The sequence below is a fragment of the Mus musculus genome, chromosome 5 (assembly GCF_000001635.26).
Source record: "Mus musculus strain C57BL/6J chromosome 5, GRCm38.p6 C57BL/6J".
Lineage (NCBI taxonomy): Eukaryota > Metazoa > Chordata > Mammalia > Rodentia > Muridae > Mus > Mus musculus.
In genome coordinates this window covers 52,362,488-52,506,666 of record NC_000071.6, presented here as the reverse complement: position 1 = coordinate 52,506,666, position 144,179 = coordinate 52,362,488, and the positions used below count along the sequence as shown (strand labels likewise).

The 144,179-nt window shown below is 46.2% G+C and overlaps 2 protein-coding genes and 1 long non-coding RNA gene across 4 annotated transcripts; 1 reads left to right on the top strand and 2 right to left on the bottom strand.

Annotated features, from left to right (window-relative positions):
- Positions 1-35,088: 35,088 nt before the first annotated feature.
- Positions 35,089-132,016, top strand: Ccdc149 (coiled-coil domain containing 149). 2 transcript variants are annotated; one of them, NM_001379231.1, is made up of 13 exons: positions 35,089-35,316; positions 67,447-67,608; positions 70,931-70,969; positions 85,828-85,935; positions 100,575-100,691; positions 101,459-101,631; positions 102,478-102,550; positions 103,876-103,960; positions 106,438-106,582; positions 113,920-113,996; positions 115,546-115,578; positions 121,446-121,562; positions 129,989-132,016. In NM_001379231.1, the coding sequence occupies exons 1-13, from the start codon at positions 35,269-35,271 to the stop codon at positions 130,417-130,419; spliced, it is 1,608 nt and encodes a 535-aa protein (NP_001366160.1). In that variant the 5' UTR covers positions 35,089-35,268; the 3' UTR covers positions 130,420-132,016. The 2 variants fall into 2 exon arrangements, with proteins under 2 accessions (NP_001366160.1, NP_001242988.1); NM_001256059.1 differs by lacking the exon at positions 115,546-115,578 and having other exon boundaries at positions 35,124-35,316.
- On the bottom strand, positions 63,415-65,508 carry Gm3519 (predicted gene 3519). The gene is made up of 2 exons (NR_152197.1): positions 65,004-65,508; positions 63,415-64,585 (listed from the first exon to the last, which is right to left on the bottom strand). It is a non-coding gene; the product is annotated as a predicted gene 3519 (long non-coding RNA).
- Positions 132,017-136,928: 4,912 nt separating the features above from the next.
- On the bottom strand, positions 136,929-142,863 carry Sod3 (superoxide dismutase 3, extracellular). The gene is made up of 2 exons (NM_011435.3): positions 142,615-142,863; positions 136,929-138,724 (listed from the first exon to the last, which is right to left on the bottom strand). The coding sequence occupies exon 2, from the start codon at positions 138,704-138,706 to the stop codon at positions 137,951-137,953; it is 756 nt and encodes a 251-aa protein (NP_035565.1). The 5' UTR covers positions 138,707-138,724; positions 142,615-142,863; the 3' UTR covers positions 136,929-137,950.
- Positions 142,864-144,179: the final 1,316 nt, after the last annotated feature.

Here is a 144,179-nt window from a genome sequence, read left to right as displayed (position 1 = left end):
AGACTCTGACATGTGCAGTTCAGGTTCCTGCCATCCCTTTGGGTGAATATAAAAGCAAAGAGTACCTGAGCCATTTTTGAGGGTACAACTCAAAATGGTGGATGGCTCTCACTCCATTCGTCTCAAGAAACTGTCATCCTGAAACTCTGAAACTCTCTACCTGTTAGGAGAAATTCTCTGCATCCCTCCTGCCCCAGCCTCTGGTGACCACTATTCTCTTCTCATCTCTGTCATTTTGAGGTCTCCAGGTTTTCCTATAAGTGGAATCATATAGTATTTGTTTTTGAGACAGAGTTTTAGGTATCCCGGGCTGGCCTTGAACTCATAAATAGCAAAGGATGACCTAAAATTTCTGATCCTAACGCCTCTATCTCCCAAGTGCTAGGATAACAGGTGTGGACCACTCAGCTCAGCATGGTATTTGTCTCTCTGTGAATGGCCTGTGTCACTTGACCTAATTAATGTCTTCAAGGTCCATCCATGTTACACATCGCATATGTAGAGCTGACTAGAGTTCTATAGTGTGTATAGTCTACGCTTACCTTAGCCACTCATCTCTTGGGTTATCTATGTGGCTATGGTGTGAACACTCTCCTCTATGATGCAGATGTTGCCAGTGTACTAGTGTTAAGAGGTGGAGCTATGAGCAGTGGTTAGACTGTAAGGGTCTGCCTTTGTGAAAGAGATACTCTTCATACCATTGAATTTCACAGTTAAACTAGTTAAGGTGTTATATTCCATAATACATGCATCTCTCACCATAAAAAGTCTTCTTCCTTCCTTCCTTCCTTCCTTCCTCCTTTCTTTCTTTCTTCCCATTTAAACTTCCAAATCAAATTGATGCCATGTTTCAGATTATAAGCAGATCTTCCTGAGTTCAAAGCTACATAGGGAACTCCAGGCTAGCCAGGCCTATACAGTGAGGCCCTGTCTTACAAACAAACAAACAAACACAAAAATCAACAACAAACACAAACCCAAATTGAGAAGACTTCCTCCAGACCTAGGACACCAGTGCGTTTGCATCCAGGCCAGGGTTAGCTTATTAGTGGGGGAGGGAGCAAGGCATGACCCTCTCAGACCATCTTGTCCCCTGACACCTGAGGTCAGGGCTATTGTGCCAGTCACCTGGGGTCTCCTAGAGAGCCTTTCCACTGGCAGCTTTGTGGGGATTTGAATTATTAAGATGTAAGTTAATAGGCACAATCCCTGGCCCTTAAGTTGAACCTTTTCCTGAAAGGCTTCCAAGTGCTCCTCTGTTTACTGCTCCCCAAGGACACTGCAAGGTGCCAATGGACACGGAAAAGGCCTGAAAAGAAAACACTTTAAATACAGCCTGGATAGCAGGTGTGCCGTGGATGGGAAATGTATTTGGTTGGATGAATTATGATCAGCGACATTCCCCCTTTCCCTCCTCTTCTTATAAAGCCACCATAAAAACCCAGAGTAAGTTACCATGAAAAGCTATAATCATGCTAATTTTGTTCCCATTTCTTGGCTTTTTCCACTAGACTCGAGGCTCTTTAATATAACTTAAAAAATTTTTTTTCCCCATTAATAATGCCCTTTCTTTTGGACCCTGCACTTTTGAAGTCGTATTATTATGTCCCTCCGTGACTGACGGCAGCATATTTGGTGTTTAAAATCAACTGCTAATGTGTGACAGCGCATTCCCAAGGGCCATGCTGTCCACCCCCCGACCCCACCCCCACACCCCCGCCCAAGTTTAAAAGCTTCCAAAACTGAGTGAGGATGAATCACGCCGAATGGAAGCATCCGGGGCAGCTTGCCCTGGAAACTCTTGGCAACGAGCAGATCTGGAAGATAGGAGCGCATTAAATGGGGAGGCACACATGTGATCTGTCACTTGCTGCTTGCGGTCTGGGGACCAGCTAGATATCAGCGGTACCCACAAGTGTGCTAAAAAAACACCACAGGGACCAATGCCCTCCACATCTTCCCAGGCCCTGGCTCCGGCTTCTTTGTCTTAAACATAGGCCCTGGTGACATTTTTGGGGAAAGGCCTTACTATTGTGTCTAAAGTCATGTATTAGAACTGTAATTCCTTGATGATGTGGTACTGGGTGATATCAGATGGTGTCTGATTGCAGTAGGCGGCGGTCCCTACAAAACCACATCATGTGACAGATCTCACGTGGGACACAGAGGCCTCCGAGAGAGAGGAAAGAGTGGAGGAAGGGGGAACGTGACTTTTATTGGGGCCCTCGCACATGTGCAAGGAGGTGCAAGGAGAGACCGGACAGGGACGACAAAGTGCCGCCTCTTGGGCAGCTAGTGATGATGCGTCTCGTCATGAGGTCCTTCAAAAGCTGGCTGTAAAGATGCCTGATTGTCGCCAAGTCACTTTCAGCTGTCCGTGAATGTGCCTGATTGCCAACAGTGCCTGATGCCAGTGTAGACTGTAACAGTCACTATGGAAACCAGTGTGGGGGTTCCTCAAAAAGCAAAAGTTAGAAATACCAGGTGATCCAGCTCTACCACTCTTGGGAATCTATGCAAAGGGCTCTGTGCCCCAACCTAGAGATACCTACTCAGACCTACACATTGCTGCTTTATTCACGATGTTAGGGACTGAAGTCAGCATAGATGTCCATCAGTTGTGAAACAGACAAGGAAAATGTGGAACATGTGCACAATGGCATTCTGTTTGTAACTAAAGGAAAGTGGGATTTTGAAATTTTGCAGGAAGCTGAATGGGATCTGCAAATATAATACCGGGTGAGGTAACTTAGGCCCGAAAGGACAAATGTCTCGTGTTCTCTCTTATACGTAGATCTCAGATTTACTTTTTGGTATCTGTATTTAAGTTGGAGTAAGTCAAGGCCTGGTGGCAAGAAAGGAGGCATGAGAGAGAGGTATGTGGGGTGGGAGAAATTTAAAGGCAGAGGGGAAGACAGTGTTTAGTTGGCTATCTGTTGCTCTGATAAAACACCATGACCAAAAGCAACCTGGAGAAAAAAAAGGATTTATTTGATCTTACAGCTCATAGTTCATCATTCAGGGAAATCAGCAGGAACTCAAGACAGGAACTGATGGGAGGCCATGACAGACCATGGGAGAGTGCTGCTTCTTGAGTTGTTCCCCCAATGGGTTGCTCAGCTTGCTTTCTATACACCCAAGGAATGCCTGCCCAGTGATGGTACCATGCAAAATGGGTGGGGAGGGTCCAGGGTGGGGTGGAGGTGGGGATGGGGGTGAGCCCTCCCATGTCAATCGCTACAGACTTGCCTACAGGTAAATCTTATAGTCATTTTTTTCAATTGAGAGTCCCTCTTCCCAAATGATGTTAGCTTGTGTCAAGTTGACACAAAACCAACTGGGACAGATAGTAAACCACGTGCAATATGAATGTAGAAGAGGAGACTAAGGTAGATGTCTTAGTTAGGGTTTCCATTGCTGTGAAGAGACACCATAACCTAGGGGACTCTGATAGAGGAAAACATTTAGTTGGGGCTGGCTTACAGCTTCAGAGGTTCAGTCCACTATGGCAGCATCCAGGAAGACATAGCCCTGGAGGAACCAAGAGTTCTATGTCTTGATCCAAAGGCAGCCAGGAGGAGCTTGTCCTCTGTGGTCAGCCAGGAGGAGGGTCTGGCCACACTTGAACAGATATGAGGCCTTGAAGCCCCACCTCCACAGTGACACACTTCCTCTAACAAGGCCATACTTCCTAATAGTGCCACTTTCCATGGGCCAAGCATATACAAACCACCACAGGAGGGATTGCTTAAGGGAGAACAGAGGTGAGGTTAAAGAAAGGTGAAGGTGCGGGGGAAGGGGTGTCAACCAAAACTAAGAATGCATGAAAAAACTATACAGAAACTTACTACTTTATAACCTAACTAAAACTGTTCTCTCTCTCTCTCTCTCTCTCTCTCTCTCTCTCTCTCTCTCTCTCTCTCTCTCTCTCTCTCTCTCTCCCATCCTTTCCTTCCTTTCTAAAGATTGAATAGAAGTACTCTGCATAGGTAGTTAACATTGTTCCCAGAGAGTCATAAGTTTTCAAACCCATATCATGATGCCAGGAGTGTGGTATTTCCCTATGAGTTGTTGGCCAGAGAGTCTCAGAGGCTGCCCCAAATAATACAGGTTACTACCATTGCTCTTGGAGGCCTACCAGAATCAAACAGCAAGACCCTGGATACAAGACAGCGCTGTAACTGAGCTGGAAGCTTCTGCCATGATAACTGGCTTTCATAGCGGCAGAAGATGTTGTACCTAAGCTTTTGGGTGGGGGGAAAGGTCATCAATGAGCACACCGAGCTACACCTTCTATGTTCTACAACTTTTAACTGCCTTAGCATGGTTTGCCCATGGATACAATACTGGCTCAAACGTTCTGGGATTAACCAACCACTATCTGATTGGATTTGAGGCTAATTCCATGGTAGGAAATACATACATGGCACTATAGAACTGCTCAAAAGTCTATGGCTAAGGCAAATCACAGGTGTTATGGGGGAAATTGCCTACTGATACTCTGCCAAATGGGCACATAGTTAGAATTCCTTCTAAATATTTCTGTTTATACCCATGGACTAGGGTGGCTCCCAGCCTTGGTCAGAGAAGCCTTTTCAGAAGCCAATGATGGTCAAAGTACTGAGTGTGACTGATGAGGGCTTGGACCCAAAAGGAACTTCACTCTGAAATCCAGGGAACATCGTAGAAGAGAGGAGGGGAGAATGGTGGAAGCTAAAAGAAGAGCAAAGTCAGGAGAGGAAGGCTGGGGAGAGGGCTCAATGGATGAAATGCTTATCTCTAAAGCATGGCGCCTGAACCTGGATTCCTAACACCCATGTAACAAGCCAGGCATGGTGGCACATACCTGCAGTCCCAGAGCTGGAAAGTGGGGGCACGAGGATGAGCCTAGCTCATCAGTGAGCTTTAGCTTCAGTGTGTGACCCTATTTCAAGATATAAGGTGGAGAATGGGGGCAGGAAGATGAGCACCCACCTGTCTCTTCTACATGCATGCACAACCCCCTTTCCCAGTACATCCTTTGAGCTTTTCAACTCTTCTTGAGGACACTCCCCAGAGTCACATGCTCGAAGTGCCCCGGTGCTTGCCACCACTTGCTGAGTTTTCATGGTAGGTCTCTTAAATCACCTGCTGTAACCGACCGCCTGCCACTCCTCTGCCTCGGAATTTACAGTCTAGTTAAAGTCACATCCATGAAAGGGGAGGGGACGAAGGCTCTCTCTCTCCCTTCAAGCCCCCAAATTGATTTGGCACTGGAAGCCACTGTTATATTTTATACCGAGTCTTCTGAATCAGTTCATTGAATTTTAGCTGTAGCTATATAAAATCCTCTCCAGTGAAGTTATTTGGCCATATTGCGGATGGCTCTGCCGTGATCCGTCAATGCCACTAACTATCAGCAATAAAGAAAAATTCTTTTTCTCTTCTCAGTGTAATGAATTTTCTAAACTCAGACTGAACTTTGGAAGGCACTTTGCTGTTCCTTTAATTTTAAAACAGGGGCATTTTGAGACGCACTGTGGAACCTTTAGGAGGGTGGCAGCAAAACTTGCTTGTTTCCTATGTTGGAGGAAGATCCAGGCAACTGCAGTTTGGAGTTCATAGCAGGGGAGGTGGGGTTTGGAGAAGGAGCTCACGGGAATCCATTCAACAGGTCTGACTATATGTGAGCAGGTTTAGGAGGGAGGAGTTTGGCAAAGAAGGAGCAGGTACGAGTTGGAATCATTTCGATTTATTACACCAGCAAAGGGGGAAAGTTAGCCTAATTTACCCAATGCTTATAACACATAGTTGTAATGCCCTGCATGGGAAACTGACCAGGGCAGTGAGGAAGCTGTTAATATCAACCATTGAAATCTCCGAAGAGTGGCTCAGGTGGGGAAGGCAGATGACATCAGCAAGAGGGGGTAGTTCAGCTCGGACAGAAAACATGGAGCTACACTCTAATACCCAGAGGCTTCTCTTTCAGAGCTGCATCTGGAGTTCATACAAACACAAATTTGAGGCAAACCTTTAGGCTAATCACAAAGCTTGCACTAATATCACCTTACCCAACAAACTGATGGCTGTGAAACTCTTGCCCAGTGCTGAGATAAAGAGTAATAGTTTCACCAGTTCTGTGGTCTCCTTAGATGTCATTAGGATAAACACCCTTCCTGGAGCATCACCCTTTAGGGAACCAATCTGTTCCTTCTTGCAGTTGGGCAGTGGCATTTAACCAAACAAAAGTTAAACAAATAACTGTATTGGAAAAAGATTTGTGTGTGTGTGTGTGTGTGTGTGTGTGTGTGTGTGAGCCTCTTGATGAGAGTTCTGCCTCAACTTGGGACCTCTGGAAGAGCAGCAAGCACTCTAAACTGCAAGCCACCTCTTCAGCCCTAAAGGACTCTCTTTACAAATAAATATTTAGCGGGCACCCTCTCTTTGTCACAATAGTCTCATGGCATTTATAACCAGGAAAAGCCCCCAGATGCTTGTGTTAGCATTCCATCAGTATGACAACCGCTGATGCCCCAGAGAAATCAGATTCGTGGAGGAAACGCTGATTTGAGGCTCATAGTTCCAGCCATTGCTTTGTGCTTGTGCTGAGGAGCATAGCTGTGGGTGTATACCCACGATGGAGCAAAGCTGCTCTCTTCTTGGTGGCTGGGAAGCAGAAGGAAAGGGCTCACGCTTATGACAAAGTTTCTCCTTTAAGATCTAGTACAGATCCATAAATGGATGAACCTATTTATGAAGGCAGAGCCCTCAATCTAATCAATGTCCCAAATATCCCCCCCCTCAAACACTGCTGCACTGCATGGGGCATGGGGTACATAACATAAGCTTGTGGGGAAGTGGGGCAGATTTTAAAGCCAAAGCACAACAACAAAAACTCAGCTTAACTACATCTAGACCGCATCAGGGACATGTGAAGACGAGAGATAATCTATGTTCGATTATTTATAGCAAGCATAGCAAGCAACAAAAGCAGGCTGTAATGTCACAAAAAGATCCACTGGAAGGATTTTTTCGAGACTTGCAGAATCTTCAGGAGGCTGGAGAACTGACCTGAAGATGGACGATTAAGGCAGGGCACCCCAACCTTAACACCCATATCATCATAGTGTCTGGGCAAAGCAGTGGGAATAGCAAATGCCAGATGTGTGCATTGGCGTGGCTTTGAATCCCAAGTTCCAGAACAGAGAGTATAGTGTGGCCAAGGTTGGGTCATGTGCCTGCTGCTGATCGTATCAGACCACAGAAAGAAAGATACAACTTTACAGCAGTGTAGAGAATAATCATCTTCATGACCATTTCTTAGGAAAAAAAAAATCCAGGATGCTTTGTGGCCATCCCCAAACAACATATGTCCATCACGGATCTCATATAAAAGAGAATGACATCCGTGTTGGAACGCCCCTTTTCACACAGTCATCATCTGAATTCTTCAAGCTTTCTTTCCTATAGAAAGGCCCCGAAACAATGGTTCTCAAGTTATGGTTCCCATGCCAACAGTATCAGCACTGCACGATGCATCTGCTTCCTAGAGTTGCTGAACACATTACCAGAGTGCTTACCACATTGGAAATCTTTCTCTCACAGCGCCAGAGACCAGAAGGCTATAATGGAGTTGTCAGCGGGGCCACACACACTTGGAGGTCTGAGGAAGAATTTTTTCTTGCCTCTCCTTCATTTCTGGTGTTCCTAACAATGTTTGGTGTCTCCTGGTCTGCAGGCTCATCACTCTGGACTTTGCCTGGGTCATCACATCTATTTCTACTATGTCTCTCTCTGGATCTGTGATCTGCATTTATTTTTCTTATAAAGACTCCAGTCATATTGAATTTAGACCCCAACCTAAGTCAGCAAATCCCATCTTCACTGAATAATCTGCAAAGTTGTTACTTCCAGTCAGGCCACGTTCTGCTAACAGCCATCCCACACTGAATATGCTCTATCTTATCTGAATTCAGAAGCTAGTAAGACTACATTCTGAGGGTTGTGATGGGTATGGATTTGGCAGGGGTTGGGGGCTATTTACCCAGCAAGTACAAATTCTCAGGGTTTGCCCTGGCCCTATGGCGTCACGGTCTAAGAGAGTCTCCCAGCAAGCACCTGCATGGGAGCTCATGCTGAGATGTGAGAAATGGGTCCCAGCAGATGCTCATGTTTGGCTCCCAACTAAGCATCTAGTTCTCACTGTAATTGTCTGGAACACTACCTCTTGAAGGACAAAGGAAATTTGATGGGAGAGGAAAGATGGCAGCAGGGGCAGGACCCAAGACCAATAATGGACCTGCCCTTGAGCTCTGATGACGCCGCAAGCGTTCCTTGCCTGAAATAGCCATTATCACGAGCATCATTATCATCATCTGATCCAGTCATTTAGAGCATCAACGGAAGGCGTCACACAGGAGCTCTCAGAATTTGCTTGTACTAAAGGACATACTTCTACCTTGGCAACAGATTTATCATCTTTAAAGCCCCCACCCCACCCCCATCCAGCACTTAACGCCATTTCCTTCACAGAAGTTGCAGCTTATTTTAGTGGCAAAAGGAAAAAGAATATGCTCCTTTTTATTTTCCCTCATAGAATTTCCAAACTCATATTCCTCCTGATTGGCAGATCACTTCGCTCTAACACCAGTGACTGATATATGGTATAAGTGCATTCTTAGGGCCTGGGTGAACTGAATAGATGCTACTTGGAGATTGTGGCTCAGGTGAACGACACTATTTCACTATGACTGAACTCCATGCTATGTATCAATCAATCAATCCATCAGCCATGAAGAGGTTTCAAGCATGTCCACCATTTCATGGTAAGTATTTTTGTAGAAGAATAGGAAGGCACATACAAAAATACTAAATACTAACAGTGATGGCTAACATTGATTATCAGTTTGACTGGACTGAAAATGTCTAAAAGGATAGCAAAGCCCAGCACTAGCTGTACCTGAGGTCATTTACAGAAGCAGTGGGCATGTGGAGATCACACTGAATGCAGACGTCGCAGTCTGCTAGGATGGAAGCTGAATGGGAAACACAGAGGAAGTCTGCCAGGCAGGCACGCTTTCTCTTGCACCTTCTACTTCCTGGCCACTATGAAAGAACAACTTAACACCAGGGTGTTCTTCTGCCACCCTTGGTCCAAAAACATAGAGGCCATAGACCATAACATCTGAAACCGGGAGCCAAAATACATCCTTCCTCTCTCAAATTGTTTCTCTAGGATAATTTGTTACAACAGCAAAAAAAGGTTAAAACTCCTCCCACCAGTCAAACATCCTTAAAGAGGCAACTCGGTATTTAAGGAAGAGTATGAATTTGGTGCCTGAAAACCTCACAGAGATGACAGTCTTCATCTTCTTCCTCCAGAATGGCCTGTGCCTGAAGATACTGACTCCTCACCAAATCCCATGTTCTCTCCCATATGTGTCTGCTCACTTACAGTTAGGGAGAGTCCTGTGACTAATTCTGACCAATGGTTGTGAGCAGAATCATGAAAACTAGTGTAGTTGTTTAACGTCACTCAACTTGGGGAGAGTTTGTTACATGACAAGAGATCGGTAAAATACCCTTGGATTCTTCACCGCATTTGCTTTCCATTATAGTTCCTCTCTCAACAAGAAATTGAATCATCACTGGTTTGTCAACGGCATATCATCACTTAAGTCTCTCTTCTCCATATAAACTCTATGGGGAAAGAGATTTTGATTTCCTCACTATACTAATCTCAATAGTTTAGGATAATACTCAGTCTACTTTAGAACTTAATACATACTTGTTGAATAAGTTAATATAGCAGGAATGCTAAATGATGCATGAAGCTTACGTGGCCACAGCAAAACAAAACAGAAACATCATATTCATGTGTTCTCTTTGGGGTTGGAGTGATGGCTCAGCAGCTAACACTTGTTGTTTTTGCAGAAGATTCAGGTTCAATTCCAGCACTGACATGGTGTCTCAGTCATGAGTAACTCTAGCTCCAGGGGGTCTGATGCTTTCTTCTGATCTCTGTGGGCACCAGGCGTGCACATGGTGCATATACAGATATGTAGACAAAACACACACACACACACACACACCCTTAAAATGCAAAATACTGTCCTTTAAGTCCCAAGATCCAGTTGTATTTGCCTTTTATTCTTTAAAAAAGACTTTGTATTTTTGTCAGTGCTAGGAATTGAGCCTAGAGCCTGACTTACAAACACACATGCTACCACTGAGCTATTCCCCCGGCCCAACATTTCCCTTTTAAAATAGAGATCTGTTTTGGGTTGTTAAGAAAACAGGCAAAAAAAAAAAATACTTTGGTTGAAGGTCTGCAGCACATTTTTAAATGACATGGGCATTATTCCCATTCGCTGGGTAGCACAGAGCTATCCTGTGGGTAGGTTAATGACAAAGTACCACTTAGTCCCGTCTCTCCCCAGGATAGATTTCCAGTGCCACGCAGCCCCTCCCCTTTAAGTACATACAAGTCCATACATCTAGGATAGCACATCCAAGCTGGGATTGCTAGTTCCTTATTAATTCCTGAGATCCCAACAATTTTTCCATCAGGACAAATTCAAGAACGGCCCCCTCCTTGTTAGTCATCAAAGAAGACCGTTTTCAGGGAGTTTCGCCCCTGACTCACTGGCCCCGGCTGCCCCTCCCCCCCCCCCCCCCCACCCCGGATGCGGCACACTGCAGTCACCTTTCTCAGTCACAGGTTGACTGTGATTTCTTTCATGCCTGGTTGGAACGCAGAGGCATAATTAGACGGGGGCTCCTCTCCCCGATCATTGCTCTGATGGTTCCAAATTGGCTGGCGCGGTTCCATTTTCTCTCTAAACGATCAGGACCTCTGCCTCTCTGTGTAGACGTGTGAGATTGATCACCAGGCCCCGACTCTTCTGTCTGAGCAACATTCTCTCTGGTGTTTTCAGGTATTCTGTCCTATACATTTCATTTCGGGAGCCACAGTGCCGGGTTGTAATTTAATTTTTCTAAATTTAGTCTGTAGAAGGCTCACTGCCAGGGGAAGGGGATTATAGCTTACCAGGAGCCCACACTTTAGCAAAGGAAAGTCCTCTGGGAGACCTAGATTTATTTACAGAGTTTAGGGACTCAAAAGAAGGCCAAATAGACTTAGCAGGCACACTTTCCTGCTTCAATTTAACAGTCTCTTAAGCACAAAATCAAACACAATACAAACAAAGCGGCTCCGGTCTTTCCTGAGTGTCTTACCTTTACTTTTGCTTCTGCCTGCCTGCCCCCAGTGCCCCCAAAGACCCCGTTATATCTTCTGTGATGACCTGTAGCTTTTTAAGGGGACAAAAATAACAACAAATTCTGGGGCTGCAGGAGCAGTCTGGCAATTCTGGAAGGGAAACTAACACAAGATCAACCCCGTTGAAGATCTTCCTTGGAAAAGGTTCCAGTTGTGTGAAAAAGCATTTCAGAAAACCAGCAGAATGTCTAGAACTGCACTTGACTCCGAGAGAAATGAAGCACTGAGCCAATTTTGTATTTTGCTCTTTGCTGATGAGGCCGTTCAAATGGGGAGCCAGGTCTAGTTTGTGCAGGGGAACTAAACTGCCAATCCTAGGCCCCTCTTAGAATTCTCACCTTTCTGTGTCTGTGGTTTCCTGTCTGTGAATTGGACATGTGGCTCCTTCCAGGGGTTCTTATGAGCATTGAAATGTGTTACTAGATGCAGATGGAAGTGTGGCATATGGAGAGTGACTTCTGTCTTATATGGATAGCAATTACGGGTGTACATGTTCCTATAGCTTCCATGTGAGACTGAAATGTTTATTACAAAGGATGCCATATAAAATGTCTTCAGAATTCAGACAGGAGACATTGATGGAAGGATTCTGGAAGGCGTGGAAGCTTTTTTTTTTTAAATATGTGAAAGCTGCCTTGGTTGTACATAGCTATAAGAGCCGAAGTCTACCTGGGCAAGAGAATGAGATCAAGGCTAGCCTCATGGACAATTTGAGTCTCACCAAATAGTTTTCAAAAGATTCATGAGTGGAAAAGTTGATAATGGTCACAAGTATTATATTTTCTTCACCTATTTTCTAAATGCTTCGAAAATAGATGGAGTCATGTGACTCATTCTGGCTAATGCAGTGTGTGTGTGTGTGTGTGTGTGTGTGTGTGTGTGTGTAAGAACTCACTGTACTTGATGGTCTCCCCTCTCCTGCTGCAGTGATCTCCTGTCTCAGATGCTGTGGCTATTGGGGGACAGGTGGGGAAGGCTATGAGAGTGAGTACCCCATTGTGAGTGTGGATCAGAGACACCTCCTACTGAAAATGCATACAGACAACCACACAATAAGTGAGTACATTGTGTGAGCAAAATACAAACCCAATACTTGCTAAATCCCTGGGAGTCTATCCTTAGTTTCTCACTGGTGTATTTCTTTGCCTGTCCAGTCTGACATTATATATAACACACTTCACGCTATATACAGATACCACCCATGTGTATGTGTAAGACAGTGAAAGTAAAACAACCCTGAAGAACAAGGCAGGACAAACACGGAACGAATGCTAGCTTGACTAGAGAGACGAGTGTCCGTCAGCTATGAAAGCACCTATGGACGTCAGTGAGACAATCTAATTTTATGAAATGTGGCACTATAGAAAACAATGTGTTTCTGTTCCCTGGAATAACTACACAGAGAATCGAGTAGAGTCGGTCCTGAGCAAGGTGCTCCCTGGCGTTGAGTGGCGTCTACTTGGTCCAGTGGCTCTGTGTTAGTTACTTTTCTATTGCTGTAAGAAAATACAATGACCAAAGGCAACTCCAGAAAAAGAGAGTTTTCTTTGGCTTGTGGTTCCTCTACCATGGCGTGGCAAGGAGAGCAGGAAGGTGTTCAGTCACAGTCTTCATCCACACATAGGAAACAGGAAGAGGGTGGAGGCTACAAACATGAAAGCCCCCGCCCAGTGATGCGCTTCTCTGTAGCAAGGCTACGCCTTCCTCCAGGTCTCATAACCTTCCTAAAGAGTGTCACCAAAGAGGACCAAGTATGCAAATATAGAAGCCTATGAGGGACCTTTCTTCATCCAACTCACAACAGGCTCCCTTCCTTTCCCAAAACACATCAGAACACAAGACATTTGTCTTGTAAGACAATCCCAGAAAGCCATTTTTCTTTTTAAATCTCAAGACAGAGATGGACTATCATGGTTTCCAACCTGTCTCCTCAGACCCTCTTTGACCAGAGTGGCAGGAACACTGAATTTCCTGTTGAAAACAGAATCCTGACTTAGACAACAGATCTTAGAAAGAGTGACCCATATCTTTCATGCATTCTGTCATTGAGAAGGAAATGTGTTTCTGGCAAGGAAATCTCACCCCTCCATAAGCAAGAAGAAAACTCCAAAGTGCCCCACAGTGGAAAAAGACTTAGGTGTCTAAGGAATAATATGTGTGTGTGTGTGTGTGTGTGCATGCGCGTGTGTGCATGTATATATGTGTGCATGTATATGTATTGTGTTGTGTGTGCACGTGTGTGTGAAAACTATGTATGTATATATGTATGTATCTATATGTGTGTGTGTATTTTTCTTGCATATTAAAATCCATTTTAGGGGCTGGAGATATGTCAGCAGTTAAAACATTTATTGCTCTTGCAAGAAGAACCCAAGTTCTCTTGACAGCATCAACTGTAGCTCCAGGTCCACAGCACACAACATCCTCTTTTGGCCTCCTGGAACACAGACCCCCCTCCCCACACCCCATGTCTGTACATACAGAGACACATACACGCAAATAAAAACAAAATAAATATTTAAAAAAGAATTCAATGGATACTTGTTAGAAGAACAGGAAGCCAGAGCTTAGCACCAGCTTTTCAGTAGTGATTTGTTGAGAAGAAAGGTACTAGTCGAACAATGCTAGGTGGGGGAAGGGAGGGGGTGCCGCTGTTACTCCAAACACCTTGCATCTCCTTCCCAGGAACAAATTTCACCTACAACATTCAGCTACAAGGGACACTAATCAATCACTTTTTCTTGGCCGGTACCCAGTTATATCTAACTTTCCATTTTCTTTCCTCTGCAGCATCCTTGATGTGGGCAGTATGGCGACCTTGGAAACTGAATGGAAGTTCACAAATCCCTAAGGCAGAAAGGGCCTGGCCCCTCAGATCATCACAGGGAAAGATGGCTCTGGGAGAGCATTACAAGCTCCTAACTGCGGAGCCCCCTTCCCAGCTCCTGAGGTCTTATTCTGTCAAAAGCGTGTTTTTCAGTATCTAGAGTTGGAGATACGGAGAAGACTGTGATAAAGTCTGAAGCTTATAACCTAGCAAGAGAACACACACACACACATATGCATATGTATGTATGTGTACATATATATATATATATATATATATATATACACATATATATATGTGTGTGTGTGTGTGTGTATGTGTTTGTGTTGTATGTGCATGCGTGTATATGCATGCGTGTATATGAAAACTATGTATGTATATATGCATTTCTTGTGTATTAAATGTGGACAAAAAGACAGTAGTGCATTGTCCAAGGATAAGCATTGTTCTAAGAAATGTATTGTCCTACTATTTTGTCAGTGTGAGACCAACACGGAACGTGCTTACACAAATCTGGGTGGTATAGCCTTCTGCATGCCTAGTGATAGTGTATGGATGAATAGCCTGTTGCTCTTACGGTTGTGATGAACGAACAGTTCATGATTAAATCAAAAGTGAGAGAAAATGATGCAGCCAAGAGATGCCATAAACATGAAACATGTTGAGACGGGTGCCAACAAAGTAATACAGCATACTGTTTTACAGAGCACTGTTTTAAATAAGGAAGCTGTGCACTCTGAAATAGTGATAAAGAGTGCAGTGGGGTAAACACATAAACTGGTAACACAAGTGTTTATTACCGAGTATTCCCTACTCTCTGTAATTGTATTGCTGTGTCTTTATACAAGTGGCAGAGCTGTCGGTTTGTTATACACACGTCTTCACAACTGCTGTGATGTTACTATGACTACAGCATCACTGAGTGATATGTATTTTTCAAGTCCATTATCATCTTAGGGAACCAGCAGCGCGTATGTGGTAGATGTGGTCTATCATGGACCATGTGATTATGCAGCACATAGATAGTAGTGAGGAGATGGTATGGAGGGGATTCCATGATGGTGTGGTGTTCTGCGTGACCTTTGAACGGCTCCACTACAAGGGAACACCAAGAAATTCTTATGGCAGAAAGTCAGAAAGCTGCCTTGATGTAGAGAAACCGACAAGGGTTGGAGAGAGGAGTCTGAGCTGGAAAGGTGTGTCAGGTCCAGTCTCTCAAACTCCCTAATCACACACTGTTTGCACTTCTCTGAGAGGCTATTCAATCATCTATCAACCGTTTCTATTTTTTCCCCCACCTCCTCTTCATTAGGTAGGAACATTGCTCCTTTCCCACTTGAAATAATTATAAAGAGGATTATGGAAATGATGGTGTTGGTGGGCTAATGAAGTGAAGGGAGAAGAGGGTTTGTAACACTTCCTAATCTCTCAGAACTCCATCTCGCTCGGGAAAGAATTGTTGGCTCTCACCCATTAGCCTCTGTGGACTGATGTTTGCTGAATAAAAAGTGCTACAGATCACGAGCTGTCTTGGGAATTAGTAGATCAGGAACCCTGGAAGTCACTGTAGAGAACACAGCGGTCCTAAAACACCACATTTAGGTCTGGATAGGACTGAAAGTCTTTACCAGACTTTTGCTAGCATTGAGACTGAAGTTGCTTGTGGGTCAGTGATGGAGTGTTATTACAATACAGGTACCAATTCCTTGCTTAAATGAGGCAGACTGGCCTCCCAAGCATGCAATACTTCAGCAAGCTGGCAGGTGGAGTTGGTAATCCTACAAGATCATTCTGTTCACCGTAAATGCCACCTCAGTGTGGCGTGTGTGGGGCCAGCCCCATTCTCTGGTTTTTGTTTCTCATTCCTGGACACACTGAAGAGAGGCAGGAAGAGGCCACTGTCCTATGAAGATCAGGGCAACATCTGAATCCATTTCCCTGGGTCACCACCACAAGTCAACAACACAATTGGTAGCTGAAAACAACTGGAATCTCTTCTCTCGAGATTGGAATTGTTTCAGGCATTCTGAATGCAGGCATCCTGCGTCAGGCAGGATGTGATGAGAAAGGAGACACAAACAGCTTGTGGGAGAAAATACTAATTTTGTCTCATGATTCCAGGGATTTCAGTCCATGGTAGACTAGTCCCAATGCTTTTAGAATTGTGCTGTGACAGAAACACCATGGCAGAAAGGCATGGCGAAGGAAAGCTACTCAATTCATGGTCGCCAGGAAATAGGAAGAAAATAACAATTAGTCATATCATCATCAGGGACCTGCTTCCTCCAGCTGGACCGACCTGCTGGTAGCTCGTTTAGTGTCAACCCTCTAGTGAATTAACTCATAGGTGGCGTTAGTATTCCTGTGAGCCAATCACCTCTTAGTCGCACTACCACCTGGGTACCAAGTTTTCAACACATGAGTCTTTTGGGGAGGGTAGACACTTCATCTCTAACTCACAGTGGGCCCTGAGGTGGGCGAAGACTAGGACCTGGCTGGTGTGGCTGGAAGAGAGAAAGCAAGAATATTGAAGGAGCTGAGGTGAAGGGTTTTGATCACCCAGTTCTGGTCAAGTGACCCTAAAGACAGTGATAGAGTCAGTACATTTATGAGGAAACTAGAAATATAAACGATGGCTGTCACGCACTCTTCCTTTACACATACTATCCACTGTGCTGGGTTCCCAAGGGATGCTGTAAAACTGACCTACAAGTTCCCTGGGTCTGCCCTCCTGGAGTTTTCTCTCTGTTACCTCCTCCTCTCTGACTACCCACCCCAGCTGCATCTGAGCAAGCCTTCCCTCTTTTTGTATGTCTCTAGAGAAGCAGTAGGGATAGTGTTTGCACACAAGAAGCCCTATGTGGTGTTTCCCTTCTTTATGCCTTAAAAATCTAACAACTAGAAAATTTCACTGAAAATCCGATCTGAACTGAGTTTTTCAGAGAAGGCCCAGTTTATGTGCAAGGACATAAAGAGGTAATAGAATCCCTTCAAAGCATTCTCTTGTTAATGCTAAATCTTAGGGAGGAATGCATTATCTGGCACTTTCGGATTCCCAGCTCAGAGCTAGAATGTGATGGGTTGGGGATTCGTGAGTGGTTTTATAAAGGTTCTCCAGTCTCATCCTCCTTCTAGACTATATCTTTATTTGTGGGGACAGGGGAAGAACTCACACATGAAATCACATAGGAAGGGCAGATTTCATGATGCAAATAGTTTATCAGGGTCCTGAGGGTTTGTTTAGTTTTGTTGTTTGTTTGTTTGTTTGTTTTTCAGGCTAAATCAAGTGAAAGTGTATGTGTGTGTGTGTGTGTGTCACACACACACACACACACACACACACACACACAGAGAGAGAGAGAGAGAGAGAGAGAGAGAGAGAGAGAGAGAGAGAGAGAGAATCAGGTGTCTTAGGGTTTCTATTGCTACAACAGAATACCATGATCAAAAAGCAAGCTGGGGAGGAAAGGATTTATTTAGCGTACACTTCCACATTTGCTGTTCATCACCAAAGGAAGTCAAGACAGGAACTCAAGCACGGCTGGAACCTGGAGGCAGGAGCTGATACAGAGACCAGAAGAATGTTGCTTCTTATGGTTTATTCAGCTTGCTTTTTTATAGAACCCAGGACTACCAGCCCAGGTACAGCACCAGTCATAATGGGCCCTCCCTTCCCCGTTGATCACTGATCGAGAAAATGCCTTACGGCGGGATCTCATGGGGGTATTTTCTTGATGGAGGCTTCTTCCTCTCTGATGACCCTAACTTGTGTCAAGTCGACACATAAAACCAGCCAGTACATTTGGTAAGGACTCTAAAGGGCAGTACCAGAGACTGTCTCTCTTTTTCAGTGAGAGACAGAGATAGGGATAGTGATAGGAGGAGGGGGAGGGAGCAGGGGAGAGAGGGAGGGAGGGAAGGAGGGAGGGAGGGAGGGAAGGAAGGAGGGAGGGGGAGAGAGAGAATATATATATATATATATATATACATATATATATATATGTGTGTGTGTTGGAGATGAGAGAGAGGATTGGTGGTTCAAGTTCTCATGAAGAAGCTTAATAGGTATGTGACTGTTGAGTTGAATGTACAAGTATTTCCCTGAGAGCGACACCATTATGTCGTAAGGGGTTATCTATAAGTGGTACACTTCAGGCTAGAAGGTTTCCACACCTGCTTCCATCAAACTTCCGAGCATCTTTATGAAGATTCACACTTACGGAAGCGGGAGGCGCTTTCTTGAGTTCCTTCCTTTTTGCTTATAGTTTGGAACTTTTCCATGGTTTTGGACGCAAATAAATGCAGCTGTTTGCTCTGCAAGAGCTATGGAAAACATATATTTATGCTGTATCTGTAATACAGAGAATGCTCAATTGGGGCTGAATTTGGCTTCTTGCCTTATGTTTCAACTTTCCTTTTTAATAACATGAGGTCCTTCATTCATGCAAACGATTCTGCTGACTCATCAGTGCCGCAGCAGGCGAGGACAGGGGTCTGTTTCCTCAGTAACGGCCTTCCAGGATGTGGCTCATTCTGTTTTCCAAAGATGGTTTCAAAACTCTTAACGCCCACAGATTCCTCTACAATGTCACTTAACACTCTAGCAAGGGGAGTATTCTTTGTCCCTTCCTCTAGAGTCCAAATGGCTTAGGGCTTCTTGTAACCGAGCAATCTTTGCATAAGAGACCATGCAGGATTTCCAAGTCTAACTGAGTCTTAGGGGCCATGCTTTTTCTGTCTGCCCACTAGAATATTCACACTGGAGCCATGCTGTTGTGTAAGAAGCTTGGCTGGCTGGAGGCAGGCATGCTGTTAGGAGCTGGGTGGCTGGAGTGACCCCCACATTGCAACTCTAGTTCTAGTTTTTGAGTTCTCCCTTCTTAAGTGCCCAACATTTGATTGAAGAGGTCTCGCAATGACCCAAGCTCCCAGTCTGAAGTCACTTCAAACCTTTGAGTGTTTCCAGCTAAGACCCAGGACGGAGACCAGCTTGACCCACATAATCTATGCATATTGTACAATTGTTACTTTGTGCCAATGTTAGAAATAATGCGAATAGATTGAGTAGCCACAGAAACTGAATATGGAACAGAAATTCAGAATCTGGAAGTAAGAGAGGATTATAAATGAAATAGGAAGCACTGGGCTCGGCTCCACACGGCAGACATGCTCTGCAAGACCAGAGCGAGGGCAGGAAAGGTGAGGTGTGCATGCCTCAAGAAGATTGTTGAAAGTTTAGTGGAAACAGGGCCAGAAACTGATGGAAGGGGCATCGTTCTTACACAGAGGGAGGAAGCTCAGCAAAACTGCTTCTGTGAGAATGCATAAGAGAGAATGTGTCCACAAATCTGACATCGAGGCAGAGGGTTGAGGGTACTGCCCACCTTGCCTGAAACAGTGCTAGAGGAGGTGGGTAAAGCATTGCTTCTTGGGTTTCCAGGTGGCATTGGAGGCTAGAGCAAGACTCCACCACAGTGTACCAAGCAAGGCAGAAAGGCTCCAAAGCTTAGAAATGGGCTTTGGATAATACTCAGGAAAATCCGTAAGATCCCATGTTAGGTTCTCAGCAAGATCCAGGGCTCTACCCTCTATCTTCCAGGACAATCTTTATCTTCAATCTGCCCATCTGTAGTGTGTCTTATTGATTTTCTTCATTATGGAATAACTCTTCCGAGAGTCTTGTGGGCCTTGTCCCTCAGTGATCCATGACAGAGGTGGGGGCTCTCCTAAAATGATGGGCAGATGTGGTTGGAAGAGCTGACTCTATACTGATACATAGTTAAAACAACAGCAACAGCAAGCAATAATATCTTTATAAGGAATATGTCAATGTTGACTTAGAGGGAAAAAGTGGGCCGAGCTGTAGTGGCACACGCCTTTAATCCTAGCACTTGGGAGGCAGAGGCAGAGGCAGAGGCAGAGGCAGAGGCAGAGGCAGAGGCAGAGGCAGAGGCAGAGGCAGAGGCAGAGGCAGAGGCAGAGGCAGAGGCAGAGGCAGAGGCAGAGGCAGAGGCAGAGGCAGAGGCAGAGGCAGAGGCAGAGGCAGAGGCAGAGGCAGAGGCAGAGGCAGAGGCAGGTGGATTTCTGAGTTCGAGGCCAGCCTGGTCTACAGAGTGAGTTCCAGGACAGCCAGGGCTACACAGAGAAACCCTGTCTCAAAATCAATCAATCAATCAATCAATCAATCAATAAGTAAGTAAATAATAAAAATAAAAAAGGAAATATTCAAAGAAGCCGTTTGAACCACCCCTACACTTGGAAGGCTGATTGGAAAGTCTAGTCCAATGTAATATTGGACTGTATTTATGGAAAAAAGAATGATAGCTCGAAGGGCAGGGCCAAGAGCTGCAAAGAAGATGCTCAGAGGACCAGGGACAAATGATGTATCTCTCCCAGCTTCCAACATAAAGAGCAAGAAGAGCAAGTTAAGGATGTTAACTTAAAAAAAAAAAACAAAAAACAAAAAAACAAAACCTTAAGGAGCCTAATCTACACTTGGACAAGATCTAAAGAATGGGGGTTTGGACTAGTGCCTGGTACAGTTGTAGGATGAGATGTGTGTCTTTGGAGCGAAGGGGGGATATGTGATGGGTATTGTGGCCAGTGTGTGTGGCTCTTGGGCAGAATGTGCTTTGCTAAGATGGCCGCAGTAACTCTCCCAGGCCCAAGCTCCACCAAGACACATCCTTACCACTCTTTCCTCCAAAAGCTAGAGCCGAGAGACATTTTTGATTTACATGCAATTCCCCAATGTGGTAGAAACTACTCCATGATTTCCAGGGACAGAGCCATCACATGAGGTAATATAGTTTCTACAGTTTTTACTAGTATTGTTGTTCTTGAGCCTTCATGGCACTTTGTGGACTCTGCCACATGGATTTAAGCCACCACAAAGGGGCATGGGTAATGTGGTCTCCAGGAGGACCCTGTGCTGATCCAAAGGGTTTTGAGCCCCATGGTGATGAGATCAGATTTCCAAGACTTTATAGTTATGAAGACTCTTGGAAGTCTGTTAGACCAAACACTCATTCTGACTAAATATTAAGTCAAAACCAGATGCAGGGTTCCAGTTTCTGTTGCTGTGCAAGTCATCTCAGACCCCATGGTGTGGGAGCACCTCATTGTAGTCATAGAGTCTATAATCAAGAATCTGCCAAGAGCCCAGTAGACTGGGCATGCTTGTCTCCAGAATCCTTGGGGACACAGGTGGGGAGATTTGGTGACTGGGGCTGGAATTATTGGAAGGCTCTTTCTTTCCCATGGTCTGCAAGCACACAAAGCCTAAATCTGTTGAGCTGAGCTCCACCTATTCACATGGCTCTCTTTATACCCAGAAAGCAACCTTGCATACAAATCAAATTTTCTTGGTCGAGCCACTGTATATTTGAGTCTCTGTAGTAGAGTCTGGTTTCAATTCCAATCCACTGTTCAGAAACTCCAGGGGCTTGTGTGGTAGATTCCAATGTCCTTATCCTGGCTCAGGCTCGGGATCCCCTGTCATCTGGTCTGTTGCTGTGTCCTTCCTTATTCTGTTCTCAGGTCACACGCGTTTTCACCCAGTCATTCTATTCCCCCACTCTCTCCCTCATCCTGACAGAGCCTCTTTCAGCCCAGCCTCTTGCTAGCTAACTTTTATATATCCTCAGGTCTTACTTACAATGACTTATCTTTCTTTATATTATACACTGTCATAACAACCCTAAATGATTTGTAAAATTTAAACTTCCTTGGAAGCTTAAACAATTGTTTGCACAGTTGTTTGACATGTACTTCCCTACTGTCCTGTAGCCATCACCCAGACACACTCTGGATCTTTGGGCTCTGCCCTATCCCCAGTACCCAAACAATGCCCTATCTCATAAAAGATGCTTACAATGTGTTTGTTGAAGGCCATCGCATGACCTTCTAAGATAGCTGACCAAGGCTTGTCAGTTTCATGATGACATCCATTGAATTAAGCTATGTGTTACCAGTCCGTATGCATCCCTGGTTCCTTGACTTGCCATGCACACAAGTCAACTGGTCTCTCCCCGACCTGGCTGTGTCCCTCCTGGGTCTGTTCCCAAGAGACCCGGGTGTCACCAGAGATGCTTCTGATAATAGAAGCTCTCTTTAAAAAATTGGTTTATGGACGAAAAAGTTCCAAGTATGTAGGATGCTGAGTTTAGCAGAATCTGTATGTAAATTGGTATTTTGCTGGTGATCAATCTTGTGCTAAAAATGGAAAATCAATACAAAAAGAAAATCTAAGGGGAAAAAAAATAAGTTGTAGACATTTTTGGTCCAATGAGTTTCCAAGTCTAAGGACGCTGCATCTGAGACCAAGGTGACTGTATTTCAAAGGTGTGAGGGGAAGCCAGACAGTCATCTCGCAGTCACAGAATGGCGCCCTAGTGAGAGACAAGCTCTGCAGGTAGAGCCTTTCCACAGCACTCTGCAGAGAGAGCCTTTGAAGTAGCTCCTTGGTGCGAGGAAGGGACTCATCAGATGTGAGTGGCAACTCAGAGTCTTGCAAGCTGCAGTTCAGTGAATTGCTATAGGAACAGAGGCCAACTCACCGGCCACTTGCTGACTGTAGGACCAGCAGCAAGCTTGAGGATATCAAAGAAACATAGGAAAAAAAATTTAAAAATGAGTCAAAAATGCCCATTTCACAGCCTTCAACCAGACATCAGAGTGGGTTGCATGGCATGAAGGCAGATAAATACTGTGCAGTTACCCACTGGGACTTCTGGATGAGGCCAGGGGGAGCCCTGGGAATCATGAAGCATTCATTAGGACCCAGTGGATATGTTATATAGAGAGGCAGGGAGGCATCACATTGAAGATGCAGTAAGCATGATGAGTAAGGTTGTGTCACCCTTTCCAATTCATATGTTGAATCGTCCTGACCCTTAGTACTCCAGATGTGACCTTCTTTGGCAATAAGGTCATTGCTGATGTCATTAGCTAAAATGAGGTCACACTAGAGTAGGGTGGGTGCCAACACAATGTGGCTGGGGTCTCTACTAAAAGGGGAAATGTAGACACAAGATGATGTGAAGGGACCAAGAGTAGAGCTGGACAAGCCAGGAAAAGAGATCTCTGAGTGAAATGACCCTGCCAATTATTTTGAACTTCGAAATCCATGCATCTAGAATTGTAGGACAACCAAATTGTCTGTTAAAACTACCCAGCTTAGGGTCACACCATCTTTAGCAAATCAACACAATTGCCTAACGCAATGGCGAGGTGCATAGATCCTCTTCTCAATAGTCAGGTAGTGTTGGTGCAGTCACTTAAAACTCTTTAGGATCTTTACTTTCCTCTTCTGAATGCAAGCAGGACACCAGATTTTCAATAGCCCACAGGTGCTTGCTCTTCCCATAGGGCCACAGGCCACAGGCCAGGTAGGCATAATTGCTGCTAAGGACCAGCACCTGTCCTGGATGGTGAGACTGCATCAAGCATTGACTTGCTGAGGTTATAACACCAATTGAACCGGGGCCTTTCTCCTTCTTCAGGGCTTTGGTAACTTGGGCTATGGAGACCATGGGAAGAGAAGAACTGAGGAGCAACCATAGAGATCTCTTAGGAAAGGAGGCCCTGGGGAGTGTCCACCTGGGCTTTCCTGGGCTAGGTGCTCATTGGAGACAGGAGTGAGAGGAACGGCTTCCTGAAGGATAGTGGACCAGCTGTTATTTACTAATATCGAGGGAAGTGCTTTGATATTTCTCAGCCAACAGAGCCTTCCTGGCTTTAATCTACTGTCTTACATGAGATTACTATTGCTGTGATAAAACACCACAAAACATTTTGGAGGGATCAAGAGGTGGGGTGGAGGAAACAAGGGTCTATTTGGCTTATGCTTCCATATCACCGTTCATTATTGAAATAAGTCAGGGCAGGAACTCAAACAAGGCATGAACCTGGAGGTAGAGTTGATGAAGAGGCCATGAAGGGGGTGCTGCTTACTGGCTTGCTCCCCCTGTCTTGCTTAACCTGCCCTTTTATAGAACTTAGGACCACCTGTCCAAGGGTGGCTCCATCCACAATGAGTTGAGCCTATCCACATCAATAATTAATTTAAAAAATGCCCTACAGGCTTGACTATAGCTTGGTCTTATGGAAACATTTTCTCAATAGAGGTTCTTTCCTCTCTGATGACTCTAGCTCATGTCAAGTTGACATAGACCAGGAGACCTACTTTTATAATTTGGATAGGAAGTGTCTGTCATGCATAGGTCATATCAGGAAGGCTTAGGTCCCAGCTGGTGGTTCCAATCATTAACAGGTAACTGGATGATGTCTACATCCTCATCAATGGATTTATCCATGGGTAGATTATAACTTGATTATGTTTTTAGGAAGTGGTAGAAACATCTAGAGGTGGGACCTAGTTGGAGGTAGTAGGCCTTTTGGGAGCAATTGTTTTTGTGACCTAAATTTCATTCCTATTTCCTCCCTCGGACTCTCTTTGCTTCCTGACCCAGATGAGAAAGCAGCTTTGCAGTAGAGAATCTTACCCTTCTGCCAGGATGTTCTGCCTCGCCACAGTCTAGAAACAGTGGAGCCAGCTGAACATGGATTGAAAACTCTCAAACTCTGAGACAAAGTAGGTCTTTATTCCTTTGACATGAGCCGGGAGCTTTATCTATTGATATTGACACGGTTGATGAAGTTTCAATGAGGTGACACCTGTAGAGTATTTGTAAAAGTTCATGGGGATAGATTTTGAGGTTTCAAGGCCATGTTCCATCCCAGTTCAGTCTCTCTACTTCATGTTATGGTTTCCTATGTGAACTCTCAGCTCCTGATCCATCTGCCATGCCTGCAGGCTTCTACACTGCTTCTCCACCATGGTGGTGATGGTAGCCTCTTCTTTCTGGAACCATAAGGTCAAATAAGCTCTTCCTTCTATTAATTGCTACGGTAGTTTGAAGGGGAATGCCACCCCACTCCCTTCCACAAGGTCATAGTTTTAAATGCTTGATCCCCAGTTAGTGGAGCTGTTTGGGAAGGATTAAGAGGTGTGGCCTTGTTGGAGGAGGTGTGTCATTGGAGTTTTGAGGTTTCAGCAGCCCACACTAGACCTGGTCTCATTTCCTTGGTCTGATGCCTGTAAATTAGGATGTAAAGCTCTCAGTTACTGCTTCAGCGCCATGGCTGTCTGCTTCCCGCAATTAAGATACTAAATTAACCCTGTGCAGTTGTAAGCAAGCTTCCCCAATTAAATGCATTCCTTTGTAAGAGTCTCAGTGGTCATGTTGTCTCTTCACAGCAATAGAAGAGTGACCAAGACACTTCAGTCATCTTTTTACCACAGTAATAGAAAAGTAACGAAGACAGTGGATGTTGGAGGAGTTATGGCACCATCCTAAGCTTTACTCAGAGATCTGCTCCCTCCATAACAGATGTTCCAGGATTTGCTGAAAAGTGTCTCCTCAGCCATGTTTGCTGTGTCTTCAGGCTTCCATCTTACCTTCCTTTTAATATTAAATGGACCTGGTTTTTCATTTGTAAACATTTTTTTCCTCCAAAGAGTGTTAAAAGTATGTACATACAACAAGCATAAAATTTACCCACTTACAAATGTGTGTGTGCAAATGCAGGAGTGTGCCCACATACACAGAGGCCAGAAGATGGATGCTTCAGCTGTTGTTCCTCAGGTGCCACCCACTTAGTTTTTCTAAGACAGAGTTTCCCACTGGTTTGATGTTTGTCAAGAAGACTAGGCTGCCTTCTTGACCAGCCCCAGGTATCCTATCCTTAGTACTGGGATTACACGTCTACACCAGCATACAGGCTGTGTTTTATTTGTTTTTAAGATCTCCTCTCTCTGTCTCTGTCTGTCCATGTCTCTCTGTCTCTGTCTCTGTGTGTGTGTGTGTGTGGGGGGGGGTACACACAGAGTCCAGAAGATGGAGTTGGATCTATTGGACCTGGAGACACAAATAGTTTTAAGTTATCTGATGGGAGTGCTGAGAACTGAACTCAGGTCCTTTGGAAGAAAGGGGAGTGCTCTTAACTGCTGACCCATCTGTTTAGGCCCCCGGAATTTGAAGATTATATATTTAAAAACATTAAAAAAAAACCCAACAACACAGGCTCTGGTGATCCAACTCATGACCTTGTGCTCACAGGACAAGCACCTTATTTGCAGAGACATCTCCCTATGTCCCTTTCACTTTTACATATATCAAATCCGTTGCTGAACAGGCAGATTGTATGTCACATGGTAGCTGTAGCATCCACTCCTCAGGTGCTCCCAGTTCCCCAGCGTTGCTCAGGATCTGCCTGCTAAGCTCCAAGAGGTTTGAGGTTGCAGCCCTGGTTCTAGCTTGCAGCCTAGCTCACCACCTAAGTCGTGCTCAAGAAACCCTAGCTGAATGAATTAAGTGCTCTGTTTGTGAGAGGAGAAACCACTAAGGCTCTTATTCACATGTCTTTGTTAGGTTTTCTTTCTTTCTTCCTTTCCTTCTTTCATGTCTCTCTCTCTCTTTTTTTTAAGATTTACTTATTTTTTAATGTTTATGAGTACACTTTAACTGACTTCAGACACATCAGAAGAGGGCATCAGATCCCATTACAGATGGTTGCGAGCCACCATGTAGTTGCTGGGAATTGAACTCAGGACCTCTAGAAGAGCTGTCAGTGCTCTTAAACACTGAGCCATCTCTCCAGCCTCTCTGTTAGGATTCTGTTTCTGTGAGAAATACCATGACCAAAAAATAGCTTGGGGAGGTGTAGGGATAATCTCTTGTGCAATGTGTAAAAGCATCACCTGTTAATAAAGAGCTGAATGGTAAGAGAATGGCTGGGACATCTGGCAGAGAGAGGGGGACTCTGGGAAGGAGTCAGGTGTAGGAGATTTGCCACCAAGATATGAAGAAAGTTGGATGTATGAAAATGAGGAGAGGTAACCAGCCACTTGAAGGACATAGAATAGTATAAATGCGTGAGTTGCCAGCTAGGTGGGAAACAAGCATAGATTAGGGCCAAGGTGTGAATTCATAAATAACTATGCCTCTGTGTCGTTATTTGAGAACTGGGATGGACATAGAAAAGAAAGGTAATAGGGAGGAAAGGGTTCATTTCATCTTAGAGATTGCTCTATTGTTCAGGGAAGTCAGGGCAGGAAGTCAAGGCAGGAACTGATGCAGAGGCCTCGGAGGAGTGTACTTTACTGATTTGTTTGCTTAGCCTTCTTTCTTATAGCATCCAGGACCAACCGTCTAGATGCTGCACTGTCATCTGTGCAATGGGCCCACCCTCTTCAATCACTAATCAAGAAAACGATCCACAGGGCAATCTGCAGAGGGAGTTTTTTTCAACTGAGGTTCCCCTTTCCCAAATGACTGTAGCCTGTGTCAGGTTGACATAAACAGTAGGCAGCATATCATCTTAACGGAGCTTTTTCTATCTCATGGAAAGAGAGGAGCTTAATAAGTGGCAACTGCTGTGCTCTGTGAAAATACAGATAGTTAATACGTGTGCTTTCTCCCTCAAAAATAAGACATTTTGGTCTTAGTTTTACTAAGAAATTGACAATTAAATTTCTTATTAAAATTAAAAATTAAAATTTAATTAATTAGATGAAAAACAAATTTAATAAGGAAATTACAAGCTGGCAGTCATCCTTGCTGGCATGTTCCATGTAGAAGTCATGCTTGCAATCTTTTTGTTCTGTTGGAGAACAAAAAGAGATTTGACTCAATGAGCTTGAAGCACTGAACGAAATGTCACCAAGGACTGACAGTTTTTGCCTCACACAAGTTCTAAAAATGATGAGATCTTACCCAGCCTCACCATCCCTACAAGCCATGACCTTGGGTTTCAGACGCCCCCCTCCCCCCCTTGTCTTAGTTAGAGTTTCATTGCTGTGAAGAGACACCATGACCAAGGCAACTCTTACAAAGGAAAACATTTAGTTAGGACTGGCTTGCAGTGAGACTTATTAGTCCATTATGGCAGCAAGCATGGCAGTGTGCAGGCAGACATGGGGCTGGAAGAGCTGAGAGTTTTATATCTTGATCCATTGATCTTCTAACGGCAGCGGGGGTGGGGGGGGGTCCTCTTCTGTACTGGATAGAACTTGAGTATAGGAGATCTCAAAGCCCACCCCAACAGTGACACACTTCCTTAAACAAGGCCATACCTCCTAAAAGTGCCACTTCTCATGGGTCAAGCGTTTTCAAACCACCACATTCCTCTTTGTCCACATTCACACCAAAGCACCCCTGGGAGCTCGAAGGAGGCCTTTCTTGTGCATTCAGAACATGAATGTAGCTTTGGCAAAAGGCAGGGTCAGTGCTGGGAATATTTCACTCCAATAATAATAAAGGGGGCTGGAGGAACAGCTTAGAGCAGTGGTTCTCAACCTTCCTAATGCTGCTGCCCTTTAACACAGTTCATGTTATGGTGACCCCCTCCCCCCCAAGCATAAAACTACTTAGTTGCTACTTCTCATTTTGCTAATGAGCCATGTTGGTATCTCAGTTCCTAAGACCATAGGAAATGCATGGTTTCTGATGGTTGTGACCCATAGGTTGAGAACCACTTACTTAGAGGTTAGGCATACAAGACCAGGGCTCCCAGAACCCACATCCTGGCTTACAGACTCCAGTTCCAGGGGATTCCACATCTTCTCTGGCCTCCCCTGGCACAAGGCACCACATAATGCACTTAAATACATGCAGGCAAACATTCAGGCATACAGAATAAAAAATAAATATATATTTTAAACAACAGGGATGAAGGGGAAGTGATACCCTTTGGCCTGGGGCTGCATTGGTGACATTTTTATTTTCAGCAGTGCTGGGGATGACACCGAAGGTTCATATATGCTGGGTGAGCATTCTGTCACTGAGATATTCTCCTGCCCTTGGCGTGTTGACTCTCCTATTTCAATTCAATTGCAAACTGCAAAGCAAGGTCTGGCCCAGAGAAGCAATTCCTAGACTTTGAAAGCTTCCCTGTGCTGTCTGGCCACAACCAGGCCAGAGAAACTGCTATTGACTTGGGAGAGCCACATTAATAGACAAATGTCATGACCTGGTATGAAGGGGGTGGGGGGACAGAAATCTCCCATCTGCAGCTCTGAAGGACAGCCTAATGGGCAGTAAACCTTTTACCAGCTCGGGACAATTCTATGGAATACCACCTTTCACCTTCTCTGTCAAAAGATTCTCCCACAGTGCAGAAGGGGGGGGGGGGGGCTGTCACTTTTTTAGCTAAGTCTCTGCACACAGTAGGTTCTAGAGAACAATCCCTCCCCACCACTGCACCCCCTTCCTATTCATAAAAGTCTGACCATAACCATTGGGTAAAAATCACTCCCCGATCCTCAGACAAGAGTGAGACAGGAGGCCAATGGAGGTGATCTTATTTTGGACAGTCATCAGCTTTTAAACTTTTTTTTCCCCCTAAGTTTTCCAGAGCGACAGGGTCAGTCTGTTCCTGGCCTGCAGGAAAGGCCAGTGGCCCCCAAGTCAGACGTTTCTATTTTCAGCTCCCCTAGTACAGAGAGCAGTCACCTCCCCTCGCTGAGGGCCATACAGCCAACCCTCCAGCAGCTTGGAGCTCGCAGCCTCTCTGCATTTCCATTTCCATAAATTTACATCAATTTTGTGCTGAATCATAGCCCCCAACCCCCGCAGAAGAGATGAAACACATTATCAATAAGTACAACAAATTTGAGTGATCTGAGCGTCGACTGACTTTATCTGACTTTTCCATTTAACTCTTTCTGTGGCCAGGACTCCATTTCCTACAGAGGTTGGGGTTAGATTTCCCAGGCGCCTGGTGTTTTCAGGTCTCCTCCTGAGGTTCCTTACTTTCTGGCTTCTTCATCAGGCGCGCAGGCCCAGTCTCTTCCTGGGTCCCTCGCCCCCTCCAGCTCATTTCCCTGCTTTTCCTTTTCCTCCTGGCATCTCAGCCCCCTTCGTTCAACCTCCGTCTTCCGCCTCCGCCTCTCTCCGCTACAGCCTCCTGCAACGCCCAAGCCAATCACGCCCAGACGTGCTCTCGCTCAGGGTGACAATTGCGTCCCGGAGCCTGCCAGGCGGTCATCAGCCCCACTCAGTGGCTCCAAGCACCTCTGCGCGGTTCAGCGGGAAGTGGAACTTCCTTCCACCCCCTGTTGCCCGGCTGATTGGCAGCCAGCCGAGCTAGAGGCGGATCGTGAGCGTGCATGATTGCTGCTGGACAGGGAGGGCTTAGTGGCAATGGCAGGGAGGCCCCAGGAACTCCGGCGGCTAACACACACAGCGTGCTAAGAATGAGGAAGCAGCCTGAATCCCTTATCTAACCCTCTGCTGCCTGGCCCTCTGCAGGGAAATGATGAATGAGGTCCCTCACAGAGTGTCCCTCAGCAGTGGAAGCGATGGACCCTTGTTTTTCCAAAGAATTGAGGTCCATGGTCCAGGAGACCTCAGGTTACAAGGCTGTTGAGGAAACTCTTGCAAGGACCTTAAGATATCTAGTTCTCTGTCTTCAGCTAAAATCCGGAGCAGCCAGCCCGTGAAGGCTTCTCGTAAGGCAGGTCAGATTGAGCCTTTCTTTAGGAAAAAGAGCTATTCACAATCTTTAAATTTGGTAACGCCAACGAAACACAAGTGTGCGCACCCCACCCTCAGCAAACCACAACCATTAAGAGTCATTATCTTTCTAAGTTGGGTTTCTTAATTCAGGCAGGAGAAAGGCAGTGATTAGGGAAAGAACTAGCCGGGACTATTGCCTCAACAGCTCAGAAGGGGAGGGCCCGCGAATCTCTTCAGGAAAACTACCTCCTTTGATTTAATGAGAACTCTGACATTTTTTTCTTTCTCTTCTCTTCTCTTCTCTTCTCTTCTCTTCTCTTCTCTTCTCTTCTCTTCTCTTCTCTTCTCTTCTCTTCTCTTCTCTTCTTTCTTTTTTCTTTTTTTGCATGGGCGACCAAAATCCAAACAGACAATATTGTGGAAGTATCAAAAGCTCTGCTTGTCGGAAGCTCTCGGGACGGGGCTAGATGATCTTGTGCAGCAGAGAACTCTTCTTTCTTCTTCTTCTTCTTCTTCTTCTTCTTCTTCTTCTTCTTCTTCTTCTTCTTCTTCTTCTTCTTCTTCTTCTTCTTCTTCTTCTTCTTCTTTTTTTTCCTCCCCAATCTCACAGAAACTTTTTTGGTTTAGTTTTATTTTCGTTAGTATGTATTGGTTTAATTTCTTAGGTTGAACTACTCTGGAGTTTCCTATCTAAAGCCCTCTTAGACTTTGAAAAGTGAGAAGCGTCACTCAAAGGCATCCAGGTAATCCAGTCACTTCAGGTGTGGAGAAATAAAACAGTTAAATTGGTTTTGGGACTATGAGTACATATGAAGAGACTGGGTCACCAGAGATGATTTTTTTTTTTTTAAAAAGAAAGCAAAGGGGAACCGGGCGTGGTGGCGCATGCCTTTAATCCTAACACTCAGGAGGCAGAGGCAGGAGAATTTCTGAGTTCGAGGCTAGCCTGGTCTACAAAGTGAGTTCCAGGACAGCCAGAGCTATACAGAGAAACCCTGTCTCGAAAAAAAAAAAAAAAAAAAAAAAAAAAAAAGCAAAAGGGATATAAAAACAGAAGCTAAAGCAGGCTTTTCTGTATTTTGTGCCAGGATGGCAAGTTGAACAGAAAGAGGGTCACTGTCCTTAAACTGGCCGTGTGTACATGGGCACCGGGTAGGACATTTAATAGATTGCTTTTGTCTGAGGTGAAGGCAGTTGGTAAGCAGTTTTATTTTATTTTATTTTTCTTTGAAAATGGTTAACCACAATATAATTAGCTTTGTTTACACCAGCCAGGGCTGCCGTTGATGAGGTGTCTAGAGGCCTTCTGGTATAGGTGCCTAAAAGCTTAAACTGGATCTAATTATTATTATTACTCAATGTCAGGCTACATAAATGGAAAGAGATAAAAAAGAATGGCTTGCAGCTCCACTGACTTGCTCCGTGATTCTATCACATCTTCCCGGCAGAGCCGGCACATGAAATCTCCAGTAAACCCCAGCAGCTCAGGATGCTGTGTCAACTTCCCTGGAAGGTCCCTCAGCCTGCTGGGGAGCGGGTAGGGTAGAGGCCTGATGCACTTGGATTCCCTGCACATTTTATTTTTATTTTTTCCCCTTTGAACTACTTTGATCGTTGTCTGTTATTTTCTGGGAAAAGAAAGCAAATCACAGAGAGTTGTCTTAAAGGTCCACGGCTTCCAAATGAAGCCTCCTCCACTCTTAGCACTTCATTGATTTCCCCAGCTTGCTGCCTAAAATATCAGCGATGGCTTCATGCATGCAGCAACGGCGGCAGCTGAGCTTAAAGAGTCAGCTAACCCAGGTCTCCAGAAGAGGCTTTCCCACCTGAAGGCCAGCAGAGAGCAAGGCAGATGGCCCAGATCTGCCCACTCTCCCTACCGTCTATTTCATCGACAGGTCAGAATGGAAGCAGATGGTTTGCCAGAGGGCAGTATATGGGCAGACAGTACCTTGCTTTTTAGGTAAGAGACAGGCTGTTAGGAGTAAACGCTTGGCATTGAGTTAATTAACCCTAGAGGTTCTATTGCAGGATGACCTCTTTCCAGCTTCTTGGATTGCAAAGACAATGACCTCGGTGGACTTGAATGGCAAGAAGGCCAGAAGATTTAGTAGCTTACTAGTTTGTCCTTCCAGCCCCTCCCCCAATTCTTTAGGGCATTAGTTTGAACATCAGCAGGACTGGGATTGTGGGCTGCAGTGTTCGTCCCCTTTTCTAGGATGAGTTCAGGAGGCACAAAGCCCCCTCCCAAACCCCACAGGTAGGCTGGCTTCTTCTCCATAGTCCGTTCCCAGTCAGTCAGTCTATTCTAGAAGCTTTTGTGGATGAGGTCTGTCTTAGTTAGGGTTTCCATTGCTGTGAAGAGACACTACGGCCACGGCAATGCTTGTAAAAACATTCGATTGGGGCTGGCTTACAGCTCAGAGGTTTAGTTCAGTTCCATTATGGCGGTGAATCATGGCGGTGTGCAGGCAGACTGTGGTGCAGGAGAAGGAGCTGCGACACACCCCCTCCAACAAGGCCACACCCCCTAATATTGTCATTCCTTGGTGACTAAGCATTCAAACCAATGAGTCTGTGGGGAGCATTCCTATTCAAACCACCATAAGAAGCCACCAGGCTATGGTGTCAGGCCTGGATGCTCCTTTAAGGGCAGAGAAGAGAGTTCTTTATCAACAGTGTTACTACCGTGGATACCAGTTACTGCCGGAATACAGCAAACTAGCCCCAAACACAGAGCCTCAGCCACTGCTTATTTATTGGCTGAGTCTGTGGGGCATCAAATTGGGTAGTGATAGCTGGCAGCTGGACTTACTCGTGCACCATGTCAGATGGGACCTCACACATGTGGTGCGTGGTTGGTGTCCGTCTGTCTAGGGAGTCCAGTGACATCCATTAAGCCATTCCGGGACTGCTTTCATGGAGGTGCTCACAGGTCCCCATGAGTACTATGCAAAATTAAGCCCTGCCCCCAAAGACGCTTAATGACTTGATTATTATAATACATTTGTAAACGTTGCTTGGGCAAAGCAGATCAAATGATGAAGAGCCCAGGATGAGAGATAATGGAAAGATTTTGGAAACACAGAAGAGAAGGGAAGAACAGAGCTCGGCCTTTCCCATTCTCATCATGTAGCATGCTGGGGCCAAGGCCGCTTCTCCACTTTTCAGCACCCAGCTTCCATGTCACAGAACTGACCCGCTCTCAGCAGGAACTGACAATGTAAATCCATGGTGGCCGTGAGGTTTCTACAGCTGCCAAATGGACTTACCAACTTCTCAGGCCACCTACTCCTTTATACAAGCTGAGTTTCCCCAAGTATGGAAAGCTTTCTGTTGGCAACTATGTGGGGGCGGGGATCACATAGCATTCATCTGAGGTTCCCTCTGGAGGTCTCTAGTCTTCCTTTCCCATGAAAGTTTCATGGAATTATCTTTAGAAAGTTTTTTTTTTTGAAAATTTTATACAATATATTTTAAATATTCTTATATTCTTTCCTCTTCTTCAAGACCTCCTAGGCCCCTTCTCTTCACCCCCAACTTCTTATTTTTTCTCTCTCATAAAAACCAAAACAAACAAAAGCATTTAAAAAAATCCGTGACGTTCTATTGTGTTGGCTGACTAGGACTGAACACGGGGCCTGCCTTGCCGTGTGTTTGAAATATCACTCTGTTAAGAAAACGGATTTTCCCTCTCCCAGAAGCTATCAGTTGCAAGTCGCTTCTTGGTTAGGGGTGAGACTTTGCGGCCATGTCTCTTCTCATTTTTGTGTCTGACTTGGGCTTGTGTGTGTTTTGAGAGTCCATATGAGCCCTGTTGTGCTTGCAAACTGTTTCCTCGAAGTCACCCACCATCTCTGACATCTCTTTGCAGCCTTTCCACCTCCTCTTCTACACAGAGCCCTGAATAGCACAATCTTCAGCTGGCTCCTCTCTTAACTCATGCTAAATCCCACCACCAAGCTTTTTGGCCCTATTCAGAATTTAGAGTTTTATTTTCAAACTTTGTACTTGCGTTCTAGTACGACATCAGATACTTAAAAAGAAATGTTGGTCGCTTTAAAAATCAGTATAATGTATGTACAGTATGGTGAGCTTCATTCATACGCTCGACCAAAAGATGTAGAGCATCTACTGCGTGCCAAGGTTGCTCCAATGTGTACTCAGGGGAAAGAAGGGCCCTTCCTTGGTGGAGCTTCAGTTTCAATGGTAGAGGCCTGACCTGGCAGGGGATGGCTGGATGGAGGAGTTTGGCTTCTCGACCTGGGGATGACACCCACCTGTTCGCCAGCCTCCCTCCCTCACCACAGGCCTGGGAATGCTGGAGTCTGGGGTTATGTGATGGTTCACATGCAGAGTCCCTTCCTTCCCTAGGAGACACAGCTGGTGGCCTGGGGTCCCCGGGGTGCCGCGGCTGGCACCGGCCCCGAGCCACTGTAGGGCAGTGGTTGGGGCCCGGCTCCTCCTCCCCTTCCTCCGCGGAGGCTGACGTGGAGGCAGCGGCGCGGGCAGCCGCGGGAGGCGGCGGCGCGGAGGCTCGGAGGTTCCTGGCCCTCTCCGGGCTGCGCGGGGCCGGGGTGGCGGCGGCGGCGGCGGCGACAGGAGCAGGAGGAGGAGAAGGGAGGCGGTTGTGCAGCCCGCCCGCGCACGCAGGAGGGGACATGGACGGCGATCGGACCGAGAGCGACTGGCAGGGGCTGGTGAGCGAGGTGAGGCCGGGGCTCCGGATCGGCCTCCTGAGCCGCTGCAGCAGGTCCCCAAGCCCTGTGAGCCCGGGTAGCAGGTGGCCGCGGCAGGACCTGCAGGTGCACGGTCCACCCCTCACGTTCGGGCCTGCGGGGGAGCCGCGGTCGCCCGCACCATCTGGTGCCAGGCTTTGGGGAGGGGCCTTTCGCTCGCCAGCGTTTGGCCTAGGATTGGAGAGACTGAGAAGCCCTGGGATCCGGGAGGGGAAAGAGCCAAGCCCCACCTGCCTGCCTAGTCACCACTGTTATGGAGGCAAGCGATTGGATGATTCCCGATGCTGAAAAGGTGACGCCTGAGGGACCATCCGGGCCCTTGGGTAACAACTGGGCAGGTGCAATGACTTGGAGCAGCGGTTTAAGTGAAAGAGTTTGGCATCCTTGCAATGGTTGGTTCATGCGTTCACTTACTCCACTCTCTGAGCTCCTGTTTCCCGCACCTACTATGTGCTGTGAGGTAGTGAAACCATTCATTTCTCAAAGGAAAATGAGACAGGTACAGAGGTGATGTGACCTGTGGATATAGACAACTCCACGCCCTCCCCTGTGAATGGGCCAGAAGGAAGCTTTCAGACTCTTAGGCTGCCTTCTCTCTGATCCACCCAGTTGGTTGGCTCGGGTCAGGCAGCTAGCTTCTCCAGGTGAGAGGGATCCTGATGTCTTCCTTCCCCTAGCAAGCTACCAATTCACCTCCCTCACCTGTATGGACGGCTCCTCCATTATCTAGCCACTTAACACCCAGTGTGTGTAGAGCAATGAACTCCACCACTTAGAGCCACTTAGTTTAGTTCCTTCAAACATTGGTCTAGCACTGGAAGGGGTTATGTCTCGGCCCACGGCCCAGCTCTATCTTCTCTGTCAGGTTATCTTCTCTATCAGGCTTTGTGTCAAGGAATATATCCACTGGGAATCTCATCTCTGGGCCCATCCAGAATCATCTATAGCAGTAAAAGATGATGAAGGTGGGGGTGGGTTCTCCATGGAAGTCCAGGAGTGGGTGCTGACTTAGAAGGTACGGTATTCTTGTTCAGGTAGATCTGTGTTGAGAATGGTCATTCCAAATCAAGCACACTACCTGGCCATGGGGATGCACGCCTGTGGTCCCAGCTCTTGGTAGAGGTAGAGGCAGGAGGATCAGGAGTCCAACCAAAGCCATCCTCTGCTGCATAGCGGGTTCAAAGCTCTCCCTCCAAACAAATAAACAAATAAACAATAAACAATAAACAAGAAGTTACTTACACTCTTCTGCTCTTAGAATGCAGTGGTCCCCAACTCAGGAGACACTTCAGCACCTCCTGCCTTCAGAAAACACATGATGTTTACTAGTATAGTCTGGGAAGAAAGCCACTCAATAAACAATGAAAAACATCTTGAGAAAGGGACTATAATCAAAGCTAAATTGTACCAGGTGTCCCTTCAGGGTGCCGCCCAGTGCCAGGTGTTTATTTGGACTGACCACGTTGCATGGTAGTGAGATTCTAGCTAGACTGGTTTTTAATTGGCTCTCCAAAGCCTATAATTTGAGCTCCATCTACAGAAGGTAATCGATAAAAGTTGGCTAAGTAAGCCCATGGATCCTGAAATGGGTCTTTTAAAAGTTGTCTCACCCATCCCAAAGTCTTGTTGATGTTATAACATACAAGAACCATGCAATTGTGCTATAAAGATGTATAAAATTTTCATGCCTCAGGTTCATAATTTTGCATACATTCCTAGCTATCATGGGCTACATGCTACAAAATAATGGAATTCGTTGTTTCATAGATGTATATTAAAGAGTGTGAGCATGAGCAGAATTTGCTTTCTGCCTTAGGTACTAATGTCTGTCTCTTGTCTGTGCCCTTCATGTCAGTTTTTGTATGGAAAGCCATATTTTCCTTAGCAGTTGAACCTCATTCAACAACAATTTATATAGGAATCACCTCTCAAACAGGATGGGAATCAGGGCTCAGGCAGGCCAAGGAGCATGCTCTAAGCCTCACTGCTGTTAAGTGGAGGAAACAGGACTTGAACCCTGGTCTGCCTGGTCCTAGGACCTTGCTTGGCAGTATGAGGCAGTGCTTCATATGGCTTGTCAACATCTCTCATCAATTGGTAAGCCTTCCAAGGCAGGGGCCATATTTAATCCATCTTTGGATCTGAAGCAAATGGATCAGCTTCCTCAAAACAAGGCCTGAAGATCGGAGTCATTCTGGATGCTTATGAAAGGGCAGATTTTTGGGTCTTCAATTTATTTATAGTGAATGGAATTTTCCTTACCAAACACCCACAGATATGACTGAGGTTTAGCTCCTAGTAACTATTCCTATGTTTTCTTTGGAAGTGGGGGTCTTTGTTGACATTGTGAAGTTGAGGATCTTGCAATGAGATCATCTTACATTTAGGGCGGGCCCTTAATCTAATGTCTAGAGTCTTTTTTACAGAAAGGAGAGAGAGAGGCTCGAGAAGCCAAAACACGGTGTACTGGCTAGTTTTGTGTCAACTTGACACAGCTGCAGTTATCACAGAGAAAGGAGCTTCAGTTGAGGAAATGCCTCCACAAGATCCAACTGTAAGGCATTTTCTCAACTAGTGATCAAGGGGGGAAGGCCCCTTGTGAGTGGGACCATCTCTGGACTGGTAGTCTTGGTTCTATAAGAGAGCAGGCTGAGAAAACCAGGGAAAGCAAGCCAGTAAAGAACATCCCTCCATGGCCTCTGCATCAGCTCCTGCTTCCTGATCTGCTTGAGTTCCAATCCTGACTTCCTTTGGTGATAAACAAGCAGCATGGAAGTGTAAGCCGAATAAACCCTTTCCTCCCCGACTTGCTTCTTGGTCATGATGCTTGTGCAGGAATAGAAACCCTGACTAAGATACATGGGGAGAAGGCTATAGGAAGACAGACACACAGAGAAAAAGCTTATGAACACTACCAGAGATTAGAGTAGTGCCGCACAGGTCAAGGAGTGCCCACTGGCACACCGACTCTGGGCATCTGCTTTCCCTGACCAGGGGAATACGTTTTTATTCTTTTAAGTCCTACTTGGTGTTCATTTGCCACATCAGCCATGGGGAACAAATCCACCTGCTGTTGGAAAGCGATGAGATGTGTGTGCTGAGAGATTCGGCCCCTAGTCTGCCTTCCTTGAAATTCCAGCTGCCCAGGAAAGTACCTATCCACTTTTCTAGCTGGTGGGGCTCTCTGTGTGTGGACTGGTATCTGTCCAAGTTGAATGCAATGAACCATGGCTGGCAGCATTACCAAGAGATTTGGGCACATAGAGGAAGCAACTTGGACCAGAGCCAAATGAGCTTTGCAAAGGAATACCACCTCTTTCTGCAGAAAGTCTGGATTTCAGTCCCACCTGGGTCTCTACACCATTTCCCTTCCTGCCTGGAGCCCTGGCTGTCTTTCAGTTGGTTTCCTCTACTGGTTCAGACATGGTTTTCGTTTAAAAGAGCCTACAGAGATCAGGCCATTTCTCCATTTTTAGGGTAACCAGTGGTGACAGCCCTGCTGTAAATGCTCTGAGTGTGAAAGAGTCATGCTCAAAGCTGAACATTCAATGCCCGGGGAGGTGCAAATGGCCTCTCGTTGGCACACGTGGTGATCGATCAACCTTAGAGAAACCACAAAAACAGCCACACACATAATCCGTGACTTGTATTAATTACTTTTCTGTCTCTGTGGCCAATTAACTCCACAAAGATAACTTACGGAGGAAGGGTTTATTCTGGTGTATGCATTCAGATGGTTCAGTCCATCAGGTCAGGGAAGATGTGGTGAAACAGAGCAGCAAGTTCAGTTCCCTCGCTGGCTTTCTCCCCTGTTTCCCCGTTCATTAGTCCAGGCCCATGGTATGGCCTGGTTCTGCCCAGATTCAGGGTGGGTCTTTTCCCTTCCATTATTCTTCCTGGAAATGTCCAAACAGATATGCCCATGGCAGTGTCCCCACCAACCTTCTCAGTAATTCTCAATGCAGTCAAGTTGACAGTCATCTCGTAGCCTAATCACTGACTGGAATTTGGTTGGTTCATTTGGGCATGTTGTATACATTGGCTGCAAGGCAGACAAAAGACAGTTAACCCTCTATCCCAGCTCCAAGCCACAGCTCTTTAGTTTTGAAAAACTCAAAGCCAGTGTGGAGTTCATGTGTGGTCAGTTAATCCAGAGACCCAGCTTTTAGTTTTAGTGTTGACTTAGACTCTGAAGACATTGTTGTGTTTTATAAAAAGAAAAGAAGAAGAAGGGTTATATTTGGTGGAGGTGCCATATGATGTGGGGGACAGGGGTGCCTCTGTGGGCTCATGCTGAGGCATCCCTTCCCCACTGAGGTGCCAGCCACACAATGGTATAGTATAGAATAGACTTTATTCATGAGGATGGGAGTTGGCAGAAAGGCAGAGAGAGAGAGGGAGGAAGGGAGAGAGAGAGAGAGAGAGAGAGAGAGAGAGAGAGAGAGAGAGAGAGAGAGAGAGAAGTAGAGGCCAGCCATGAGCACGTAGAGAGAGAAGGGGGGAATGGGGAGAGGGAGGGAAGAGGGCAAGGGAGCAAGAGCAAGAGGGGGGAGGGCAAGCAGCCCCCTTTATCGTGTGCCAGTCACACCTGGCTGTTGCCAGGTAATTGTGGAGGTGGAGCCTAGACGAAATGTGAACAGATATTAAGATGCTTAAGGACAAGCATTGGCTCTACCTGTTGCTTGATGCAAATGATCAAAACCTTGAGCTAAAATGGCTAAAACTCAGAAGTCATTTTATTAACTGATGCTACGAAGTAAATGGTGGCTCAGAGTATATGTCAACTGTGCCCCTCCATACCTATCAGTGTGACTTTATTCTAAAGTAGTGTCTGTGGAAATGTGAGAGAGTCAGGATGTGTTCTTACTGCACGGACTCTTGAAGACAAGGGAGAAACATGGCCAACTCGTGACCTAAGCAGAATTTGGAGTTAGCATCCAGTGAAGGAATACCAAGGCTTGTCAGCTGCCACTGCAAGCTAGGCAAGGCAGCAGTGGAACTTTACTTCAAATGAACACAGATCTGTTGACACTTTGGTTTGGATTTCTATCCTCCAGGACTAGGAGAGAGTTGGTTGCTTTTGGTTTGCCACATTTGGTGTATGGTAGTGTTATGGTAAGTTCTACCTAACAGGTCCAGTGACTCTGTGATTGGGTGTGCTTTTTTTGCATTTCTGGATTTGGCACACAAAGGAATTCTACCCGCCCCCCCCCCCCATATTTGGGTCTGTTTATTTTCTGTATTCTCATCCCCTCAAGTTCAAGTCCAGAGAGAAAGTGAAGTCACCTGTCTAATGTCCCATAAAATCATAGGACACTACAAACACCTTTAATTTCCTCTGTCTGTCTCTGTCTCTGTCTCTGTCTCTGTCCCTCCCTCCCTCCGTCTCCCTCCCTCCCTCCCTCCCTCCCTCCCTCCCTCCCTCCCTCCCTCCCTCCCTTCCTTCCTTCCCCCACCCCCTTCCCAACCTTGAGCTCTTGGTGATCTTCTTCCCTCCCCGAAGCGTTAGAATTATAGACAGGAGCCATTGTGCCTGGCTGCCAAACCCCTTTGGAGGTCACTCTCTTTTCCTATAGGAATTGCTTAGCAATGTGGTGATCTGATGGTTTTAGGCCTGGATTTGTGCACATGGATCTGTTAAGGCTCCATAGACTGAGAACAGGGATAAAAAAAGATCCCCAAATTAAACTGGGAGACTAAGCAAAGCAAAAAAGAGCTGCCATGCAGCTCCTGTGAGCCTCCTTGTTTCTTTCCCTAATCTTTAAGAGGACAGTAAAAATGCTCATCTGTTTTTGGAGTTTATTCTGGAACTCTGTATGTATACCAGGCTGATCTTAAACTCACAGAGATCCACTCTGCTTCCTGAGGGATGGGATTAGAGGTTGCATCACCGTGCTTGGCTACCTTAGGTATTGTGAAGATAAAAACACACTAATGCCTGCTTGTACTGAACCTTGTGTTTGGCAGGTGAATTTACACAAATGAGCATAAGCTATAGGACCCCAGCTTTGATGAAGGTAAAACTTGGGTCTAAGGAACTCCACTTTCTAAGAAAAACAGGTATATCTCTTAAAATCCAAGTTACCCACTCTCTAAATGTACTATTTTAAACAAGATAGACATCCATGTGCCTTTCCTGGTACACTGCTGCAATCCAGGTGGGCCTACACTCTGCTCTGTGGATCATTCAGAACCCAGGCTCCTTCCATATTGTTGCTCTACTATAATTTAGGGCATGGCCATCAGCTGGGTAGTTGAACCCAGATGCTGCTATATATCCTAGCCCATAGGAAGGGTAGGAGGGAGAGGGCAGGGATAGTCCAGAGCAGGGGCTTTTCTTGTCTGAAGGAGGGATGGAGAGCTTTTTGTATCACTTCTGGTCACAAGCCATTGCTTGGAATGCTGTCATATGACCAATATTGACTGAAATGATAGAAAGAAAATATAACCTTTAGCTAGATATACCCAACTTGTATTTTAAGGATCTTACTAAAAGATATATATATATAGAGAGAGTATCTATGAACATGGAAAGAAAAATCATTAAAGAAAGAGGTAGATTAAGTTGAATTTTATAAAGATTAGAAGTTACTTGCCTATGAAAGACTTGCTTGATAAATGCAAAACAAGCCATGGGTTGGGAGATAGTATGAGCAGAATACATATCTCATACCCAGAATATATAAACGATTCTTATAACTAAATAAGAAAATAAGAAATTTAATTTTCCAAATGGGCAAAGTTAAGTAGATGCTGCTCTGAAGAAAAGATAGGGATGGCAAGTAAGCACCTGCACAGCTGTTCGGCATCATCAGTCACTAGGGAAATGGAAATTGGAACCACAGGGAGAGACGACAACACTCCTGTTAGAATAGAAAACAGCAAATAAACTAATAAAGAACTAGCAGGATGTGGAGCCAGCAGAAGTCTCCACTGCTGGAAGGAATAGACCTTGGCAGTCACTTCTGAAAGCAGTGTGTCTGTCTGTCTATGTCAGTGTCTGTGTGTGTGTGTGTGTCTCTCTCTCTATGTCAGTGTCTCTGTGTTAGTGTATATTATGTGTGTGATGTGAGTGTGTGTCTGTCTATGTCACTGTCTCTGTGTTAGTGTATGTGTGTGTGATATGAGTGTGTGTATATCTGTCTATGTCAGTGTCTCTGTGTTAGTGTATGTGTGTGTGAATGTCTGTCTGTCTATGTCATTGTGTGCTAGTGAATGTATGTGGGTGTCTGTGTGTGTGTGTGTGTCTTTGTGTGTGTGCACCTGTGCATGCACAGAGGCCAGTAGAGGATACCCAATGCCTTGCTCTGTCTCTATCTGCCACATTCTTCTAAGACAGGGGCTCTCACTCTTCCTAGAACTAGGCTGGTAGCTAACAAGCCCCAGAGCTCTTCCTGACTTCTCCCCACTTGTGCTGAGATTAGTGCTGGGGTTACAAGCATGTGCCACACCAACAGCTGCTTATTTATGTGGACACTGAGGATTTGAAACCAGGTCATCATGCGTGTGCAGCAAGTGCTCATATCCACTGAGCCATCTCTCTAGCCCTTCATATAGTTTCTAAACACACTTTTTTTAAATTTTTATTTTATTTTTATTAGGTATTTTCCTCGTTTACATTTTCAATGCTATCCCAAAAGTCTGCCATACCCACCCCCCCAATCCACTACCCACCCACTCCCCCGTTTTGGACCTGGGGTTCCCCTGTACTGGGGCATATACAGTTTGCAAGTCCAATGGGCCTCTCTTTGCAGTGATGGCCGACTAGGCCATCTTTTGATACATATGCAGCTAGAGTCAAGAGCTCCGGGGTATTGGTTAATTCATAATGTTGTTCCACCTATAGGGTTGCAGTTCCCTTTAGCTCCTTGAGTAATTTCTCTAGCTCCTCCATTGGGGGCCGTGTGACCCATCCAATAGCTGACTGTGATCATCCACTTCTGTGTTTGCTAGGCCCCGGCATAGTCTCACAAGAGACAGCTATATCTGGGTCCTTTCAGCAAAATCTTGCTAGTGTATGCAATGGTGTCAGCGTTTGGGAGCTGATTATGGGATGGATCCCTGCATATGGCAATCACTAGATGGTCCATCCTTTTGTCACAGCTCCAAATTTTGTCTCTGTAACTCCTTCAATGGGTGTTTTGTTCCCATTTCTAAGAAGGGGCAAAGTGTCCACACTTTGGTCTTCATTCTTCTTGAATTTCATGTGTTTAGCAAATTGTATCTTATATCTTGGGTATCCTAAGTTTCTGGGCTAATATCCACTTATCAGTGAATACATATTGTGCGAGTTCCTTTGTGTTTGGGTTACCTCACTCAGGATGATGCCCTCCAGGTCCATCCATTTGCCTAGGAATTTCATAAATTCATTTTTCTAATAGCTGAGTAGTATTCCATTGTGTAAATGTACCACATTTTCTGTATCCATTCCTCTGTTGAGGGGCATCTGGGTTCTTTCCAGCATCTGGCTAAACACACTTTTATTAAGGTTTCTTTGATATATAAGACCCCACATTTGTTGAGTGTGTGCAGTTGATAGTTGGGGCATGAATATCCACCCAGGGATGGATATTACTGAGACCAAAGAATAAAGAAATCTTTGAATAGCCAAAAGTAAAGAGATAGAAAACCCTTGTGGTTTGCCAGAGCTTTATAATGATGTGAAAGAGGAACTTGGGGGAACTTTCTAGTTTGATGGAAAAATCTTTTATCTCGATTATGGGGGTGGCTATAAGTTTATAGAACTTCAGATTTTAGAAAGGTGGTTTTTACCTATGCAAATTACATGAAAATATGACAGTACATATATTTCTTTTAAAGAGGAGGCAGTGGATATTCAACCACTGCTATTGGCAGCCGTTCTCTATATCTTTGTAGTTCTTCAACTCAACAGGTTTGTATTTGAAGGAGCCATGCATGTTCCCTCCCCATCCCTCACGCTCTCTCTCATCAAGCTCAGCACCCCTTCTAAGAGACCAAGGACCAAGTCCTCCTTTGCAGCCTGATTCTGCCCTACCCTTAACATAGGATATTCTTTCTGATCTCTGGGAGGTCTTGGTAGACGGAGCTACTGGGAAGCCATTTATGCTATGACATCATGAAAGCAAGACATTCAAAATGGAAATGGCTATCCCTGGGTTTCACTGGGCTTCCCTTCTCTGGGACAGAAAGGCAGAATGTTTGGCCTCTTAAAATGAGACAGAAATACGCACGGAGAATCAGGGCAGTGAGTACAGGAAATGGAGGTGACAAGGAAAGACAGCCTATCCTGTTAATCTCTTGACATATTCACTCCCATTAGCTGATATTTTTTGTTTAATAAAAGGACCATGCACAATAATAATCCATAAGCTGGGCAGAGGAGCAGACGTAGAGGAAGTGGAATATGAACTGGGTCCCTTCCCTCTAGCTCAGTGGTTCTCAGTTTTCTGAAGGCTGCAACCCTTTAATACAGTTCCTCATGTTGTGGTGAACTCCCAACCACAAAATTATTTTCGTTGCTACTTCACAACTAATTTTGCTACTGTTGTGAATGTAATATCCATGTTTTCTAATGGTCTTAGGTGACTCCTATGAAAAGGTCATATGACCCCCCAGAGGGATCATGAGCCACTGCTTTTAGTTAAAGAGGGCAAAGACTATGATGAGCAGAGATGGGCCTGAGCTGGTGTTTCCTCTGAGAGGAAGCATTCCAAGAAGGGGCAGGAACTACTTGGTTGGAAGATAGCATGCACTGTAGTGAGATAGACAGGGTAGATCAGTGGTACATCAGGTAGCAACAAATGCTCTGATGTAGCCAGAGCAGAGAGGCACCAAATGCTTGTTCAGCTAGAGTCCAAGCTGGCGAAAAGGGCTTAGGGTAGGTTTGTTTTCACTGAACCCACGTGTCACAGAGCTTCAACAATCTGCAAGGCACAGTGCCAGACAGTGGGAAACAATGTAGTAACTCCTAGGAGTCAGGGAGAGACAGGTGAGGGTGAGCTACCACTGATCTGATCTCGTCTGCCAACAGCACTCTTCTCAGTTGTTTTATGTGGTCTAGAGAAAGAGCTATGATAGCCAGAGAGCTCTGGTTTTGAATGAGTGACTTCATTAAGTATAGAGTAAGTAAACGAACGAATAGCAATTAGCAGCTAGAGAGAAGTTACAGATAGACAGTAAAATATTAAGTCAGGAGTTTACACCATTAGCAGACTCAACTGGAGTCGTACAGCTGAGAGAACAAACACGGGGGACACCATCAAGTCAGGATCTTACGAATATCCAGCAGAAAATAAAACAGGCAAATCTCACTGAGGCACTCAGATGCAGTTCGCCCTCCAGAGTCCCAGGCCAAGCAGTGTCCCATCAGCTAGGCCTCCAAGTGAAAGATCAAATAGAAGCAGATGAAGATGACGACATTAAATAGCTACGAGGGTGGACTGTGGGAGCTGGGGCAGTCGGCTGGAATTCCCAATCAAGAGTCTCAGGTCCTCTTCATCCTCCCCAGAGATGGGCTTTCCACAGCTGAACAGCAGGCTGTTTTATACTATGGGATAGAGACTGGTAACCACACTTGGAGATAGTTTTACTTTCTAGCTGTTCACAAGCACATGATATTTTAGCTTCTTAATGACGTCCTTTTTCTATAGAGATGGGGGCAAGTCTGACCTAGGACAGAGGGTTTCAGAAGACACTTGGTATAAACATGCTTGGGTCTAAAGTGTGTGTGTGTGTCTGTGTACCTTTTTCTAGCCTCAGCTTCTCAGTGAGCTTGAACAGAACACAGCAATTTACCAATATATAATTTGTATATTATAACAGTGAGTCCTAACTATTCTGTATTTCTCTATCTCTCTACTGGACCCCCAAAGCTTTGAATTTCTAGGGAATACGTAACTCAAAGTCTTTAATTTGTAACCTTACACTGTGTACCAGACTTGTCTATTGTGGGGAGGTATAGTCATAAGTATAGACTATATGACCCCGTCAATGGTCAAAGGAAATATAGAATTAGTGGGCATTGAACACAATGGCAATGAGGAACATTCTGTAGGGAGACCCCTGCAGGAGTCACGGCAAGGTGGATGGGGCAGTGGAGTGGAATGATGGCCTTGATAGGTAGCTTGAACTTGGTGGCACTGGGACTGGCAGGAGGTAGGGGCAAAAGAGCTTGGTAAGGAGAGAGCGCGTGTTCTATTTTGAACTCTGCATTGTTCAGCTTGTTGGGAGTGCTTGAACTCTTGTGAGGAGAGCAGAGAGCTCACTGGGAATGCTTCTGATGAGCAGCTATCTTTGTAGTGGCAGGCTAATTTCAGAGTAAGTTTATTAAAATTAGCACGTGGAGGGGGGGATTGAGTGCATCTGCTATTTTTAACTAATAGGATTCATGTTCTCTCCTATGTGGAGAAATTCACATATGTACTTCTAAATTTGACAACTTCTTACTCCTATTATGTTGAGAAATTAACTGAGTTTCACACTAAATAAAATACCCTGGCTGAAGACTGGAAGAGGACTGTGGCTAGCCTCTGAATGAAAATGACCAGAGTAAATGATGTTTCGTACGCACGGCCTCTTTTCCGTCAATCACACCAAACTGGGCCTGTTGAACGACCATGCTCTGGGGAGACTAGAACAATTGTCTGCTCACCTACCTAGGGCACTGTTGATAGACTAGAGAAAAGATTCTACTCTAGCTTGGTGATACAACGGGTATCCTGGGGTTATTTACGGGACTGTGGGTAACTTCAAATCAGCTGTTTTACCCAGCATGATGACAACTGATAAAGCTTCCTACCCACCAAGTTCCCTGTCCGTCTTGCAAGCAGCTCCACTCAAGAGTTTCCTCTTCCCTAGCAACTGCTCAGTGCTTACACAACTGCACACAGGGACCTCTTGAGCTTGGCCATTTTCTGAGATCTTGAGACTTTTGAGGTCTTCTAAACTTTCTGAGGTCCTCCAAGCCGTGTGAATTTTCCTCAGCTTCCTACTTCCCTCTAGGAAGGGATATTTCAATTTGGAAGAAATCACTACACAGTGCCACTCTGGGTGCCTCATGGCCAATGCTTGGCCTAGTAAAGGGTCTGCTCCTATTCTGGGGGGCCTCAGCCGAAATGGCACCACATGTTGGATCTAAATGGTTCCCAGGGAACATAAACTATAATGGTTTGGATAAGAAGTGTCCCTTACCCAAGACTCATGTGTCAAAAGTTTGATTCCCCAGCTGGTGGACTGCATCATAGAGAGGAGGTTGGATCATGAAGGTTCTGACCTAATGAATGAATGAATGCATGCATGGATAGATTTATAACTTGATGTGTTATTGACAAATGATGAAAACTAAGAAGAGGGGCTCACTTAGAGAAAGTCGACAGCTTGAGGGATGTACTGGAAGGCAGTGCCTGGCCCCAGAATTTTCCTCTTTCTCCTCTGCTTCCTCGCTGCTATGAGGTGAGCCACATGATGCTTCTGCCTGGACACAGGCCTGAAAGTAATGGGCCCAGTCAACCTTACATTGAAACCAAAAACTTTTCTTCCTTTTAAGTTGTTTATGTCAGGCATTTTGTCATGGTAATGAATGGCCGATCAACACATGTTTGGTTGATTTTTCCTATTTCATGTCACCTCATTTAATCTACTATTTGTTATCTATTTTATTGCAATAAACACCCTAATTTTGCTTGGATATCAGATCTTCTTCAATCCAGTCTATATTCTATACAAATCACCAGCTAACTTCCTTTAAAAACAAAATGAGAAGCAGGTTTTATTAATCTTATACTTGGAAACCTTCAGTGGTCTCCCATTTTCTGATACTTGCTTTCATAAATTGGCTGGTGCAGCCAAATAGATTCTGCATACATCCCGGCTCCCTCCTCCTTACAGACTGACCTCACAGGGGTAAGGCTCTTGTGTTCTCCCTGGTCAGAGCCCTTCTTGGTTCTTCACATTAGGCTGAAAAGATCATCCCGCCTATGGTGGTTTGAATAAGAATCGCTCCTATGGGTTCATTTATTTGAATGCCTCTGCCAGGGGTTGGCACTATTTGCAAAGGATTAAGAGGTGTGGCCTTGTTGGAGGAAGTGTGTTACTTACTAGGAGTGGGCTTTGAAGTTTCAAAAGCTCATGCCAAACTCAGTCTCTGTGTGTGTGTGTGTGTGTGTCTGTGGATCAGGATATAGTGCTCAGCTACTGCTCCAGCACCTACCTGCATGCTACCATACCACCTGCCATGATGATAATGGACTAACCCTGTGAACCTGTAAGCAAGCAGAAGAAGGCTTTGTTGGTGAGATCTCAGTTCATCTGGCTTTAGGTGGGGACACTCAGACTTCAAGTGCCCTGGTGGCTGGTGGTGGTAGAGAAGGTACCAGGATGGTGAGTGTAGCCTTCACTCTGGAAGTGAATGATGGAGTGATCTGTCAACTGAGCAGAAGAAACTGCCTTGGAGATGATTTGTCTGCCAGGCATGGCTGAAGGAGACAAAGGCTGACAGGGACAAGGGCTAGACAGACACAGGAGCCAATCTGTTCCTGTGTCTGAGCCTTGCTTACATGGACTTTCAGTCCATCTGAGTCTGCCTTCCATCCGTTCTCTGTCCAAATGGCCCTAGTGCATACCCACCATCCTGGCCAGTTTCCTATTTCAGACTGTTACACCCACCTAAGTACTCAAGGTCTGCTGCTTGGTTGCTCCCTGGACTTGGGTAAATCTCCTCATGTCTTGGACAAATTCTTTTCTCTGGACTTTTATAAAGGAAGAATGTACCTGCCTGGTACCTCTCAGAAAAGAAAACTCAGTGAAAGGGTGTGTAAAAATGTGTTTTCAAGCCCCCACTCCCTTCGAGAGCGCTTACTGTTGTCAGGTTGTAGGAAAACTCTTCCCCAGGGCATCAGGGATGCCTCTGCAAACGGAGGTGATGTGTCAGCTGCAGCTGTCAACACGATGCCATTGAAAATGCATGCTGACAGGGCACAGATTGACGTGCCTGCTTGCTCTGCCATCTGTAAATTCACGAGGAAGGCAATATTGGAGGTGGTTGGGTAGGGTGGGGTGCTCCCCTTTTTTAGCCAGCTTCAATTTGCTTTCTAATTGGCTCCAGCCTGATATGCATGCTGGGGTCAGCCTGTAACCTTTTCTTTCTTCCTTTACAGCTCTTCTAGATGTTGCAGTGTGCTTGCTGTGTGCTGTCTATTCCAGGCAACTTTTAGTCTGGATCTCTTCTAAGAGCCTCTTAACCTCCAGCCTCACGCCCCCTTCATTGTCCCCAAGCATGATCTCATCACAGGCCCACCCTCTTCTGCCCCACTCCACTCTAACCCCCTTCTGGTCTTGAGTACATCTGCTAACCACTCTGGCTTCCTGCACTGCTGAGTGAAGTCAAGTTTAGTGCTTAGGAAAAAGCATGGTGCTTGTTCACAGAGAAGTAGCAGTGACCTCCTTCCAGGACTGTTTTAGACACGTCGTCAGCCTTCCTGTATCCAAGTCCCTTCCACCTTTTCTATTTCAGCCATGACTGCCAGCTCAAGTACTAATAAGAATTCTGACCATAACTTTCCCTTGCTCAGAGAGCCTCCACAACTCCTTATTGGCTCTCACTTTGGCCCAAACTCTGCTACCATTTAACACAGTTTTTACTTTTATCTAAAACCAAAATGGACCAAGTCTATAGTGTGTTTCTCTTTTCACAAGTCCAGCACTTCCACAGGCCAAGAACTCTCGTACACTGCTTTTCCATTATTTGCATTTCAAGGTTCAGCCGTCAGTGCCCTGTGCCACTGCTAAAGGTATCTTCCTGCCTGCTATCCCAAAGTATCTATTTAGGCAAACTTGCTCTTGGCCAACTGCCCCTGGGCAGTTTTCCCCTCTCCCCACAGAGGCTTAAGTCGGGATTCTTAAGTTTCCTTCAGCCTGGAGTTTTTCAGGTGAGGACAAGGCTGATTCATTGCTCATTCTCCACTGGGCCCCTCTCAGTGTCTGGTCCACAATGAACAAATTTAGATGAGATGACAATCTGAATGGTTTGTCGTTAACACTCGAATTGAAAAACCGCTGAATCAAAATAAGGACATCATATTTTTTATAAGGACAACATGATGGTCTGGTATTTTTTTTTCCTCCAAGTCTTCTTCTATCCATTTTTATCCCACAGAGCTTCTGACTTTCAAACTATAATTTGTGATCTCTCAGAGGCAGTAAGTAAAATCACCTTTTAGTAAGCTCTCGGATGTATGAGGCTACTATACCTCACTTCCCTCCTCCCCGTTTCTTCCCTTTCATTCTTTCCAAGCTGGAATTTTACTGTATAGAGATATTGCTAGAAAAGGCAGGCGGAGGTTGTGGGTGGGAAATCATTTGGTTATAAAGAGCAGGTTTTATGATGGGATCTGACCTGCTCCTGACTGGTCATCAGGCTCTTCTTCTTCTTCTGCTCTTGACTAGAATTCGCTTGCCCCAAAGATCATTTGCCACCTAGACCTGACTCATCTGTGATGAAGTTCCATAATTTCTTTTTTTTTTTTTGAAAAATATTCATTTTATTTTCTTTTTCATTTGTGGGTAGGGGGGTGAGGAGGGTTGGGGACACGCGCGTGGAGGCTCGATGAGGGTTTCAGATCCCCTGGAGCTGGAGTTACAGATGCTTATGGGGCACCTTCTATGAGTACGGGAGGTTGAACTTGGGTCCTCTAGAAAAGTACCAAGTGCTCCTAACTGCTGAGATGTCTCTTTAGTGTCCATGGTCATCATGTCATCCTGCAAAGTATTAACAAGATCATTCCTTACATCTATGTTTCTTCAACTGTTATTTAAAGATATTGACTATATTCTACGTACTTCCCCAAAAGTCAGGATGCAAAGTCCCAAAGGGCGTTCTTCCCATAGCCACCTTGATGGATAGACTGAGCACGCATCACTTTACAGAGTCACCTTGATGGATAGACTGAGCACACATCACTTTACAGAGCCACCTTGATGGATAGACTGAGCACGCATCACTTTACAGAGCCACCTTGATGGATAGACTGAGCACACATCACTTTACAGAGCCACCTTGATGGATAGACTGAGCACGCATCACTTTACAGAGAAAGATATGGGAATTCGGAGTGTTTATTCAGTACCTGTTTTGTGGTTACTCAGCAAGAACTGGGAGCAGAGATGTCAACTTCAAACCACATGGTTTCCCATGAAACCAGAGGCTTGTGCTAGAAGCCTTAGGTTCAAGGCCCTCTATCCTCACTTTCAGACCTCTGAAAAATATCATTCCTCATATTCGCTTCCATTTCACTTAGGCCTAACCCCCAAAACCGGAGCTAAAAAAGCAAGACTTTGGCTTTTGGCTCAAGATTCCTGCCTCAACTCCACATAGGCTAGAAATAGCAGCAATCGGGTCAGAAGCCCTGTAGTTGTGACTATATCCTAAAGGTGGCATCAAAACGCCTTCTCTACTGGTATGGGCTGGAGACAGGTATACCAGTTGACCCAATGATACTTAGGGTTTATGTCCCCACCTTGGGCTTGCCTCTTCTTCCTGGTCAGGCAGAGTGTCCCCAGGCAATAGGGAAGGCTTGGCATGATGGCCTAGATTTTTGAATGAGGAAGAAACTGAAAAGAAAAGTGAGCAGCTAAAGCTATTATATAGGCATACTAAATAGTATAGGTAATAATGGGTTTTAACTTTAATATTGAGTAATTTAAATTTTCTGTACATTTCAGATTTAGCAAATATGGATATGTTTAAGAAGTGGGGAACAAAAATCTTTAATTTACCTAGACTTGACTGGTGTTAATATATGTGTGACCTTTCATTTCTTCTGTTGTCATTTCTACAAAATGAGTCAGTAGTGTATGCCATCTTATTTTTGTATCTACGTGAAGCCTAACCTGCAGGCAGTGAAAGCACACATTTTAGGTGGCCAGATGAATGCAGTTTTACATGTGCATGCGTCCATGTGTTAACCACTCTGTTTGGCAGCATGAACCTAGGAGAGAGAGGCCTAAAGAAGTGAGGCAGACTAAAGTCTCATGCAATATGCAAATTTATTCAGACCATCAGTTAGTTTATATGCCAAGGGTTATTTAGAGTCACCTGAGTAAAGTGTGCAGTCACAAGAATAAGCCGGGTTTGGCAAACACGTTTTTCCACAGAGCAACCCCACTGATATTCTAGCACAATAACCACATGATGGTGTTTATAGGGCAGCGAGTTCCAGGATACTTGCGCTTCCCGATTCTTTACTTTTTCTTAGAAAATTCTAGAAGAGGGGGTTAGAATGATGGCTCAGAGGTTAAGGGTGCCTGCTGCTCTTCCAGAGGATCTGGGGTCAGTTTCCAGTACACATATGGTGGCTCACAACAACCTATAACTCCAGTTCTAAGGGATTCAATGCCCTCTTCTAGCCCCCATGAGCACCAGGCACCCAAGCGGTACACAGACATACAAGGAAGCTAACCACTCTTACATATAGAATAAGTGTACAAAACCAAACAAACAAGAATGCCCTTTAAAACATAAAAGAGAAATCTCTGAGAGAGAAGAGGCATCCATGGTGATCCATGCCCCGCCCATGTGCTGTCACTCACGCAGTCCTGAGCGAAAGCTGAAGATGCTGTCAGCCTGTGACTTATCCACCGCTGTCAATCACTGAGGGCCGAGACGGGAATGTGTGTGTAATGCAGGAGCCGGGATTTGAACCTCAGGCTTTTCCAACTCTGTCTAGCCTCAGGGAATGTGTGAATAAATACACCAATGAAAATGAGATGTCCTGGTCCCCACACTGGGCCTCAGTGGGAGAGGATGTGCCTAGTCCTGCAGTGACTTGATGTAACAGGGTGGGGTGATACTCCTGGGGGCGGGGGAGAGGGACTCCCCCTTCTCAGAGGAGAAGGGGATGAACGAGGGGCTGTGCAGGGGGAGGGGACCAGGAGGAAGGGGGGCTGTGATCAGGGTGTAAACTGAATACATAAATTAATTAATGAAAAGTAAAAAAAAAAAAAAAAGTGAGGGAGTGAGCCAGGTAGTCTACTATATTGAGTCCTTAAGTTTAGAAAATATACTTTTACTTTATTTCATTTTTATTTATGTGTATGCTTGGATAGCTGCCTCTATCTATGCCTCTTGTGTTTGCAGAAATGCCAGAAATAGAATGTCAGAGCCCCTGGAGTCGGAGTTGCAGATGGTTTGGAGTTGCCCAGTGTGGTACTGGGAACTAAACATGGCTCTTCTGGAAGAGCTGCAAGCACTTGGAACTGCTGAGCCATCTCATCACCTTTTACCTTATGGTACCAGAAGGGAAGTGATCTTGCATTTAAACTCTGTTAATAACTCACTAGAATACTCACATACTTTGGTGTCATGGACAGCCAATGTCAGCTGTCAGCGGTGACATAGAGTTTTAGGGGGAATTCAATTCCTCACTTGACACTCCCACCCAGGCCAATGTCAGTCACCTGTGCACACTGCTGCACTGCATAAGTCAGGAAGGCATTGCCGCCTTCCTCCCTCAAGTGCAATCCACACTGGTGTGGTGGCTTGCAGGCTGTCTATTCGGTGGACCAACGTGCGGCAGGAAGGAGGAGTTACATGAAGAGAAAAGTGTCACCTCCTTTAACATGTTGCCTCAGAAATTCCAGAGAACAATTCTGCTTCTATTGTGTTGTCTGCTACATTGTACACTTATGGGCCAATCACAATAGCTAGTTCATAGGTCCTCACGTGAGTGTCTAGGAGTACAGCACCTAGAACCCTGTCTGTCATGGCTGTAATAGTTGTAGGTCAAGCACTCATTTAAAACAGTCTTTGTACCTTGCCACAGTCAACCGGTTCTGATGGTTAGTCACTGGTCCTGAGGAGAGGGGCTGCAGTACTGGCTCAGCTGTTAAGAGAACTTACTGCTCTTCCGGAGGACCGCACCCACACTGGTGGCTTACAGCAGTCTGTAACTCCAGCTCCTGAGGACCCATCCTCTTCTGGCCTCTGAGGGCACTTGCACACACACACACGTAGAAACACACAGACACTTACACATAAACACAAGTTAAAGTAAAACACATCTCTTGAAAGAGGAGGAGGGGGAGGAGGAAGGAAAAAGAGGACCACCTCTTAGTAAATGGTCAGATGTCCGATACCAGGCTAAGCAACAGTTTTCATAATCTCATTTAATCTCTCACAGTCCTATGCACTCATGGTCTCCATTTTATAGATGGAAGACCTTAGGATCAGCAAGAGATGCATTTCCTTGCTGAGATCATTTGGCTAAGGTTGAAGGGTTGGGATTAGTATCCAGGGGCATATGACTCTCAGGTCTAGGGCCTTACTTGCTATTATTTACCACTGCTGTGTCCGTTGAGGTCTTTCCACCTGTGCATTTCATTTCCTTTAGATATGGTCAGTCTGGTCACCTTATCAGCAGTCTATTTGCTATCCTGATGATGTTGAATCTCTTTACTAATAGAGAAATGTGTCAATCTTGATGTGACCTGCCTCAATGACATCCCAACGCTGCGTCAGGAATGCTTTCGGCAAGTGTCAGGTCTTCAGACTATACGTGCAGCATTGTCATCTAAATGCTATTTTGGTTAATGGCAGTGACCGAGGTGGTGATGGTGGGGGATAAACAGACTGTGGTGGAAACAAAATTGTGCCTAGTATTGGTTTGACTTCCACTGGTGATTTGTTGCCAGTGAGCATTTTCCATCTTCCTGAAAAGCCATAGTCTCGGGCCGCCCACGGGAACCCTTTGTTAACATAAGGAATCCGTGTGCATGGTAGGCAGCCACAGAAATAGATGGACTCCCCTGTAACAGGTCTTTATACTTCAGCTTGTCCTCCGAAAACTCCCGTGGTTTGAATCCCCACCCCGAGTCCCAGAATGAGTCTCCACCTGAATTTTTGCTGTTGGCTGGTTCTGAACTGACAGCTCTTGTTGAGGAAAATTTCTCCCTAATCAGTCATGCCTGGAGATAGTGGAAAGAAAATAAGCACTGTGAAGATGAGGGGCGAGAGCAAATTAGCAATGCTCTGGAAGAGCTGAGTGGAGCGCAGAGCGAGGGAGCAAACAGCTCCCCGCCTCGGGCTGCGTCGGCTGGGGACACCTTCATCCTGCAGGCGGAAATTCAGGGCCCAAGTGGCCCTTTAGGGATGTCTATGAGGTTCTCATCCAGAGAAAACGACTGTAATGATCACGATTGGTTGGAATCCTGGCAGATGGTGGCAAGAGCTCTACTTACTTGGGTAATTAAAGCGGTAAGGATTTGCATGGTTGATTTGAAGGATCTCGAGGCTGCGGGTGCCCGCATGTAGGGCAGACAGCGATGGAGCACCTCCTTGCTTTAAAGGATATGCACCTGGCACCAGTATGGGCGGATGAGAGCCGGGGGTGGGGGTGGGGCTTCCACACAGGGTCTGTCTCCAGTGCTCTGGTCCACTCATGGGACTGTTCAGCCCAGCAGGAGATACAGAAAGGTGGAGTTTGCTGTCAAACCTAAGGAGGGAGACTGTTTCTTTCTTTTGGTGGTTCGGATGCAATTCTCTTGATTACTGTAATGACAGAATGTGTACTGTTGGGAGTCGCGGTTGCGACTCAGGTGCCAACGCGCCCTTTGCCTGTTTAGCACGTGGAAATCGGCAGCTGGATCCCCAGTACTATCAAAGGAAGATGGCTGGTGGCGTTAGAGTTTCAATGCTTTATTTTAGGGGATCTGTTTTGTGGTTGGGACCATCCTGTGAGTGAGATGGGATGGTGTAGCCCAAGAGCCAGGGCCAAGCCTGCATTCAAATCTTACTTTGGCTCCGAAAAAGTGTAATGTTTTGCTGGTGTTCTGGCTTCCTAAAAACAAAAACAAAAACAAATAAAAAACACCAACCCTTTGTGCCCCATCCCCTTTCTTTTGTAGAGGGGATGGATGTTGATCAATGATGGATGCATGTTATTTGTGAGTACCAGCCTCCAGAATGATAAAGACCATATGCATTATGTACAGGAGGGAAAAACTCAAGCACTGTGTTTGGAGAGTAGCTGTGTGTGTGTGTGTGTGTGTGTGTGTGTGTTGATAGCCATGAAACCCACATGGTTTTCCCCAAACCCCAGAATACAACTTGGCAACAAAAATGATGCCTTCATGGTGGTTCATCCTGGGTTCCTTTTTGTCAACAGCTGCCTAGGAGGCAGAAGGAGTCCTGAAGGGACTGTAGCTCAGCTCTCTCAGGAAGCAGAGACTTCTTTTATGAAGTAGAAAACATAACCCTAGGTCCCCTCTGGCTTGTCCTGTTGGGAGCATGTCTGAGAAGTTAGGAGGTGTTAGAGTTTTCAAAGGGGCATTTTAGCCCTGCCAGCAGAAGTGTTAAGGCCTTTTATCTCTCTCTCTCTCTCTCTCTCTCTCTCTCTCTCTCTCTCTCTCTCTCTGTCTCTCTCTCTCTCTCTCTGTCTCCATTTATTTATTTGCTAGGCATATACTTTACCACTGAGCTACACTCTAGCTCTCCAACGCTGTGTCTGGATCTAGTCCTTCTCTATGGCCCAAGCTCTTACTTAGAAGCTGTCTTATTCGGCTTCCCAAGTGCTGGCATTACAGGCACGCACTACCACCAGTGGCCCGGGGTCGTTTTTATGATCTCTTTCTCATTCCAGGGGAAGCCAAGCCACTGTAGTTCACCAGCTTTTGAAGTCAGTTTGACTAACACATGTCACATATTCTGCTGCCTTTTTGATGCTGCTTAGCCCTGAAGAGCAGAATTGAATGTCTTTCCTAGGTGGAGATAGCCAGAACATACCGTCTTCCAATCTCTGTGTGACTGATGTATAATATAGTATGTAAAGAGATACGTGAGCACAGGCTGCCCTTAAATCCAGAGTGCTCTAGATCCCCACTCAGCAACCTGCATGTGGATGGGAGAGCCTCTGCTGGCTGCCTGAGTGATCGCAGTGCTGTCTCCTGAGCATTTGATCTCTGTAATAAACTGGAGCTGTACACCCCACTGGCAGGCGACATCTTGGCCTCAGGCAAGGTCGGATTATCCTTACACTGGTGACAGCAGCATTAGTCTAGGGAAGCGGTGAGTTTGACAAAAATGTGCTATATTCAGCAAAGGAAGAGGGATGCCCTGGCGCACTGTGGCCAGCAGCAGAAGAGAGCAGCCTTCCTCCCTGGCGTCCCTACTCAGCTTTTCCAGGCCCAAAGGAAGCAGGGAGTGGGGGAGCGTGAGTGGAGGTGTGGTGCCTTAGATGGTGGGAGTGAAGAGAATCAGCAAGAGAAGGGTTGGAACAGATAGGCAGGCACATCTCGTTATTCACCACTCCAGTTAAGCAAGACTGTCGGCGAATTTTACATACCCCCCAGCTACTGCGGTTCACGTTATAAACTCTTCCAATTACCTGAAATCTCACTTAACTTAAATTCCAGCACATCCCCTGCGGGATTCAAATAATCAAAGTTTGCCTGTCGAAAGTAATCCCAAGGAGGGGGAAACGGGATGGGGAGCCTGAAGAAGACAGATCATAAAAAAAGTCATCTTCCAGGACGCCATTAGAATCATTAAGCCACCGATGTAGGAATGCTGGATCATTGTTAGCTAAAAGTTACAGAGGAGAACACCATCATAGTAGAGGGTCCATGCTCTGAGAGGTACACCCATGGAGAATGGGCACAGTGGGAAGGAAAAGCTTGCACATACGGTTTGAGGCAGGAACATGGGAGGCTGGGATTCTGCAGGGAGAGAGGAGAGATTTGAGCTAAGTGCTGGACACTGAGGCTGCCCAACAAGGCGTTTTACACTAGATATCCAATCATATCTTTAAGAAGTTAAGGACACATTTGTGTCTCTTAAGGGAGGGTCATGTGTGCCCATGTGGCAAATCTGCAGGATTAGAATGGGGAAGGGACAGTATGCCCCAAATAAACAGAAGCACTTGTGTTACATGCTCAAAGTTCAGAGCACCAATCCCATTTTGATGACTGTAGGAATGGATCCTCCCACACTCTCTCCACACATACACTCTTGCTTGTAGAACTGTACATTTCCCCCTGGAACATAAAAAAAAAATCTTCATGAGTGAGTGACCTTTTGACCTTGCAATAAATATGATGTTGTCATCTACAAAGTTCACCTTTCAGAACCGAACAATTGTGTTACAAGCAAAAAATAAAATAAAAATCACAAAACATTCCCATAAAATTATAAGTTTATGATTTTGCACTGGGCAACATTCATAGTCACGTTTGGCTGCATGTGGCCTGTGAGTCGTGGGTTGGACATGCCTGGTAGAGACTTAGGCAGAATATCAAATTGATGGCTGTATTACAAAAATATGTAAACTAACACTAAATGCATAGATCTATATATCAATGTGTGTGTGTGCATTGAGTTACTGGGGACCAGAGTTACATCTCTGTAAGTTATATCTCATTTAATATGTTCTGAGCTAGAGGCTGTGCTTGCCTTCCGGGATGCAGTATTGTATGTGGAAGGCCTGGTTGAACTGCAGTAGCTGGGGGTGAGGCGGTATGTAAAATTCCCTGACAGTTTTGCTTAACTGGAGTGGTGAATAACGAGATGTACCTGCATATCAGTTTCAAGGACATAGAGTAGGGAAATGGGCAGGCATTGTGTCACAGGATGCATATGTGTGGCATACACATACATGCATGTGCACACCCGCACGCACACACGCATATAGGCACGTGTGCACACACACTTTTCTCTCTTATTGAGGTGCATTCAGAATGCTGTATAGACAACCAGGAGCCACTCTTCCTCTACTTGGGGCTTAAGAGGCTTTCAGGTCAGGATGCCTTCCCCAGCACTGGCTAAACTTAGAAAAGTGTGTGTGTGTGTGTGTGTGTGTGTGTGTGTGTGTGTGTGTTGGGTGGGGGTGGGTAATAGCAGGAGGCTTGAATGGGAACAAGGAAGGCAGTTGAAAGAGCAGCTGCAATCAAGTCAGAAGCAGACTATGGCCAAATACTGAGGGGCTGTGGTTTGACAGTCGCTTAAGCGTTTAGAAGGGCTTTGGGGAATGGTAGGAGAGCCATCAAGATGCTCTGTGGGTAAAGATGCCATGAAGCCTGAGGATCTGATGTAGATTCCTGGGTCCCACGGTTGGGAGGAGAAGGATCTAGAATTGAACTAGGCAGGTCGGGAATGCAGAAGAGGCTATGGTACGAGTCTGCCCAGACAGCATAGGGCAGAGGCAAGCAGCAGTTTCAGAACAGAGAGGTGCTTAATTGGAGTTGAAGAAGGTGTGTTGATTATTGAGTGCTGTGTCCTCGGTGCTTCTAGTTGGGTAGGAAGGAGGGGTTACCGAAGGGGTTGGGGGCAGGGGAGAAAGAGGGCACTAACAACAGAATGGAAGGTAGAGGGTAGCCGAGTGTTGTCAGCTTTCCATCGCTGTCGTAAATACCTGAGAGAATTATGAAGAGAGGGTTTTCTTGGCATTTTGAAGACTTACATCTGTGGGCAGTTGGCCCCATCGCTTTTGAGCTTTAGGATGAGGTGGTCCATGATGGTAAGGAGTGTGTGTTGGAACGGAGCTATGCACCTCATGGCCAGGACTCAAAAGAGAGAGGACAGAGTCTTGTCCCCTACTATCCCCCTTCAAACAGCATGCTCCCATGACCCAAGACCTCTCTTAAAGAGGCCCTGCCTCTTAAAGGATCCACAGCCTGCTAATATTGCTATACCAGGAAGAAAGCCTTCGGCCCTTGAGGGATATTTAATATCCAACTACAGGTCTAGGTGAGAAAGTACCTCTAAGCAGAGTGAGTTTGCAGATAACAAACTTCTGGACTGTTCCTGCTCATGACCCTTAGCTATGTGTGCTATTCTCTCTCTGGGATGCCTTCTTAGGGTAGCAGGTATGCCCTTGCACAGCAGAGGAAAGCCAGCTTGATTTCTTCACTAAAAATCACTAAGGACCAGGAGTCCCTATTCAGTAGAAAGGGTCACTTGGCAGACATACTCCCCTGACACTGAGCTACCTCCTCTCTCAGCAGCAGTTAGCCAGTCGTAAAGCTGTCCAAATCCTAATGTAGTATGTCAGATAGTCGTTTAATTATTATGGTCTTCCTTGTAGCAATTATGATTTGCTTTATTGCAGATAACAGGAAATGGGTAGATAAAAGGCGCTCAACGGCCCAAACTGTGGGATTGGGTTCTTAAGGTGATGAGTACCGGGCTACCTTCACTTGTGGGTGGGAATTAACATCACACATGAGTTACAAGCTCAGCTTCAAAAAAGTAATTGAAATGCAATTCAAAAGAAATCTATTTTTGAGTGGATAATAAAAATATTTCACGATATCTAGTATACATGCCAGAAACAGGGCATATTTTATGGAGTTCATTCCATGTACATTTCCTGAATTGCCTGGACTACTTGGTGTGTGGCATTTTCCTTTTTCCAGCTGGTAGGCATGGGACTACCTGCAGCTGTGGGAGTCCTGACAGTTCACAACTGTCATCGGGGGACACGTGCTTCTGCCCCCGATCGACAGCAGCTCAAGAGTCAATGGCAATAAAAGGGATTGTTAGCAAATACCCGCCATTTATTTTTCAAACTCTCTTCATGAGCCACACAAGAAGGTTCCAGAACCTTTGCAAGGTTTGGAAAGAGTAAGTAAAATGGATCCTCCGAGTTGGCCATTTTCTCAATTCCCAGCATTCATTTCTATTTCTCATAGCTTCTTTACTTCGAGATAATGGTCATTGACCTATCTGTCTACCACAGGACTGTAGACAAAGGCCCTGAAGGTACCACCGAACCACAAAGATTGAAACACTGGAACTCAGCTCATCTCTTGGGCAGTTTCCAACCTAAGTTCTGCTGCAGTGGAACCTGGCAGTGGGTGTTCTGGGCCTTGCCCTTAGTGTCTGCAGATCCCTCCCTCTTCCTCTCCCCCTAGTCTAAGTCTCTCCACTAGTCAAGTCTGTAGAGCCAATACTCTTCTGGTATATTCCTACATCAGAATGCTCACTCTTGCTTCCCACCAAAGCATCCTGATTTCTGTGTGCAGATAACAGTGCAATTCTGCCACCTCCTGCCTTTGAGATCATTAGATAACTGACCTCTTTGGACTCCAAGTCCTCCTCTCTGAAAAAGGGGCTAATCTCACTGTCTGTTAGAGAGACCCATCACAGAGAGCAAGTAGGGTCTTTCTAATATGGCACTCAGTACAGAATGGAAGACAGTGAGCTCACCACAGTGGTGGCTGCTGATACTATTGCAATCAGATAAAGTCCTTATTACCTCTAGCAATGCTAGACACACGGCAAACATTAAAAACAAAACAAAACAAAACAAAAAATAAACAGGCAAACAAAAAAAAACCAAACAATGCATTTGTTCCTCTTCTTTTCTTGAAAATAACTTGAATCCCTCCTTTCCTGAAATCCGAAAGAAAGTGAAAAACCCACTGTCCCTATTCCAGGTGTGAACTTGGCTAACAGAGTTATTACCTTACTGAAGATCAACAGTGAAGGAATAAGAGATTAAAGGTGTATTCCTTGGCTTCATCCACATGGCCAGAGAGTGAAGTTTGTCCTGCTCACAGCCTTTGTAGTGTGGTGGGGCACTCACATGACTCACGGACCCACTAATATGATCCTCCATCTCAGATTCTGTGGCTGAAGCTAAATTGATGTGTGTCTTGTGTCAGGGGGTCTGGGGAGTGCCCTGTCTAACCATATTCTCTTAGACGAGACGAGGACAGGCCACGTTAAGAAATGGCAGAGCCAGAGTGTTTTCTGGAGGCCTGCTGGGGCAGCTCACACTGCAGAGAGCAATGACGTTAATGTCCTAAGCCCCAGTGCCTTTTCCTCCCATTGTGGGATGCATGGCAAATTGTGCCCATGCTGATGTGACTTACCACCTCTGATGGCGGGATAACATTTTTCCCCATGAGAAGACTCTGAATGATCTTCCCCTAGTTAGAGACCCTGGGCTCCTCACTCCTGGGAGTAGAAAGTCTGAACTGCTCAGCCAAATGTGCACTCCTTAGGCCTCATTTATCTCTCCACCTTCACCCCAAACACTATCCCTTGCCAGCCCCTTCCTGGGCACTCATCGTTCAACCCCAGATAGGAAGCCCCCATACCTTTACTCTTCTACCGCGAGCTCTGTTGCTTCCTGTTGCCTATCATAATATCCTCCACCCCGCGGCAGGAATGTGTGCCCCTCTCCTGGACCCACAGGCTCCATGTCACATGTCACTCCCTCCTGCAGTGAGCTCCTTTACTTCCAAGCTTTCTCCACTTGTCTCAGCCTGGGTGATCTGAGTGGAAGTCATGGTACTTCCAAACTTACAACTTACAAACGCTAGCTTTTTACACTCTCATCCCAACCCTGTGAAGACCCCGTCTCATCTGCATTTGATAAACAGGGAGGCTTAGAGTACAGAGTGGTTAACTGTCTGACCATATAGCTAGGAAGTAGCAAAGCTAAAACATGAGCTCTGGCATGCTGGCCCCTCTTTCAGGATTTCCACCATGACTGCATCCTGTCTTGTCCCTTAGTGGGAAGTTTCTATCCCCCCTAGTAATGGCCAGGGCACAGTAGTGACTAGTCCTGAATATTCTCACATGATTTATCACAATCATCACCATCATTTGCCTACTGTGATCATAACAAAACTCTCAGGAATTATTCTGAATTCATATTTTTTCCTTACTTGCCAAAAACTTGAAGTCATTTGGTGGCCAGAAAGAGTCCTGAACTTGGAGGGAGACAAATTCACAGAATACACCCTAGCTTTAACTAGTCATTAGGCTGAGCCTCAGATTCCATATTTGTATAACAAGGAGCCTACTCTAGGAGATGCCTAAAGTCTGTCCTCAAAAGAGTGAGGGACCCTGTAACATGGGAGCAGTACTGTATATGCCACAAAGTCTGAAGCTCCAGATGACATGTGAAGGTTCCCTCTTCATCCATGTGAGTAATGTCTATGTTCATACATTCTCATCTTCTCATTCTATATGTGTTATGTATGTGCACATAATAGAACAAAGGAGAAACATTGTAGGATCCCAAATTTAGAGACCCCCCACTCTAGTCCAGGAACAGGAAGCACCCACGAACACAAGAATCCTCTCTTGTTGCAAGATGCACGAGGTTTTATTGGCAGAGCTCTGGGCCGACACGTACCTCGTGCAGGAGGCAGGGGAGTCGGCCCTGAGGCTTGTAAGCTAGGGGTTTTTAAAGAAGCAAAGGAATTTGACAAAGGCACGGGATTGATTCATTAACAGAAAGATTACATGTCAGCAAAAAGGGGCATCAGAGCTTTGTTCCGGTGGGCTTGGGGCTTATCTTTGTTCACACAACAACCAGTTGATGTATATGACTTTACTTGGAGCCAAGGGGTAACAGAAAGGAGATTCCGGCCAGATGGTGTGAACTTTAGATAAGATGACCCTGCCTTTCCTCGGATTGAGGGGAGATTCCGGCCAGATGGTGTTAGCTTAGATAATGTAGCCCCATTTGTCCTTGAATACCTTTTCATCTTTACAGCCAAGATGTTCTTAGGAATGCCTTATCAACAGCCCTGCCTTGGCATGCCTGGGGGCTTGTTCTGCTTTGTTCTCAGTCCCAGATCGGGGCTGTGGGCTCCTAAACAAGTTACAATATTTCATCTTCCTTCAACATCAATACATTATCTCAATACAGTATTCTACTTTATACATGTGTATGTGCATACACACATCTAAATGCATGTATTGAATATCTGCTGTGTACCATGCATTTGCTTTTCAGCACTGGAAATCTGGAATAAATAAGATGAAGTTTCTGATGTCACAGGGGAGATGCTGAAAAGTCACCAGTCTTTAAGACCAATACAGAAGGGACAGGAAGATCAGACAAGGCGACAGGCTTAATTTCTCTTCTGTTGCTTCAATAAAGTGCTCAGACAAAAGCAACTTAGGGGAGAAAGGGCCAATTTTAGCTTGTAGTTCAAGGCATAGTCCATCATAGCGGGGAAATCAAGGCAGCAGAAGCTTGCCGCTCACTTTGTATCTACAGTCAGGAAAAGAGAACAATGAATGCTTGCACACTTCTATTAGGTCTCCACTTTCCACGCACAGGCACCAGAATCCCCTGGGTCTTCCCATATCAATTAAACCTGTGCATCTTAGAACCACCGACGTTTTGTTTCTGGATCTTCGGTGCTACCTGTGGGTGCAAATGCTAAGACAAATCTTCACTGTTAGCTCTGTGCTCAGATCCACTTTGGGCTGCTTTATAAGTGAGATTTCAGCCTCAGGATTATCCTGCTGATAAAAACAAATAACATGAGCTAATGTTCTTGACAACCAGTTCTCTAGACTAGGGAGAGCATAAGAAAGGACAGGCAGCTGAGTGGTCACTTTCTAGGCCCAACCTTTTCTTAGTGTGGCTTCACTTTCTGTACAGACTGCCTCTGCTTTCTTCTAAGTACATATATTATATATTACATATAAATTTCCGTATTATAATTAATGTATTAGTTATAAATAATTATAATTAATACAATTTATTATAAAATAGATACTATACTATAGTGTATACAATATATATGGCATATATTCATATATTAGAAATATTATACATATGTGTGTATAGAAAATATATTTATTTTGTAATGTAATTCCATCTACCCCAACTCCTCTGTCACCTGCCCCCCAGACTCTCCCCAACATGTCCTCTTCTCACCTTTAGGTCTTCATGTCCATTTTCTCTTTTGTAAGCCATTGAGTCCAGTTAGTGTTGCCTGCTGGAACATTGATGGATCTTGTTGGTCAGAACTCATGCAGAAAACCTTCCCAGGGGGGAGTTCACAATGTGGTGGCCACCTCAGCACTTACAATGCTCCTCTCCATCACCCGGCTCCTCCTGCCCGTCTTCTGTGATGTCCTCCGAGCCTAGTGCTTAGTGATGGAGTTTATAACTCTCACCTCTCCTGTGTGCTAAAGGGCAAACTGTAGATCTCTGCTTCTCAAACTCTGAGCCACTGTGGCTTATCAAGACTTCCGTGTCTGGTGTCTCCCAGGTTCCATAGAGCCTGATGACGGAGTTTTCTACTGCCTTTCATCTCCTCTAAGCTGGACCATGCCTTGGGAGAGAAATGCCGTTTGTTTTGGATCATTCAAGGGCAGGCAACCTGAATTCCTGCTTTCCCAGTAGAAGGTTAGCCTTTAGGGTCCCCTTCGGGTGTTTTATACAAGCTAACTTAGTGAATATCTTGACACAATTGAGATTTTCTTCCCCACTGAACATCTCTGGGTCCTCAGGTATGAATCCCATAAATGCAGTCTTATTGCCATCCACACCCAAAGCCCCGGTGTTGGGGACTGCTGACTGTGGGGAAAGACGAGAGAAGGGCAGATGGGTTAAGTGGTGTGTAATGATGCTTTCCCCTGTGAAATCTCAATGCCTCCCTCAGGAGACGGCCGCTCAGTGCTTTAAGCCACTCACCTCTGGTATTTACTTGTTGGGGACTTGACTCTCAAGAAATCACTGTGGCAACAGAACCATTTTGCCATCCTGCAGACAATGTCAGTCTCAAAATCCAGAGTGTTTTAAGGCAGGATTCCAATCTTGTTACTGTGGGGAATAGAATTCCACCAAGGTAAAGTGTTCTCTCTCAGAACGCAAATCTGCCTCAAAACGGCTTTTCTTCCCTCTTTGTTTTTGAAACTAAGCAATTACTTTTTTTTTTTTTTTTTTTGGAAAAAAATGTGCTAATGTGCAAGACTCTCCCCCTCCCCCTTTCATTTATTTGAAATTGAACTTAACAAAGTCGGCTCTGAGCAAGCACTATATATGAGTAATGCTTTTTGTCTATAAAGAGCATTGGCTCAAACGGTATGGGAGAGTCGGTTCTCGCTCTGCTTTGTGTGAACGTCCACAATGACAAAGCGCTCGTGTCAGGGTGTATAATGAAACTATAAATTGTTTTCATGAATGCTCTGAATTTGGTCTTTTATGGGGGAAATTCAAAAGGTATTTAGTGCCACATTTCACATACGTGAAGAACGCCAGGCAGTGTGATGTATCCTGCAAAAGCAGACTCTTCCCGGGGCTTACACGGGCCACTACGGTGGGACTGTGGCTGAGCTTCATTCCTGGGGCGGGGCAGGAGGGAGAAGTAGAGGCTCAGAGATACCATTGCTTGAAGGTGGGAGTCCCAGCCAGGGACCTGGCTGTTCCGGGGAGAATACAGAGTATGGCAAAAATACTTCGCTCCTGGAATTGGTCTTTGGTGGTGGATGGGTGTCTGTGTTTGATCCTAGAAGAAGTTTCACAGATCAGAACAGAGCAGAGGTTTTACAGTCAGTGAAGAAATTCTCCAGGGAAAATGGCTGCTGGGTTTCATGGGTGGGAATGATTGAGTGAAGTGATTTGTGGTTCAATTAAATGATTTTCACAATATTTGGGGAGCACTTTTGTAATCAATAGCATATGAACCTATCCTCAAAAATTTAGAAAAAACAAACAAACAAACAAACCAGAAGAGCATAGGAAAAAATTTAAAACTCAAGGAAAAGAAATTACTAAGGAGGAATCATTCCTATCAATATTTATAAATTTTTTATTAAACACCTTTATGTGTATCACTTTGTAAAATTTTATTAAAATTTTATGTGATCTTATCCAGATATATATGCCATATTAGATAAGTCTGGGATCTAGAGATGTATTTATCCATAGATGTAATTTTAAAATATAGTTCTACTTTATTATTATCATGTGTGTGTGTACATGTGTATGGTGTGTGTCTGCCACAGCCTATGTGTAGAAGTCAGAGGATGAAGTTGGGAATTGGTTCGCTCATTGCATTATGGGCTTAGGTGACTCGGGTCACCAGGGTTTTAAGGCAAGTGCTTTAACCTACTGAGGCGTCTTGCTGGCTTACAGTTCTACTTTTGAACTCACTCGCAAATGAATTATTGTATCTGTCCCAGGTTGTGAAAGCTCACGGACAGGTAAGGTTTAGTTTTGTCTCTCGAGAACCGTGTGCCAGGCAAGCCTAGGGTTTCTCCTTAGTATAGTGTATGATCCCTAACCATGACTAAGGAGAGGGCGTGGAGCTCGGTGCACTTGGGGGTGTAGAAGCCCGCCTGTCATTTCTAACCAGTGGCCATTTGTTCTGTAGTACCTGGTGTGTAAACGGAAGCTGGAGAGCAAGAAGGAGGCTCTGCTGATCCTCTCCAAGGAGCTGGACACCTGCCAGCAGGAGAGGGACCAGTACAAGCTCATGGCCAATCAGCTGCGAGAACGGCATCAGTCCCTGAAGAAGAAGTATCGAGAGCTGATTGTAAGTGACACTGTGGTAGCATCTGGACATGCTCTCTTAGACAGTAACCCTTTCCCAACAAACAGTTTGCCAGTAGCTAAGTCTATGCTTGTAACCCTAGCATTAGGGATGTACAGGCAGGGGATCAGGACTTCAAGGCCTTCCTTGGCTATGTAGTGGGTAAGAGACCTAAGAACTTGTCTCAGACAAGTGAACAAGCCAAAAAGCATGAAAGAAAATGCAAGTTAAAAGTAGAAATGCATTTGTCACCTGTTTGTTCTGCATGTACGTACTTCCAGGATGCTGGAGCTGGCACTTATGGAGGTGCTCATGGCCATGTATGTTTACTGTGGTTCTTTTCTTATTAACTTATTGATATGGACTCTTGCTTTTCATTTTAAAGAATATTCATACCTTAAATCTGTACTAATACAGAGGCTGTCAGGTGTGCATAGCGGCGGCCCAACTTAACTGAGTTAATTGTCAATAAAGAAAAAAAAAACAACTCAGCTCCTCTTTGTTCTTTTATGTTCCATGAGCTCAGACCCCATAGGTGGCCGATGGCAGCCGGGTGACAAGGGTTGAGAGAGTCCATTGTGGCTGCTGTTCTGCTTTGCCACAGCAGAGAATTCTGCTGGACAGGATGTGACCATGCTGTCTAAACCATGCTTTCTTTATCCCATGATGGCTTCCTAGGTCCTGTACACAGGCCGAAGTCACCTATATTAGTCAGATTTCTCTAGAGGGACAGAATTTATAGAATGAATATCTATCTATCTATCTATCTATCTATCTATCTATCTATCTATCTATCATCTATCTATCTATCTATCTATCTATCATCTATCTATCATCTATCTATCATGGATTTACTAGAATGGCTTACAGGCTGTGGTCTAGCTAATCCAACCATGGTGGTCTACCAAGGCAAGGTTCAAGAATCCAGTAATTGTTTAGTCCATGAGGCTGGATGTCTCAGCTGATCTTCAGTATGTGTCAGAATCCCAGGGAAGTAGTCTAATGCCATTGAAGGAATGGACTTGCAGGTGAGAGTGTGAGCAAACAGGCAAAGAGAGCAAGCTCCTTTCATGGCTTTAATATAGGCAGCTAGCAGAAGGTGTGGCCCAGATTAAAGGTGGATCTTCCCACCTCCAAAGAGCTGAATTAAGCTGGGTGGTGGTAGTACATGTCTTTAACCCCAGCACTTGGGAGCCAGAGATAGGTGGATTTCTGTATATAAGGCCAGCCTGGTTGACAGAGAGAGTTTCAGAACAGCCAGGGCAGCAAAAGGAACACCCTCTTGAAAAACCAACTCAACCAATCAAGCAAACAAATCTGAATTAAAGGTGTATCTTCTTACCTCAAGGATCCAGATCAGAAGTGGATCTTCCTTCCTCAAATAATTACACACACACACACACACACACACACACACACACACACACACACACACACAAAGGTCCCTCATAGTGTGCTTAGCCATTTGGGTTTTAGTTAATTCCAGATGTAGTCAAGTTGACATTCAAGAGTATCCACCACAACACCCCTGGAGCTTTTTGCGTAGTCCCCATGGTGAGGGTACATCTGTTACAGTTGTGACCATATTCTGGGTGACTTGAGCTTCTTTTGGGGTTTCTTATGTTTTTTTTTAAGGATGTAAGGTAGACAGAAGTTGAGGAAGCAGCGAGTCCTCTCACCCTGGCTTCCCTTTCCCCTGTGGATGTGAGCCCTCTCCTCTGTCAGCATGCTGTTGTGTGTCCCAGGCTGGTCAGGAACGTGATTCATACTGCTCTTCAACTTGCGCTTCTCCTGGGTTCACGTCCCAAGTCCTGGGACTGCAGTTTCTACCAAGTGCAGGCACTATTGTTAATATTTTATCATTTTCTGGGGTCACTGAGCTGTCCTGGAGTAAAAATAAGAATATTCCTTGAATGGAAGTAACCTAGATGCATATATCAGAGTATTTATTTAGTGTGGTGTGGAGGGACACTTCTGAAATCCCAGTACATGGTAGGCTAGAACTGGAGAATGGAGAGTTTGTGGCCAACTTGGGCTACATAGAGAGAGCCTGTCCTATTAAAACTATAATAATAATAATAATAATAATAATAATAATTTCTTAATTAGTTCTCAATTAATGGACATTTGTTCTCCTGAGATATTTATGTTCCCAAAGACACAAATGGGAGAAGAATTCAACTTTTCTAAGTCAAAATGCCTAATAGAACTAAAATTTCTCAGTGTTAGTTATCTGAGCAAATTAGACTTCCTTTGCTTGATTATTCTTTCCTTTGCTTGATTATTCTGACCATAAATAATATACAGTTGTGTGCATATGTACATATAATGCATGTGTGCCCCTGTGTTTTTATGTGTATGATTGTGTTTTTTAAAATTAAATACTTTATTTATATCAAATGCTGCCCTTCCTCCCATTCCTCCTGTCACAGAGACATTCACCCCTCCCCCTCCCCTTCTCTGAATGGGTGGGGCCCAGCTGGATATCCCCCCACCCTGGTGCATCAAGTCTCTGCCAGGGTAGGTGCATCCTCTCTCACTGAAGCTAGACAAGACAGCCCTGTTTGAGACAGATACCACAGTAAGGCTACAGGTTTAGGGCATGTGTGTTTCTGTATGTACACATGTGTTGTATGAGTGTGTGTGGTTTTCACATGTACTTGTGTGTTCCTGTGCTTGTGTGGTCACATGTGTGCTTATATGTTTTCACATGTGTGACTGTGTAAATGTGTGTGCATGTTTATGTGAATATGTGTGTGTGTAGATATGTGTGCATGCACATGTTTGTGCACATGCAACTTGTTTGTGTGTGTGCACGTGTGTGCATGTGCACATGTGCAGGTGTGTGCCTGTGTGGATGTGGGTATGTATGCATGTGTGTGCATGTGTATGCCTGTATATGTGTGTGTACATGTGCATGTATATATACACGTGTGTGTGCATATGTGCATGTGTGTATATGTATTTATGTCTTTGTGCATGCCAGTCACTATTCCTTTTATTCTATTTCAAAGAACTTTAACCAAATGAAATACTATTTTAACTTAGGCTCTGCCTTATAGTAATTTTGACCCATCTAGATTTCTCTTTTCGAAACAGCATTTTGGAAAATACATGTTTGGTCTTGATTGGTTGATTCTCTGGGGTCCCCTCTTAAGTGGTTGTTATTTCTAAGGAGTTGTTGGGCTTGTTTCCTCACCTTACTAGCTGAATGGCTGATGGGGCTAGGTCTGAATTTAGACTCACAGTTGGTCCAACTGAGGGTCGGGAATCTGGGCGTATATTTATTCTTAGGAAGTGAAACACAGTCTTTGTTTCCTTGTAGGATGGAGATCCATCACTTCCCCCTGAAAAGAGGAAGCAGGTAAGGGTTCGTCCTGGTATCTGACAACTCTTAGATCTGGTGTGACTGGTCCCTTGACACCGTTTGAAGAGTCGGGAATCCTCAACTGTATATGTATAGAGTAAACCTCCTTTTTACGTTTTCCTGGAATTTTTCAAGCTGTGGAGGATGTGGTTGTCCAAGGGATCAGGTGAGGCAGAAGGGATCCTGAGCACAGCCCGACAAGGTGTGGGGAGATGCCAGCTGACTGGATTCCCAGACTCTGGGGGATTCCTTTGGGAAGCTGGGATTCGAGGGTTCACAGTGGCAGGCAGCTCCTTACTGCTGGGCGGGAGAACTGCTGTTCTGCAGTTAAGACCTTCACACTTCAGACTTTTAAACACGTCTTCCATCAACACTCTCATGTGGTTTCTTACTTTTCTCTGCATGGTAGCCAACCCTGTCCATTGATCAACCCCATTTCTTACTTTCCCATGTGTACACTGCTATTCCTGAGTTCTGGATTACTCCGCTGGCCTTCCTACACAGCCTGCGGCCGTCCTCTGTGACTAAATATTTGGCTTTGCCTTGATTTTCATGGCTGATTTTTTCAGTCCTTTTGCCTTATTTCTGTTTGTTCAAATGTTTCCTGTTTGTTCCTGTTTTTCCAAATACTTAAGCAATGTTTTTATCACACCTTCCTTGTTTCTCCCACACAGATCCTATTGAAATTTTTGTGAAAATTGTTTTATTAAATTGATAAAAGTGAACGTCTAAATTGGATAGATGATAAAAAGAGTATCTCAATTTAATTCCTTTTAAAATTCCGTTTTAAATGTTGGTTAATAGTAAATGTATTACATAGGTTAATTCCTAGATGAATTTGAACTCACTCCTATGTGTGTGTGAAAGAGTGACCTTTCCCCCAAGACAGCTTTCTTAGACCTTTTAACTTTCAGTTTTTAATGTTGCCTTGTACTGTGTGTTAGAGGTTTTTGTATGCTCAGATGGCGGTAATGTTCCTGGTGGTACATTCTGGGATGGCAGGCCTCTTCACTTGAGCAGGACTTCAGAACTGGAGGGTGTAATCCAGAACACAGAAACCAGCTGTCATGGTTACCCTAGCATCCTGTGTTTATAACTGATGGGTGTCAGCAAACACAGTTGATTGTTAATGTACAAGGTATTGAATGTACAGTTCTTAGGTTCATTAGCTTGAGATTTCTGATGCTGGTAAACAGCCTCACTCTCTCTGTCTCTCTGACTTTCTGTCTCTTTGTCTTTCTCTGTCTCTCTCTCTCACATATACACACAGAGACACACATAGGCACACACACAGACACACAGACACAAACAGACACACAGACAGACAGACAGACAGACACACACACACACACACACACACACACACACACACACACACACACACGAGACTCTCATCCCTAAATAGCAGCGCAGCCCACGTCCACCTGTCCAATGCTACTCACTCCTAAACTCCTTCCTGCTCTGTGTGACTAGTTTATAATGCTCCATGTTTGATCTGAAGTCTAATTTTTCTGTGTGGCTAATTGATGTTTTTTTCTAAACAAAATTACATGGGAGTTTATCATTACCGTTTAAAAAACTGAAATCCTTAATCTTGGCTTGCTGGGTGTTTTCAATAGCTGTAGGCAGTCATCTTCCCTGTGATTTCAGAGTTTGTTAGTATTCATGAAGGAGTTTTCCAGTTTTAAGTGCATTCACATTCTGTGACTTTATAATGACACATTTACATTTACTGAGGAGAATCTGATGAATTCCAGTAAGTCTGTCAAGCCGCATCCTTACGGTTCTAAAAATACAAGTTCAAGGTGCCAAACATGAGCACTGTGGCTTTTAATATGGTGCTCAGTTCCCATCTCTCTGGGAATTAATATGGAGCTGGAGCTGGGCACCCTTCCTGCCTGGCTCGGAAATCACTTGCTAGCCCCATGAGATACAGAGTAACAGTCACTGCTAGCCCATGAGATACAGAGTAACAGTCACTGCTAGCCCATGAGATACAGAGTAACAGACTCTGAACTGTGATGGGCTTGTGGAACCAGATGCTCGAGATGATGTGGGCCAAGGGCTATTATAGGTCAGTAGTCTCCTGGGGTTGTTAGTACTTTTCTCTCTTCTGGGGCATGTTTAGCAAATAAAAAAATGTCAGGTGCCCAGGTAGACTCGAAATCAGATAACCAATGAATACTCTTTTAGGATAAAAGTGCATTCCATGCAATGATGGGGAGACACATCCCCAGTGATGAGGACGAAATGTAAGTAGTCATTTACCTGAAGTTCAAACTCACCTTACCTAAGAACTCTGCTCTTGTGGCAACTATGGGGACCACTTCCTCTTGTGATCAGCATCAGCTTCCTTCTATTGCTGTGTCCCCTGAGCAGGAGTGGCAAGATGCCCAGCATTCATGCCCTGCTCTCTAGATTGGCCCACCATGGCCATACTCCCATTCTTTGTCTAACCCCAAGGTGTTATTATGATCATAGGCTTAGATTAGACATTGAGGATGGAAGGGTTGCTAGGGGTCAGCAATTATGTGCTCCAGACTGTGTAGCCTCAAGAAGGTACCTCTGGGTACCCCTCTACCTCCTCCCTTTAAATAAAACTCATTCTATCCTAGGATGTTAACTGTCCACTATGGCTCCTAGCCTTCTAAAGAACATGCTGTTCTTCTTGGGAGCCTCATGGTTGCATTTGGAGTTCAAAGTAGCTTGGGCCAAAGCGATGGTTCCTAGGTCATAGGATCCTCCCCAGAATTGTTCGTCTAGTGCTCACAGAGGCATATATATATGTATCTGGCCTTGGATGTAGGAAGACCAGTGTGAGTGATCCTTGGCCTGGAGAGTAGGAAGACCAAGGTGACTGGGCCTAGGTCTGTCTTCCATGTCAACTCTCTTGTTTACCCTCTTTTCTCTTAGTGGCCTCCTTTCTCCTCAGAGTAGGCAATGTGGCCACTAACCACACTGAAAATGGACATCATGCATTTAGCCTTGAGAAAAAGGCAGTTCCCTGGGTCTCAGTGGGAGAGTATAGGCCAGGATTGTGCTAGGACTCATTTTAGGCTTAGACAGGCTGGATAAGGCTTTCCACAGAGCTGAGGTGGCTCTCACTGTGCCCACGGCCTGGGTACTGGTAGATAGTGCCACGGTCACCTGCTTTATGTTCCTTTTGAAGTGATCTTTGAGTAACATACACTAAGTACAGTAACCTTATTGTTCATCCATTCTCACTATGTTATGGCTGCTGTGGGTGACCTCGTTGAGCTCCAAGTGTGGCAGGTTATGGTTATAGTCCGTGCTATCCGAGCAGGGTGGAACTGGAAGCTTATGGAGATCAAAGAAGTCATACATACACAGGAAGTAAAAGGCATGTGACTGACTAGCTGGTGAGGAAATGGAGTGTGAACTCTGCCATGCACCCCAGCTGCTAGTGGTGACTGCTGGGTCTCAGGAAAATCTTATTGAGCACCTTGCATGGGTCTAGTGCTTAATTTGATAGGAAGGATCTGGGGGTGGGAAAGCCAGAGCAAAACCCTTGACCTGTGGAACTTGTATTGTCAAAGTCACCACCCCTTTTTCTCACCTTGTCCTGGTGTCAGCCCCATCACTTTCCAAGGTTTCTTGGTATAAATGACCAAGAATACAGTAATTGTTAAGTCTAATGGAGATACTGTGGCTATGCCAGGAAACCGCATCATTAAATGCAGGATGGTAGATAATACAAAGGAGAGAAAGCTGTGGCCCCAAAATATGTTCTGCCTGAGTACTGGGGGAATAAGTAATAGTGGAGCATAGTCTTGGTATCAGGAAAAAAGAGGTCTTTTCCCCTTTAAAATATTTTAAAATTTTGTTTCATGTTAGTTAATGGGCAGGTAGGTGAATGGTTTTGACTGGTGGTGTTAAAGTCACTCTACATCAGGCTATTCAGAATGGGGAAGAACATCAGCTGCCTTTTTTTACACACTGATTCCGTGGTGACTTCCCTTGGAACCTTCCCTCCCCATTTAGTCCAAACCAGACAGTACATGTGTTTGTAAGGGGAAGGAGCCACGCTCATTTCCTGAACTGCTTCATGAGCAGGAAGTAGGTGAGGCACACTCCTGACCCAGTGCCTCCTAGCCTATATTGTGTATTGATCCCAGATATGAGGCAGAAGGAGCAGTGTTTATCCCTCCAGCTGCAAAATGAACGCACCTGGCATGAACCAATGGCACTGAGCCAGACTGGACTGCCAAGTTAACAGAGGCAGCGTTAATATTCTGCTCCTGGCTGGCTGACCTGTGGAAAGCCGAGTAGCTGAGTAACCCTTCCGAGCCTCCGTTGCCTCCTCGTCAAAAGGAAGATAATAATGAGACATAGTCATAAAGTTCCTTTGAGCAACTTCTGCAGGAAGGCCTCTACTGTGCTGAATCAGTCAGGGCTCTTCAGAGGAACAGAACTCATAGAATGATCCTACATATCAATAATTTATAATCAAAACACTTGGGAGTTATTCTGGGAGCCACTACCAAGAAGCAGCAAAATTATAATGTCCAAGATCAATCGAATATATGCAATTTATTAGAGTGGTTTACAGGTTATGGTCTGGTTAATTCAACAAAGGCTGTCTAATGACTGCAGAAAATGTGGCCCAGATTAAAGGTAGACCTTTCCCTCCTTCAAAGGAGCCTAGTTAAAGGTGGGTCTTCTCACTTGGAATGATTTAATTAAGAAAAATCCCTTATCAGTTTCCCCAGCTACTTGAGTTTTAGTTAATTCCAGATGTCGTCAAGCTGGCAACCACGAATAAACATCCCACATGCTTTGCCTGGTAGCTGGTGAATAGGTGCTGAATACCAGGTCTTTCGCAGTTTTCTTGGGATGCTCCCAGGCCACACAGCAGGCTCACAGAGCAAGACTAGACTCTGGAAGACTGTGTGATGTGACAGTTTAGTTCAGGGTTTTGGTTCTAGCTTTGAGTTTTAGATTGCTCGAGCAGGGACAAACTGTGGACACCACTGTTAGTCTTAGCCCATTTCAAGAGTCCTGTTCAGAGCTAAGCAGTGGCAGAGAAACAGAAATGGAGGTAGGGTTTTTACACTGTGCTGTTGTAGAGTATCCACCAGAGAAGACTACTCTGATACTGGTGTGAGTTAATAGAAAGTCTTCAGCAGCTTACTATGACAACACTGGTGTGGAGGCTCTCTGAACCTTTTTCAGAGTGAAGTTTATAAGGACCGGAGTTGAACCTGGGTTGACAAGCTTCAGGTAGGAGAAATAAGACATCAGAAGCCAAAAAGCAAGGATAGTGCTTTTGGGGGCTTCCAGAACTATGGATTTCGATGGACTAGGTCTTTAGGTCTTTGTTTTTGTTTTGCCAGGTGGTTCTGTCTAAGTGTTAAGATTTTTGGCCTGAACAGCACTTCCATCATGGTGCCAATTGTGCCAAGGTCTGGGTGCCTGTTACATAAGTTAGCCTGGTTTCTGGTAGCTACTAGGCTCTGACCGTAATTTTGTCTGGCTTTTTTTTTTCCCTTCCTTCTTAATCTCCTTAAAAAGACAGACTTGAACTTCACGCTTGTAAGTCCTAGGAATATAGTTGTCATGCCTCCCTTTTGGCCCTTGGAATTCTTTTTCAAACAACTCAATTTCCAGTGGCAAATCACCCGTTAAAGAAGCTGAGAAAAAAAAAAAAAAAAAAACCCAGACAACAGCGATTGCACTAATAGCTTCTCGTGGGATATTGAAATGAAAACGTCTTCCCGTTACTCCAGGCAGAACTGTACACAGTGCGCCCCTTTGCACTGTGCGGAGAGATCATGGGAAGATCTCCAACGGCCCTTTAAATATTTTTCTTTTGCTAAACAAGCACTTTCCGTGAAGGAGACAAAGGGGAATCAAGATGCTCTTGGGTTAATCTTTTTAGGTGATGAGAGATTCTTTTGGGTCACATCAGCACACCCGTCCTCCCCGACAACTCCTTCTAGAACAGACAGTCAAACATATCTTTAATATCTTTGTCTTTGGTTGTTTGATTTCAAGCACAAGTACCCTGGGAGACGTCTCTCCTGGCTCACTAGGGAGCCTTTGCTTTCTTGCCTCTAAAAAGGAATGGCTTATTTATACAGTGACATGCACAAGATGACAACTCTGGGGAACATGGAGTGTAGAGTGGCCCTGTTCAGGAAAGGAGGGAGCCTTTTATTCTGATAGCAAAGTCGTCTTGGTCAAGCTTATTTTAGTCCCCAGGGCCCACAAATCAGAATGACTTTGTACACTAATCCTAGTTTGATGCAGAGAACCTAAAACTTCCATCAAAGACTCTAAGTGCTTTGAGGTGTTCTTTTATAACCACTTTGAAGGCAGTGACTTAACTGTCGCACCAGGGAAGCTAGGGAGGCAAGCGAGGTCCAGCTGTTTCCAGCCCTCCCCCTCATGACTGTGGCTCCATCTTCCCTCTCATGATCTACAAATCCTCATAGCAATTTGGCATGGAGTGTGGGAGTGCCCCTGACTTATAGGCTCCACAATGTCTCAGGAGCTTTTGGGGGTCCTGCTTGGTGTTTAATAACAACATGGCGACTTCTGTATAGTTTAAGACTCCCAGTCTCTTTGCTGGGGGCAGTCTAGCCATCCCGACTCCCCCAGTCTAAAACACTTGGGCAATAGTCTGGGGACCTCTAGCAAGCAGAAGCAAAACTATAATGTCCTAACTCAGGCAAATCTTCGTTTGAACTGCACCTTCCCCAAAGCCAGTCAATAGGTTTGCCTGGAGAGGCATTCCTCTTTGAGTACAGGGGAAACTGGGGTAGGAGGAGGCTGCTGAGTTCTTGTGCTGCCCCAGACTATGCACAGACCATGCTCTCAGTGGCTGGTGTTTGGAAGTAAGAAACCTGCCAATGTAATGGAGGCTAAAGCTTTGGCAGTCTCTCTGAACGGGGGCCCTCGCTAATCAAGTTTCCTTCAATTACTGTGAACATAGGCATTGCCACTGGACCAAAGCAACACAGTAAGAACTGCAATTAAATTTGCCATCAATCATAGGCCTTAAGAACACTGACGCCTCATCAAATGTGGGGTGGGAATCTATTGTTTAAATGTAGTTTTGCTTTTTCTAGTACTTTGTCCTACGGAAGCTATGAATTCCTGGGGCCCAGGGATTAAACTTCCTAGTGTGACACAGCTTGGGGGTGCTTTCAGAATGTGCTCTGCATTTCTTCCTCTCTTTCCTGATGAAGTCAGGGATTTGCTTTTCTTTTCTGTCTCATTTTATTTTCGTTTTACTTTTGACTTCCTATTCTGATGGGTCCGCAAATTGAGAGGTATGTTATAGGGCTTCCTCGTACACATCATTTATTTATTCATATAGTGTGTGTGTGTGTGAGAGAGAGAGAGGGGGGAGGGAGAGAGAATGTGTGTGTTAGTGTGTGTGTGTGTGTGTGTGTGTGTGTGTGTGTGAGAGAGAGAGAGAGAGAGAGAGAGAGAGAGAGAGAGAGAGAATGTGTGTGTTAGTGTGTGTGTGTGTGTGTTCATATGTGCATGTGGAGCTCAGAGGTCAATCTTGGGTGTGTGCCTTGGGAGCCGTTCTTGTTCTTAGACTGGGTCTCTCCTGGGACCTGGCACTCTCTCATTGTCTTGACTGACTGGCCAGAGAGCTGCAGGACTTCTCTATTTCAGCCTCCCCAACACTGGGATTACCAACATCCTTACCATACTGGCGTTTTATGTGGGAGCTGGAATTCAGGTTCCCGTGCTTGTACAGCTTTTCCCATTGACTTATCTTCTCAGCTCTGCCATTTAAAATCTACATTATAGACATTCATTTGTTTCTGAAGGGAAACAGAAGAGCAGTGGATCTGGGGCAGAGGGGAGGTGTGGGAAGACTGGGAGGAGGGGAAGGAAGAGAAAGTGGGGAGGGAGGGGAGGCTGCGTTAAGGATGCACTATTTGAGAGAAAAATACATTTTTACAAAATTATTATTTGTTAAGTGTGTGTGTGTGTGTGTTACGTGCATGTGAGTGTGGTTATCTGTGAAGGTCAGAGGTATTGTTTCCTCCTGGAGCTAGAGTTGCAGGCAGTTATGGGTATGGGTACCAGGATTTGAACTTGGGTCCTCTGGAAGGACAGTGCACATCCTTAACTACTGAGACTGAGCCATCTCTCCAGCCCAAACACTAATATCTTATATTATGATGTAGACTGACCTTTCCATGGCTCAGTGATTAAGATCATGTGTATCTAATAGATTTCAGAGGGCTTGCAGCAGGGAGACCGTGCCTCTCTAGTGAGAATTCTGGAAGGTGGCTAAGAGGTTTAGGTGAGAAGTGCTGCTCCCTGATGCATTCATATGAGCCATCAAGAGGTTGTGACAATGACCTGTGCAGAACATCCCCAGGGCACACTATTGTCACAACAGAGTTGGCCTGGGGAGATGTACCTAAGCAGGTACACATCTGTCTTTGGGTTTCTATTGCTGTGATATAAAGTACCATGACCAAAAGCAGCTTTGGGGGAAAAGGTTTTATTTCACATTCCAGCTTGTAAGTTCATCGTCCAGGGAAGCCAGGGCAGGAACCTGGAGGTAGTAACCGATGCAGAGGCCATAGAGGAATGCTACTTACTAGCTTGCATAGCCTGCCTTCTTATAGCACCCAGGACCACCAGCCCAGGGGTGCCACTGCCCACAGTAAGTTGGGCCCTCCTATATCATTCATCAATCAATGAAATGCACCACAGACTTGCCCACAGGGGCATTTTCTCAATTAAGATCCCTTCTTCCCAGATGACTCTAGCTTGTGTCAGGTTGATATGAAAAAACTAGCCAGCCCAGCATACATCATCCATCCACGCTGTCCTGGGACCCAAGCTTCCCCATCTTAAAGGAAAGGCTCTCCAGAGTAGATTGTGCCAATAGCCGTTAAGCCTCATCTCTCCCTGCTTGCTACTAAGGTTAGATGCTAACTGTATGTTCATGTCTACATGTGCATGTGCATGTGCATGTGTGTGAGAGTGTGTATGAGCCTCTGGACCTGGTGTCATAGGCAGTTGAAAGCTCTGGTCCTTCGGTAGAGCATCAAGTCTTCTGGGTACCCTCTCTTCCCCATCTTAATTCTATCAGCTCTCTCTTCCCTCCTCCGTCACAATGAAAATGTTTTAGTATCTTTTACTTATTTATTTGTGGGTGTGCACATGCGCCAGAGCACATGTGTGGAGGTCAGAGGACAAGCTGCGGGAGTTAGTTACCTCCTTCCACCAGATGGATTCCAGGGATTGAACTCAGTCATCAGTGGCTGGACCCCCTCACTGGTCCTCTGTTACAACTTCAGTAGGCTAACTCTCAGACAGAGGAACTTAAGGGTGAAGAGTCCATAGTGTGCACACTGTATTCCGTACTCATCCCTACTATCAAGCAGACCATGTCAACCTTTTCTAGCTTGATCTGAATATTTAAAAGAGGCTCCTCTGTATGTCACCACCTGCTCTGGGGATGGAAAGGAAGTGTTCTCCTGGGGCCTGTCCTCCTTCCCTCTGAAGCCATAGCGCCTTGTCACATCCTCCCTGACATTTCCTTCAAGAAGTGCTATTCCAAACTGATGGCCACAGAGTCCTTCTCAATAACAGGCAGAACAGCGGGCTCTGCATAGCTGATAAATTATAAGCAGCCACCACCTGCTCGCTTGATGGATTGTTAGAGCGAGTGTGTGAGTCACGGGTGTTATTTTTGGTCGAAGGATTGTGTGAACTTTTCCTCCTCTATCCCAAGCTCTTTGAAATGTGCAACCCGCCTCCCGCCACCTTTAAGGTGTATCTCAAGGAATTGGGTTCCTTAGCAGAATAGTCATTTTCTGGATTTCAGTTACTGTTTCGGAGTTGAGAAGGTGGAGGGCTTGAATAGAGAAAGAGTGTGTGTTGACAACTCTGCCTGATGAGTGTAAAAAAGATTTACAGTCACTAGCTTTAAGGCAAGGGTGCTCCTTCTCTCACTGCTACCCCTGAGGTCAAGTTCAAGGCTGGGGTAGACTTACCTTGAACTCACAGCCCCAAAGGTATTGTGATTCCAACTGACCATCTGCACTGTGTTGTGGGTGATGGCAGTACCTGGCTATATTTTGCTTGCGTGGCTTTCAATTGGGATGCAGACTAAATAAGGTTTCATAATGTGGTTCTGGTTTTCTGAATGCCTTCCCTGTTGTAGCCCTGGCCTCTACTCCAGCATTTTCTGGGATCTGGGGTATTTATCCTGAGTATCTGCCCTGCTCTATGCCAAAATGTCCAGGATCACCAGGGTCATCACTTCTCAGAGTGAGGCCCCTAGGTCCAGAGCCTTGACACAACCTAATTGTTTCTGGTTCATGGCAAGATAGACAGGGAAACTAGGAACAAATTTTCAGAGGCTTTTTAGAACATCTTTCGGGCACAAAAAAACACCTGGGGTTTTCTTAAATTTATTTTCCTAATAACTCATGATGGCTGCATTGCACAAAAGCATTGATCAGGGATGGACTGGAGTGCTGCTCTTTTGCTACATGAGATTGAGTTATCCTGGCTTACCAGTTCAATGGCAGTGGTCCCTGAATGTCAGGTTTTTCCTGCCCCAAAGGGGGTCAAGCCATTACTGATTGAAAAGGGGGACTCTAGGGGTGTGGCAGGCTTTATGCTTTGGTTTGCTTTGAGTTTTGTTTGCTGTTCACGGAAAGGTACAGATGGCACTACAGGTGGCAGCACAGGTGGCACTACAGGTGGCAGCACAGGTGGCAGTACAGGTGGCAGCACAGGTGGCAGTACAGGTAGTAGTACAGGTGGCAGCACAGGTGGGGGAGTACAGGTGGCAGCACAGGTGGCTATAGCTTCTCCCTGGAGACCATCCTTCCCACTTGGTGCCTGCCCCATTTGGGAGGGTGCTGCTGCTGACTCACTGAGAGCATCCACGAGCTAAGGCCTGGGAACTTTCTAGGGTTCAGTGGAAGTGAGGCAAAGAGAAAGAAGAAGAAAATGTAAGAACACCTCTTACTTTCACCTGGGTCCCTGTATCCAGCCTGCCTTGTGTCTTTGAACTGTTTTTTCCCCCAAAGAACTTGAGATGTAAGGCAAAGAATGCCCCTTCCCTGCCTGGATCCTTCCCCAAGGATGGACACAAGGTCCACAATCTCCTTTTCAGTGTGGTCTCCTCAGCACTCTCTGCTTCCTGTACTTGCTTCCTGTCTCTCTAGAAGCTTGATACCCAACCTAGTGAGCCATTCTCATCCTGTGCCGTGTAATGTGATGTGTAATCAGTTACATGTGAGGTCACAAGACCACAGAGTTTTGCCTCTTTTGTTTGTTGCTAAGATGGTGCCTAGCACAAAGCAGACGCCGAATGAACATTTGTGTAAATGAAGGAAGGAAGAATGAACAGTGCGGGTACAGAATCATAAAGAGCCAAATGTGGCCAAGGAGGGATCTTTCATGTTCCCACAACTCTTGTCTTCTGGGTGCCTGAGTTAGAGTCATGGAGGAGGGCTTTAAGCAGCACCCACTGGATGCCCAGCCTGGGCTTCAACGTTCTGTGTTTACTGTGGACACTTCAGGTCACCAATGGAAGGTGCAGGATTAGTTCCCTTCTGCAGATGGAGAAATTTCCCATGCAGCTAGGGACAAAACGGGGAAGTAACTTCCACTCCCCACAGAGAACTTTCCAGTCAGTTGGCAGCAATGGTTCCTCGTTTCTCTGTCAACCAAGGGGAAATCTAGCCTTCTTCATCTACCATCAACATTTTATTTCATGAGAGCAGAATTCTGGGGAAATGGGAAGCAAGATATTGTAAGCTCTGAGCCATGCAAATGTGGGGTTTAAAATTTAGAATGCACTGTGGAATGGAGAAACAGAAAGGATCCCGGAACACAGGGGCTGAGGGCTGGTCCCAGGCAAGGGTCTGGGTTATTAGAGACTGGATTCAGTAGTCATTTCTTTTTAACCCTGATGCTGAGGCCAGAATATCCAACTCAGCTTCTCATTTCCTCTTTTAGCTGTGCTATGGAGAATTTTGGGAGAGGGGAGGAGAGAGAACTAAGTTTCTCGCCCTTCATGGAACTTATGCTTTAGCAGGGAGAGGGAGTCAGGAAATAAACAGCGAGCAATAAACCATGAAGTAAATTATATGGTATGTTAGGAGACGGCACGCACCTCAGACAAAAGGCACAGGAGCCCATGGAGGGGGACCATGATAAATCAAATGGTCCAGGGGGGTGTCCTGTGGGGACTGGTGACCTCTATACAAAAGCCTGAAGGAGTTGACAGAGGGTGTGGGCACCAAGATGGAATCAGGCCTGGCATGTAGGAGCAAAGAAGCAAGCATGGAAGTTGGGTACCATGGAGGAAGAGGCAGAATGTCATCCCAACCAATGGGCTGTGGAGGCCTGATGGAGGGGGAGTCAAGAATGGGTGAGAATTTTATCTGTATATTCTTTCCTTTGCTACCCAACGGAATTGTTCCCTGAAGTGTGTAACATTGAAAGCCTTGGAGATGTAGCCACTAGAGATGGTTGTCCATTTATACCTTTGGGTTTCCTCAGCTTCAGCATGAAGGAATCTGGGATTTATCTCCCTGTATGCCTCTCTGAGTGATTTCTGTGAGAGGCCGGCTTTCTCCTTCCTTCAGCCTCACTCTGAGGCTTTTAGACACTCACCCATGCACAAGCCCGGTATGAATGGCCATCTTGCTCAGTGGTTGTCTTTGCTAAAGGTAGACAAGAACACGGCCAGTGGGGTGGACGTCAGAACAACGATGGGTTGTAATCAGGGTAGTTTTCTGTAGAACAGAGAATGAGGGCCAGCTGAAGGCTGAGTGAGGGGAAGCATGGAGCTGCATAGGGGCTGTCAGAAGTTCAGGAGAATTCTAAAAGAGGCTGAGTGTACATCAGGCATCAGCTGTGCTGCTCTGGGGAAAGGAATGGAGCTGACTGGCTAGGTAAGCCTTCCTCCTCCCAACACACACACACACAGACACACAAACACACAAACACACACAAACACACAAACACACACACACACATATACACACACACACACACACAAGGTATGGACAAGAGATGGGTGATGCTTGTGGGAGAGGAAGCTTGAGGTGGTTGTGGGCGATGTTCTGTTCTGAAGACTGGAATAGAAAGCAGGAACCTGGGCTCTTTGGCATTACGTGGACCACCATAAGGAAACAATGAGATGGGAGACAGCCCTGGAGATTAAAAAGCCACAACTGGATCCCGATGTTGGAGATGGCTGCGGTTTAGAATGGCAACCAAAATTCTGGGCATTTAGCCTGGGAAGATGGCACCCTGGGTAATGTGTTTGCTGCAAACAAACCTGAGTGTGATCACCAGCACACTGGTAAAAGGAAGACACAGCAGTATACAACTGTGATCCCATTGTTGAGGAGGCACAGAAAGTGAGATCCTTGGGCCTCACTGGCTAGATAGCCCAGAGCAGTGGTTCTCAGCCTTCCCCATGCTGCGACCCTTTAATACAGTTCCTCATGTTGTGCTGACCCCCGACCATGAAATTATTTCATTGCTACTTCATAACTGCGCTGATGAGGTAAGCATTATGAATTGCAATGTAAATATCTGATATCCAGGCTATCTGATATGTGGCCCTCGAAAGGGGTCATGCCCCTCAGGCTGAGAACCACTGGCCTAGTGGCCTTGGTGTGTTCTAGGTTCAGTGAGAGAGAGTCTCAAAAAAAAAAAAGGTGGAGAACAATCGAGGAAAACATTAGATATCAACCTCTGCCTGCTGCATGTGCAAACATTCATGCATACACACACACACACACACACACACACACACAAGTGCACACACAAAGTCTGGGCACTGGAAGAGCAAAGAAGAGCTCATTTAACAAGACACATCTGGAGGAGCAGAAGAAATGACAGAAGTGAGAAAATACATTGCTGGCCCTACCTGGAGAACTGAATGCTATCCAATTTGAAAGCGGATGTTCTATTACTTGCATGTATGTGTGGGGTACATGTGTGCAAGTGTATGTGTGGGGTACATGTGTGCAAGTGTATGTGTGGGGTACATGTGTGCAAGTGTATGTGTGGGGTACATGTGTGCAAGTGTATGTGTGGGGTACATGTGTGCAAGTGTATGTGTGGGGTACATGTGTGCAAGTGTATGTGTGGGGTATATGTGTGCAAGTGTATGTATGGGGTATATGTGTGCAAGTGTATGTGTGGGGTATATGTGTGCAAGTGTATGTGTGGGGTATATGTGTGCAAGTGTATGCTTGTGAGGGTGCAAAGGTCAGAGGAGGACATCGTGTGTCCTGATCTACCACTCATAACTTATTCCCTCACGACAGGGTCTCTTATTGAGCTTAGAGCTAGGCTAGCAGCCAGCAAGCCCCAGAGCCCTTCATGTCTCCTCCCCCTCAGCCCTAGGATGACATCTGTGTACACAGCCAGGCTTGGCTTTTAATGTGGGTGTTAGGGATTTGAACTCATGTCCTCATACTTGCTTTTTATGTGGGTGTCAGGGACTTGAACTCATGTCCTCATGCTTGCCCAGCAACACCCCCCACTCCCAGGATAGACATCTTAGTGACAAGCTCTTAGGAAAAGTGTGAAATACTCCAATATGACTGATTCCTCTGCAACCTGTCTGCTCTTGTAAGCCATTTGAGAAACAAAGAGCCTCCCTAAATAATGGAGGTTTGCTGCCCACATCACCCCAAGTCTCCTTGAGCCATCACTGTGCAGCTTGAATGCTCGTTGCTTTCACACACGTTAACTCACACTGGGCTCTGTAGGATGCAGCTGAGATGGATGCCAGCATCCGTCCATCAGGAAAGCACACATTGGTTCATGCCTCCATACTGATTGCTGTTGTGCTGTGTTGATATTTCCAGGCTAATCTTGCACAGCTGCTGAGAGAATCGCAGGACAGGACTAAGCATCTGGGAGAAGAGATTAAAGAACTTCGGCAGAGGCTTGGCGAGGTCCAGGGTGACAATAAGGTACTGTGAGTGGTGACAGGAAAGAGCTCACCCACATCAGTTTGCACGGGAAGTGTCTGTGTGCATAGCACATTAGGAAACGCACCGCAACCATTGGTTGAAAGAGATTGTTATAGATTTTTATATTTGCAATAATGAGAACTCACCGTTTAGTGTTTGTCTTTATCACAGCCCCTTTGTGTGTGCACGTGCATGCATATATGTGAGTATCTGGGCTGCTCTGAAATATTGTGCCAGCCCACTGTAGAAGTTTTGTTATATTCAGCTTGGTGGTAGACAACATGTGGTTGAGAGCGAAATAAAACCAAATGTGATACTTCCTCCCTTCTACACAAATAATGGATTTGTGGCTCAGATGATTTGAATTTTAAGTAGTCATTCTACTAATGATGTTCACATCACCAATTTACTTTATTGCTAAATTTGGCAATTTGTATGGAACATTGCTCAAAATCCACTGCTCGGCATTAATCAAACTCCCCTGTTGGCAACGTTAATTATAAAATATGAACTCATAAACTCCAAACTAAATGTGTGCACTCTCTCTCTCCCAGCTGAAGCTGCGAACAAAAGTCCAATGGAAAAACAGAAGGAAAAGTACTGAAGTTAAATTCTGCCCCTCCCATGCCCACCCCCAAATAATTTTCGGTTTTACCCGGCCCGGGTAGATTAATTTTCAGCCCCTCACCAGAGGCAGCATTCGCCACAGGAAGGGTGAATTTTGATGCAGAAAAGCTGTATTATGTCGCTGCATGTTTAGGGGTGCTTTCTTGGGGAGATGTTTTCTGGATGGAGTCAAATTCCTTGACAAATGATGGTGGCTTTTGCTCCTGTAGGGAGTTGTTCCTTAGCGGGAGGCACCATTGCTGAAGACATTCATTTGAAACAAACAAATAAACCAAACCCAACCCAAAACATGCTTAGCGCTTTCAGGGAGACAATTACCTAAAGGGAACACTTCCCCAGTAAGAGATCAGAGAGGCCTGGCTGACTGGAAGATGGGAAAGCAGGAGGGTTTGAGTATGGTGTCATTCCAGCACCTGAAATTTGGCTGCTATGTTAGTCTCGTGACAAGAACAACTCAGGAAGTGTCGGTACGGTGGCAGGGAAGGATGATGCTCTGCTATGTTTTCTCCTTTTATTCAGTCCTGGCTTCAGCCCATCGCCTTGCTCCCATGGCCTATGCTTAGGTTGGGTCTTCACACTTCACTTAATCTGACTCAGGAAATTCCTTATAGCCTCTCTCAGTCATGTTTCTATTGTGAAATGTCAAGTTGACAATCAAGACTGCCCACTGCAGTCCCCAGTGACAGCTCTGGAAAGAGGAAGGACGTTCAAGAAGTGGGGTCTATGTAGTCAATCCTTAGGCATGGCTGAGGGAACTCAACAGAAGACGAGAAGGAAGGATTGTAGGAGCCAGAGGAGCAGAGGGCACCACAAGAAAAGAGCTCACAGATCAACTAAGCAGGGCTCATAGCCTGCATGGGTTGACCCAGGTCCTTTGCACATATGTGATAGTTTCGTAGCTTGTGGTTCCCGTGGGACTCCTAACAGCAGGAGTAGAGTGTCTCTGACTCGTTGGCCTGCTTCTTGGACCCCTTTTCCTCCTACTGGGTTACCTTGTCCAGCCTTGACATGAGGGTTTGAGCCTGGTCTTACAATGTAACTTGCTGTGTTGTGTTCCATTGATATCCCCGGGAGGTCTGCTCATTTCTGAAGGAAGACAGAGGAGGAGTGCACCTGGGGGAGAGAGAAGGGGGTGGAGAGGAGAAAGGGGAAACTGTGGATGGGATGTAATATATGAGAGAAGAATAAACAAAAAGAAGCATTAAAAAAAAAAAAAAGAGGACCAGAAATGGGCTCCAGCAGGTTGGGTCATGAGTGCCCTTATCAAGGCACTACTTATCTGTTTACTGGAGCAAACTGGGTTTCTAGTTACTCACAAGAGATAGTATCACAGGAGTAGTTGACCCCTCTCAGCTGTCTCACTTCCTGTCCCCCCACCTGACATCTTCTGCATCCACCATTGTACTGCAGCCATGAGGCACTGTCTCTGTTAGGGTTTTATTGCTACAATGAAACATCTTGACTGGGAAAAAAAAAAAACAAGTTGGGGAGGAAAGGATTTATTTGGCTTATGCTTTCAGATCACAGTCCATCATTGGAGAAAGCCAGGACAAGGAATCAGGCAGGCCTGGAACCCAGAACCCAGAGGTAGGAGGTGATGCAGAGACCATGGAGGATGCTACTTACTGACTTGCTTCCCCTACCTTGCTCAGCCTGCTTTCTTATAGAACCCAGGACCACCAGCCCAGGGATGGCACCACCCACAATGGCCGAGGTCCTCCCCCATTGACCACTAATTGAGAAAATACCTTACAGCTGGATCTCATAGAGGCATTTCTTCAGCGGAGGCTCCTTCCTCTCTGATGACTCTAACTTGTGTTAAATTGACACACAAAACCAGCCAGTAGAGGCCTTCACTAGAAATCTTCTAAAGATGTGAGTCAGGGAAAGCTCTTTACGTTATAAAGTACCTGGCCACAGGTATTTTGTTATTGCAATGGAAGCTAGGGCTGGAGAAATGGCTTAGCAGTTAAGGGTGCTTGTTGCCCACACTTGAGAACTATCGTGCAGAATCTGGCTTCCACGTAACAAGCCAGGTGTCCTGAATGTGTCTGTAACCCCAGCTCTGAGTTGGTGGCAGGGACAGAAAATTCCCTTGGCTTGATGTTTTTCAGCCTTGTGAAGAAAACTAGAGCTCTAGGTTCGTGGGGAGACCCTGTGTCGAAGGAAGAGGTGGAGCAGGACAGAGGGGGGACACCCAGTGCTCTCTTCGGTTCTCTAAGAGTCACATAGATGTCTATTTTAGCTCACAATCCCAGGGCATATAGTACATACCTGCACACTGTCAGGTAAATAATTAAATAGATAAATAAAAATATTTTTTAAATCGGCTAAATCTTCATTTATTCATTTTTGAGACAGGATTTCACTATGCAGTTCTGGCTGGCCAGAAATTTGGATTCAGTTTATACTACCCTTGCCCTCACAGAGATCTGCTTTCCTCTGCTAAGATTAAAGGTGTACACGACCACCTTTTCCTTCCTGCCTACTGCAAGATAAGTAAACAATCTCTGTACTTAACATAAATTTGAAAAGCTCAGCTTTATTATTTGTGGATGAGAAAGAAAGCCCAGAGAGGCTTCTCAATAGCACCCCAGAAGCCCAGCAAGCTCCCATGTGGCTGATGTATCACCCAGGTTAGAGGTTAAAGGTCAGTTCTGGTAGTCCCTTATTCCTCCAGCAGTAACAGAGCATGGTCTTTCTAATAAAATGTGAGGTTGTTTTCTTTCAGCTCATAAAAACACAGGGTAGATTTGGGAGACCCCATAAGCCCAGTGAAATAGTTTGAAATGTGATTATTTTTGATTCATGCTTCTTTTTTAGTATTATACTATTTCCCTATTTCCTTTTGTTATTCTGAGCTATGCCAGACTTTAACTTTTCTGACTACCTTTCTGCTTCATCAGCTGGTCACCTCTTGATCTTTTGCTTTTTTCTGTCCCCCCACCTCCCCGGCACTGTGTGTGTGTGTGTGTACACATGTATATGTAAATGTATGCACATGCAGGTCCAAGGTTGTTCTCAGGAATCTTCCTCCACCACTCTTGACCTTATGCTTTGAGGCAGGGTCTCTCAATCAAACCCTGAGAAGGCTGATGTGTCCAGTCTCACTTGCTAGCTTGCTCTAGACATGGCCTGCCTCCACCTTCTGAAGCTAGAATTAGAGGCAAGCCATTCTGCTCACCTGGCGTTTGTGTGGATTTGGAGACTCCAAGGCCCAGTCCTCCTGTTTGAGCAGCAAGGATTTAACCCTGAGCAATCCCCCCAGCTTTCTTTTGCTTTTTAAGCATTAGAAAATTCAGGAAGCAATGATGGCGGTGGATACTTCAGGGGAAAGCAAAGGTGACTGGTGTGTGTGTGTGTGTGTGTGTGTGTGTGTGTGCCCCAGTGCTCTGCCCTTGGCTCCTTTGCCCTAGTCATTATCTAAGTATTGTCATTTGCATGTGTGAGCATGTATCTAAGGTTTTGGTTAGTGACTCACTCATGGCCTGTGGAGTAATCTATCTGCTGAAATGTCACCAGGTCACTTCTCAGTATCTGGCTCCTCCTCTTAAAACAAAACAGAACAAAACAAAACAAAACAAAAGAAAACGTGCCAGCAAACCCCCAGAATCACTACCCTGTTCTTTGCATCTGAATGTTTGAGGCTGGCCTGGTCCCTCAAGTTATTTTCAGGCCTATGACCACCCTCCCCTCAGCCCACCTCCAGGCCTTGATAAGACTGTTCATCTCATAGCAACACTAGATTTCTTGAAACTGAAAGCCCTGTTCAAAGGTGGCTGTTGTTGTGTGATAGAGACTGGGTTAAATCTTTGAGGTGTGTGTGTGTGTGTGTGTGTGTGTGTGTGTGTGTGTGTGTGATGGTGGTGTGTTTTTGATGGTCATTGTTCACTTTTCCTGTTTTGATTCATTACACCATGTGTGGCTTCCGAATGCAGGCCACATCCTTGTCATCATGTGCCAGGTGTCCATGGTCTGCCCCCTGCAGAATTTTCCAGCTACCATCTGGCTAATATTGTCTTCTCATTCTGGTTTCAGCCTGTCTGCAATGCTGCCTTGTGCCATGGGATCTTTGCACCTATGAGGCACCCAGGCCTTCTTCTTTACTCCCCTTTCTACCCGTTCCCAATCTAGTCGGATCAGGTGTTATCAGATCATATGTTAGATGTCGTCTTCGGTCTCCGTATTTGGCTCTGTTCCTTGTCCTGACACTTGTGTCACCCCATAACTCCAGGGGGCAGTGCTCAGAAGATGAGTGCTTGGTCCATGCTTCAGCCCTCCATACTTAGTTCCCTACATAAAGACATCCATAAAAACATGGAATGTATTGACTGAACGATGCTGGGAAGGGATAAAGGGAACCAAAGGAACAGCCAAGGTGCTGGTGGTGGCTCAGAATCCCAGCACTTGGGAGTCAGAGATGGAGGGACTCGGGATCCTAGGCAAGATGGCAAGATGAGGGTGGGACGAAGGAGTGAAAATAAGAGAGAAAGAAGAGATCAGAGCACAGAACTCCCCTTCCACATCACTAGCATGTGTTGCAAGGAACTCAGAAATTGGAACAAAAGTTCTAGAAAAGCAAAATGTCCCAACAAGAGACAAATAGCATCTCCACCTGGGATCCCTTGGAAAGACCTGATAGATGCAAGGGCGGAGGACAAACTCAGTGGCCAGAGGGTATCCATGACAACCCTGCTGATGCCCAGTCCCATTCTGCTCAGCATACTTACTGACTGGATATTTGTTGCTTGGAGACCAAGCAGGGGCCAAGGGCAGTATTTGCTGAATGAAGCCCTGTGCCCTTATCTCCAAGTCATCATTTCAACAGTGGCCCTTCCCCAAACCATAGGAAGGCAGACTGGGTATTAAGTATTTGTGAGTACTGAGGTGACAGGAAATGACCTGCCTTGGATATTTTCAGAGAGACTCATTTTTCTATTTGTTTAGCTAGAGCCTTGGCACCCCATGCTCCATAAAGCGCTTCCAAATGGCTTCCAGAGGGTTTGCAGCTACAGCAGCTCTGACAGCTTAGTATTTCCATAAGCTAAGGGGCAGGTGTCTTGTAACATGTGTGTGTTTAGGGGGGATGCTTGGATTCTATCACCATCTGACATCCCCCTGACTGGCGGCCAAGGGACCAAGAATGCCCCTAGATAAATACCAACCCACAGCCCAAACTAGATGGGAGGCATGACAACTGAGACCCACCAGAAGCTGCCCCTTCCTCAAAATTTCAGGGTGTGTGTGTGTGTGTGTGTGTGTGTGTGCGCGCACGCGCGGGTGCATGCAAGTGTGTGGGTACTTGCAGATACATGTGTATGCTAATACTTGTTTGTGAATATATTTGGAGGCTAGGGGTCCATGTCATGTGTTTCCTCAGTCACTTTCCTTCTATTTTTTTGAGACAGGATCTCTTATTGAATTTGGAACTTGCTGACTAACTGGCTAGCTAGCAAGCCCCAGAGATCCCCCTGTCTCTACCTCCTCAGTGTTAGGATTAAAATTTCAGTGTTTAAAGGTCAATGGGGATTCTGGGGGAAGAAAACACCACCCATCACCTTGGGAAATCCTTGCAGATGATAGTCACCCTTGCTGTCAGCTATAAGGATGACTATAAGAAGCAGTTATGTGGGAAGACCCCCATCTGTACCGAGCTTGCTCTGAAGAGTCTCAACATACCTGGTCTCTGTCTGACTTCTCTTATAGTATAGAGAAGGGTAAGGGCAGTAGAGGGGGATCTTTCTGTATCTAAAAATCCAATAGTAAACTTGTAGAGGCTACCTGAGTCTTAAGATAGGAGCTGGCATCACCTCCCTGACAGAGAAAGCTTACTGTGGAACTTGGCCAGCTTTCTTGGCATCAGGAATGATGTCACCACAAACGTCAAACCTCTGTCTTAGTCAGGGTTGTTATTGCTGTGATGAAACACCATGACCAACACGAGGAAGCGTTCATTTGGCTCACACTTCCACATCACAGTTCATCATCAAAGAGAGTCAGAACAGGAACTCAAGCAGGACAGAGGACAGGAACTTGCAGGCAGGAACTGGTTCAGAGGCCATGGAGGGGTGTTGCTTACTGGCTTGCTCCTTACAGCTTGCTAAGCCTGTTTTCTTACAGAACCTAGGACCACCAGCTTAGGGGTGATACAACTCACAGTGATCTGGGTCCTCCCCCATCAATCATTAAGTGAACCTTGTACAGGTTTGCTGACAGCCTGGTCTTATGGAGGCAGTTTCTCAATCCAAGTTCTCTTCTTTTGTATGACAGTAGTTTGTGTCAAGTTGACATATAACAAACACACTGCAGAAATGATATCTGCAGTCTAGGAAAAAAAAATGCCTTCCAGAAGATCTGGCTGAAGAGCAGCAATGGAGGCAACCCAGGCGGTCCTGTTCTTCAGGCATGCCCAGGCCCAAGTGTGTATTCCTGCTCTGCCTGCCAGTGTGTGAATGATCTTAGGAAATTTGGTCATTTTCTGGGATCTCCATGTTCTCATCTGTAAGATGGCAACAGTGGAGACCAGGCTTTTTCTGTGCTTACCAGCACATACCTGGCGACTGCCTGAGTTCTAGCAGCTGAAGTTGTATTGGAGGCCGAGAAGCACAAGGTTCCCCACTAGGGAGCTTCAATACTGATTGGGGAGACAGACAGAGAATAAAACGCATAAAGTCATCAGACAGTGTCTGGTATGAGAAGATGAGGAAGCAGGGTAACAAGATTTAATGACCGTGTGCTCAGTCCTTCTCACTGTGCTGTGAGTTCTCTGGATGGGAGCATGCTGTTGCTTTAACCTTTAACATGTCAGGAGCCAGTGTTGCCTGAGCACGCCACCAGCAGTCACAGACTTCCCTCTTCTGGGCCCACTGTTTCCCAGGACCTTAGTATATGCCCCAGGAGAGCCCATGGTCCACGTGAGAAGTGTGTCACGTGACACCTGGACCTCTGAGCTCAGCCAGGTGTGGCTAGCAGCAAGAATCATTTTTATGCTGGTTTCCGGAATGCACTCTATAAAAGGAGCCATGCATCCTATAAAAGGAGCACCTATAAGAAGCACCCACAGCAGCCATGCCCTTCCAGGCCCACTGGGACAGTGACAGTGGAGCTGGCTTCCACATACTTTTCATTCTGCTTCATGTTGGAGATTATAGCGCTTGGCTGGTAGCAGACCCCAAACCAGCATAGCATGGGCAGAGGCGAGAATGCTTGCATTTTTAGCTGTCCATGAGAAACACAGGCTCTGCCTTTAGTAATAAGCTTTATATTTCACCAACTGGCGGTCCTAAGTGCCTCTGTTTGTTCTGGCATTGGCCCCATAAAACTGCAGAGCCCTTCTGTGACTGCTGGTTGTGGGGTGTGGTTGGATGGATCCTGTGAAACAGTGAGGTCCAAGCCATCAGCCAATAAAGACAGGCCAATGAGCAAGCAGCTGACCAATTAAAGTATACGTCGTTTATTTAAAAAAAAAAAAAAAGGAAGTGTGTTCAGCTGTGGTTGTTTATCATGGCCCTGGATGAGAGCTGGGAAAGCTGTTTCTAGATGCTTCACAGAGGAGTCCTGTTTGAGTGACCTCCAGAAGGAGGATACACTAACAACCCATTTGCACTTGGAGCATAGCAGACCCTTGGCTTTGGTTTGAGGCAGGGTCTTGTGTAGCCCATGGGTTTGGTTCATTCCACACATACACTCTGGGGATGGCACAGGAAATATTTGAGTCCCTACTCTCATGGGACTTCAATTGTGGCAGAGCCAGCCATCCAGTGAACAAACAAGTCCCTTTTCTAGGATCTGAGGAGTGGGGTTTCATCATTGCATCTGTGACATATCAGTAGGATCGTGTGCCTGTGCTCTGTACAAAGGATCTGAGAGTTGAAGGTATATTGGCCAGAGCACCGTCTAGATATGTCAGTGATGCTACTCAGGAAGGCTAGGTGTTGCTATGGGATTTGGGGAAGTCCTGAACTCACATGCCCAGGGCACAGAGACCTGGAGAAAAGCAGACAGATATCTGGGGGATGCAGTACAAATTTCATGAGGTAGGCATAAGCATAGAGTATTTTTGAGTATTATATTGGGAAGTTATAACACAGGCCAGCTCAGAACATGCTCTACAGAAGGGCATGTGTTTTGCCTGAGCAAGGGTTGCGTAGAGCAGTACTATTACAGTAGAGGGCAAGCCTTTAACAGCCAGGACCAACCTCACCTTGGTCATTCCTAGGATTTGTGACTTAAGCTAATGACCTTATCTGTCCTGGTTTGTGTCCTCACCTGACTGGGCACTATCATGACCAGCTTGATACAGAGTGGATTTTCCCCAGGTTGAACATGTTTCAGCACCCTGGACAGCATCAGAGCACACAAAGGGGTCACATAGACCTGGCCCCAGGCTGATCTTGCTCTCTTGTAAAAAGGGGACATCAGGATCCGCCTCTGGGCTGTGAGGAGCATGGAAGAGGGACATCCCTGATCTGACAAGCATTTGGAGATCCCCGTGGAGAGCCTGACTCTGGGCTGTGGACACTGAGCTACTGGAGAGCTGATATCAGATGCCAAGTGGATGTGTGCAGAGAGGCAGGCATTAGTAGGCAGGAGACCTAGGAATGAATAGCATCAGCTGAGATGAAATGTCTAAGGAAGTCTTTAATCTGGGCCTTGAATAGGATGACAGGAGTGACTGTGGACAGTTCTATAACTCACTGTGCCAGGGGCAGAAACAGTACAAACACCCAGGGGCTGGGATAGATACCAGGAGCAGGCAGGATGGGGCAAGAACAGATACAAGGTAGCAGTGATGGTATTGGGGCAGATAAGGAGGGTCATGTGGGTCTCTTAGCCTCAGCAAGGGCTCTGCACCCATCTCAGTGCAGGAGAAAGTCACTTCAAGTACCTGTTGTGGGCAGGACGCTCTGAGCACATTGCTTTCCCAGCCCCAGTAAGGCACTCATTAGCTAATAGGCACACTAGTGTGTGGATGACAGTTTCTTGAGACCCTAGAGTGGAGCACAGGCCCCATCATTTTGTTTCTAAGATGGGAGAGTGGAGCCATCATTTTTGGCTTTTTTGAGACAGGGTTTCTCTGTGTAGCCCTGGGTGGCCTGGAACTCACTCTGTCGATCGGCTGGCCTTGAACTCAGAGATCCATCTGCCTCTGCCTCCCAAGTGCTGGGATTAAATGCATGCACTAGTGCACCTAGCAGACAAATCCTTCTGCATGGGCACTGTTGTGTCTATAAGATCGTGTTTATCTTCTTGTGTTTTAAATTCACAAGCCATGGCGTGTGGCTTGGCAAGGTTAGGTGACTTGCTCAGATGCACAGCTAGGCTTAGTGTTAGAATCTGAACACAGGTAACACTCAGAGCACATTGGATCCACCCTGGCTGCCTCCCAGCACCCAGTGGACACAGTGGCTCCAGCAAATAAAAGAATCTGAGTTAGAGACTGTGGAAGGCCATGACAGGGGCAGCCTGGGGAGAGGTCAAAGAAGGACTGAACCTCTCTGACTCAGGGGCTAGAGAGGCCTCACACAGGGCTAAGCCTGGTAGAGCCTGGGCAGCTGAAAAAAAAAAAAAAAAAAAAACCTGGACCCTTCCTGCTTCACTGTTCTGTTCCCTGTCCCTCGGCGACATCTAAGCTGCAGCTGGGCCTCGTGCACCAGCCAAGGACTCGTGTCTGCGACTCATTCATAAACATTTATTTCTCTCTAAATCAGCACATGGCGGTGTCCATCGCTGACAGCGGGTGTTCACAGAGCACAAGTCCTCTTGGCACTGGGAGGCTATCTGCGGTGTCCTGTGTGAGGATAGCAAATGTGGGGGGAAGCTTTGCTTAGTGTCACTGCCCAGGGTAGGAAGTCGCATCTTCACGCGCTCTAGTAAGCTTGGGTCTGGAGCTCAGCTTCAGGCATCTCTGAAGACAGCAGTTTCCCTGGGGGTTTGTTAGGACCTCTTGGATGGACGATGAAGGTGATGATGATGATGATAATGATGATGCAGTAACGGTGGTGGCGATGATGACAACAATCATAATAGCAATGGCAGCAATGATGGTGATGATGGTAATCATCGCACAAGCAGATGATGCTAGTTAAACACATACTCTCTGCTCCTGGACTGAGTTAATGTCATAAAGAAGAACCACCCTCTGTTCTTCAGGGCCATGTCTGTCTCTCATTAGTATGGGGGGCAAGCTCAAATTACCTGGATGATCTTTAAATTGCACAAGCAGTCCTGGCCAAAGAGTTGTATGCGCGCTTCCAAACGGTAGCATTGTTGATGACTGCAAACATTACAACTTCGAATCGATAGCTGGAAAAATGTAGTGTATTTGTATACGTTGAGTACATAATTGCAGTTACTCTCCACACAGAGGTGAGGTGAATCACCCAATTTTTAGGATGACTTCTTTGCATCCCTCATCCTGTTTGCCTTTGTGGCCCCTAACCCAGTGTCTCTTGGCTATGCCTCCACTCACCCGTTTCATGCTGTGCTCTCAGAGGGAAGTTACAGAGAGGCCTGGAGAGGTCCAAGCTCGTCCTTGGGGAGTGACCCCAGAGCTTAGAAGCTGTCCTTGTAGAAGACAAGCTTGATGTTCCTGGGCTCTAGGTTGCCACAGCAACAACCCCATCAAGCCCCTTCTGCTGACTGCATTTAAATTTCAGACCCAACAATCCAACTTGAGCCTCAATTTAAAAGTATTTCAACCAGTACAGCCCTGCAATGTGGGAGCAATATTATCTGCACATTAAACACCAAATGATAGCTGACGTGTTGATTGACATTTAACCAGCATCCAGTGTGAAGATGGCTTTTTTTTTTCTCATGGAGTCGGGCCTCACTAGGCATGTGCAATAATTAATTGGCACTAACAAACATAATCGTATGACTCTAAATGAAGAGTGCAGTGGAGCTGGCTGTGACTGGAAACTGAGGTTTCTTTATATCAAGTTCAGGCTGTCTCTCTAACACGTTACATGTCAGAGAAAGGCTCTGGTTTTCAAGACACAGCCTGTATCTCCTGTGGCTTCCTGCCAAAAGCCTGTGTGCCTGTGATCCAGCCTCTGGGGTTTGACAAATGCTGCTTCTTGGCTTTACTGTGTCTTTGGGATGTGCTTTTCAGAGTCCTGTTGTCCCAAGCCAAGGACCAGGTGACATGAAAGATGTTTCACATTTGAGCTCTCGCTTGAACCAACCACTTCTGCTGTCCGTGTGTTCCATGGGGTCACTGCAGTGCTGAGTGTGAACATACTGGTCCATTGGTCCCAGGGGAGGTGGGGAGGTGCCTGCCAGCCTCTGCCACAGCTGCTGCACCAAGGCTCGCTCCGACTGTGTTTTCTGTATGCTTCTATTTAATAGAAACTTTTTTTTAACAGAGGTAGTAAGTTCATCAGCACTGAATTAACAGGTTCAGTCATTCTTTAACTTAGAGTCAGAGGAAGCTGGACTAACTCACAGATTTTTTGCTGCAATACTCACTGCACCTCCTTCTTGAACTCAGGGACAACAGACATCACACCAACACATGTGTCGTCCTCAGGAGACCTTTCCCACACTGCCAGTGGGAGTACAGATTACTACAGCCACAGGAGGAAATGCCGCAGCACTTCAAATTATAAATAAATGAAATGAAACATATGTGCACCAAACTACTACAGTTGCACTACTGGGTATATAGACAAGGGAATGAAATCAGTATATCAAAAAGATGCCTGCATGACCATGTTCATTGATATGCTGTTCAGGCTAGCCACAGTACAGTGACAACCTAAGTGTCCTTCAATGGACTGAATAAGGAAGATATGGCTTATGTATCCCATGGGATACCACTCTGCCTTCATAATGGATGAAATCCAGAAGATGTTATGTTAGCAAAACAAAACAAAAAGCACAAGAAGACAATCACTACATCATGACATTTATATCCAGAATCTTTAAAAGGGTTTTACCAGATATGTTGTACTGGCTAGTTTTGTTTTTTTTTTTTTTTTGTTTTTTTTTTTTTGTTTGTTTTTTTTGTTTTGTTTTGTTTTTTTTTTTTTTTGTTTTTTTGTTTTTGTCAACTTGACACACCTGGAGAATTGCCTTGATCAGATTGGCCAGTGGCCATGTCTGTGAGAGACTGCCTTGACTGATGTGAGAAGGGTCAACCCACTGTGGTGGAGGCAGAAGAGGGCACCATCCCTGGGCATGTGGGTCTGTGCTGCATAAAATAGCTAGCTCAGCCTGGTCCAGGAGCGAGTCAATCAGTGGCCTTTCTTCAGGCCTTGCTTGAGTTTCTGTCCTGATTTCCCTCAATGATGGGCTGTGACCTGGGAGTGTAAACCAAAACAAACTCTTCCCTCCCCAAGTTGCTTTTGGTTAGAGTTTTATCGGAGAAACAGAAAAGCAAACTAGGACAGAAATAGGAAACAGAATGGTGCTTGTCTGGGACTGGGGGCGGGGGGCATGAAAAGATAGGAGTTATCATCCTGCACAGAGTTGCAGCCAGAGGGCAGGATTAAGCTCCATGCTTTCTGCATAGTAGGTGACTATGGCTAGCACCATGCATTGTGCATTTCAGAACAATTAGATTTCAAAGATTTTCATGATAAATGATCAGTGTGGAAGGTGAAGTGTGTATTTATTGTGTATTAATTACCCTACTGTGACCACAAAACCATCAAAGAATAATAACAGTGTAAGCACTGGACACTAAGCCGGCCCTAGGCAGACCATCCACTGTGTAAGGCTGAAGCAGAGAGGCTGAAGGTGGCATTGTTGACCTCATCTGAGCCGTACCTCCAGCCGTGACACTAGAAGACCTCGAAGATGGATTTGGAGTGAAAATAAGTTGCACTGAGTAGAAACATCCATAAATACACAAGCTGTGAACCCTGGGGATGAACTTAGCAGATTCCATTAAGAGTCAGTTTTGCATATGAGGATCCTCCCCCGTTTGGCAGGTCTTGACTCAGTAAGCCTCCTGGGATTCACCAGAGCAGTGAAGGGTCGTTTCATGCTCTCTGCTTTTCTGCAGTTACCACTTCTTTGCAGTTCATTGCCATCATAATTTCAATTCTGCCTTAGCGTAAATAAAGTTTCTATCTCTCACCTAACTCAAATCTGTCAGAAGTACTGAAGTTTAAACTTCTTGTCTCTACTGGTCACTGTTCTCATAAGGGTCATGCAAGAGCAAGAAAGAGCATGTTCATAGTGAGCTGCTGGAGTGTCTTAACCCACATGCGAGGGACAAGCTGCCCCCGGGGCTTCATGTGCATGCGAGCCCATCCACATGCATCCATCAGGAGAAGTGGGTGAACCTTTTTAGGATAAGCATATTGTGATGGGCCAGCATGGACATTTGGAGACCGTGGGTTCATCCTGGGATCTCTCCTATAATTCCTGTTGTGGTCTTACCTGGGAGCTTGGAGCTTGGTGTGTGTGGTCATTCTCAAACATGTTTGAGTACTTCATGTAATTGGTCACTTATTGTCTCATGCATACGTTTTCAGTACACACTGTATCACAGTGCATACAAGACTTGTGCTATCCAGTACCATCTACTTATCTTTTTCTCAAGAAGCTCCCCCACATCGGGGGCCATTCACAGACAGACAGGAATGCTTACTGGACATTGAATAGAATTTTTAAGGTTCCTGATAATATTGCCTAGTGGTTTAATGTGGGATATGCCTATTTTGGCAGATCCTTATCAGTACTAGGGGGTCATTTAGGATCTTTGCTAAGTCCTTACTGTTGTAGTGCCCTATAGCACATCCAACTTCCAGGATCAAGCCTGGGTACCCCTTTCACTGAATGTGTGCACGTACGTGTCACCATGCACAAGTTATAACAAAAGTTCCTTTTCCTTCAAACTTCGTGATATTGGCAGGTAGCTTGTCCTGTACTTTCAAGTAGTTCTTGCAAGAGTTCATCCAGAAATTCTTTCTGGAAACAGGACCTTGAGATCTGGGGGAATGTACTCATTCATATTCTTTCTCTCTTCCTTTGCCTTTTTCTGATAATGGAAACCGCAGCTGTTGAGGATGACGATTGCCAAACAAAGGCTTGGAGATGAAGAAATCGGCATGAGGCACTTTGCAGCCCACGAGCGGGAAGACTTGGTTGAGCAGCTGGAGCGGGCTAAGGAACAGGTGACTTCTGAGCCCTGTTTTTAGATAGGGATGCCTGCATGTGATCTCACAACGGGAAGCAGGGGACACATGTTCCTGCAGCCCTTCATAGCAGGAGGTAGGGCACATGTGCTACTGTGTCCTTGTCCAAAAGGGGCACAAGAGAGGGCTTGACTTCCTCAGTTCTTCCTAGGTTTGTGATGAGTGACTGACCCCTAGCTGGGTGGTATCCAGTAGTGACTGTTGTTATTCTGAGCCCACCAAGAGACTTGCTAACCATTCAGTCACACAGACAGCAGGGAGGAAATGTGACAAACTGGCCTTTCATTTATGAGTTTCCACTAAGATGCTGAGTGATGCTTTTAGGCAGGATTTCAGAGAGTGCAGACCCCCCGCCCCCGCCCCTGCCTGGAGAGCAGCTATAAGAATAGAGATTTCCTTTCTTTTCTCTTGCTAGCTGGCCACCGGATGCCCAGGTTTGAGTGGCTTGGAACCACGTGAATTTGTAACACTCTAGGATCAGCTTGCCGTTTCCATGCCTGTGAACGAGGGCAATGTGCACGGTTTAGAGGCCAGGCTCTTCCACCCATCCATGATAAGTGTCTGGCTGGAAAGTGTCCCCTTGCTCCACCCTTACCCAGCCTGCAATACAATGTGGTGTGGTGCGCAATACACTTTAGCACTTGAATAGTACCCATAAGCCTCCACGCTGGCCAATCGTGTGGAAGTTGCATCCCTAGTCCAAAAGCCTACGTTTGAGAAGCTCTGTGACATTCCTTGGATTTCAGATAGAGTCGTTGGAGCATGACCTACAGGCCTCAGCGGATGAACTCCAGGATGTCAAGGAAGAGCGGGCTTCCTACCAGGACAAAGTGGACAGACTGAACCAGGAGCTCAACCACATCCTGGGTGGTCATGAGAACCGAATTATCGATGTGGATGCACTGTGCATGGAGAACAGGCAAGTGCCAAGCATCCCAGGGGGACTCTGTGTGTGTGTGTGTGTGTGTGTGTGTGTGTGTGTATGTGTGTGCATGTGTGTTTGTATGTGCGAGTGTGCCTGTGTGTGTGTGTGTGTGTGTGTGTGTGTGTATGTGTGTGCATGTGTGTGTATGTGTGTTTGTGTGCGTGTGTGTGTGCGTGCGTGTGCGTGTGTGTGGGGGGGGGTATCCCTGAAACCCTGCCTACAATTGGAATATCTGCATTTGGGATAAAAAGCATGTCACAACCCCAAAATGTAAGCCCTGGCATGTACTGGTTATAAAACTAAGAAAAGAAGGGGGAGATACCCACACCTCTAGCCTCCCTCGCTCTCCGTTTACCTTCTCTGATTGGGCCACAGGGGTGAAGAGCCAGGGAAAGTTGTTTGTGACTGCTGTCAAGGAGAGGGGAAAGAATAAGAAAATAAATTGAGAAATTCCCTTGGCTGCGTCTTTGCCCCCAGGCACATTTCAGCGTGTAGATGTGTCTGACTCGTGTTATGGCTGCCGTCTTCTCTTCCTGGTTTGTTCCCCTGTGGAATCATCTTAATGAGAATTATGTGAAAACGATGCTGTCGTCCCTTAGGGCATCTCCAAGAGGGCTGTTTTAAAATGGGGTGTCTGTGATTTGGGCATGTCTGACCTTGATCACATCTATTTAATAAAAGGTCACATTTTCCTGCCTCCTCCCCTCCAGGGTGAGAAAGAAGTCGTTACATACAAACGACGGTGGGCCTTCAGGTTTCACTCATATCATTCAGTGGGCTTCATTTTGCCCCCATGCCCATTCCTGTTATGGGTATGTGATTGTTTTGTTTTGTTTCTAGATATCTCCAGGAGAGACTGAAACAACTCCACGAGGAGGTCAGCCTTCTGAAATCGAACATTGCCAAGTACAAGGTAACCTAACCAAGTCTGTGATTTTCCACTCAGCAACTGAGTGTCAGCCTATTATGACTCTCTTTAATACTTCAAAGACATTTCATCACTCTCCTGTCCTCCCAAACAGAACCCAATAGGACCCCTAATTGGAGTAGCCAGGAAAATCAGCCACAAACCAATGGACTCCCAACATCATTTTTTCCCTGGCATCTACATCTATGTCTATAGTCTGGACAAGGCACTCTGAGACTGCCAAAACTTGTGTGCTTCTACCTTGGAGCCTTAGCCCTGTGAACTCAGGGGTCCTCTTCACTTCCTCTATGAAATGTTGCAGTTGTCAGATGCTATCTGTCTCATAATTATCCCCAAGAAAATGGTTTCTGTGGGAGAAGAAACAAAGACGGACACCACAACACAAGCACTAAGATTGGAGGCACCCTGAAAGGACAGAATGTTAGAATTTGCTGCACTGTTCTTTAGTCTAACCCCAGCTGCATTGGTTTGATAATATCTATTTCTGCAGATGTTAGTTGTAAGTGTTATAATTGGAAGACTCTCCTGGGTCTCTCTGCTTTGAAAACAGATTGACGTCTCTTCCTGGGGGTAACGTTTCACAGCCAACTGAGTGCTAGGAAGAGCTGGCACATTCTCCTGGTTGTTGACATTGGCTTTTGTTCTCGGAGATCACCATGGCTTTCCATTTGGTGGGAGCCACACTTCCATTTACATCAATGTATAGATAAACAGGAGCCAAGGAAATCTGTGCTTTTTAGTATTTAAATTTACAGCCATATCTATCCTTTCATGTATTATGTACCCTGCTCGTGTTCCAAACCCTGGCTTACTACTGCATATTGGTGTGAATGCCATTCTAAGAGTGGCCATAGCAGCATGGCCACTCAATGCTGTGTCCAAGGCAGACATCACTAATTGACCATGATCCCTTTCCAATCTAACCATCATATCTTTCCAGAAACTACCTCTGGTACATAAAAGCAAATGTAATGTTCATCTCATGGCTATTCTAAAATGATTTCCATAGCAAGTCGCTCCACATGTTAGACTGGGTTCTTGCCTCAGATTTGATTCAAAGAATGTGAGTTAAATACCTCTGAATACAAGGGACTACAATTACTGCCTTTCTCCTTTGCAGTAACTTAAAAGGCAAACCAACCCTCTATATGGAGCCTTTTAAAACTCCAAGGACCGAGGTTCGTATGTTTTAGGCTGCATTTGGAGTCTGCCAGGGTTCTTATGAGTACACAGGCTGTATCCTTAACAAGAAAATTTTCTGTCCCTGCCATTTCTGACAAAGGCTTTTGTTTCTTCCATTGCTGCTGCAGAATGCTCTCGAGAGACGGAAAAACTCCAAGAGCCAAGGCAAATCCAGCAGTAGTGCTCTGACTGGGGTCTTGTCTGCAAAGCAAGGTAGGCATTAATATCCAGATGGGACCAACTTCTGAGCACAGAGCTGTAGTCTTATGTCTCACCCAAACCTCTGAGACAGAAAACTGTGGCTTCTGTCACTTGCCTCAGGATTGCCTGAGTCCTTCCAACCCAGACAAACCCCTACCTAGGCTCCTGGTTTGACAGGACTTGAGGACAGGGGCCTGAGAATCTCCATGCCTGCAGAGTTGCCAGGACAGGGTGCTGCAGTGGGAGACCCCACTTTAAGAATCACCATCTCCCAGCTTCACCAGTGATGGGATCTGTGTCCTCCTGAGGATGTTTTTCCTTTCCCATCACCACCTGAGAGCCTCTAGAGGCTCAGCTTCCCTGAGTGTGTTTCTCCGGGCCTCTGCAGGCAGGATGGAAAAGCTCTTACTGCTTCACAGTCACGGCACATGTCAGGGAACCATGGGTCATGGGATTGTGTGCCGTTTTCCAAGGAGCTTTTATTGATTGCAGCTTTGTTCCTCCTTCCTGTCGATTCCAACAAGAAATCATGATCTTCTGGGAGTAGTCCAGTGGGGAATAAATAGAAGGAAGCTTGAGTCCGGTATTTCATATTCTGCAGTCAGTTCTCAGCGTAAACCTAGGATGCACAGGCCTGGTCCTCAGGTGTTGACAGTACAGACCAGCAGCGATCATGGTCCAGTCTTAGTCAGAACTGGCTTTAAAAATCACAGCATCTTCAGTGGACCAAACCATCCAGGTTCTTTTTCAAGCAGCTTCTTTTTCCCACTGATCTAGAAGAGAACATCCTAGAATTATTCCTGAATGGGCAGGTATAACTCTCTATAAAAGTGTGGAAAATCCCATCTTTGTGGCTCATCAGTAAAGTGTCTGCTGTGTAAACATAACGCCCTGAGTTCAGATCACTAATGCCTATGTAAAATTTTTGTTGTAGTGGAGTTTGAGGCCATCTGGTCTACCTTGTCAAGCTCTAGGCTAGCCAGGGCTGTAGAGCGAGATCTTGACTCAATAGTAAAAAGTGGAGAGAGAGAGAGTAAGGAAAGGACTGATGCCAACCTGTTTCTTCTACACATACCCACACATGCATTTACACACATGAACATGTACACATGCATGAACATGGTTAGCCCTGGATACCATACCTAGCTACCATCTTAGAGTATGCACCCCTGTACTGATTCTTATGTCACAAGTACCAGCCATACTCAAAGACCATACAGAGATATGCCCTGACCCAAGTCTTCTAGAAAAACCTATGAGAAAACCTTATTACCTTGGACTACTGGATAGGTAATAAAAATGTATGAGCATAGCAACCCATTATGACAAACCTAAACAGATCCGTTAACAAGAACTAGCAAGAAATAGGTTAGACACATATGAACTTTTAACTGTAAGAAATATCCTCATACATTCTGAATTTCAGCTGGAAATGGCATAAATACATAGCTAAATTAGTAGTTACAAATCTAGATGGGCTATTGAAGTAGGCATTCACCTTTATGACGTAGGGGATGTAAATGAGATTGGAATGTTGTTAAGTAAAGAGGTAGTGTTGGGCTGGCGAGATGGCTCAGTGGTTAAGAGCACCCGACTGCTCTTCTGAAGGTCCAGAGTTCAAATCCCAGCAACCACATGGTGGCTCACAAGCATCTGTAATGAGATCTGACTGACACCCTCTTCTGGAGTGTCTGAAGATAGCTACAGTGTACTTACATATAATAAATAAATAAATCTTAAAAAAAAAGAGGTAGTGTTTCCCCCATTATAGAAGAATATTGAATGAATCTGTATACATACACATAGTCACATAGGAAATGATAGTCAAGAAAGTCACAGTGTTTTGTCATAGTCAGAAGAAGTACCAGGGTGACTGTAACTTGTGTTTTTTCTCTCCACTGATTTACCCCTTTAACGTGCTATATTATTTTTGCAATAATCAGAGAGCCTGAAGATTAAGGATTGTCATCTGCAGGGTAGTGTGACCTTGAACGAGTGTTTTTTTTTTTAACCCATCTGAGGCTTGCTTTATTGTTTACAAAATGGAAATAAATAATACTTGCTAGGTTGTTTTTGTTTTTGTTTTCTAGTTCAAAATCTCAGTGAGTTAGCATAAAAAAGTCTTCACCCATTGGCAAGTGAAAATACTATCAGTCTCTGACCAGCTTGCAAGTGGCTGGACGTGAGCATGGCTCAGTGAGAGCATACTGGCTTAGCATGTGCAAAGCCCTGCTGGATTCTATCCCAGTTTGACAAAAAGAAGAAAATAAGAACGGGGGTGGGGATCGTCAAACCTCTCTAAGGCTCCTCCACTTAACTCTCACACTGGGTTTTCTATTGTTTTTCTTGTGGTAGTTGAAGAAGGCCCTCAGTAAAACACAAGCGTCCTGTCAGAGCTTGGGACTCCCATTATCCGGGACTAACCAACATGGGTTTGCCATCTCATGTTTCTGAGTCCACAACTGAGCTCTCAACTATATCTTCCCTAGTTCAGGATCTGCTCTCTGAAGACCATGGGTGCAGCCTCCCAGCTACTCCTCAGTCCATCGCTGACCTGAAGTCTTTGGCCACTGCCCTGCTGGAGACGATCCATGAGAAAAATATGGTCATTCAGCATCAGAGGCAAACCAACAGGTGGGTGGTCTGGGTGGGAAGAGAGTGGGCTTCCAGAAATAAACCACAAGCCTTCTGGAAAGAAGGTAACATCCCTGACATCTGGGGGCAGGGGTGGGGGTGGGTGGGGGATGGGTTGAGTGGGGGTGGGGGTGGGAACAACAAGCATGAAACCAGGACCATGCTCTTACATTGCTTTGGCATCCTGCTTATCCATCAGAGTTAATGAAGCAGGAATCCTGATTTCTTAGAGAGCCTGTCCTGTGAGCTCCGCTCTAGACAACACCAGTTTCATGGTGGCTCCCATAGGACAGTGCTACTGCTCTTGCCTCTTTCTTAGATCTTCTTTGCCCCTCAGCCCCTCAACTTGACTCTGAGGGTCTCTGATGACCAGGAAAACAATCATCAACTTTTAATGGGCTGTTGTGGGTGTGAGAGAGCCTCCTGGCATGCTTTCTCATAATCAAGAAAAGGCAAAGTAACTAAGTGTCCTGTTTGCTTTGTAATGAGTGTTTGGTTACATTGTATCAAACTGAGCAAGTTACGGTAGTGTCATGGTTTGTATATACTTGGTCCAGGGAGTGGCACTGTTGAGAGATATAGCCTTGTTGGAGTAGGTGTAGCCCTGTAGGTGTGGTTTGTTTCTTTGTTTGTTTGTTTTCCCAAGACAGGGTTTCTCTGTGTAGCCCTGGCTGTCCTGGAACTCACTTTGTAGACCAGGCTGGCCTCAAACTCAGAAATCCACCTGCCTCTGCCTCCCGAGTGCTGGGATTAAAGGCGTGCGCTACCACACCTGGCGGGTGTGGGTTTTAATACCCTTGTCTTAGCTGCCTGGGAGTCAGTATCCTACTAGCAGCCTTCAGGTGAAGATGTAGAATTCTCAGCTCTCCTTGCACCATGCCTGCCTAGACTCTGCCATGTTCCCGCCTTGATAGTAATAGACTAGATTTCTGAACCTATAAGCCAGCCCGAATTAAATATTGTCCTTCTAAGAGTTGCTTTGGTCATGATGTCTGTTCACAGCAGTAAAACCCTAACTGACCCAGACAGGTTGAAACAGTGGTCAGAACGGAGTTGAAAATGTCCTGAGAATAAAAGCTAAGAACAGTAATTAAAGCAGTATCTGTACTGCATACGTCAGTCCATTTTCTGTTCCTAGAAACCAGTCTAGGGAATTTATGAAGATTTTTTTTTTAAAGCAAGAAGTTCACTTCTCACACTCCAGGGGGCTGACTTCAAAAGCATACCACTGTGTCTCGTGATGCTCTCCATGCCACATCTGAACATGACCCAGATTCCATGTGGTCAAACATAGCAAGCATGCTCACTCTGGACCCCAGAGATGCCATGCTGGGGCCTCACCTTCCTGACACTGCCTCACTCTAACACCCCCAATGGTGATTAGCACTGACCTATGAGCTTGAATATGTAGCTTCTAACAGGGCAGGGCCATCTTTGTGGTGTGCAGTCTACACCTAGAAGGATTTGGCATTTGGACAGATACTGCTACCACCATCTTCTTACAGGGGTAGGGGTGGGGTGGATGGGACTCACATTTTTATCTTGCACAGAACCCTGCTCCCAAGACCCACATTCAGAGCCACAATGACATTGCTGAAGATTTGCTCAAGAGCAGATGTTAGGCTTAGAGGGGAGTGACCTGAGAATTGGGGCTGCGAAAGGCAGGGACACCCACGGAAGGAGGCCATGGGAAGATGATTGAAAGTGTTATAAAAACAAAAGAGAAAAGGGAAATGATGGAGTGAAGAGAGGACCGCACCAGAGATGAAGATGTATGTGGGAGAAAGCGAGAGCATCAAAGGGAGGCCGGCAATCTCCCCGGATGACAGGGTAATTTATTGACAGGAGAAGTTTGCAACAGCCTTGCAAAATGAAACAGCCGTGCCCAACTGCAGCCACTCTCAGGAAGCAGGGGTGGGAATCTTGCTGGGGAGGGGCTGTCCCCGAGGGTCCCCTGAAGCAGGCAGTGAGGATGCTTCTCATTCCTGAGCAACCCCTGGCCAGGGACTCTGGGCTCCTTTGAACCTTACCATATCCACAGCAACAGGCCCAGATGCAAACCACTTTCTCCCTGTATGGAGGCTGGCATTTCCATTCACCATGTTATTTGTATTTGAGCATACCTTTGCATATTTAGCCATGTTCAAACAGTTCTTTGAGCCATGGTTGTGGAACTGTGGGTTTCCACATATCTCAGCTGTCCCAAACCCCTTCTTGGGAGAAGTCACTATTTTGTCTTCATGGGTCCTTTGAGTCATACAAACAAAAGCATAGTGTATAAAAACATACCCAAGTATCCATATACTTATGGATTTTTAAAACAACAACAAAAAAAGCAGCTCTTCATTATCACAGAGAAGGGAGGGACACCCTTTGTTCCTTTGTTCTTGCTTGCTTTCCGGCCCTGTAGCAATAGATCATGGAGGTACACCAAGTGTCAAGTGTGCCCTTTTGGTACCTTGGTGGCCTTCTGTTTCATACTTCCTGGGGGTGTATGAAGAAGTTAACTGTACTATAAGTAAAGGGGCTGACAAGAGAATGAGAATTTGGTCAGCTCACTGGTAGCCCTCATAATTTAGCCTTAGAACCAAGGGAGGGAAAACAAACTTTGTTAGGGCGGGGTAGTGCCTCAGAACTTCAGACCTTCCCTTCTGGAAGCTCATGCTCTGCCTACTAGCTTTCTACTGTTTGATAATGGCCTCCTTCAGGCCGGGCCTCCTGTGGGAAAACCGTCTTAATGACTGCTAAGTATCATGGGATTTACGTTTGAGTGTTGCTCAATGGCCATTCATTTGCTGTGCCTCTTGCTGACACATTAGCCATTACCTGGTGTTCACTAAAGGGAGACGGCTCCCTTATCTAACAAACTAATGCCACAAGCATGAAGATATGGTTGTTAAGTGCTGTATGCCCTTGCCTGTAGTGAGGGGGTGGCTAATTCAACCACAGACCTTTCCTACTTCCCTAGCTGATGGCAACTGAGCTGGGGAGTCTTCTAAGTCTCCTGTCCTGTAACAGTGAGTTTCACAGTAGAGTTTCCAAGGGCTCCGGATGCCTCATGACAGATGCAGCTCCCCCTTCAGGCCTTTATTTGTTCCCTCCCTCAGAAATCTCACCAGACTGCCATCTTTTGATGATTTCTTTCTTTCTTTCTTTCTTTCTTTCTTTCTTTCTTTCTTTCTTTCTTTCTTTCTTTCTCTCTTTCTTTCTTCCTCTCTCTCTTTCTTTCTTTTTTTAATTTTTATTAGGTATTTTCCTCGTTTACATTTCCAATGCTATCCCAAAAGTCCCCCATACCCACCCCCAACTCCCCTACCCACCCACTCCCCCTTTTTGGCCCTGGCGTTCCCCTGCACTGGGGCATATAAAGTTTTCAAGTCCAAAGGGCCTCTCTTTCCAGTGATGGCCGACTAGGCCATCTTTTGATACATATGCAGCTAGAGATACGAGCTCTGGGGTACTGGTTAGTTCATAATGTTGTTCCACCTATAGGGTTGCAGTTCCCTTTAGTTCCTTGGGTGCTTTCTCTAGCTCCTCCATTGGGGGCCCTGTGATCCATTCAATAGCTGACTGTGAGCATCCACTTCTGTGTTTGCTAGGCCCCGGCATAGTCTCACAAGAGACAGCTATATCTGGATCCTTTCAGCAAAATCTTGCTAGTGTATCTTTTGCTGATTTCTAACCTTAGGCCAAGTAATGTCATTAGAAGCCTTGATGCAAAGTCAGTAAGGAGGCCGGACATCTGGAGGATTTTCTTCGACTAAGGGGCACATGAAGGGAGGACACATACTGAAATCTCTACTATTCTAAAACAACCTGTAATTACCTTACATACAAGCCAACAACGAACAGACATGCAAACAAACAAACCAGATCCACCATCCTACCCAACCAAAGGGGCCTCCTCTCTGAGCCTAGGTGTGCCTGCAGCTGCTGCCCTCCGAATGGCTGTCTTCCCTGCAGACCCATCTCCCTTCCTACATGCTAATGTGCCTTAGCTTCTCACTTGGGAACTTGGGTTCCCTTTATCCTCTGACACCCCCACCTGGGGTAGGTCACACCTCCCATGCACTTCCATCTATGACCACTTCCTGGAAGATGTGGACCCTTCCCATCAGCACTTCTCTCCCTGTGCCTCCCAGGCTCTATCTTGTCCCTGCTCCTTTCCTCATCCCAGCCCTTTCTTACCTCACTCTGTTGGCAAGTAGATGTCCTTTACCCCTGCTTAGATGCTCATCTCTTCCTTGAGATGCCCTGTGTCCACATGTCTATCATGCAGCCTCAACTCTCCCATTTCCTCATTGTGGTCCTGTTTCTTTGGCTTCCCTCCATCCCCAACTGGACTGTTGGGCACATCTTCATCTTCCCGGAGGATTGCCCATTAAGTGGTTTTTCTGCCTCTACTCCACCTCAATAACACCTCAATAGCTCCCCAGAACCTGTGATTAAAAGTCAGACTGTTCTCAGCTTGGCCACAAGCTCCGTCTTCATCAGAGGGCCCACCAGCCTCTCTGGTTATGCGTTTCTCGTTGCTTGTCAATTTTGCTCTCAGCTTTTATTAGACTTAGGTGTTTTTAGGCTTAGTTTTTGCCTGATTGCCAGCTGTGTGAGCCTGAGTGAGGCATTGCCCTCTGTGAGCTTCAAGTTCCTCATCTACAAATCAAGGACTGCCTAGTCAGGTGCTGAAAAGAAAAACACACACACACAAAAAGCAAAACAAAATGCCAGGCACCGTATGTATTGTTCAGGGGCATAACACCTGGCTTGGGACAAACGCTGCATACATATCAGCTGTCCTTGGCTTTCCTATCACATCATGCTTGTGTGTCCACCAGTAGATTATTGTTCTCTAGGAATAGGGAAAGGGGCTTGTCCTTTCAATTTCCCCTTCAACCTGTAGCACAGAGGTGGGTCCCAGGAACTGGGTGCGAATTGCTCAAACTTCTTGAGCTAGATTTGTTCTTCTCTCTCTCTCCATCCTGAGAGCTGCCAGCCACAGTGACTGTCACAGCCTCTTACACCAGCTCCCATAACCCCTGCCCAAGTCTCTTCGTGAGGCAGGCAGGAAATCCCTTCCAGTCATGCAAAGCAACTTGGGTTGAATTTTCCCCATCACCTATGGCTATATCTATATTTCTATGAGTACAGTTTTAAGGATCCTGTACTTGTTATGCTCATGAAAAAAGATCTAAGAGGGTTTGTCTTAAAGTGCCACTAAGGGGGTATATGTTACGATTCTGGGAAAACCATCTTGGGTTGTATTTTTGATCTCACCTATGCCTATATCTGTATTTCGATGAGCACAGTTTTTAAGGGGCACTTATTGTACATATGAGAAAGAAGGTAAAGAGGGTTAATTTAAAGTGCCACCAAGGGGGGATGTGTTAAGAACATGAAGTTCAGAGGCCGAGACAGGCTTGGGATCAGATCCAGACTCATCACATACAGACCCTGTATGTAGTTTCGGCCAAGCTAACCAACTTCTGTATTGGGTGAATGTTTAGCATCTCTGGTGCCTCATACTGAGGACTCAGGGAAAATCAGTTGTCGTTTGTGTCCACCACAGTCCAGACACTATTATTGATGGTTCTGTCACTGCTCTTGCCACACCTGCAACTTCTGGATCCCTTTATTACCTCCAGCCCTGCATCAGGTGCTGGTATCAGAGCAATGAACAGAGCTTCTACAGATGAACTCAAACAGGATCCCTGCAAGTAGAATGTGGAAGGTGGTCCTAAGAGGCAGCTGCAGACATGTAATCTGACCTCATGAGCTTGAGCCCAGTGGTGACTACACGTCAGACCCATCAGCTGTGAGGAAGGGAGCTGGCATCAGAAGGCCTGGGCAAAATACTGAAAGGCTGGTTAACAGTGGTGTCTATGGAAGGGTCACGGGTGTGAAAGCAAAACAGACCCAAGAGATGGAGCGAGATCTGAAGTAGTTAGTGAGCACCCTGCAGACTGTGAGACCTACGGAAATGAGGGAAAGATGAGCTCTAGTAACTAGATGAACCAAACCATGGGGAGCAACGGCAGAGTTTCCCTGTGAACTCCAAGGGATGATTAAGATACTGCAGGTCGATTCAGGTAAAATCAGGATGAACTGAACTGTATATATGTGCATCTATATATGCATATTCATGGCCCTGAATATATGTGGGTGTGTGCAGCTATCTCTGGAATAGAAAGAGACGTAGGAGAATAATTCTGCTGCTCTAATTTATCCCACTGAAAGGAATGGAGAATTTGCTATTAAGGAGATTTTCATGTCTCTTTCAGCACAGCAGTGCCAAGAAAATCTCCCAAATAAAAATAAAGGCTGGTTTCCATTTCCAGACCACTGGAAAGCAAGGTTTTGGATGGCTGTCAATCACTTCTCCACTATGTTTAAAGTCTGGAGCAAAGGAGCAGATGTTTACCTATGCATGTGTACAAAGCCTGCCTTCCACGCACACAGTCTGATCTTTTCCAGTGTGTGTTTCAGAACTTAGATATCTCAGCGAGTCAGAATGCTGTATAAAGGTCAGAGGAAGTCTTGCCAGAGTCAGTTCTCTCCTTCCACCACGTGGGTGCTGAGAATCGAACTTGGGTTGCTGAGCTTGCCATCAAATGCCTTTACCTGCAGAACTATGACACAGTCCCACTGGGAGAAAATGAAAAGCATGTGTGATGACGTGCACTGTACAAAATTCCCAAATAATTAGTTATGTTAGGGGGGGAAGAAAACGCTTGTGAAATTCTTATTCTTTACCTTTTCCATAGATGATTACAGATTATGAAGAAAGAAAAAGCACATGTTTAAGTACACATACTTATCGGTCACCTACACTGTGCCAGGCATTGTTCTTGATATCCAGGGCATGCACATCAGTAAGACCTAGTGTGGGGCTGTGAACGCTGATCTTATTATTTCATTGCCTCAGAAGAAACATTTCCAAGTGTGTCTATCTATATCTTACCTATTGGTTCCAAAAATCAAACATGCTCTCAAAGACGATCTGATGCTCCTAAGGGCATTCAGAATCAATTGGCATCTTTAGCAGTGAGCAGTTCTCGAATGGAAATTCCTTATGATGTTTTGGGCAGTGGTGGAAAAATTGTTTAACCTCCAGGGAATTGCCTTGCAGAACAGAACGCAACTGAATAATGTGTGCGTGCGTGCTTTGTGGTACTTTCTATTTCCACATGGACTTCCCATGAAGTGTGTGTTGTGTGCACATGTGTACCTGCGTGCCCTTTTTAGATCCTAAGTCTATTGACTTTCCTATTACCCACCACCTTGGTGCAAGCACTGACAAGTGACGTCATCTCCTCTTATTATTTTCGTACCTTTTCTAGGATCCTAGGGAATCGAGTGGCAGAGCTGGAGAAGAAACTAAGAACTCTGGAAGTTTCTGGCTTGTGGAGTCTTCCAGGTAAGCAGAAACTTCTGAGCAGTGGCTTTCGTCTAGTTTAGGATTTTGTTCACCTTTTAAAAGAACTTTCTTGTATAACTTGCCAAGAAAATTCTGCCTGTTTGAGGCCCTTTGAATTGGAGGCTGCTGAGAAACAGCTCATAAGTGTTTCCAAGTGAGAAACCTATCCCATGGCAAGACCAAGAAAGGAACAAAGTCAGAAATATACCATGTATTTTCAAATTCTCATCAGTGGGGCACTGAAGTTCAGGTAGCCTAATGTCTCAAACTGTTAGTGTGTGTGTGTGTGTGTGTGTGTGTGTGTGTGTGTGTGTGTGTGTGTGTATGTGTGTGTGTGTGTGTGTGTGTGTGTGTGTCTTTGTGTCTCTGTGTGTTAACCTTTGGAATGCCCGTGAGTTGTTTCATTTCTTATCAGTAGTCATCTTATAAAGATTTGTTCCATGTAACCTTCCCTCCTAAAACGAATGGGAGAATATACAAAGATTTGTTCAATTTAATCACCGACCCTAAAAACGAATATAAGATCTTACAAAGATTTGTGCAATTTAATCATCAGTCCTAAAGTGGAATGTAAAACCGCACAAAGATTTGTTCAGTTTAATCACCAGTACTAAAAATGAAGAGCCAACCGTTCCTCCAATCCAGATGCACTTCACAACGACCTTCCCCTGCCTAGCCCCTCCCAACAGTTTTATGGAGCTTGAAAACAAAAATTTCTTGAGGAGATTTTTCTCCCCACATTTGTCCAATGTGTGAGGAGCCGTAGTGCTTCTCTCTAATGAGCTATACTTATCCCGCTTATCCCAGTAAAATACCCCTCTCAGGAGACCCCGTCAGTTCTTCACTTTCCTCTTTACGCTGTTTGGAAACTTATATTTATCATTTTCTGCCGCCTCCTGGTTCCCTGGAAGGAACATTGTCCGGGTATTTTTAGTGTCTTACCCTTTCAGCGCAAAGCGGTCTCCTCTCCGCGCGGCTCCCGTGGGCTGCGTTCCTGTACGAGGGATGAGAAATGAAAATTGCCACAGGAGAGGAGGTGGACAACATGACGTTTTCCTCAGTGGAAATCTGAATAGCTGCCTTAGGTTGCCTGCAAGTGTGTTTCATAAATTGGAATTTTTTGCAGCGATTTCTTGAACTGGATGTCAAAAGACCTCACAGAACTAATTAGTGGCGAGTGCCGTCCTGGGGGTTTGAATGGTCCACTTTGCACCAGGCGCTTTTGATGATGTTCAAACTGCATCTTCTGTAAAGGCCTTTCTTTTACTGCATTGAATTTCAACACAGACAGACAAATTTGTCATTTATTTGTGCAGTCAAATTGCTGTTTTTGTACATGTACCAAAGCTTTGATTTTTTTTCTCCCCTCTCAAAAATGACTTGGTGAATTTTCTTACTGTTTCGTTTGTGTGGTTTATGTAAAAAGATGGATGTTGAATGCGTGAATCAATGCTGGGAATTTCCTGTGTCTGGTGTTTGTTTGTTCAGGTGGGATTTCAATGGCTGTTCTACAATAATGAGTCTTTTCCCCTTCCTTTTGCTGCCGAAGGCCTGAGCTACAATGTTTCAGTCGGATTCGGGAGTATGTTCATTTTGAAATATTCAGGGTTTCTTGTAGCTAATATGGGGTTGCATGCTGTCCTCCATGTGTATAAATGGTAGAAGGTAGAAATTTGTTATCCACCTTTTAGTGAATATTCTAGGTAGAATAACTTATTGAAATAGGGGATTCAATTAGTGCAAAGCAACCATTAGTGAGTACAGTTAGCTTGAAGGACCAGCCTCAGCAGGTTTTAGGCTGTAGGCATAGGGGTTCCAGTCTCTGGCTACCACACAGATATAAAGGGGGCACAGAAAAGGAAGAGGGAGGGGGAGGGAGAGGTACTTTCCCCCCTTGGATACAGCCTCACTTTGGAGCACACATGAAGGATGTGTGGAGATAGCCTTGTGTTAGGGAGTCTGCAGTCCTGGAGAGTAAGGACAGGGAGTGGGGTATTTCTTCCTGTGTGAATCACATTTTGGCTGCCTGACTCCTGCTTTTGTGTGTCTCCATACTGGAGGGCAGAGCGAAAAGCAACGTGTTCTCTCCTCCCCACACCTCCTCTGCCTCCCCCGTCTCTTCGTTCTCATCGACTCCCCAAGCAGCAGCTGAATCACAGTCGAAGTTTCTGAGTCCCAGGAGTTTGGGAGAACTGTCTTATTTACAAGCATCTCAAAGGGAAGTGTCCTCTCCAGAAAGTCAACCCATCCATGGACTGGTCCATCCATGGGCTGGCATCCAGATTGAGCTTCAGCTCTGTGAATACAGTGCCATGCCAGGCAACCTGGCCCCTGTTCCCCTCAAATCTCTAGTCTATCCACGGAAGCAAAATGAATCTCCATCAGGCAGTGATGAGGAAAACAGAAAGGATTCCACGCTTAGTGTTGGCTGAGTGCTCAAGAGAGAAAGACTAGTGAGATGATGTGAAGAGTCATCTGATGCCCCTCTGTGAAGAGCAGTTAAAAGCAAGAAGATTCAGGGTGACAAATACTTGGTGTGCATTAGGTACAATCATTCTCACACCCATGACAGACATTGCTAATTGTTTTAGTTAGGGCTTTACTGCTGTGAACAGATACCATGACCGAGGCAAATCTTAACAAGGACATTTAATTCGGGCTGGCTTACAGGTTTGGAGGTTCAGTCCATTATCATCAAGGTGGGAACATGACAACATCCAGGCAAGCACGGCACAGGAGGAACTGAGAGCCCAACATCTTGTTCCGAAGGCAAGCAGGAGAAGACTGCTTTCAGGCAGCTAGGATGAGGGTCTTAAAGCCCACACTCACAGGGACACATTTTTTTCTAACAAGACCACACCTACCCCAACAAGGCCACACCTCCAAATAGTGCCGCTTCCTGGGTCAAGCATATGCAAACCACCACAATAATCTATCACAGCATTGTCCCCGGCTGATGCGGCATCAGTCTTCCATATTGGCCAGCTTCTAGTCAGAGCTGATGTGGAAGAACACTTTCATTTTCCCTAATCTAATCTGATATGCTTATTTTAGCACAGGAAACAGGGAGGGAGTTAGATGACGCATAAGGTCATACATTTTAAGTTTCACAAGCTATCTTCTATGGGTGCCGGATGACTGAAGTTCTGAGCCAAGATACACAGGCAAATGATATACGTGGAGACTGGATGCCAGACCAGAGAGGAGGGGTCCTGAGGGTGGAAAAACCTCTTCCACACTGTAGTGGGCTGTCTAAGAGTCTGCAGGGCAGAAGGCTTCTTGTGTCTCTGCTTCCTGCCCCCCCCCCCTCACTTCTGACCAACACCATCAAGTTTTGTTTTGTTTTGTTTTATGAGAGAGCCTCATGGATCCCAGTCTAGCTTTGAACTTGCTACGGTAGCTATGGATAGGCTTGAACTTCTGATCCTCATCCACCGACCTCAGAAGTGTTAACCTCATAGGCATCCACTATCTATCACTCCCTGTCCATCAGTGCTGTGAACTGAACCCAGGGACACAGGCTTGCTAGACAAGCCCGCTACCAATACGTTACATTCCCCAGCCTCTTCACAGAGTTCTTGATGGTGTTTGCTAGACTTGGGGGTCACTTGGTGATCTTGCTCTTGAGTAAACATTTTTGACAAATGGTACAGGCTGGAGCAAGAAGTCGTCTAGATAGCTGAGACTATTCCAAGCTGGTTTGCCTTCCTAGTGACAAAGCTAGGGGGTCTTCTATAAGGAAGACAGATGTTAGGAGTTGCGGGCCGTGCTCCCTAGCCAGGGTCGATCCCTTTGCTCCCACCTCCTGGGATCCTTCCCTCAGATATTCTCAAATCGAGATCGGTAGCTGTGAGGAGTGTTGTCCCAGGTATGTTCACATTCAACAGCACTGGGACCTGGGAGACGGCTCTTGGGTAAACATTGCTGCATAAGCATGAGACTTGAGTGTGCAGCTCCAGAATCCATACAAAGCTAGCATGTTAGCATAATTCTGAAATCACAGTGCATCTGTGGCCAAAGCCACCCAGTCTCAAAACAAGGTGGGAGGCAAGGACCAACATCTAAGATTGTCTTCTAACTCCCATGTATGGGCTAGGACACATTCCCTCCCCCTCCCACTCCCCCGTCCTTCTCCTCTCTCTTTGACACATTCTCCCCATGCCCCAACACACACACACACACACACACACACACACACACACACACACACACACACTGGGTGGAGGGCACAGAAACAATCCACAGAAATACCAAAAGCCAGGGAACAATCTGGCTAGAGGCGATAGTCTGGCTTTTTGGGATTTCCATTTTCATTCTCTCTTTCTCTCCAGGCATCAGGCTGAGGAGGAAAATGTGGGGGTTGAAAGTACTTGGTTCATTTTTAGAGGCAGGGACGAGAGCTTTGGTGCCATATGGAGTCAGCAGAGCTCGCAGCCACTCAAACCCCAGCTCAGTGAGAAGCCCCAGTACCCTTTCCTTTAAGTGGGAAAAGCAGATGAGAGCTTACACGGCCGGGTTATCCAATGAGAGCACAGTTCAGTGGCCACAGCTGCCTCCACACCTTCGGAGAGAGAGTGGAACCGAGAGCCTCCTAAGAAAGGCTTTGGGTTTTTCCAACATGGCAAGAGTGACCAGATCCAGGCATGGTGCTGATGTGGGGGTGCCATCTCCAGGCACAAGTCTGGGGGGGGGGGCTTGTCTTCTCATCCCACTGTGGCTGCCGTAGACAGAGGCTGGTTTGTTTGTCTTCCCTACATGCCCTCTGCTCAAGTTTTCGCTGAAGTGTCCCGTGCTTGTGAGGAGTCACTCACAAACTGGCTTCCTAGGATGGAAGATATCCTGGGATTTGTGGGGTCAAGCAGACATTCTACCCTAAAGAATTCCCACGAGAGGAGCCCCCAGGCTATCCTGACCCCTGCCAGTTCCCACTCCTGTCTCTGCTTCTGATTCTTTGGCCGCCAGGGCAGAAGAGGGTTGAACACTCTTTTGGTACAGAGAGGATGGAGCCTCCCTAGGAGGCTGGCAAGCTGTCATAGTCAGATGGCCATGAAGTACCGTCCTGACCTTGACTTGTGGACATACTGCGTTGCTGTGATGGAGAATCTGCCATGAGGCACCTGTTGCCTGTTATGGTCCCTACAGTCAGTCACCAAGAACCCATGAAGGCATTTCTAGATGGTGTCTTTGTGCTCTAAGAGTGAATGCCATTCTGGGGACTTCCCATGTCACCCTGAACCGTAAATCTATAGTGCGCTTTGGGAAACCTTTCCAGATGGTAGCTCTGAAGTTTCTAGATTTATTCCATCAAAGATAGTGGAAGTGCCTGTCAGAACTTCAGGGTCAGCTCCAAGTATCTTCTCCTCAGAACCCAAAGGCTGTTGCCATTTGCCCAAGACAGCAGCAAGCACCAAGCATGCCAGATGCTAGGACCCATTAGATACTTCAGTCAGCGACATAGACATTATCAGGCATTTAGTAAGTGCCTACTGTGTGGAGAACTCTCTAACTTAAGTTTCTAAAAAGCAGGAGGAACCAAGGAACACAGGGAGGAAATGGACTTGGTTTCTGATTTTCCAAAGGAGGTGTAGACATCTTTTTTTACCCTAGTGGCCTTCTGGGCTCTGATGAATGGGAAAACAAAATCATAGAGCTCCTGGAAAAATTTTACTCTAAGCCAGACTGGAGCCCAAGCTGGAGCTCTTATTTTGGGCCCATTGGTTTCCACCCAGAAAATCCTATAGCCTTCCAAGCCAACAGTTGGCAATATACCATGCCTATGGGCTCTCCTGACCTTGTAGGTGGCATTGCTGTTTGTCCATGCATTTGGTGCCAATGTGTCTGTTTGTCATTCCCATCTTCAAAGCTGTTCTTCCCTGCTGCCCATCTGTGTGGCCTGCTCTGCCCTCCGTAAAAGAAGAACAGTGCATTTCCCCCTGCTCTCTGGTTCCCTCACAACCTTCTCCACCCTCCTTGGGGCGTTCACACCAACAGGCAGCAAGGTTATGCTGAGTGTATGTTCCTAGTGGGAATACAGCTGGGATAAGGTAGAGGACTTGATTCCTACCTGCCTTGTGACAGAGATGCCTAGTTGACATGACCAGATGCAATCAGGACAGTATCAGGTGTGTGGGAGTCCTTGCCGATGATGTCAGCGGAGGGGGGAGGGGTGATATTTTCGGAATGATTGCTTAAACCTCAAGATCTTCTCCTGGCCAGTTCATTTTGTCTTCACAACCACCCATAATGAGAAAGCTGAGGCTTAGAGAGGGAAATTGACACTCTTGCTGTCATCCAGTTAGCAGATGACTCTGTCCAGACCACAGCTAATGTCCCTCCCCAGCTCCCTGCTGCTGCTACTGCTGCTGCTACTGCTGCTGCTGGCCCACCCAGATGCTCAGTTCCTCTCAGCCAGACAACCTGCCCTTTATTGGAGGCACCCGTGGGCAGCTGCTCCTGAGGTGGTGAAATGAGTCAAGGGGAATGTGCATGGATATAGCCCTGCTCCATCCTCACACTACTGACCTGCTGACTACATTACTCGTACTGACCACAGCTGAAGGGATTTCCCAACCAAATAGCTAGCTCATTGTATGGGAGTGTCTTAGTTTCATTTCTTTTTTTTAATTGGGTATTTATTTCTTTTACATTTCCAATGCTATCCCAAAAGTCCCCCACATGCTCCCCCACCCACTCTCCCACCCACCTACTCCCACTTCTTGGCCCTGGCATTCCCCTGTACTAAGGCATATAAAGTTTGCACGACCAATGGGCCTCTCTTTCCACTGATGGCCGACTAGGCCATCTTCTGATTCATATGCAGCTAGAGACACGAGCTCCGGGGGGGGGGGGGGAGGTGGTATTGGTTAATACATATTGTTGTTCCACCTATAGGATTGCAGATCCCTTCAGCTCCTTGGGTACTTTCTCTAGCTCCTCCATTGGGGGCCCTGTGATCCATCCAATAGCTGACTGTGAGCATCCACTTCTGTGTTTGCCAGGCCCTGGCATAGTCTCATAAGAGACAGTTTCGTTTCTGATGCTGTGACAAAAAATACTCTGACCAAAGCAACTTTGGAGAGAAAGGGTGTGTTTAACTTACAATTCTAGATTGCAAGGAAGCCAAGGTGGCAGGAACTTGAAACATCTAGTCACATTTCCAATTAAGGGCAGAGAGAGACTATGTGCATGCTTGTCCTCAGCTAATTTTCTTTACTTTTATACAGTCCTATCACCTGCCTAGGGAATGGTGCCACCCACAGTGGGCTGGTCTTTCCACCTTAATCAGTATTGTTAAATAATACCTGAGAGTCCAACCTGATCTAGGTAGCCCTTCTTCCCAGGTGATTCTACAGTGTGTCAAGTTGACAATTCAAACTAAGTCTTACAGGTTGTAATGTTACCCAGCTAAACCAGTGACTTGACAAGCCAACCTTCTGATCTTCCTCATAGGGGGCAAGGACACCATACTGCTCAATGATCAGACTCTCCCCACCATACAGAGGTCAAAGTCCCCACTGTTGAAGTTTGTGGAACAGTCCACCGACAACAAGGAGAGTGCCAGAGATGGTAAGTGTATCTCAGGTTTATTGCCTCTTCCTGGTCTGTGATCTCTACAGAGCATATGTCAGTGTCAGCAGGACCTCATCCTATAGCTACTGTGAGACTCCATGACAACATCCTCACTCCATACCTACACACACACACACATGCGGGGCCATGGGTATGGGGGAAAGAGGGGAGTGGGAGAGAACCTGAGTCCCACTAGAATTCCAGTGTTCTGGGTGGGCAGACATGAGAGGACTTTTCACACAACCCAGGTGGGCATCTGGCTGTGTTAAGCCACTGACCCCACACGGTGGGTGGTGGACAAGGGGCAGCTCCAGGTACCAGGTTCTCAGCCTCTGGCATCCCACGCTGGATATGGTGGAGGAGCTGAGAACAGAATAGGGGCTCCGGGGTGGCACTCAGCCCCAGGGTGGCACTCGGCCCTGGGATGAAAGGGGGAAAGGGCAGGGGGAGAAGCTGCGCTGGATGTTTCCCATGTGGGCAAGAGTCCTTGGTCAGGTCCGTGGCTGGAGCACAGGATGGCATTCTGGCGGGATATTAGACGCAGCTCGTTAGGAGAAAGTCTATCCCATCATTCAAGCACCGAGGGCCTTCATGATCAGAGACAGTCTATGGTTTTAGAGCTTTATTGTAGAAAGGCAGGGAGAAAGGAGAGAAGGGAGAAAGAGAGAGGGAGAGGCTGGCCATGGCCATGTGGAAAGAGGGAGGAAGGGAGAAAGAGAAGGAGGGCTAGAGAATAAGAGAGGTGAGGGCTAAAGAGAGCAAGAAGGGGCCAAGCAGCCCCTCTTATAGTGGGCTGGGCTATCTTGCTGTTGCCAGGTAACTGTGGGGAGGAGCATACCTGGCTATAGTCAGGTAACTGTGGAGGTGGAGTCTAGCCAGAATGCCAGAAGTTTGGGACATTGTCTGTGTGACTGGTAGCCACAGACCTCTCCTGTGGGGGCAGTAACTTCGACAGGGGCCAGGGGTCCAGGAGACATGATCAAACGCCTTCCGCCCCATGTAGGTGGAAATTACCACCCACCGGGTCCCACCAGGGTTCAAGACCTAAGCTCTACTGGAGACCAAGCTGTCTGTGCATAGCCCATTGCGCCCCATCCCCCCACACACATGCATGCGCACACTGCTGCTACAGTCTCCTAATGCTCAGGGTGTGAACTTCCCCAGCAGTCTGGGTCATTTTTCAGTATGACATCATCAACTCTCCAACTCTTCCTGCTTCCTTTTTTTTTTTTTTTTTTTTTTTTTCTCTTCAGCTTCTTGGAACCTTATAGTCCTCAACTCCTGTCAGTATCTCTTCCCCCTTCACATCTGGCCTGTAACCAAAGTCTTTCTGTGGGGTTTCTTGGACCTTCCACTGGGTGGTTCAGTCTGGCTGTGTCATCAAAGAGTCCACTCCTGGATTCCCCACTTCCAACCAATCCTTGCTCTGTTCCCAGTTTCATCCTTCAGCTGTACGCTCAACCCATGGAAATACCTTGCCATCCCGTTTCACCCTGCTTAGAGCTTCCAAGTTACCCTTAGCTGTCACATCTTAGAATCCTCAGCTTGTCAGACTTACTGGTCTGTCCTCCTCCTCTGATGACTGGATGACCTTTTAGCGAGATGGACTGACCATCTCTTTCATTTAACTCGTACTGTGAAATGAGCCAACTCACATACAGCTTAGAGCTTGGAGCATCAGTGGGAAGATGTAGGACTCATCTGGATATACGGTAGTTCTGTCCACCAGATTTGGGGCCAGCAAGGTTCACCCAGTCTCTTCTGACTGACTGTTCAGATCACTCAACACAGTGCCAGAATGGTAAACGTAGAAGACATTTCTCGGTTTTCAGCAGAAACATTCTCGGGTACCCGTGAAGAATCCCTGGATACAGCTCCTTACCCCGGTAAATCAGCACTGACCAGAAAGCAAAACTGGGTCTTTGGAGCCTGCAGTCTGGGCTGCTTGTAATACTGGCCTCCGCTCCACCATGTGTGGTCTTGTATTGTGGCTGGTGGTCATGGCATGCTGGCAGCCTATGGCCTCATGGAATGCCAAAGCCTCTCTCTGCTGAGCCTCTGGGTAGCCTAGGTCTGTGGCACGGAAATGGACTCCGGCTGTCTCTATCTTCACAAGAACAGCACGAGTGATTCAAATGATAGCTTCCAGGGTCCCATCATCAATGTGCATTGTTCTCGCCTGTCCTGAGCCAGCTCTTGGTGGGAACGAGGATGCGTTCTCTGAGAGGCTGTCAGTGTCCCAATGGCCTCCTCACTGCTGTGGCCTGATTAATTCCAACTGAAAACTGCCACATGCAGGAAGACAAACAAAGCCCAAGACAGACGTCCAACAAAAGATGACAAATGTCTCCTTGGGGCCTATGAGCTGAGGGGGACACATATTTAGGGGACTAACACGCTCAACACTATTTCTTCTTCATCTTTTAGAAAAAAAAAAACAATATTTTTCCCACTCTGTCATGAAGCATTTGCCTCATCCTTATTGATGTGTGTTTTGTGACTAATAAGTATTAATGATATTAATTCTGTTTGTGACAGCAGCCCAGAATAATTACTATTATTTGCGGTAATATTTTCCAACTTCAGGCTCATTCATAAGTCTTTTATAAAAACGTCACTGTTATGAGTCTGTAATTAAAGCAAAAGTAAGGCTTCCCAAGGCTGGCTTAAGAGTTAACACCCCAGAATCTTAGCATTCAAAGAGATCTGGTTCCCACAGCAAAGCAGCAGAGGTCTTAGTGAAGGCATGACGGCTGTCTCGTGTTTAAGAACTTTTCTGTGTGTATTAATAATTGACTTAAGTATGCTGTTTTTTTGCTGCCTTCTAGATAAGCACAGGGAAAAGGGGGGTGGTGAACTTTGCTGTACCCATAATTCCAATTTCCTAGCCTGTGTTGTTCTAGTCCCAAGACATAGTATCCAGCCTCTCTCAGGAACAGCAAAGCAAATGGGAGCAGGCAACAGAATCACAGGCAGTGTCCACCATTCCTCAGGACTCTACCATCTGTCCTGGTATTCATCAGCCCTTAGACACCCAGCATCCCCTTCCGTGGTTGTGGTCTAGCCTATGATGATAACAGTGGGACTGTCCTCCGCATCCCATGAACAAACGTTTAAAATAAAAATGTTTCCCAGGTAACCTCAAAGGAGGGGGGAAGAGAAGGAGAAGAAAGAGGAGGGGGAGAGGGAGGGGAGAGGAGATAGTGGTGACAAGATTCACACATCTAGACAGGATTGGAATATCAGAGAAGGAAATAGCACGGGGCGAAGCAGCAGCAACCAAAAGGCCCCGGCATAATTCATCCCAGCTTCCCTTAGATGTAAATGAGGGTGGCAGAGGTCTCACCTGAGCCACAGTAAAAACACACTGCCAATGGTTTAGGGGTGAGGCTGCACTGAGGAAGGTTAATTAATTTTTCAGGGGCGCCAGAATATACTATTAACTGTCTCAGAAGAAGTAATTTCACGAGAGTAATTTCCAGAAGGAGTTTATTCATCTCGCACGGGTGAGAAGTGCAGCCACAGGAAACCCCAGAATTCACTCCTTTTGAATCACACTCCCCACTCTGCTGGGAGCAGGATGGTTCTGACTCGGGGGTTCTCAGGCTCCTCTGTAGCCATGATGAGATTTTCATCTGTTAGTTGGGAATGGATGCATTTGCTTCCCTGAGCCGCCTTGGATGCAGGTAGCTAAATATTTGTAGGAGTTAGACATCTCCTTTCAGAAAGTACCATTTTGAGAGGTTTTAGGGTAGTTACCTGAATATGCCTTAAAATGAATCCTATAAATTTAAGTTGCTTTCATAAAGTGATGCATGATATTTAGGATGTATGCTAATAGATTCACTTTTTCATGAATACATGTATAAGCCCATATATTCAAGCACTTAGTAAGATATTTATTGAGTCTCTGCCATAGAACACTGGTGAAGTTAAAAAATTATTCAGGCAAGACTTTGTACTTAAGGTAGTTAGTTATATGTAACAATTTGAGGTAAGAGAGAGGGGTGGAGGTGGGGTAGTAAGTGCCAGGGGGTCCGGACTTCCCCTGTGAGAAGCCTGCCCCCTAGGAATAGGGCTTTTGGCCAGATCTAATCTTCATGAAGGAGGTGGGGGCTGGGCTGCAACTCAAAGGTTCCCTTTGGAATGGACAAGAGAAAGAGCGCTCCTGGGAGAAGGGGAATCAACAAAGGCCCCAGAAGAGGTGCGGTACCATGAAGGACTGGCTAGAGTGGCTGGATGGAGGGATGCAAGGAGAGGAGCTGGGATGTGGGTTACAGAGAGAGACGGGTGTGGAGGCAGGAACAGGCTCCAGCTCTGTTCCCAGAATCTGCAGCCTTTGAAAGTTTTCTCCATGGAGGAAGACGTGCTAAGATGTGTGCTTTAAGGTCACAGTGCTTCCCACACTACAGTGGGAACCCCCATCCCCTGCGACCTTATGAAAGTGCACATTCTGAGACCAGTAGTTGAGGGGTGGGGCTGACACTCTGCTGCTCTAAGCAAGTCCATAGACCGGATCAGAATGGCTAAATTGTGGGGAGGCCCTTGGCTTGGCTTGGAGCATGACCCTATTGGGAACTGTACACATTGTTATCTTGGCTGAACAAATCACAGCATATTCTGGTTATCATCTATCTATCTATCTATCTATCTATCTATCTATCTATCTATCTATCTATCTATCTATCTATCTATCTATCTATCCATCCATCCAAGGATCGCTTGTATCATATATGTATTCATGTATTTCATTGTAAGGAGAAGTGCCAAGATCAGTTTCCAGGATGTAGGGAACAGTGATACATGGTATCCATAACTGAATACAGACTTGAAAATGAGAGGAGAAAAACTGGTCAAGAGTGTGTCCCCAGGGTTCTTCTGTGGTTATACAAAAGGCTGAGAAAAATGAAACGGCTCCTTTTAAGTGTGAAAAAAAAATTCGAATCAGGAAAACTAGATGGAAGAAGTTTGCAGACAAGAGGCAAGACTTGCTTTTCCCAGGTGAAGCCCATTGACTCCTTCCAGTGGCTCTGGTGTGTTTACTACCCATGGTGCCCACACTGTGTGACCCACAGGGGGCTGACACCAGATCATCATCAGAGGAAATGAGGAGGGGCATGTGTCTATGGAGATCTAAACTGAGTTCTCCAATGGAACCGATTAATCACATCTCCCATGATGAAAGACCTTTGCAGATTGGATTCATCTATGGGTCTTGAGGTGAGAAGATGATCCTAGATTATACAGTTTGGTCTAGATCGTCTTACAAGATGGAGGCAAGGGAGGATGTGGCCTCCATAGATAAGCCAGGGTGATATAGCTATGGTGATGGGCACTGGAAGAATCCTGCCACAAGCCAAGAAGCCACCAAAACCTGGGAGAAATGAGGAATGGAGCGTGCCCTTAGTTATCTTGGGACTGTGCCATCTGGGGACTGTGCTCCCATCTGCCCAGGGAGACCTACTTAGGACTTCTGGGCTCCAGAGCTATAAGAAAACAGATGTGTGAGTGCTAGGTTGATGATCATCTGTTACAAGCCCCCAAACATCAATCTGTGTGCACCCAGAAGTCGACTTGAAACAAGAAAACTGTGCTGATGCAGAAACCACAGACAGCCAGAGAGGGAGGAGGCCATGGCTGGTGGAAACATGAGGCACAGAGGGGACAGAGGGACTGAGCGGAGGATATGGATCTGATGCTACAGACCTCACAAGGGAGGGGTTGGACACAGACCCAAGTCATTAATCAAAATTAAGAAAGGAAAATTTCTGGTGGAACAATTACAAAGTGGGTCTAGAGCAAGGTCGTCAGGTGCTGGGGCACACTCTCGAAGAGGCTAGCGGGGCCCCATCCCCCTCTGTTTTTCTCGTCCTTCCCTGTCCCGGGTGGACTTGCTCAGTTTCCCTTGTGCTTTCCACATAACATGCTGCCCAGCACAAAGCAGCAGGGAGTGGAGTAGAACCAATTTGGGCTTATCCTGACTAGTTTACAAATAAGTGAGACTCAGACTATGGTTATTTTATTTGGCTTTGACAATTGCTGGGGAGGGGTCACCCCAATCTACTCTTCTAACTGCAGGCCTGGCTACCTCCCCAGCGGTGTGCTGTGTGGTGTGCCCCAGGTACTTTCTGTTTCTCCTACCCATGTGCTTATGGCTCCTTTCCCCTCACGGCAGCTTCCCATATCTCTCTCTCTCTCTCTCTCTCTCTCTCTCTCTCTCTCTCTCTCTCTCTCTCTCTCTCTCTCTCTCCCTCATACTGCCCCCAACCAGATCACTCCAAACCCACCTACCTCTAATCCTCCCAGTAACTGACTGTAGCCAATTTTATTTAAACCAATAGTTTTAAGTCAAAGACCAAGGTTTGCACACCAAACGCACATAAACATAAGCCTAGGCCTTACAGTCCATAGCAATAGGCCAAACAAAAGAGCTTATTATGGGCTAGCACCCCTACAACTGTAAGCCAAAATCTAAGAGCTGAGGATGGAGCTCTGTGGTAGAGAGATTGTCTAGCTTGTGCAAGGCCCTAGGCTCAATTCCCACTAACACCCCCAACACACACACACACACACACACACACACACACACACACACACACACACACACGAGGTGCCTTTTTCTTTTTCCACGTTGACTATCTCCATTTTGTTACCATCATGGCAGGTCTCTCCCGTTCTCCCCACCTTTGTTATATTTCTACTCAAAAAAAAAAAAAAGTAAAATTCTATTTTTAAAGTGGTCTTAAATGTTCAGATGACATTAATCACACCAGCTGAGGCTTCCGACCTCAGCAACCTAAGTTGGACAATAAGATAAAACATGTCACACATGCAGAGCAGCTCCTAGCAGAGAGGGGCATGCAGTTAAGGCCTAGCTGGCCCAAAGCACTCTAGAGCTGGAGGAAACAGGTTCATGCAGAGACTTGCAGGGGTCTTATGTCAGGCCCTGCTTTCCAGAAGAGCTGAACCCAGAAAAGGTCCATACATAAACGATAAAGGGCTCATCAGTGTGGCTTCGCCATAGGAACTGGTAGTCCAACAGCAGACAGGCAGAGGACCAGGCCCTTGGGACAGAAGGCAGGATGCCTCCTCAGCTGTTCCTGGCTGGAGAGAGTTGCTGGTATTGATTCTACTCTTGAAAACAAAAGAAGCTGGCGTCTGATATCAGCTGATATCAGCCCTCCACCATGCCGCCTTCCTCTGCCTCTGTTCTTATTGGAGTTGCCAGCCCACATTCTAGCCAGGTCTTCCCTTTCCAATCACTCTCCCACAAGTCCTAGATATCTCTTCAGCCAGACAAGTTGACTGTAAACCTATCACAGGTATGTTGGTTGGCGGGAAGGATATATGTAAGTATCCTTGTATCCATGTGTATATTCAACCTTGGAAACTGAGGCTGCAGGTCATCCCGAGAGTGGACCAGTAGGACCTTCCAAAGAAAGTGAACGGTGCCGAAGCTAATCTGGAATCAGTGAGGCTCCCTCCACAGGTGTGATGTGGGAAACTGACAGGAACATGCGTCCCACCTCCTGCCAATCTTCCACAGTCTGGCCCCACTAGCCAGCTGTCAGCTTGAGAACCTCCCTGTACATGTCCCATGGCAGGCCTGACTGTAGTGTTGGTCTACTGTGGTTATAGTCAGGAGTACCAGGAAGGAATTCCCGGGACCTTCGGTGTTTGCACCAAGACGTTTGCTCAGGCTAAACTCACACAGCGTCTTCCATATCCTTCATCATAGTTGCTCCTGGGGTCTCAGAACACACTGTCTTGTGGGAAATTCACAGCCTAGTATTGAACGCACATATCCTAGTATTCAGAGCTGTTTGTTCTTCCCTAGTCATACTTCCCACTATGACTTATTAGGTCAGAGAGGGACATCAGAGTCCTCCCTTTTACTTACCTGAGAAACTGAGGCCAGATGAGCTGTGATCACAGAGCAAGTGAGTGGGGAAATGGGCACAAGGGGCCAGCTCCCGGGACCTGTCCCTTGTCTTCTGACTCCTGCTTCTTGTATGCCTAGAATTTCTCATTGATAGAGGGGTTTAAGGCCAAGAGTCTGGTGCCTCGGGAGGGAGCTTGAAGCTGTTTGCAAATAGCCTTATATCTGAAACTAGGCAAACATCGGGGATCCCCCTCAGAGAGTAAGGTGCTGATGGAGATTGAGAGATGGGGTGACATTAAACCTCCCTAAGCTATCCCCCTTCTCTGAAGGCAGCCAGAACTCTGTCCATCCATAAAGGCCCTCAGCTTCCAAAGGATAACCTTGGTCCTCAGATTTAGTCTTCCATGGTCACAGGAGGCCTATTAGTACTAAGTCATTGGTTCTTAAAGGCCTTGGGCAGGTGGCTAGGTGGGAGTTATCAGGAGAGGAAGGTGAGACCAGTGTGCTGCCCCGGTTTAATGCTGTCCCTGCCTGTTTTCAGGGGAGATTCAGAAGCAGGAAGATGAAAGCTGCGCAGCTGCTGAGGCACTGGCAGAGCCTGAGGATGCTGGAAAGCCTGCTGTCAGCTCCACAGCCCCGCTGAGCCACGCGAACCAGCAGCACTTGGACTTTCATCATCCTCCTGTACCCCAGCCACCTTCAGAAGAAGTAAACACGGTGGGGAGGGAGAGTATTCAACTGACTGATGGGCAGCAGGCTGCAGACCTGGAGGAGGTCCCAAGGGAGGCTCCCACGGAGGAACAGAAGTGTGAGCCGGGGCTGCCCCCATCGAGCCTGGCCTCCCAGGAGGAATGCACCACAACTTTCCAGGACCACTTGCCTTCCACACAGCCAGAGGTCAAAGCATCCAGTGTGGGAGGTAACAGAGGCATCTCAGAGGGCGGAGACACAAGGAGTACTGTGCATACATGAGGGGCAGAGAGACTGACAGGGTGACACACTGATGGCACCAGGGAGAGCGAGGAAAGGAAAGGCTGAGGCCTCGGAACAGTCACATCCAAGCCCCTTTCCGCTAAACACCTACCTTTCCTGTCTGCAAACGAGAGAACGCTCTGATCCTGCTATGAGCTGGGAGCACCCAATGGTGCCAGTCCTGTCTGATTTATTAAAGCTGGCCCGTGAGCTTCTCGGTGTCACCTATGTCTGCTGAAGACGTGCTGCTGTGAACATGGCTGGGCACGGGAATTGTGGTTGCCATATGGCTGCCTTTCTGCATCCCTCCTCCTGTCAGCATTTGTTTTATTAGAGAGAAGATGTTTTTCTATTAGCATTTAATGTTGTCCATCAAGATGATGGGACAAGCTAGGAAAGCAAGGGTTTGTTTTTTTTCCCTGGGTCTCAGTCTTGGGAATAGCTAGGTGGCTAGAAGGAAAGGTGTAATTGAATGAAATGTGTTCATGAGGCCATGGGTGCACTTTGTCATGTAGTGGTCTCGGAGGATCCGCCAGCAATGGAAAGGCTTGGCACTCAGTGTTTCACAGTGGCAGGCAGGAGGAACGAGAGCAGGCTGGGAAAGGTAAGCTAGAGGTAGGAGAGGCTGTTTGCTGACTGAGTACAGATCTCAGTGTTCTACCCTAGGTCTGGAGGGATGGGTAACAAACAACTGCCAGGAGCAGGGGACTTTTTAGTGGTACTTTGATTTTTGCATTATTGCTTTTTAGATGATAGAAATACTAGCCATCTTTATCCAGCCAAAGCTGCGGATAGGATGGTGTGGTTATCTGAGGTTTGGGAAAAGCTTAATATTGCCCCAGTTCCTTACATCACTGAAGAAGCCGAAAGCATTCACTCCATCAATAGAATTTTGCATCTAGGCCTCCAGGGGCCAGAATTGATCTCAGAAACTCCAGCTAGAAAGAACGCAGAGGAGAAATGCATTCCCATTCATCGTAAACCCTGTCTATGCCCTGGGACTCTCCGGGACAAGGACAAACCTGACGGGAGCCCCAATGTCCTGTTTATCTCTATTTCAGTCTGTCCCCTGCCCCTGAAGGCCAACCCTTTAGGGAAGGAGGCCCTGAGGCTGCAAGTTTACACAGGCTAGTAGTCCCGAAGGTGCCTTTTTTCAATGGATGGGGGCCACAGCTAGTTTTTAGGTGCCTGTGGTCAGTATTGCTGCATAGGACACCAGAATGGCTAAGGGAAACCCAGCCAGATGTGACTCAGAAAAAATAAACACTCTCACCTCCCAGAAGCTCTGGTTTGGACACACATTCAACAGGTACACTTCTTTGTGGCCATTCATCATTTTCAGGTAAAGGGGGTTTATAGTAAACTCTAGCACAGTCTAGTAGGGCAAGAAACTGCAGTGAGCCCCAGGGTCTGTGCTTTAGGGAGACAGGATAATAGGGGTCTGTAGCTTGAGCTCAATGTATACATCCAGATGGAGAGAGCCATTAAGCTGATGTTGTTATATATATGTAACTATGACAACAATATCCCCACTTCTGCTGTGTCTACCCAACATGGTTCTTCTACTCTGTAGACATTAAAGAGAGTCCAGTCACTACTTATGGTTTCCCTTGGTCTTTTTTTAAATAGTTGGCTGCAGCATTCTCTCCTAGGTTCTGCCATAGAACCTGCATCTATCCTGGTATTCCCAGCAACCACTCATACTCAGGGAAATGTAAACAGTAGGGTAATGAATTCTGTTGTGTGACCAGAATGTCTGAAGTGGAGCATCTTGGAGCTACTTCAAGAAAATTTCCAGGGATCTGGGTATCCATCTCTCATCTTGGCTTGTTTGGGGGTTAGTTGAGTTCCTAGCTGTAACAGCTCCAGACATCACCCTATTATCACATATATTTGAAGGCAAGAGAGTGTCTCTCCACACATATGTATAAATATCTTTTAAGAGGCAAAGGGGAAGAAAGAAAAGGGCTTCTGCCATACTTTGTTAGTCACAATTTATTACACACCTATGCCTAAATGCCTAGGTAGGAAGTGATATTTTTGTGGTGGGTATAAGTTCATCAAGGTATACTCTCTGGGTTATCCCTGGACATAAGACACTAAAAGAGACACGGACAAAACAAAATCATGTCTCAGGCAGCAGAATGAGCAATTATGTAGTCTTGACCCTTACATATCTTTTCTGTTCTTGCTTAATAATATAGAATATTATGTTGCCGATGGGTCTTAGCTGGAAAGCAACTGTTGTTGGCTAGGGAAAGGCCATGTCCTCTCCCTCCTCCCTGATCATCATCTGCCCCATTTCCTAGCTTTCTTTCCTTCCACCCTTGCTTCCCCCATAGGTGTCCTGTTAGTTTTCTACCTTAGTTAGTTAGCTGGTTAGTAGTTAGGTAGTTAGTTGGTCAGCAGAATGCAGATAACAGTCTACAGAGATAAGTTGATAGTCCTTAAAGAAGAGAGCTTGTTTGACATCTGCATTTTGCATTTTCTGTGGCGGTGAACCCTAGGTAGGAACGGTCCACGGGGTGTTTGTGGAAATGGATTGGTGCTTGAGAAACCGGCCTTTCTCACCCTTGCTCTCTCCCTTCCCAAGTCCTGTTGTCCTCCTCTGCCACCATCTTCATCATTCCTTTGAGCCCTACTGGCCAGAAGGTCTCTGGTAGAGCCTCCTTCCCTCAGCTAACCGGAGTCAACTGAATTAGTTTAAGCTCCTGCATGGCTTCCTAACATACTCGCATCATCCATCACAATGCCAGGTTCTAGAAAGGGCCCTGGTGGTGGCATTCCACATAGTGGATTCATACTACACTCCTGCCCCGAGAGAACCCGCACCTGTGTCACTATCTGGCATGACAAGGTCATTTTACTTGCTCATTAATATGGCTCTTCCCTGTCACTTAACAATGACAACTTGTTTTTGTCCTTCTTAGATTTTCTATAGCCCTTCCCCCAATACACACACTCAAATCCAGGTGCTTTTCTGCCATCATTGTGTAGCCCTAAGAATGCCTGGGTTCCAACCTCCTCTTTAGAAATCTCTGCTGGAAAATTCCGGAAGATGTGTTTGGAAACATCTTTCCTGATTCTGAGTACTCCCTCAGGAGGCAGCAGGTAGGCTTTCTAAAAGCCAAAGGGTGGCCATGAGATCACACTTTAATGCAGTCCTTTCCCCTAGGCGACTAAACAGAGAGCTGAGTAAGATCAGAGCAGAAGGCAGGAGTTCAGGAGAGGCTCTAATTAGAGGGAAAAGCAAGGAAAGTAAGAACTCTTGGTCTCTCCGGAGTAGGTACACAAAAACAAAACACCATGACTCAGCATGGCGGCAATTTACACCTCTCACTAAATGACAATGTTCTCTTTGGCTGTGTAGGGCAAGTCCACACAACACTGAGAAGTTTCACTTTGGCAAATCCGTGTGAGGCCCGGAATGCATGGGGTGGGGAAGGAACTGAGCTCAGGACACCCCTTTGATACTGGGTTGCCTGCTAAACAGGAGTTGGATTTGTGCTCCAGAATGGAAGTGGGGGTCTGGCAGGGGCTGGGCATTGGGGGTTGGGGAGGGGAAATGACACAAAAATCCAGGTGTGGTGGCACACACTTGTAATCCCAGTGTGTGGAGACAAAATGGATGGGCGGGTCCCTGGAGCTCACTGGACAACCAGGTTAGTTATTTGGTAAGTTTCAGGCCAATGAGAAAGGCCTATCTCAAAAGAACAAAAGTAATGGACTGTGCCTCTACATAATGGACAACCTCCAATTGTCCTCTGACATCCACACATGGGTAGACACTGTACACATGCAACATTAAATCACCTTAAGTACACTGTAGCATTTCTAAAAATGATGATGATAACTTTTCCCCGTTTGTACATAGAGTACTGGTTCCTCATCGCCGTGCATAACCAAATCGTGTGCCACTGTTACCTCAAATAAAAAGGCCTGGGGGCGGGGAGACGGCTTAGCGTGTAAAGAGCTGGCTGTGCAGGCTGGGGAGTGGAATTCAGATCCCAGCATCCATGGGAAATCTTGGTCCTTGTGACAGCCTTCCTATAACACAAGTCTTCGGGAGTTAGAGATCTAGACTAGCCAAGACAACTCCAAAGTTAGTGAAAGACCGTGCTTCGATATGTAAAAATGGAGAGGGGTCAAACAAGTCACCTGCCAACGAACTTGGGTCCATGTGTACATGCACGCACACACTTGCTTGAAAACAAACATGAGATCATGACGGAGTGTGCCCATGTAACACACAAAACATACCACACACACACAGAGACACTCATACAAAAGAAGAAAGAGATGGAGGAAGAGAAGGAGGATGTATAGAAGGAGAAAAAGGAAAAGAGGGCAGGCTCTATTATTCAGTGGATAAAGGTGTTTGCTGCACAAAGCCAGCAACTTGAGTTCAGCGCCCAGAACCCGTGTAACGGAGTCCACAAGTTCTTCTCTGACCTCCACACGTGTACCATGGCAACTACATGCTCCCATCCCACCCCCACATCATTCACATACACAAAATGATTTTTTTTTAAGTGTTAACTTTCGTGACTAGGGGATTAACAGTCTATATTATCTATGTCATCCCTCCCCCAACCTTCACCAAGGTTAAGCCCAGGCCGGGCGTTACTCCAGCCTATGGTAGCAACTCATTCCTTGCCATGTGTCACCTGAAATTCTTTGATCATATGGCAATAGTGAAAACTATGGAGGATGTAAAGCTTTTATTCATTTTGTCCAAACAGCGGATCTAAACTAAGTTGGTTCATTTCCTGCAGGCTTTTAAGTTGGCCAAAGCACTCACTGGTTTGCTCGATTTTCTTAAGTTTTTTAGTATTTTTTTGTGTATGTGCACTAATAAGCCCCACTCAGGAAAAAAAATTAAAAACATCCCTGCCATTCTGAGAAACAGCTTATCCTAACATCTAAAGATAGCATCCCTAATTATTGTCTACATTGTGTGTAAGCTACACGGGATCGAGCATTATTCTTGCTTTACCAGCTGTGGGTAGGTGCAGCCATTACATCAAATGCTTCTAATTTTACAGGAAAAAATCAAAACAAGTGTGGGTTTAAGTCCCAGCAATGAACGCAAACTCTCTGAGTCAAACCGGCAAACTGATTAGCAAGCAGGCCAGGAAGTCAAAACAGCAAATATAAAGAGATCCATAAGCCAGATCTATAAGATGAGGGAAGTAAAAATAGAAGCCAGAGATCAAGTGGAGTCCAGTGGGCGGTCTTGGTGGCACCCAAGGTTTTGTGCCAAGAACCAGATGTCTGCCTTATAGCTCCCAAACTTCTCTTCTCTTTCTGCCTCTCGCCACCTCCCAAGCTGCAAAGACAGAGTTGTCTCCTATGGACTCTGGTTGGTTGACTGTAGAAATGCTTCTTAGAAACCTCGGAGTGAAAGTCAGGCGGTGGTGGTTCATACTGTTAATCCCAGCACTTGGGAGGCAGAGGCAGGCGGATCTTTGAGTTTGACGCCAGCCTGGTCTACAGAGCAAGTTGTAGCATAGCCAGGGCTACCCAGAGAAATCCAGTCTCTCTGTGGCAAGCTCTCCTTTGTTGAATCCCCTCTAGTTGCATGATGCTCACTAACTTACAAGGTATCCAGAGCCACTGTTGGGATAGTCAGACTCGTAGTCTGACTTTAGCTGTAGCTATTATTAGACTAATTGGATTTGTATTAAATATGCCTGTTCTGCTAAGCAGCTCTCACAAACAACACCCAATTTAGGCCTCAAAACAACCCTGTGGATTGGCTATTCTCTACATAGGTTCTGTGAGTTGTTCAGGACATACAGTTTGGAAGCAAGTGGCAGAGCTGGGGTTCAATCAGATCTTCCTGTGTGAGTCCACACTGTCAACGAGCGTACTATGATCAGTCCTTTGCTCTTACAGAGACTTGCAATATCCTCTTGTTATTTTCCTGGTGTGTCTTACCTCTGGGCCCTAGGGATAGTGGCTAACCCCGTGAATGGACAGAATAAAGACTGATTGGGTCTGCTAGGACGTTCAGGGATCCACCCACCCAAGAAGAACAGCAGGCCAGTGATGAGAAGCATCTGCTGATCCCAAGCCATGGCTCTGATTGGCCATCGCACGGCAACAAAGGAGAGGATCTGGCTGTCAATGGGTTTCATTCCTCTCCATCATGGGTTCCCAGGTCATCGGCATCTCATTAGCACAACTTCTAACTCTGGTGACAGGGCACACTCAGCGCAGAGGACGGGTTTCTAACTGTGGTTCAGTTGTGTGTCAGTTGTCTGACATCCTAGATCTGGGAGAAGCAGAGGCTACCTCGAAGGACCAGCTTGGGAAGCCTGGGGAGGTACTATCTCAGGTACTCAGACTGGGTGGGTAAAGGTATAAGACGTGCAGTCGCTGTTCTGGAGATATCTGGGGAGCGGCATGCCTGGGTACCTCAACACTTACCTCATTCACACCAGGCTAGGGACTCACTTCACAGCAGATGGGTTTTATTCTCCCATCTTTGCGTTCTTCGGCTCCCGGCTGTGTCGGTGTCCTTTTGTAAAGAAGCCACACACATGCACATTTAAGCGTCCTTGTTAATGTCCTCAGTCCTCCAAAAAGGCATAGCAATTAATGATAGAAACTTCTTTCATTAGAGGAGGAGACCTGCAAATTCTCAGGGATATTTTGGGGGCGGGAAGAAAAAAAAAACAAAAACAAAACAAAACTAAGCTGCAAAGTCTCAAAAAAGTACACAAGGCCAGTGCATTGTGTTGTGAATTGCTATGTTTTTAATGAGCAACATAAAGGTTCCCAAATACTCTCTCTAAGGAGCTGCTCTCCCTGGGGTGCAGGCACCATATGGGAAACAGATGAAAACAGAACCTGGGGCCTCCGCAGGAGGTGATCGGGAACATGGAACTTGGGGGTGGGGGTGAGGGTGTCAGAGTGGTCCCAGAGCGCCTCGGAGGAACAAAGGGAAGAAAAAAGAGGTCTCTAGGGAAGAGAGGAGTCTCGGGTGCTATGGGGACAGGAAGAAAACAAAAGGGGGCAGAAGGAAATGGGGTGGGCGATATTTCAGTATACCCCAAGGGAGTACTCTCAAAGGTGCTCACTGGGAAGTCCTCAGAGGAGGAGAGTATCTGAGCACATGCGATCTCTGGGGAGGAAGAGGGGGTTCTCTGAGAGCAGACTCAAAGACTAGGGGCTTGTGGGATTGTCTTGGGACACAAAGGGGCTCGGGATGGATCTAGAGCATTAAGGATCTGGGTCTGTGGAAGTGCATAGGGCGTGAAAAGATTTCTGGGTTAACTAAGGTGTCCTGGACACAGAGGAACGGTGTCCGGGACATGGGAGAACATCTAGGGTGCGCGGAGGTTCGTGGAGGCATCTGGGGGCCATACAGAGGTGTCTGGCGTGCATGGAAGCGCAGAGGCGACTGAGGTGTCTGGGAGGCCTCTGTCTAGGACGCCTAGAGGCCTCTGGGGTGACTAGAGGCGTCTGGGGGCGCCTGGAGACATCTATGCGTGCAGCGGCGGGGCTCGGAGGCCCTGAGTGAGGCTTAAGTGGTCTTGCACTCGCTCTCCCGCCGCCGCTTCTTGCGCTCCTTTGTCTGGCTCTCCCAGGCGGCGGAGCTGCTGGTGCCTACCACGCAGCAGGCGAGCCGGCGACCTGCATTGCCGTTCTGCAGGCTGGCCTGGTTGCCACCTTTACCCAGGTCGTCCTCGCCGGCGTGGACCACCACAGAGCGGCCCAAGATGGCGTGCGGTCCGGCCAGCGACGCGGTCAGGCCGACGCGATGCCTCCAGAGCTGGCCGTTGCGCACCACGAAGTTGCCAAAGTCGCCCGGGTGCTGAGGGTGCGGCACCTCCATCGGGTTGTAGTGCGGCCCGGTGGAATCGCAGCCCTGGCTCAGGTCCCCGAACTCATGCACGTGGATGGCACGGTTGGAGGCGTTCTGCTCAGCTGGGAAGCCCTCCAGACTGAAATAGGCCTCAAGCCTGGAGCCCGGCCCCAGCTGCCGGAAGAGAACCAAGCCGGTGATCTGCGGCTGATCCGGTGGCAGCGTGGCTGATGGTTGTACCCTGCAGATTGCATGCATCTCGGCAGCATCCACCTCCCTTCGTCGTCCTAGCTCCATCCAGATCTCCAGCACTTTGGCATGCGTGTCGCCTATCTTCTCAACCAGGTCAAGCCTGTCTATCTTCTCAACCGGGTCAAGCCTGTCTGCTAGGTCGAAGCTGGACTCCCCTGGATTTGACATGGTGACAGAGCCACAGGCCGCCAGTAGCAAGCCGTAGAACAAGAAGGCCAACATGGCTGAGGTTCTCTGCACCTGTGGAATGTCCCCATAAACCGTGGGAGGAAAGCAAGTCTTAGCCATTTGAAATTTCCAATTCATTCACACACATGGGAATTCATTCACACAAACCACAGTCCCCAAGGGATTGCCTGGGTCTTCTCATTTGGGGCGGGAAGCAGGGGGGGGAGGGGGGGGGGAGAAGGACATACATATGTCTCGAGGCACCAGGCACAATGTTGGGTCCTGTGTTTACAGAAGTGTCAAAACCCTGCGTTAAAAAAATCTGAATGTTGAATAGCTGGAGGAAGTCTTAGGGCTGTGTGTGTGTGTGTGTGTGTGTGTGTGTGTGTAAGATGGGGGGTCTCGCTGCCTTTCTGGATTCCTAACTCTTCCCACCTCCCTGCCTGATCTCCCAGGCTCTTCCTTCTGGCACAGACTTGAGCCTTACTATTCCCGCTACCATCTTGGATTTTGCCTGTCCTGAGTCCTCTTTCTGAAGTGTAGGCACCCTGTTCCCCACCACTCAGCCTACTTGTAGCTCGTGGTGGCAACAATTCAGTTTTCTTCATGGTTTCTCCCTTGAGTACCCGTAATAGTTTCCTAACTGGTCCTCAGCCTATGTCTGTCTCTGAGTCTCTGTGTTTCTGTCTGTCACTTTCAGGTCTGTCCAGCTCCTAGGTCCACACCAGGCACAGGGTACATAGTTACTGAATAAAGATAACAGTGAAGACGGCCGGGTCCTCAAGCCATCCTAACACAATTCTCAGGTTGAGGTTTGAGCCTTGTCCTGGGGACACTGGGGGTGGGGGACAATGTACAGATTTAAAACACTACATCCTTTTTATAAACGTGTAAAATTACATATCAATTTCATAAAATTTAAGTTCTAATAAGAAAGGACAGGGTCTGGGTTTGGAGACCAAGGAGACAGGAGAAAGGCAATAGGTACAATCTAGGGATGGAAAGAAGCAGCCTTAGGACTAGTTAGGGGGGCATTGCAGGGAGCCAAAGCAAAAACCATGAAAACTATTACTCAGTGGAGTTGGCAGAGAAGGGCATGGGTGTGGTAGCAGCGGCAGGAAGGAGAGAGACACAGTTGCCAAACACCAAGGTGCCCCAAAGAGAAGAATGTGTGAGTGCTTGTGGGTACCAGGCCCAAGAGGAAGTGGGCTAGTATGTAAGCAGTGATGGGGACGTCTGGAAGCTCAGGTCTGGCATTGGGAGAGTCCAGGAGATTGGCTTAGTGTGGAGTGTGCATCAGTGTGTGTGTGTGTGTGTGTGTGTGTGTGTGTGTGTGTGTCTGTGTAGGAGCCCAAGATTAACATCAGACATCTTCTTCAGTTGCCCTCTACCTTATGTATGGAGACAGAGTCTCTCACTGAGCCTGAGGCTTGTTCTTGTCTGGCTACTAGTCTAGCTAGCCGGATGGGGGTTTCCTCTCTCCTCCTCCAGGGTGCTGAGATTATGGGTGGACCACCATGCCCATCCAGCTTCTTGCATGGTTTCTGGGGATCCAAACTCCCCATTTTTGCTTTACCCACTGGGCCATCTTTTCAGCCTGGATTCTAGTTTTTAAAAACCAAGATGATTCCAATTCAGAAGAGCTTAACTGGATTTTGCTTTTTTTTTTTTTTTGGTTTAAATATCCTGGTGCCCAATTCAAAGACAACGGAAAGGTACAGAATCCAACCTCAGTTACAACACAGCTGACTCATTTGATGTGTGGGTGATTGATTCCAGGATGCCTCATGGATTCCAAAATCCATGGATGCCCAAGTCCCTTACATAAGATAGCAAGATGTGTGCACAGAAACAGCTCAGATGGTCCTGTACTCTTTAAAACATGCCTGGATGGCTTACTGCAGTTACCAGGGTAAATGCTGCGTAAACAGTCATTGCGAGAATAAAGGTCTGTATTCTATGTTCCGTGCAGATGTAGGGTGGGGCTTTTTGTCTGTTTGAGTTTTGTAATTTCTGTCTGAGGTTGTCTGCAATGCATAACCGAAGGACATGGAGGGTGACTCTACTGTGACTTCACAGGGCTACAATCCACAGCCTTGGCTCCTTACCTATAAAATAAGACCAGTTCTGCTATTGGGGGCCATGATGAGGGTCAAGGCAGATATTTATAAATGAGATACTTTCACATTTTAAAGGCTGCCCTAAGGGATTAATGATGCCTCCAAGGGGCTGGTTGAAGGTCACCTGTGCTTTCAGAGTCCTTCCGCAACCCCTGAATAGGTGCCATTTAAAAAGAATGGAGTGTGAGTTCTTTCCAAAGCTGTTATGGAGGGACAATTTAGTATGGTGATTATAAGAATGGATTCGGGAACTCACCCCATGAATCTAAAACTTGACTACCACTTACGCTCTGAGGTTATCTGCCATTGCTCTTTCTATGCTCAGTAGCAATTGTGCTAAGCTGCAAGCTGTAGATGGGCCTGCTTCCTCTCTGAGCCTAGTTCTCAGTTGCAAGTAGGTGCAGGCATGCCTACCTCTGGAGAGCTTGCTACCAGGCCTCAAAGAGAAAACTGAAGTGCCAACACCTGTTGAATATTTGGGCCATGCGCTGTTAAAAAGCTTTTGGCATATATGAAATATATATATATATTTGAAATATATATATATGGAATATATATATGTGTATGTTTGTGTGTGTACATCTCTCTGTAGAGGAGTTCATGTGTGTGTGTGTGTGTGTGTGTGTGTGTGTGTGTGTGTGTGTGTGTGTAGATCACTGATTCAGCTAGATCGCTAGGCCAGCAAGCCCTCCAATCTCCATGATTGTGCCTGGCTTTTACATGGATTCTGCAGATCAGACTTTGGCCCTTGCTCATAGCAAGCACTTTACTGACAGAGCCATCTCCCCAGTCCCGAGGTTTGGATCCCGGCAAGCACCCTATGAAGTGGGTGCTTACCTGGATACAAGTGGGCAGAGAGCAGGGACACAGAAGTGAGGGTCTCTCCCATGGTGGTTACATAGTCACCGAAGAGCTAAGGGCAGGATTTCGAAGTGAGTGGTTGATGGAGCTGTGAGAATCACCAGCTTGGGGATTCTGTGAAGGCCGAGGAAGGAGGGGATACCCAGAGATGGCTTGAGAAGAACAAAGATGTTAGGTCTCAGGGGACATTGAGAACGTAAAACCTACAGACCCCTCCCCTTTGATGTGGCCTAGTGTGACCCTGCCGTTAGAGCATAGCGGGAGAGGGTGAAGTACAGGAGGAGCCTCATGCATCTTGCCCCCAGCTCTCTCACTGGACAGGGACTCTGACCCTCTCCTGAGGCAGCTGTCACTTAGGAATGTTCTGTGCTCAGGCTTCACTTCAGGAATTCTTCCTGCAGAGCCTAGAGCAAAATCCAACTGGAGTGTGTTTGTGGGCTTCTCTAAAAATGAACACTTGAAAAAAATATATATATATATATATATTCTCTTAAGAAATGAAGCGAAACAAAAAAGAGCATCTTTCTGCACCTCCAGGTAAACCTAGACTCCTTGTTCGAGTGTCTCCCTTCCCCCAGGCATTTTCTTCCTCAGTGGCTCCTTATAAGAAGCCTTTGCTGTAAGCCATGGCTGACAGAACCCAGGTGACCCCTCAGAGTCCCTGCTCATCCTCCCTAACTCCACCCCAAGCCCCTCAGCGTCCACAGACAGCCTTCCATACATGACATTTATAGCACGAAAGACCTCCTGGCCCAGCCACTGCAGGCCCAGAGCAGAAAGCTTTGTCCCACCACCCTCCTTCCCATCTTCCCATGACTCTACTCCCCACTCTAGAAAAGCCAGGCCTGTCATTAATGGGGTTTCTCTCCCCCAAACATGATTTTGAACCTTTTCTAACCAGTGCCGGCTGCCCAACCCAGTTTCCAGAACTTAAGAAGCACACTCCTAAAAGAATGAAATGAACTTCAGTTTGGCACGCACCTGTCAGGCTCTCCCAAGAGCTCTTTCCCTCTGGTGAAGTTCAGGCCAGCACCCAGCTAGAGGCCGGAGGAAGAGCCTCTGAGTTGCCTCCCCAGAGCTGTCCAGCTGGCTGTTATGTGAGCGAGCAGCAGGGAGGCCAGCCCGGGGGAGTGGTCAGCAAATGGGAGGAAGGTCATTGGGCTGGCCAAGAGAAGCAAAGCCAGCTTGGCTGTCCCTTGTGGTAAAATTGCTGCCTCCTCCTCTTCCTCCCCCTCCTTCTTTTCCCTTCTCTTCCTACTCCGTCTCCTTCTCCCCTTCTTATTCCTTTCTCCTCCTCTTTTTCTTCCTCCTCCTCTTCCTCCCCTTCTCCTCTTCCTCCTTTTCCCCCTCCTCCCCCACTTCATCTTCTCCTTGTCCCCACCTCCCAGTCCCTTTCCCACTGCTGGTTCTGCTTGCCAAGTATGTCTTTCGTGACTTCCCTGGCTCGTGCAGACGCAGTCAGTGACCTTCAGAACGCAGCAGGGGAGCAGAAATGAGAAAGAAAATAGTCTTGTTTGAAGAGGCACAATGGTCTCTTTCTCGAAGGGCCTTTTCTTTTCCCCTGACTCCCTCAGCTACTGACTTCTTTTGCTAGATGTTGGTATGTGTTTAAGACAGACATGGGCACTTGGCAGCTGAGTGAGACACTCTCTCCAGAGCTGTGCTACCACACAAGGTGTGGGGCAGGCATGGTGGTGTGCCTTCAGTCTTGCCTTTTCCTACCCGTGTGCTCCTGGAAGCCCTCCCTTTACCTCCCTCTCAGCATCTGTAATATAATAGCTCTCATCCCCCATGAGAATCAAAGGAGTAAAGCCAGTGTCTGGTTTTCATAAGGACATTAGTGAGTCAACAATGACCGTGACAATAACATTATGATTGTTGCCACTGTTGTATTAAAATGACAAAGGAGGGTTGTTTGTTTTTGAAACAAAGTTGCATTTAACCCAAGCTAGCTTCAATTCCATCTGTAACTGGGGATTACCTTGAACTTTTAATCCCCCTGTCATCAGCTCCCAAATGCTGGGATTGCAGGCGTGCACTATCACGTTGGTGTGTCGCTGGGGTCAAACACAGGCCTTCATGCGTGTTAGGAAAGCACTCTGCCAACTGAGGCCTGCCCAGGAAGATTGTTACATAGACTACACAGATTGGAGGAGCCAGGAACCTCCAATCCCAGGCTCCTTATTTCTTTTGTTGTTGGGAGCTCCTGTCCATCACAGAAACTCTCTAGAAATAAAAGGCTCTCTTTCCCAGAGAAGCATCCCCAGCTTGCTGCCGCTTGTCTGTCCCCTGAATTCCTTTGACAAATGGTTATTGGGTACCTGCCCCCTACCACACCACACACCAGAGTCTCCAAGCTGCACAAGTTTCTGCCCCATGTGGTTCACACACTTAGGAAGATAACCGAGCATCAGTGGTACAGCTAGAGACAGAATGGCCCCTGACACCTCCAGTCGCCAGGCCTGGCAGGTGGGAAGTTTGTTCGGTAACCTGTTCTCTGCGTGCCTCCTGGAGCTCAGTGAACCTCCTTCAGGTGGCGTCCCCTA

Excerpts from the sequence above, each read along its gene's own strand:
- Sod3 (NM_011435.3), bottom strand. The coding sequence starts at position 138,706 with ATGTTGGCCTTCTTGTTCTACGGCTTGCTACTGGCGGCCTGTGGCTCT.
- Ccdc149 (NM_001379231.1), top strand. The coding sequence starts at position 35,269 with ATGGACGGCGATCGGACCGAGAGCGACTGGCAGGGGCTGGTGAGCGAG. Across the intron at positions 102,551-103,875 it reads CGAACATTGCCAAGTACAAG|AATGCTCTCGAGAGACGGAA; the intron begins GTAACCTAACCA and ends TTGCTGCTGCAG. Across the intron at positions 106,583-113,919 it reads CATCAGAGGCAAACCAACAG|GATCCTAGGGAATCGAGTGG; the intron begins GTGGGTGGTCTG and ends TACCTTTTCTAG.